We start from the raw sequence: 144,179 nt of genomic DNA, 5'->3' as shown, positions 1-144,179 counted from the left end.
GATTAGCTTCACCTCTTCGTAAGAGGTGGGTTTTATTACATCGCCTGAAGGGCTCAGAGCGGAGCGACGTTCAACTTCACGATCAACTTCGTCAACGTGTGTCGGGTCGGCTGCTGCATTTGGAGAGCACTGACTCTCGAGACTATCGGCGAGGCATTCAGCCTTCTCATCGTCATCGAGCGCCGGCTGCAGTCCCGGTCTGTCCAAAGGAGGCATGACAGTGGGCGGCTCCTGTTTGAACGCGCGAGGCAGCTTCCAGAAAGCCACATGTGATGGCTTAAGGTTGCCGAGCAAGCGGTCCCAACGTTCGCCGCGGAGTTCCGCGATACGTTCCCGTACCACCCGCTGTAGGTAGCGGAGGTGGCGCCTATTCTCGACCGACGGATACCTGTCGTAAAGTCTAGTGGCTCTGTGCTTCTGTGTGAGTAAGTTCCTGACCTCTGGAGGCAGGTTTAGGCGATGCGGTTGCATCGTCGGAACCTGCCTGGAGCAGGCCTTGATCCTATTCTGTATATGTGACGTCACATGAGAGATAGCACTGTGAGCCGTGACGACCGAGTCGATGACGTCCGGTATAAGGTCAAGGTCGTCGGACTTGATAGACTCGAGATCCTTTTCCAGCCGTTGCCAGTCGATCACTGTTTTCGTCGGTGGTTGAAAGTTAACCGGTGGGCCTAGATTTAGGACGACGGGCTGGTGGTCTGACTCTAATTCGTGAAAAACCTCGATTGAATTTACATTGAGCGTTACGTTCTTAAGTAACGCAACGTCTAGAATGTCGGGTCGGTGCGCGACGTTATCCGGATAATGTGTTGGTTCGTCGGGTGCTATTACTGAAAAGTTCAGCGTGTCTGTCAGCGAATCTAATAAGATTCCGTTTCTATTTGTGGCTCTACTGTTCCAGCTGGAGTGTTTGGCGTTAAGATCGCCGCCCACTATGACTGCAGCCCCGTGGCCGAGTAATGCTTCTATATCTGTGTATAATACTTTTTTGTTGGGCGGAAGATAAGCTGAAATAACAGTGATCGGCTGGTGATTCGCCATACTGACTCGGATGGCAGAGGCCTCGATGTTAGTGAGGACCGGAGGATCTATAGGTATACAGTGTAGATCCCTTTTAAAATAAATGAGGGTGCCGCTGATTTTATAAGGGATTATATAAAAAAAAATAGTATTACTTTTAAGAATCTGAAGGCAAGCCTCCAGCAACAGGATCATCCTGCCACCACAAGCAGCGCCCGTTCACGAGGATAACGCATGAGCCAGCCATCGCCTCCCTCAACCATTTTTTAGGGAAGGGGACGACCCGTCCCAAGTCGCCGCCACAAGCAGTGAGATATAAGCGAGCATGACGAAGCCTGTTACGAGAACTCAAGCAAACAGCAAAAAAAGAATCTTAATCTACATATCATGCAATACTCACCAAATACCTCTACTAACAATTTGACAAAAATATATACCTTTGCAATACAGCGTCAATTACTGTTTTTGGTCTTGTAGTTGATACAGTGCGACTGATGCACATTTTCAAATTAAATATGGTGTCCAAAAACTCAATCAATGGAATCGCTGTATCCGATGAAAAATTTGCATAAAAATCCCCACTTAGAATCATTAAAATTTAAGAATTCTTGATACTTGTGTGTATTGGTGTGTATTTAATAAAATTTTCTTGAATATACGAATAATTGTATTTATTGATTGGTTGGGAGAAATGTTGATAGCTAATTGGTTTGACATGCACATACTATCCCACTTTAGAAAGCTGAACTGACATTGATTCCAGATTCATAAATAAGAAAAAAAGCACAAAGACAAAAAACATAAGAATCAATGTATAATTGCTTCCTATCTTATTTTCTACTACGTTAAATCTTATGAATTTACTTTTTACTGTCACTTTTAAACCGATTTTAAAAAAGGCGCTTCTCAATGCGCCGGTATCCTTTTTTTATGTTTGTTACCTCAAAACTTTAGACTGGGTGAACCGATTGTGATAATTTTATTTGAAAGCTGAAGCTTCCCGTGTGGTCCCATTGCAATTTGGTCCAGATCTGACCATGGCAACCATGAGAAATCCATAAAAGTCTTTATTTTGCTATAAGTATGTGCGCGAAAATAAACGAATAACTAACTCAACATCGCGCCAACAAATTTTGATGATTCTTTTTTTATAGGAAAGGATTCAAAGATAGTTTGGTTAGGTTCTGATTACCGAATCCATGACAAAGTAACGGTACACTTCAATTCTTAGGAGCAAATTAACGATACTCAGTTAAATCTTTTTTATACTATCCGGATATTTGAGTCACCTGCCGTAACGTAGTTATGGTCAAGTAATTGTCGTAGTCAAATATGATGATTAATGGAACTCCTTAACGACTTATAGTAAGTAAAAAATAAAAATTAAATTAAGTTAAAAATCTAATATAACACTTAAATTTCTAACTGTCTGTAATAATTGCAATGCGCTTACACTCATTGCTGCATTGCATAACTTTGTAGATCTACACAAATTATTAGTTAATATATTCCAGATTCACTCGAAATCTAAAAATAAAAAAAATTAACAAAAAAACAACCGACTTCCAAAACACTATTCCAAAACGACAGATATCATGATCCAATATGCACTAAAAAGTATGAAAATAATTGCGTATTTTTATACAATCTAATTTAATAATCTAATACTAATAACGATTATTGTTATTTTTGGAGTCGGTGTCAGCGAGGTAGGTTTGTTACTATATATATAATATGTACATACATAGGTTAGATGTGCTTGACTCGCACACTCGACGTGAGGAGGCGAGAGAAGGGCGGCGGCGGGAGGTCACAGATTCCAAAAATAGCAAATCTTTTTGTTAAATTTTTTTTTATTCGTTTCATCGACTCTCAAATCACAACGATGCTAAAAAAGTTTTCACTTCAAAATAGTGTCAGGTTGGAGGTAACCGAACCCCATAAGGTAATGAAGTTCTTCCCACTTTTCCTTCAACTCTAAATGTAATTTTATATGGATATATTTATAGCTTTTATTTTCTCACTCTCTCTCTCAGTGTAATCTTTGTAGTTTGTTTAATTTTTTTATAATTATATAGATAACGTTTAAATTATTAAAATTTCATATAGTAAATAAAGTTATGTATATCCACTACAACACTATACTATACTCTACGAATGAATTTGCTAGAAACTGTCATAACCAAATTGTTAACATCGGGAACAGACATAAACTTATAATGCCTACTACTCGGCTAAGGCGAGTTAGTAAGATCCCAGAAAATGTTCAAAACAAAAGTATTAGGTTATTTAAAAGAATTGTTAAAAAACGTTTGTGTGGTTAAGGTAATAACATAAATGACTTTCTTTATTATGCCACAGATTGGGAGTGGAGCGTCCGCCTTCAGGCTATTAAATAATAAGTTTAATTGTAAACATATTTTTTCTATGAAAAAAAACCCGCTGAGTTTGTTGCGCGCGTTCTTCTCAGGCCTGAGGCATTCGTTTTGGAATTGGTGGTAGTTTTTGACTTACAAGAAGTGATGTCACATCCTATTTGAATAAAATAATGATTTGATTGTAGACATATATGATTTTATGCAGTGGTCATCTTGGATTCATTAATTAATAGATTAAAATGAAAATCATCTAAAAGAAGTTATAGCTGCATCATGACTATTGTTGATCACACATTTTGGTAACGAAAATAATCATTTTGTGTATGTATTTGTAATCAGAATGACATTTCTATTGCAGTAGCACCAGATGGGTATAGACGGTAAACTATGAGAGGTATCGACCTAAACGGTGCACTAATCTATGTTCTCCTTTGTTCTAGTCGTCAGACAAACTTAGGCTGGTCATACACTGTGCGGTTTATATTCTCAATTCACAGACTATATATACTTCTCTTGGGTTATTATTGAAGCTAGACATTATAATCGAAATAAATGAATAATCCTGCATTAAAAAGCCTTGATTTGGTGGCACTAGAATGCCTAGAATCTAAAGAAGTCTAAGCTGGTCCAGAGGTGTAAAAGCAATCTTAAATGCCCTGATCTATTCCAAAAATTTCAGTTCAACACATCCCGGCCATTGACAGCAATGAAAAATCAGATGAACGCTTTAACGTTGTCAGCCCAGAAATATTTTGTGGTATTACTGAACAGAAAGCTATACATAATATACGCAATATCTATAAAAAATCTGTGGAAGTTAAGGAAAGACCAATAACACTAGAAAGTGTTAATCTTTGCGATCTCAACACCAAGCATTATATATAGTAAAAACTAAAATGGACATAATCCGTTAGCAGTGATGAGAATACTAAAAAAACTTTAGGTAAAATGGGTAAGTCAAGATTCTTATAAATCTGGCATTCCGCAAGACGTTTTATCAACGAATTATATCCAATCAGAAATCGGAGAAATCAAATTACGCCTTAGGAATATTCTGTGATCTTTCGAAGGCATTTGATTGCGTAGACCATTCTACCTTTATCCGTAAGCTCAATTATTATAGAATAGAAGGCAAATCACTTAATCTTATTACTTCCTACTTATACTTATACTGATAATACCCAGAAAGTAGTATTTAATGAACATTCATCAGCTGTAATACGGGTGGGAGGGCCTCAGGGTCCTTTAGGTTTATTGGGTTTTGGGATACCGATAACAATGGAATCCTTCCATTGTTCGGGGAACGCGCTATTAGACAATAGAATATTAAAAATGGTAACCAATAAAGTAATAAGAGTCGAGGGTAGGATTTTAAGAACCCTATTGTTTATAGTTTCAGGCCCCGGGGCCTTCTTGGAGTGAAGCTCCTTAATGATTAGCTTCACCTCTTCGTAAGAGGTAGGTTTTATTACATCGCCTGAAGGGCTCAGAGCGGAGCGACGTTCAACTTCACGATCAACTTCGTCAACGTGTGTCGGGTCGGCTGCTGCATTTGGAGAGCACTGACTCTCGAGACTATCGGCGAGGCATTCAGCCTTCTCATCGTCATCGAGCGCCGGCTGCAGTCCCGGTCTGTCCAAAGGAGGCATGACAGTGGGCGGCTCCTGTTTGAACGCGCGAGGCAGCTTCCAGAAAGCCACATGTGATGGCTTAAGGTTGCCGAGCAAGCGGTCCCAACGTTCGCCGCCGAGTTCCGCGATACGTTCCCGTACCACCCGCTGTAGGTAGCGGAGGTGGCGCCTATTCTCGACCGACGGATACCTGTCGTAAAGTCTAGTGGCTCTGTGCTTCTGTGTGAGTAAGTTCCTGACCTCTGGAGGCAGGTTCAGGCGATGCGGTTGCATCGTCGGAACCTGCCTGGAGCAGGCCTTGATCCTATTCTGTATATGTGACGTCACATGAGAGATAGCACTGTGAGCCGTGACGACCGAGTCGATGACGTCCGGTATAAGGTCAAGGTCGTCGGACTTGATAGACTCGAGATCCTTTTCCAGCCGTTGCCAGTCGATCACTGTTTTCGTCGGTGGTTGAAAGTTAACCGGTGGGCCAGGATTTAGGACGACGGGCCGGTGGTCTGACTCTAATTCGTGAAAAACCTCGATTGAATTTACATTGAGCGTTACGTTCTTAAGTAATGCAACGTCTAGAATGTCGGGTCGGTGCGCGACGTTATCCGGATAATGTGTTGGTTCGTCGGGTGCTATTATTGAAAAGTTCAGCGTGTCTGTCAGCGAATCTAATAAGATTCCGTTTCTATTTGTGGCTCTACTGTTCCAGCTGGAGTGTTTGGCGTTAAGATCGCCGCCCACTATGACTGCAGCCCCGTGGCCGAGTAATGCTTCTATATCTGTGTATAATACTTTTTTGTTGGGCGTAAGATAAGCTGAAATAACAGTGATCGGCTGGTGAGTCGCCATACTGACTCGGATGGCAGAGGCCTCGATGTTAGTGAGGACCGGAGGATCTATAGGTATACAGTGTAGATCCCTTTTAAAATAAATGAGGGTGCCGCCCATACGGGTGGTGCGATCATTTCTGACTAAGTTGTAATTAGCGATACGCGGATCGCGTATACGTGGTTTTAGAAATGTCTCTTGCACTAAGAATAGGTCTAATTGATGTTCGTGAGCGAACTCCTTCACCAAGTCTAGTTGAGGCTTAAGGCCTTGGGCGTTAAAATACGCTATACGGAGCGTATGTGGTTTAACCCGTCCGCTTACGTAATTAGGCATCGCGAATGTTTTTATACTTTCGCCCTATATCGGTGAGGGCACGGAATATTTTGCCGTTGTCTGCCATAACTTGCAGGAGCGACGGCGGGTCGTCCCGGACAGCCTCGAGCCTGCTGGCCAGGGCTGTGATTTCATCTATGTCGAACAGCTCTGACAGTTCTGTTATACCCCAGTTATGTAGGTATTAATGCTGACTTAATTGCTATTCCATCTCAACCAGCATTATTGGATCAGTAATATAAGCCCTAGCTGCGCGCGGGCAGCTAGTTCGTGCCCGCTTCTCATAAGTTACGGTTCTGCCCAAGGGTCTCTAAAATTATTATTGTATAATCAAGTCTTCATATTCCTTATAATATATTATATTTCTTTGTGTTAAATAAATGTTTTTTTTTTAAAAAAGCGAACTCAAAAGAGACCCATAACATTTTTGGTGGCAGCGGTGGGATACGGAAATCCCCAGTGACCTTAAACTATTCATAAACCAATAAAAATCATTACTCATAAAAGTGTGAATCTGTGATCGTGAAAAGTGTTATTCATCGTGTAATCAAAAAATCCCCAGTGATCTTAAACCCAATAAATCAAAAATCGCTATTCATAAAACCGCGAACCTGTGATTGTGAAAAGTGTTATTCATTGTGTAATCAAAATCTCCAGTAATCTTAAATCATATACAATCCAATAAATCAAAAAGTCTCTATCCACAAAATCGTGAACCTGTGATCGTGCAGTGTCGTTCATCGTGCAACTTGCAACACAATCGTCGTGAAGGACTGAAGAGTCAGCATTTCGGGAATCACGTCTTATCGCATCAATGCTCGAGGCATTCGCCGTATTAGCCGCCTTATCGTAAGTCTTTTGTCATTGTTTTGTCTAGAGCTGTTTATTAGGGTCCCTCCAGACTATTTGTTAAAATTATTATAATCAATTAGTTTGTTAACTATTTTACAAGATCTTATATATTTTATGTCAAGCATCATTACACCTGCGACGTGTCGCGTGACGTAATATGCCCAAAGTCTCCAAGGTTGAAGATACTAAATTAAATATTAACATCCCCGAAGTGGACGAGGCCTCCACCGATCTAACTAAATCACCAATACATTCGCCAAGAATCACTAGAGCCACTCTCGCAGCAACAGTCATGGCTGAATTAGACCTAAATACCCTATTTAAATTTATTAAACCTTACGACGGCAGCCGGGAATCAGTCAATTCATTTATAATTAATTCTAATAACGCATATGAGCTAGCTTCCGACTCACAAAGACCAGTTCTTTTTAAATATATTCTTAGCCAGTTGCATGGAAAGGCAGAAATTGCTTGCTCTATAAAGGAATTCACATCCTGGGATCAACTCAGAGAATTTCTTAAAACCCAGTTTTGTGAACGCAAACATTATTCACATCTTCTTACAGACTTACAAGAAAGTAGGCAGAACCCACAGGAAAACGTTAGCCAGTATTCGCTTCGAGTGGAAACTTGCCTCTCACAATTATTAACCGAAATTTCCTTGTCTAACACTAAAGCTAAAGAGTTACCTGGTCGTACAGCCGCTATGGAGGATCTTGCCCTCCACCATTTCCTTATGGGCCTTCAACCACGGGTCTCGAACATTGTGAGATGCAGGTCGCCTAAGAATCTTAACGAGGCCATAAACCTCGCGATATCTGAAGAGAGAATTCAACAAAGTATTTTCAAGAGAAATCCTAATAATGAGCACAAACCAAAACCTTTGAATCAGTATCGGCAACCACAAAGGTCACCAAATCCAAACACCAATTCACAGCCTTCAACTTCTAATTTTCGGGGATCAACAATCCCATCATCAAGTATCATTTGCCGATACTGTAAAATACCGGGTCACGATATATCAGTGTGTCGGAAACGCGACTATAACAATCGTTTCCGTAACCAACAAAATACCTTTCAGAAACAAGGGCCTCTCAGACCACCCTCACGTGTCAATTTCCTTCAAAACACATCTAGTGAAGCCTATGGCCAAGACGAGGTTGATGATGCTCAACCCGGTCAAGGTCAGGATTTAAACTAAGGCCTGGCCCGCGCTTGTGCCGTCCGGGCCGGAGATCTTCCAAAATCGACACAACACTCAAAATTCACAAATTCCTACCACGTACTAACCGACAGGGTAGCCAGCCCCAAACCGACAGTACTATTCACCTTAAATCCAACACTAACCGACAGGGTAACCAGCCCCAAACTGACAGTGTTACTACCATCTTACCATGTACTAACCGACAGGGTAGCCAGCCCCAAACTGACAGTACTACTCACCTTAAATCCAACACTAACCGACAGGGTAACCAGCCCCAAACTGACAGTGTTACTACCATCTTACCATGTACTAACCGACAGGGTAGCCAGCCCCAAACTGACAGTACTACTCACCTTAAATCCAACACTAACCGACAGGGTAACCAGCCCCAAACTGATAGTGTTACTACCATCTTACCATGTACTAACCGACAGGGTAGCCAGCCCCAAACTGACAGTACTACTCACCTTAAATCCAACACTAACCGACAGGGTAACCAGCCCCAAACTGACAGTGTTACTACTATCTTACCATGTACTAACCGACAGGGTAACCAGCCCCAAATTGACAGTACTATTCACCCTAAAACCAACATCAACCAACAGGGTAGCCAGCCCCAAACCGACGATGTCTCCAATTTCATGTCTAGCCCAAATCAAGGAAACACTCACAATCAAAATATTTACGAAGTAAATATAGACACAACTAAAAGGTTGTTACCACACGTTCTTTTAAACACGCAAGTTTCACATGTTCCCCTTACGCTCTTAGTTGACTCAGGATCAGCTATATCACTAATAAAACAGTCCAGTATATTATATAAACAACATCTAAAACGGGAATCGATTAATATTAAAGGAATTGATCCAGGTGAGGAAACTACACCAACACTTGGCCATTTTGGTCTAAAATTACAGCTGGCCGAAAAGAAAACGATTTGTCATAGGTTTCATGTCATATCGAATATAAATTTACCATATGATGGCATTATAGGTACCGACCTCCTTACATCATTCAGCTGTAACATCGACTATGACACAGACATTTTGAAAATAGGTAATTTTAAAATACCACTTCATTTTTATGATCCATACTATGTAATTCCACCTCGTACAGAGACTGTGATCGAGTGTTCAATTCAAAACACTGACCTTAAAGAAGGCCTAATCCTGGATCAACATCTTTCCCATAACCTACTTCTATCCAACTGCATAGTAAGAGTCAAAGATAACAAACGTGTTAACGTAACGGTCGCAAACATATCGGAATCCCCTATAACCATTAATCCAAACTTGAAACTTAATCTTGAACCCCTATATCCCTCAGCCTTGCAAATTAACAGTACCTTCACCGAGCTCGTTGACCGAACTACAGAAGTAATAAACTCTTTAAGGACTGGTCATTTAAATCATGAGGAATCCCAAGCTCTAATTGAACTCTGCTCACAGTACTCCGACATATTCCATCTACCCAATGATCAGCTCACTTATACTACTGCACTTAATCATCGAATCAAAACGAGCTCCGATGTTCCAGTTCACACAAAATCATATAGGTTCCCTGAATGTCATAAGAAGGAAGTCGAAACCCAAATTGATAAAATGCTTAACCAAAATATTATAAAACCATCATCATCACCCTGGAGCTCACCGATCTGGATCGTACCTAAAAAGGCCGATTCCCAGGGGCAACGCAAATGGAGAATTGTAATTGATTATAGGAAACTAAACGACATTACAATTGGGGAAACATATCCAATTCCCCAAATTTCAGAAATCCTGGACCAGTTAGGGAAAAGTAAGTACTTTACTACTCTCGACTTGGCTTCGGGCTTTCATCAGATCCTCATTTCCCCAGATGACGCACCCAAAACAGCCTTTTCAGTGCCTCAGGGCCATTTTCAATTTACTAGGATGCCATTCGGCCTTAAAAATGCGCCTTCAACTTTCCAAAAATTGATGAATAATTGTCTCTCTGGTCTCCAAGGTACTAGATGCTTCGTATACCTGGATGATATAGTTATCTACTCTTATGATCTAGCTTCACATATAAAAAACCTTACATCTGTTTTTGATAGACTCCGAAATTTCAATTTAAAATTACAACCTGAAAAATGTGAGTTTCTCCGTAAAGAAGTTGCCTATTTGGGGCACATCATTAGTGAAGAAGGCGTTAAACCGAATCCCGAAAAGACTAGATCAGTCTCCGAATTCCCAACTCCAAAATCCCCCAAGGATATAAAATCCTTTCTTGGGTTAGTATCGTATTACCGAAGGTTCATTCCCGATTTCGCTAAATTGGCCAAACCACTAACTTCTCTCCTAAAAAAGGACACTTCTTTCAGCTGGAATAATGAACAGCAATTGGCTTTTGAGTCACTCAAAAACAAATTGATTACTGCACCGATACTAGCTTACCCGGATTTCACAGAGCCATTTCTTTTAACTTGCGACGCCTCAAACTTTGCTATCTCTGCTATCCTATCCCAAGGTAACGTAGGACAGGACCGTCCAATTGCCTATGCATCTCGTACACTTAATAAAGCAGAGTGTAATTATAGTGTCACCGAGAAGGAGTGTCTAGCCATAATTTTTGGCACAAAAGTCTTTAGACCGTATCTGTATGGTCATCGTTTCAAAATTTTAACCGACCATAAACCACTACAATGGCTATTTAATTGTAAAGATCCGGGATCTAGACTCATCCGTTGGCGACTAAAACTCGAAGAATTCGAGTACGATATTCAGTATAAAAAAGGCAGAACCAATTCCAATGCAGACGCTCTCTCTCGTTTTCCTGTGAATCCAATTCAATCGACAAACCCCACAACAACTTACCCGAACGCCGAACAAAGATCACAAAATCTCGATAGAGATTTAATGGACCTACTCATCTCTCCACCCTCATTTAATCCTGAGGAAGATTTATTAAATCCACCTTCCAATATTCCTGACACCTTAAGGGATGAAATTGAACACGAACTACTTGACTTACCTCTTCAAAACTTAACTGACTTACCTCAACAAGAATCAGCTGACTTACCCCAATTAAACTTAGACGATCTACCCGACTGTTTAATAGAACAAGGTACACCTGAAATCCAGGTACATGATCCTATACCATCCACTAGTACATCCCCGGATGTGCCAATTGACGATTACTCAACTTTCCTAAAATCAATATCAAATAAGGATAAGACCTTCGACACCTGTATCGAAGAACGCAATGAAAGTTTGTTGAAAAGCCCATCAAAAATAATCCTAATCCCCACTTCAATTGACTTGGATGAATCAAACCCGTACATCCCAGAAATCCTAGGCAACTCAGAAAATTCCGATAGTATTATTAGCAGTGAAAAGGAACTATTCAACTTTATAAAAATAAATAACGGCAGCAAAATATATTACCTCTTATTTACCAGAGTTCATCACTTTGATAATGCTACATATCCTGAAATCTATGAAACATTTAAACATATTAGAAACGAATTACTAGTAATTGAAAATATCTCCGAAATTAGCATTTCTGATTTGAAAAACCCATTTGAAAAACATTCTTTTATTAAAATCTATAATATGTTGAGTTATTTATTCCATGAAACAAACATAAAAATAGTTATCTATCATAATAATATTATATATCCTTCCCCATCCGAAATAAAGAAAATTATGTATGAAAACCACGACATCCCCGCGGCAGGTCATTTGGGATCCGTCCGTATGCTCAATAGGATTAAAGAAACGTACTATTGGAAAGGTATGCGTAGTGACATCGAAACATATGTCAAGCAATGTAAATCATGTCAGGAAAATAAAGCTTTAAGGAAAATAAATAGAGCCCCAATGCAGATCACAAGCACTTCAACTGCTCCATTCCAACGCATATCTCTCGATGTCGTAGGTCCACTGCCTGAGGCTGGAACTGCAAGGTTAAAGTATATCCTCACTGTCCAAGATGACCTCACGAAGTTCTCTTCTGCATATCCCATGCGGAGTACCACAGCCGAAGAAACAAGTGAATGCTTGTTACACTTCATATCTATATTTGGTATACCCAAGATGATTCTCACTGATCAGGGTACCAATTTCACGTCAGACCTATTCAAAAAGACATGTGAGTTCCTTAAAATAAAAAATTTATGGTCTTCACCTTACCACCCTCAGACTCAAGGTGCTCTTGAACGAAGTCACTCGACCTTAAAAGAATACCTAAAATCATACATAAATAACGAACAGACAAATTGGCCCCGATACGTTTATACAGCCATGCTCGCGTACAACACATCCGTACACTCCACGACGCATTATTCACCATTTGAGTTAATGTTTGGCTGTAAGCCATTCATCCCTAACTCAATTTATAATGACGCCCCAGGAGCTACATACCCAGACTATGTCCGCATGCTCCAAAATCGCCTCAAGCACTCACGTGATAAAGCGTTAGAATTTATAAGGAGTTCAAAAGAGTCATCTAAAACCTACTACGACTCTCACACTCGTCCGGTCCAATATAAAAGTGGTCAATACGTCTACTTGAAAAATCACCTTAGACTCAGACGGGCACTCTCCCCGGTGTGGAAGGGCCCTTACAAAATAGTTAAAGTAAACGGAAATAACACTCTCACATTACTCATCAACCGGCGTCATGTTACACACCATGTAGATCAAGTGAAACCGGCAAATGTCGAACTTGACCCGTAGTGTAAGGATTACATAGTTGCATTATTTAAAATTAATCTTATACTCACTATTATAATTTGTTTTTGTTTCTTTTTATTAGATACGATATTCACCTTTACCTAATCATACCGTTAGGAATAAGAAACACAAGTTAGCTTCTAGGTTTATTAGAATAATGTTTTATGTTTAAAATAATTACTAGTATACACCCATTACATTAAGTATATATATATATATTATAATTTACAGAATACCATGTCAGGCTCGAAACCAACAAGACTATTACATACAACAGATAGATTCAAGCCCCGGACTTTATTTCGACTATCTTGGTTACCTGAAAATCAACAGCGGACAACTAAACGTCATAATGCCGTTTGACTTATCCCATTTCAACTCACATATTGAAAACATAAACTCAACCCTGACCATAGCTCAAGATTTATGTAAAAAGACTGGATTGGCTCAAGTCGAAATAAGCTGTCATAATATGATAAGTCCTTTGGTTGCGCGATATTCAGATATGTATAAGGAATTTTCGTCCATTTCACATTTATTAGAGAAAAGATCAAAACGAGCTTTGATAGGTGGAGCAGGAACAATAATAAAACAAATATTCGGAAATTTAGATGAAACCGACGGTCTCCGGTTTAATGATGCCATTACTTCTCTACATGAAAATCAAATTAAATTGGCTTCACTGATGAAAAACAATATTTTATTAACTACATCAACAATCTCATCATATAATGATACAGTAAACAAAATAAGGGTCAATGAAATCAATTTAAATAAGGCTATCGACAAACTCTCAATAAAACTAGCAAACGTCACTAATGCAACAAATCAAATGTTGTTACATTTTAACATGTATCAAATTCTTAATAATTTAGAAACCTCAATCTTAACTTTATCATTCCAACTGGAAGATTTAACAAATGCAGTTCTATTTGGCGACCGAAATATTCTGCATCCATCAGTAATTACCCCGCAACAATTATTTAAAGAGCTCGTCGATAACCATCAATATTTGCCTAACGATCTGAAATTACCTGGAAAATTAGATTTAAGTTCTATTAATGTTATTGTAAATGTATCTAGGCTAATTTATCACTATACTAACAATAAGATATTTTTTATATTACAGATACCTTTAGTCTCTATCACTGAATATGTTTTATTTCACAGTGTTGCTCTACCAACGCCACATAATCTAGATAAGCCCAATACTTTTAGTCTCATATTACCCAGCTCTAAATACATAGCAATGACAAAAGACAAAACACATTATTGTACCTTAAATGATCTAGATATTTGTAAGAATATTGTCCCTGGAAACTATATTTGTGATATAACAAACATTTACTCCTCAGGAATGAAACCCATTTGTGAAAGTGAATTTATGACGAAAGTGATAAGTGAAACACCCAAAAATTGTGAATACCAATTTATTTACGGTCATTTAGATATTTGGAAATCCATAGAGAACAACAAATGGTTATTCATACAATCTGCATCGAACAAAGTTTCCATAGATTGTCGAAACTCAAAAATTTTCGAATTTGACATTTTAGGTACCGGCATACTCACGCTACCCAGTAATTGTATTGGATATTGTAAAAGTACTACTTTAATTCCTAAGTATAATTCGTTAAATGTTTCTGTACCCATTGGTTATCCAAGTTTTAATTTGTTAAGTGATAACTGTTGTAACATAACTAAATTTAATCAACTCAGTTATAATGTATCCCCTATTGAACTACAGAACATAGATTTAGATGATTTTAAATTAAATAAACACATTTTCTTAAACCAACTTCAGAACATAGACAAAATTATAGAAAGTCCACAAATTATTAAATACGGGATACATTATTCTGTTCTAACTATATTCATTTGTGTAATAATATTATTTTATGTTTCGTATAAATTTTATAAATGTGTAAGACCTGGCAGCAGACCTAAAGTAACGATACCAAAAGTAATATTTAAAACAAAATCAGAAGATATAGAAAGTAATAATTCCGGACTTCACGAAATTCCATCACCTTCTATTAGAACGAAAATTTAAGATGATGTAACTTCGGATTCTCCCCGAAGTTCCTTCTAAGGGGGGAGGTGTTATACCCCAGTTATGTAGGTATTAATGCTGACTTAATTGCTATTCCATCTCAACCAGCATTATTGGATCAGTAATATAAGCCCTAGCTGCGCGCGGGCAGCTAGTTCGTGCCCGCTTCTCATAAGTTACGGTTCTGCCCAAGGGTCTCTAAAATTATTATTGTATAATCAAGTCTTCATATTCCTTATAATATATTATATTTCTTTGTGTTAAATAAATGTTTTTTTTTAAAAAAGCGAACTCAAAAGAGACCCATAACAGTTCGAACATGAAGGCAAAGGTGCTGCCGCCTTGGTTACCTGTTGCCGCGGACGCGGGCGCCGGTGGCCTCGGTCGCTGGACCGACGCCGCCGGGCGGGACGCTAGCGGTGGCCGGAGGGGCGCGGGGGCCGCGAGAGTGGCCTCTGTGGCAGCGTTGGCAGCCGGAGGAGACCTCGCCCAGGCGTTTACCTTCGGAGGCGGCGCAGGTTTGAAGGTCGGAGTGAACTCCACCTTCTCTGCTCTGCCTTGCGGCTGGCGGCGCCCTGGGTGACGCTTGTGTTTGGGTGCCTTGGGACACCCGCGATAGCTCGCGGGGTGCCCCTTCTCCCCGCACAAGACGCAGGCCGGGGGCTCCGCGCATTGCGCTGGTCGAGGGCACTCCGGCGTGCCGTGTTTTCCGAGGCACTTCACACACCTCGGGGTGTGTTCGCAGTTGCGTGCCGAGTGCCCGTATAACTGGCATCTGTGACACTGACCAGGCCCCCCGCGGTTGCGAGGAGCTTCGGCCCGGATGCCCTGAAGGGAGCAAACCGATTTAATATTAAAGATTTCCTTTCCCTCTTGCGTGAGGTCGAGGACGACGTGAACCATGTTAAATGGTTGTTTGTTGGTGGTTCCGCGCATACGGTGCACCTCGTGTGCAGGGTAACCCTGCTCTTTGAGGTCCGACAGAATGTCGGCCTCGTCTAACTCTCTGGGGACGTTCCTAATAACGACCCTCAGACGCTTCTCCTCAGGCAGGGCGTACGTGTGGAAACCCACACTCAGCTCTCTAAAAAGAGATGTCAAGGCGCAGTGGTCCGCTACCTCTTTGGTCTCTAATTTGATGAGAGATTGGTACGCCCTCGCCTGGAAGGAGAGCGTCTTCGGGATCCTATTTTTGATAACCAACCAGCGGCCTCGGTCTCCTATAAAAATAGGAGGCGGGCGCTTGGTCGGAGGCGGTACGCGGGCTTTAGCGGGCGCGGGCGCGGACGCAGGAGTGGAGCCAGTCGTGGCCGCGGATTTCTTGGCGGGTGTGCCATCAAGAGAAGGCGATTCGCGACCGCGCTTCTTCTTGCGACTGACGGTGATGAAGCCGTCAGCATCCGACGCGACACTCTCCGCTCTCGACGGTAGAGCGGTTTCCGGCTGGGCCGGTGAAGCACTGGAAGCCTGAGGGGCTTCCGTGCGGTCAGGACTGACCGCGGGGACCTTAGGGGTCGCCTGCGCGTCAAAGTACGCCTGAAGGACAGGCGGACGGGCTGATCGGGTGATCATTTTGCTTGGTTTGACCGAAGCTACGGAGCTTGCGTCGGAGTCATTACCTAGTCCCATTTCGGATTCCCCGTCGGAACCCGAAACGTCAGATGACGAGTTATATTTTTTGGATTTCACTCTAAAAGCGGGATCCACTGTCTGATCTATTGTTTTTTTAATAAGCGGAGCGATCTTCTCCGAAAATAATCTATCTAAGAGAGCACTAAAAAAGCCCTCGTCGGGAACCATTGGTGAAGCCATGGTTGTCATATTTATTAACTAGGTTGGGCGGGCAACAACCCCCGCTGCCCGAGTCAGGCAGAGGGGGAATATAATAATTTAGTGGACAACTATAGTTAAGTTGTACACTTGCACATTAATAAATAATATTAATAATAATAAAATATGCAAAATTAAAAGAAATTAATAATAATAATTAAGCCTAAGACTAAGCTTTGCTGGATGTTGACTGGGTGGGCCGGAACCCCGATGCCCGCTGTGCAGGCCCCCGCGGAGAAGACACACACGGCACGAACTGCAACTCACAAAACACACGATTAGCGTGCAGAATCGCGAAACACAGCACAGGTGCTAACTAACACGATCGTAAAACCGGGTAATTAACACAGATAATAACTAAGCTACGTTCCGCGAAGGAACGCAACAGGTGCGAGACTCAAAGAGTCCCGAACAATAGCGCGCGATAACAATAGCTAGCCCAGGTAGCCTGAGCAGATAGTGCGATAACGCAGGTAATAAAAATATTCGAAGGAGGACAGATAACGCGGCACGTGTGCTCGCGTTGCCTGCCTGAATCGAACTGCAATGGGGCGCTCATATTGTAGCAATCTCAAATACACTCAACGCTACTACTTTTGCTATCAGAACTATTTAAAAATTTTACTAATACTAACACGGCGAGTTTGATTTATTTTATACATTTCTATTTAGACCAGTGTAAAAGCCTTTGAAAATGATAAAATGAAAGGAAAAAATTAAACGTGTGTCTGCACACAGCCTTAGGAAGTGAATGCAATATTTTATCAAAAGAGGTATTGAATACGACAGAAACACAATACTTGCTATGCATCATGGTGATAAAGGCTTGCTATAAAAGCTTAGACGAACATACTGAAGAAGACTAGGCTAGTTGCTGTGAGTTTGCCCATTTGTCAGTGTTATAATATACTGTAATCAAATAATTACTACAGCATAATCAGTTGCATTTGCACCAATATCTACAACTATGATACTATAGCAAATAATTAAAAAAGGTAATATCATAATAGGTAAATATATAAGGATACCCAATTTAATCTTTTGCCCTTATCAGATATGTAGAATATGAGCAAATTATAATAAAGAAAATTTGTGGCTTTGATGTGATTCTAATGCCCTTTTCATTTTTTGACAAACTTTGGAAATAATTTGCGATAAAGATGATTTTGGCAACAGAAACAGATGACTGAGACTTCTGTTACTATTTCATCACTGATGATGAAATAGTAGCAGAAGCAGTAGACTGTTGAATGCATCACTACGTTGAATATTGTATAAAATTAGTGAGAACTACTCCTCAAAATTTTCTGCTGTCATTCTCATTGCCAATCTGTATTCAAAGATCTTCTGATTTCAGCTGTTGCAAAAGCATCGCTAAGTCTCCTTTTTCATTTCTTTCGCATATACAATTTCTCACTCAAATCCCATTTTTCTTTTAAGTTCTTGTTCCACTACGTAATTTACTTCTAAAAGTAATAATTGAAAAGTTTTAAAAAAATTCTAAGCTTCTTTCTTGAAAACATGGTCACTATAGTGTTACCGATCTTACACGTTTAGAATGACTGGGATTATATATAAAATATAATAACTTTTAAGAATCTGAAGCAGAACCTCCGGCAACAGGATCATCCTGCCACCACAAGTAGCAGTAGTAGGGATTCGCCGGTTCTGGCTCACAGTAGTGGGATTCGCCGGTTCTGCCTTAAATATTTGATGAAATCATTCAAACTCTTCTTATTAAACTTAAAGTATAGATGCATTAAACAGTACTCGCAACACATGCTGCGGTAAATAAATTCTTTACTCTTGTAGTAATGTAGATATACATTCTGCAGTTGCTTTGTAAAAACCTCAGCTGGAATCCCTGAGCTGGACGATCATATGAATTGAAGTATTGTCCAATACCCTGCTCACCAATGTGTGTTGCAACCCAGTGAGAGCCTGGCTTATTTTCACTATCTACATTGCTGACAATATAACAGGGCGTTACAAGTTATATCGACAATCGGTTTGCTGCGTAAACATTATTTTGAATACTGAGATCAATTTTCTTCAAATAATTCTGTATCTCGATTGTATTCATATTACCTTAGAATAATGTATTTAAAAGTTATTGGATTACAACTTACAATAAAACAAAACATCACTTTAAGTACATATTTAATTTCAAAATTATAAGGCAATATAGTAGTAAGTTTAACTAAAACTAATACACACCCTTACAAACGATCAAACATAAACATAACTGCGGTAATCTACTGAAATATTATGATTTTTATCAATTTTATTGTATAAGAGCTTATTCAAAATGAACTTTTATTTATGAAATATGTAACTTGAGTTAATTGATAAAGCTCTTTGTCATTTTCTTAATGTAACAAATTTTGAGATAAATACAATACACTTTAGTTTCTGTGATTACTTCCTTTCGCGAATATATCAACAATTCGACCATCAGATTTCCTCATCGGGTCATTAATTATTTTTAGTATTAGTTTAAGATTTTTCTTCCGCCAAACATATTATAGAGATCAGGTAGTTGAAACAACAAGTATGTTGAAACTAATTGACATGGTTGAGATTGTATAAAGGTTGCATTTCATCAAAGCATCAGGTGATTTAGATACAATTTGTGTCACTGACATCATTCAAGAATATTATAAAATTATTAACGAAAACTGATATTCCACATCCACACACAATGCACCCTGTATTACAAAAAGATTTCATATAATATAATGAGACGATTTATTGTTAAACTACCATTTATTGATTATATTTAAATAGTACAATTTATAAGTAAAACAATATACAGTACCTACATCATAACTTACTCCACAAGTTATATATCTGAATAAAAGATGTATATTGAAAGAAAAGTAAAAAGAATGAGAGTAGATCTCATTCTTTTCAAAAAAATAATTCAAACTTAAAACTTATATAATTTTTTTTTTTCATGATGACTCCAAGCTAAGGTATCAATATAATTTGCTTAAATATACCGTTTGGTATGACAAACTAGATTTATTTATTCGTTGAGTGAAAATATTATGCTTTACTGACTTAAATCTATGCATTGAACAATATTCATTCTTATTTTCAAATAGGCATATCTTATAATTTTCCATTTTCATATACTTACTTAGTAACACTTTTATTAAATTTGAATGTGTATTTTCCCACAACATCTAATACATACGTTTAGATCTAAGTCCTAGGAATTCATTAAAAATGTTAACTTGGTTTTCATCTTTATAATTATCGTACCGTACTTCTTTTTATTGACTTTTGGGTAGCAAAAAAATTTTTTCTGCAGTCAGAGGTTTAGAAACGCAAATGTAAATCAGGTTTTATATCTGTGTAATTTTTTTAAATATTAAACTATCAGTATCAGTGTACAATAATTTTAATTTATTTCGAAACTTATTTAACTAGTGAAAGTCATCGCATTAGAGTTTTACAAATTTTCAATACATAAAATCCCAACTAAATAGGTTTATTGAAGAACAATTTAGTTTTTCGTAATTGAACTGCAACCAAATTTTCATTTTAAAATAGATAAACTATGGAATTCTATCTTGGCAATTAAATCTTGTACAATTTTACATTTACTCTTTTTTCAATATCATCATTAATGTAAATATATTTAAACTCCTACTGTTCTTTATCATAACGCTTTTATCCCTAAACATACTCACCATAATATTTTCACTCATACTCAGAAAGAAACATTTACCAAGTGTAATAAAAAATATATGTGGGTAGAATATGATATTTATAGTTTCAATGATTATTATTTTAGCTTGGTATACCTATAATCTTTAATCTCATTTAGATTTTGTTTTCTGAAATATTATTATAAAAATTGGTTGTTGCCCGGCCTGCGGCCGGGCTCATCTTTATATATATAATTCTTGTGTGCGTGTGTATGTCACTGAACTACCTCCTAAACGGCTGGACCGATTTTGATGATATTTTTGTGTGTTCCAGTGAATTTGAGATTGGTGTGTGTCTTCAGGTGGATTCGAAAATGGTTTAGATTCACAATTAAACTACCTCCTAAACGGCTGGACTGATTTTGATGACTTTTTTGTTTGTTTCAGTGAATTTGAGATTGGTTTAGATTCTCAATTCCGCCCATATAATATAATTCTCCTGCTCATGTGTATGTTAGTGAACGGCTCCTAACGGCTGGACCGATTTTTCAAATTTAAAACATGTGTACAGGCAACGTCTGTTGGGTCCACTAGTATGTATTTATGTTCTAACTTAACCTAACCTCCCTTTAGTTTCTGGAAAAGGATTTGGTGATAAGATCTAGATTCTGTTTTCTGAAATATAACTATAAATACTAGGACGAAAAGAAAATACATCGACAAAAATGATAGAATTAAAAATATATTAATTATTTGAAAGCTATAGCCGCTAATATTAAACTTATTTAATTGAAATGTATATATGAAAACATGTATTTAACTACTTTTACCACTATTATTCTTATATGTTATACCTACATGTTATGTGAAAACAAAGTTACGCAAAATTAATGTATATAATATTGATTATTATGAATAAAAAGAAAGCTAAAAAATCATTATTATTTGGAAAATTTAGCCATTAAATTTGAAATTGTTCTTACTTCAAATATTTGACAAGTTTATCTAAACTGGATGAAAATAATTTAATCGAATCAACATGTCAGTTGAATTTTACGATTATTTAATTTTATAGTTTTTGTGAATGCCTTGTATTTTTCTTACGTTTGTGGAATAATATCAATTACTTTTTCAAAAGAATTTAATGCATGAACAACGGAAAAGATATTATTCAAATCATCTTACAAGTAACGCTAAAAATAATGTAATGCAAAATATAGTACTTATATAGTACTTTAAAAAACGTCACAGTTAATGAATCAGCATTTGTAATAGAATAATTTCATATTAAATTGAGAGTAAGTAAATCTTACAAATTACAAACATTAGAATCACCAGAAATCTTTTTGAAGTCTATCAAAAATGATTTGATATCTTTATTATTATTATATCCGCTTTTTTACATAGGTACGCTTTTGAAATAATAATGATTTTTTAGCTTTCTTTTTATTCATAATAATCAATATTATATACATTAATTTTGCGTAACTTTGTTTTCACATAACATGTTAATAACCAGGAATACCTATTTTGTTTATTTTTAATAATACTACTATATGTTATATTAAGTCTTAAGTAATTAAAACAATTATTGTAATGCGAACTTACCGCTCGCACATAAACCTTAGAGGTTTTGCGAGTATGTCTTTATTATTATATATATTAAGATAATTTTGTTCATTGAATGAATAAATAAATAAATAAATAAATGTGGGTAAAACATATAAGAATAATAGTACCATGGTACAAGTAGTTAAATACATGTTTTCATATATACATTTCAATTAAATAAGTTTAATATTAGCGGCTATAGCTTTCAAATAATTAATATATTTTTAATTCTATCATTTTTGTCGATGTATTTTCTTTTCGTCCTAGTATTTATAGTTATATTTCAGAAAACAGAATCTAGATCTTATCACCAAATAATTTTCCAGAAACTAAAGGGAGGTTAGGTTAAGTTAAAACATAAATACATATGAGCCCGGCCGCAGGCCGGGCAACAACCAATTTTTATAATAATATTTCACAAAACAAAATCTAAATGAGATTAAAGATTATAGGTATACCAAGCTAAAATAATAATCATTGAAACTATAAATATCATATTCTACCCACATATATTTTTTATTACACTTGGTAAATGTTTCTTTCTGAGTATGAGTGAAAATATTATGGTGAGTATGTTTAGGGATAAAAGCGTTATGATAAAGAACAGTAGGAGTTTAAATATATTTACATTAATGATGATATTGAAAAAAGAGTAAATGTAAAATTGTACAAGATTTAATTGCCAAGATAGAATTCCATAGTTTATCTATTTTAAAATGAAAATTTGATTGCAGTTCAATTACGAAAAACTAAATTGTTCTTCAAAAAACCTATTTAGTTGGGATTTTATGTATTGAAAATTTGTAAAACTCTAATGCGATGACTTTCACTAGTTAAATAAGTTTCGAAATAAATTAAAATTATTGTACACTGATACTGATAGTTTAATAATAAAAATTTTTACACAGATATAAAACCTGATTTACATTTGCGTTTCAAAACCTCTGACTGCAGAAAAAATTTTTTTGCTACCCAAAAGTCAATAAAAAGAAGTACGGTACGATAATTATAAAGATGAAAACCAAGTTAACATTTTTAATGAATTCCTAGGACTTAGATCTAAACGTATGTATTAGATGTTGTGGGAAAATACACATTCAAATTTAATAAAAGTGTTACTAAGTAAGTATATGAAAATGGAAAATTATAAGATATGCCTATTTGAAAATAAGAATGAATATTGTTCAATGCATAGATTTAAGTCAGTAAAGCATAATATTTTCACTCAACGAATAAATAAATCTAGTTTGTTATACCAAACGGTATATTTAAGCAAATTATATTGATACCTTAGCTTGGAGTCATCATGAAAAAAAAAATTTTATATAAGTTTTAAGTTAGAATTATTATTTTGAAAAGAATGAGAATAGATACATCTATTATTTAGATATATAACTTGTGGAGTAAGTTATGATGTAGGTACTGTATATTGTTTTACTTATAAATTGTTATATTTAAATATAATCAATAAATGGTAGTTAAATAATAAATCGTCTCATTATATTATATGAAACCTTTTTGTAGTAGAGGGTGCATTGTGTGTGGGTGTGGAATATCAGTTTTCGTAAATAATTTTATAATATTCTTGAATGATGTCAGTGACACAAATTGTATCTAAATCACCTGATGCTTTGATGAAATGCAACCTTTATACAATCTCAACCATGTCAATTAGTTTCAAGATACTTGTTGTTTCAACTACCTGATCTCTATAATATGTTTGGCGGAAGAAAAATCTTAAACTAATACTAAAAATAATTAATGACCCGATGAGGAAATCTGATGGTCGAATTGTTGATATATTCGCGAAAGGAAGTAATCACAGAAACTAAAGTGTATTGTATTTAGCTCAAAATTTGTTACATTAAGAAAATGACAAAGAGCTTTATCACTTAACTCAAGTTACATATTTCATAAATAAAAGTTCGTTTTGAATAAGCTCTTATACAATAAAATTGATAAAAATCATGATATTTCAGTAGATTATCGCAGTTATGTTTATGTTTGATCGTTTGTAAGGGTGTGTATTAGTTTTAGTTAAACTTACTACTATTTTGCCTTATAATTTTGAAATTAAATATGTACTTAAAATGATGTTTTGTTTTATTGTAAGTTGTAATCCAATACCTTTTAAATACATTATTCTAAGGTAATATGAATACAATCGAGATACAGAATTATTTGAAGAAAATTGATCTCAGTATTCAAAATAATGTTTACGCAGCAAACCGATTGTCGATATAAGTTGTAACGCCCTGTTATATTGTCAGCAATGTAGATAGTGAAAATAAGCCAGGCTCTCACTGGGTTGCAACACACATTGGTGAGCAGGGTATTGGACAATACTTCAATTCATATGATCGTCCAGCTCAGGGATTCCAGCTGAGGTTTTTACAAAGCAACTGCAGAATGTATATCTACAATACTACAAGAGTAAAGAATTTATTTACCGCAGCATGTGTTGCAAGTACTGTTCAATACATCTATACTTTAAGTTTAATAAGAAGAGTTTGAATGATTTTATCAAATATTTTTAAAATGATACAATCTGCAACGATGTTTTATTATATACTTAATTTATATCATCTGATAACTTAATAATAAACACAGCACAAAACTGTCGTTTTAATCGTAGTAACGAATGTGAGAGGTAATTTACTAATTACATCTATCACTTTCAAAGAATCGACATTGAGTCGCTCACCAATCATGAGATTAATTACCACTGATTAGTAATGAGTATGGATGTTTAACTTAAAAAGCTAACTTTGAAACTATAAGAGATATTGAAAAACGGATCAGCGAAATCGCTCGGAAATACATCAAAACCTCCAGTTTGACACCAAACTTTTTTTTTAGTAGGCATCACGAACAAGTGAGCCAGAACCGGGGAGGCAGAACCGGCGAATCCCCACTACTGTGAGCCAGAACCGGCAAATCCCTACTACTAGTAGCACCCGTTCACGAGCATGACGCATGAACCAGCCATCGCCTCCTTCATCTACATTTTAGGGAAGCGGACGACCCGTCCCATGTCGCCGCCACAAGCAGTAACATTAAAGCGAGCATGACGAAGCCTGTTACGAGAACTCAAGCAAACAACAAAAAAAGAATCTTAATCTAATTTAATTTATTATTATTAATATTATATTTTTACAAACAGTAATCAAATGCTCAATCCTTTAGGGTAATCAAATCAAAATCACTTTATTAATGCAGGTTAAGGAAATGACTTTTCTTTTTATATCCTTTGAGGTTTTTTTTTATTTATTTATTTTACACACAAAAAAGTATTTTACAATTTTACTTAAATTTAAGTACAAACATTCCCATTCGGGTTTTACCGTGTACTATTAATGTCTGATTGGCACCACGCGGGATATGCGTTGCGTTTCGAAACCTAAAATGATATGATTTTAGCGATTTTTTTGTGTAGAAAATACTTAAAATACATTTTAAAATTGCGCTTTATAGCGTCACATTTTAAACCAATAAGCCCTTTTTTGTACTTATAAAATAATAGTAATATAAATAAATACTCTGAATTACAAATTAAATGTTTGCTTAGGTGTTTTCGTAAAAATATCGAGTTATGAACAAACATCAATATGTTTGATTTGACAGGAGCACAGAGTACATTTTTTTAATTCGTTCTTGCGAACAGGCTATAGCCTGGGCCCTTACTGCCTCGTCTTTAGTATTTTCATTTTAGGTACTTATTTTCAGATTTTTTTTTTTACAAAAAAGTCCAATAAAGTATTCTCATCTCATCTTTCATCAATAAAATTTTCCTTTTCTGTATGTTTTCACTATTTTTTAAAAGTTATTAACAACAAGATTCACTTTCCTCTAAGGAAGTAGCAACTTTTTTCGAGTCGCTCACTTTGACACATAAGCTATCCAGTTTAGGTTGAAATATTATCTCATGGTACGAATGAACGAACGAAATAAATAATTTTTGACATTCAATTGACATCATTGCGATTTAATCAGTTGATTTGATGTCAACCTAAATTAGATAGCTTTAATCTCGTCGTGGTACGAAATAGCAATGCAGTTCATTGTAGGTTGTCAATTGAATCGCAATAAGAGTTCATGGTACGCCCGCTGGACTGGAATAATCTGAACCGAGTTTAATGAATTATCGAGTACTTATAAATAATATAATCGGAATATTTTACGTAAAACATTAAAATAATGACGAAAAACGTTTCAAATTTCAGTACGAAATCTAACCACGGAATCTTAAAACATATTTTGAAAGAAAATAATTTAAAGTTTTCGTTCCAAACGGCTTTATCCATCCCAAGCATCGTTAAGCGTCCTTTTTCATTTCTTTCGCTTATACAATTTCTCACTCAAATCCGTTTTTTTCCTTTTAGTTCTTTTTCCACTACTTAATTTACTTCTAATAGTAATAATAGAACAGTTTTAAAACAATTTCTAAACTTCATTCTTGAAAATATGGTCACAATAGTGTTACCGATTTTTACAATGACTTACACCTTTAGAATGACTGGAATAATGTGGACGATATAATCCAGTCCAGTACTGGACTGGAATAATGTGAACCGAGCGTAATGAAACATCGAGTACTCATAAATAATATAATCCGAATATTTTACGTAATAACATTAAAATAATGACGAAAATCGTTTTAATAATGACGAAATTTCAGTACGAAATCTAATCACGGAATCTTAAAACTTAATTTGAAAGGAAAACTCTTTTAAAGTTTTCGTTCCAGTTTCCACACCAATGGCTTTATCCTGTCTGAAAATTAAATTCTAGAATCTGGCCGTAACATCATATTGTTATATCACAGGGTAGAGATAAATACTTACGTATTAAGTTATATGCAACTGATGTTTAATACATGAATGTAGTTATTTTAGGGTGCCGTGTTACTAGTTAGACTCCACAGTCCATTCGTCTGTCTATCTGTCCGTCTGTCACTTGGCTGTCTCTCATGAACCGTGATAGTTAGACAGTTGAAATTTTCAGACATGACTCATTTCTTTTGCCGTTATAACAACAAATATAAAAAACAGTTGAGATATTCACATAATATTTACTTATAATAAACAATTAAATTTAAATCAAACAAATATCTAACAACAGAGATGATTTTAGCCGTTTTATAGATAATGGAACCCTTTATGTGCGAGTCCGACTCGCACTTGGCCGGTTTTTAAGAGATGACGACACGAGCATGATTTCCACCAGATTTTTGTTCCAGGTTCTGTCAATTACAAAGCAGCACCACTCAGTATGACAGATTAACGGATTTCCTATTAAGAAACTATTACTAAGGTCTTATTTTTTTAATTTAGTTTGTGACGATTTTCAAATGATCAAGGTCTTTTTATTAAACTTAAAATTAAACTCTTTTAAACATGAATTATTATTACCAAATATTTTATCGTTCTTTACACTGTCCCAGACAATAAATAATAATCAAAATTTGCGGGGTTTTTACGCAATCTTTACCACCACCCAGATAGCCTGCATAACGTCCGAGAAAGTTGAGAGCGATAGCAGATCTTAAAACTGGCCTACCTAAAATTCTCTTCCGAAAACGTTGCTACCTTCTGAATTATTAAATCCACGTATAAATAATTTTTAAAAGTTTTTAATAGTACCTATATGCGGGTCAAATATGACCTGTTCATAACAAACATAATATAATGGCCACGAAATGCGAGATTCATGGTAAAATCAATTAAGCAAACACCTTCATCTCGTCCCTTGATAACATAAAATATACTATTTCATTATCAATAAGATTCATATTCGTGTGAACGAAAAGATACGTTCAAAATTCCCTTCAAATTCATTTAAAGTATGAACGAACGTCAATCAAATTGAATTAAAACGTTGATTGCAAAGACTGCAAGGAGGTTCTGAATAAAAATTATCACCTCCTCGCACCGAGTCAGCTGGTTTAAGTTCATTTTAATAAAAATGAACGACGATACGAAACTTGGATGTCTCTGGGATTCAACTTGATTTTTTGCTGACAAGACAAAATTCACAGTTCTATTTGATCGGCCCTTCCCTTAGTGATTTCTACAGAAATCTGTGTGAACGGAGACAAAAGTGTGTAGAGTATTTTATTTATTTTTTATAATATTTTATGAAAACTTTTGTCTACGTTGATGATATAATTATTCTATGTGAACGGCTTTTTCAGGAGTTTTCATTCCGGTTGATAGTATAATATTATTATTAACTGACACTAAAAAGTAAATAATAAAATAAAAACTACGTTCAAAAACTGAAAAGTATCAAATAACTAAAAATTTAATTTAATACACAATATTAATAAAATACTATAATTTCGGTGCCAAGCCAAATGTAATAGTAGGTACCTAAACTCGCAACGCGTCTCTTTGAGCGGGATAGCTTCGCCTAGAACAAAAAAACCCAAGCGGACAGACACGCGTGGCCAGACAACCTTAATAATTACAGTTAGTAAGCTGTTTAAATATTAGGGCTTGGCACCGACTTCACACCTATCAATAGGTAGGATCTCGGAAAAGGAAATGAGTGTATATTTTAAAATGATTTTCACTGTTATATTTTCATTTGTACAACCCGGTTTTTTTATCTGTGGACCTGACGACGATGACGTCACATTATCGCTTTGTTACGGTGTGCAAAACAAGCATTACTAGGATATTATTTTTTCAGTATTATAGATTCATCTGAAGATATTGTGTTGTTATGCTAATTATTATTATAAATAATGAAAAATAAGTGAATGGGTTAAGTAAAAAAAGCAAAAGCTAAAAGTACTATTATAGCAATATAGAACAACAGAAACTACAGTACAATTATGGATTACTAGCTGACCCGGCAAAGGTTGTTTTGCCATATAAAGTATGATTCACGCGATAGTTTTATAAGTAATAAAATATTGCCTATATTATAGCCTGTACATCATATTGTTCTATTGTCAATAGTTTTTGCAGCGCACGCAAAAATAGGTTTTCGATTTTACACCTTGTGTTACAAAATAGCAATTTTATTACGGATCCCTAATTTTGAAAAAAAAACAGCCTATAGCCTTCCTCGATAAATGGACTACCCAACACTGAAGGAATCATTCAAATCGGACCAGTAGTACCAGAGATTAGCGCGTTCAAACAAACAAACAAACACTGCAGCTTTATAATATTAGTATAGATTATGGATGTGTGGCGGTCCTCCACACTGCGGTTTTCAAGGAGCTTTCTTCTACGTACTACAAAGCTGTGGAATGAGCTTCCTTGTGCTGTGTTTCCGGGACGATACGACATGGGTACCTTCAAAAAAAGCGCGTACACCTTCCTTAAAGGCCGGCAACGCTCTTGTGATTCCTCTGGTGTTGCAAGTGAATGTGGGCGGCGGTGATCACTTAACACCAGGTGACCCGAACGCTCGTTTGTTCTCCTATTCCATAAAAAAAAATCAACAAAAGTCAAAACGTAACAATGAAAACTTTAAAAACAAAGCATTGATAGCACGAAAATATCACGACATGTAACTAACAGTAATAAAACTGCAAACCGTACTGACGCAACAGGACCAGTGCGACGGGGTGATAGGGGAACGGGGAGGTTCACGTTCCAGCGAGGTCCAGAGATAATGAGGAAGTGTAGTAAATGAAAATTAACGTTAATCAGCTTATGTATTTTTAAACTTGTAAAAATATGCTATATGTATGCAATATGTACTAAAACACTCCATGGTTAATTTCTGATTTTAAATTGTGTTTATTTTATAGTAATATTGACAGTACAATATTGTACATTTGATTAAAAAGAGCGCAAAAAATTAATGCTGGGAGAGTTTGTTGCATCGCTTCTTCTCTCTCAGAGCGCCATTTGTTTCCGAAGCGGTAGTAGTGTCTAGTATATTAAAAATGACATCAAAAAGAATTCTAATGGAATCAATTTAGAGAAAATAAATGCCTTTTATGGTAAACCGATATAAAGCATTGTTTCTTTCCGAAAAATAATCTGAGCTACTCTCAAGAAGCTTCTAAAGATGTTTTACTTCAAAAAATATATTATTATCTTTTATTTTTTACTCTTTGGTAAACATTTTTCACTACTCATGCCTAAAAAAGAACTTGAAATTGGAACAAGGAAAGGGCGGGAAAAGAATGAATCGGCATCAACTGAAACCGTATCAAATCAATTGGATTTTATTTGTTTACTGTTAGATGAGTATATTATATTATTTAAGACTATTCAATTTTTATCTAGGGATAGATAGATATTCAAGTTAAAACATCAATACTTATTGACAATGCGAAATACGAATGCGAATGCGGTCATGCGAGCGCGCTGTGGTTTGAACGAGGATGTTGTGACAAGGACTGAAAAAGGAATGCTGAATTGATTTGGACACCTGGAGCGAATGAGTGAAGAAAGAATGACGCATCAAATATATAAGGCAAGTGTGTGTGGGCAAGTCAGTCGCGGGAGACCTCATAGAACATTCGTTGACCAAATTGGGGACGTTTTGAGAAAAGGAAAGGTTCGAAGCACCCGCAACCGGCGAGCATGTATGAAAAGAGTATTGAATGTAGAGGAAGCGCGTGAGGTTTGTAAGGATAGAAGCAAATGGCATTCTATTGTCTCTGCCTACCCCGACGGGAACAAGGCGTGAGTGTGTATGTATGTATATATGTATATATGTACTTATTGACAAAAATGTCAACTTTTACTATTTACCAGCATTTGAGAAATGGTTGAGCTTTACTGAGAAAATGTGACAAGAGTGGCAATGAGCAATTTTTCAATCAACATTTACAGCTTCAACGTCTTAGAAATAATTCTAATTACAATAATATATGTTTAATGATAAAACTTTCAATAAAAGATACTTTTTTTTTATAACTAGTCCGTTGAAACTGTGAAAAATGTAACTTCTAAGTTAACGTTAAAAAAGATTCGGCTGTGTTAATATAAAGTCGATACCTCCTTCGCGTTCTTTTCATAAAGGGTATTGACAGACAGACAGACGGATGTACAACAAAGTGATCCTATAATGGTTGAGTTTTCCCTTTTTAGATACGAAACCCTAAAAACAAGATCAGCAATAACATTTTGGCGCGAAGCCAATTAAATTGTTGACGCTCAATTGTCATAATTAGAGCAATTTGTGTTAAACACGTTCGATTCAAGTTGTGGCAGTACTCTTGGTGAGCGTGAAGTGTGCGCTTTGCAAATCACGTCTTTCAATTAGTGTTTAAACGACTGAATATTATGTTTTTGCTTAGCAAATTCGCGTAAAATGTTTTTTTTATGAAATAAGGGACGAGACTAGCAGCACGTTCAGCTGATGGTAATTGATACGCCCTACCCATTACAATGCAGTGTCGCTCAGGATTCTTGAAAACCCAAAAATTCTGAGCGGCTATACAATTGCGCTCGTCAACTTGAGACGTAAGATGTTAAGTCTCATTTGCCCAGTAATTTCAGTAGTTACGGCGCCCTTCAGACCGAACCACAGTAATGTTTACACATTACTGCTTCATGGCAGAAATAGGTGCTGTTGTGGTACTCTTAATCCATCCGGCATCCTGTGCAAAGGAGCCTCCCACTGGTATAAAAACAGCGGTGATCACATCACCATCAAATGACCCGTTTTTTGCATACATATACGTTCACAAAAATCGTCACCTTTTTGCTCTTTATAATGATTTTCATTATCATAACATTAGAAATAAGGGATTGCATGTAACTAATTCTAGAAGGCTTCATAAGATACATAATAGCTTGAAGGGTAAATGTATACACTTTTAAATTAAAGTCCCAGCCACTGTTCAGGCAATATCTATGTGAACAAACTTAAAATGGCTCCGTCGAAAACCCTACCTGAATATCCAAGTGATCCGACAGCCTGGGACGAGATTATTATTTTAAGGCAATCGCAATGACAGTACAATATTGTATATTTCATTTAAAATAACGCAAAAAAAATGTTGAGAGAGTTTCTTGCGCCGCTTCTTCTCTCTCAGATCGCCATTTGTTTCCGAAGCTACCGCTTCGGAGTAGTATCTAGTATATTAGAAATGACATCAAAATAATTCTATAGGAATCAATTAACAAATATTTTTTTAAAATGAATATCTATACAGTTGTATTCATTCAGTTTAAAAAAATGAAAATCTATACATAGGTATAGATTTAGTTTAAAAAAAAAGATCTGTATGATGTATCATGCGGTATACATTCAGTTTTAAAAATAAAGATCTATGTATCATGCGGTATACATTCAGTTTTAAAAATAAAGATCTATGTATCATGCGGTATACATTCAGTTTTAAAAATTAAGATTTATGTATCATGCCGTATACATTCAGTTTCAAAAATAAAGATCTATGTATCATGCGGTATACATTCAGTTTTAAAAATAAAGATATATATATCATGCGGTATACATTCAGTTTTAAAAATAAAGATCTATGTATCACGCGGTATACATTCAGTTTTAGAAATGAATACAGAGATCTATACAGGTTGTGGCTTCATCTACAGGAAGTACATTACAGTTGATTTCCAGCTCAGCCCCAATAGTTGTATATTAGGTAATTTACTTGAGATGCCCCTCTTTCATATCTAAGCAATTCGTTATTTTTTAAAGTGATAACCCTCACTTCTGCGACGTCGTCGAGAGAGAGAGAGTCGCGGGTTAGAGTACTGCATCGTTAATATTTTTTTTTTTTCAAATTTAATTTGTGTAATTAATCCCAGAAGTGAGGATAATAACTTTAAAAAACAACGAATGGTATCTGTTCAAAATAAAATTATTTCAACTTTAATGTAACTAATCTGTCCTTAAATGGTAACAGTTTTGCCATTTTCAAACTCCGTAAGTTGTTTGTTTGCTCTCAAAGATGCGCGCATATTATTATAGTTAAAATAAGGAAGTTTCGACGCTAATAACTTTCAATACATTATTTTTTACTTTTTTGTTTTCATACAAGATTAGTTAATCATGAAATAAATAAATATTACTTTTCATTTTAAACGAACACCATCAATCAGGTTAGTAATCACCATACTACGTTTGTATGGAGGAATGATTGACTAGCGCAACCTTAACGCATAATGTACTTGTGATAGTATCCGTTGTAGATGGAAAAATGGAAAAATCACATTTTACCAATCTTATTTCCAACAGAATAATTCCTAACCACATTTTCATTATTAACATATGTATAGAGATATCTCTACGCACAGTATATTAACTATAATTTATATATTTTTACATTGGTTCGACTCAGAGTATGATTTTATATTCGGTATTCAGTAAAATCCGTGGCATAGAGTTTTCATTAACTTAAAAATCGCCTTTCAATCCTCTTCGTCTTCAGTAACAAAACTGTAACATCATCCAAATAGGAAAAGGACAGGAAAAGGGCGGGTGAATTGATGAGTCGACGGAAGGCATTTACGACTTACTGAGGAAAAATCAGACTGAGGTGCCTTCTATTAACTAGCTTTTGCTTTTGCCTTTGTCTGCGAGAATATTATCGAAATTTTTTGGTGGAACATTTCAAAATACAAAATCTTTGTTTCATTTCTATTCATGCACTACATGTAACGTACTACAGATATTATTTTCGTTTCTTGTTAATTTTAATTAAAATTAGCAACCGTTTTGCAGTGAGATGTCTTATGACGTTCGCACAATCGGGCAAGACTCGTCCGGGTTAATAACTACTCGTATGTTTCGCATAGGTTAGTATCGAGGACCGGAGCCCATTAGATCTTCTGCTGACTACACATATCGATAGTTATCAGGTCTCTGTCGACGCCCCTCTTGGAACGTTTGACCATTGCCTGGTCAGGAGTTTAGTGTCTATCCGACGCCCACGTCATCCGCCATCTTTTCACTTTTAAATATTTGTACTAAAAGACGATATGAAAAGATGATATTATAATAATTCAGCATAATCGAAATACTTTCCGTACAGTATTCGAAACATGTTTATATTGAAATGTTTAAAGTCTGCAACGAAACTCTCTTAAGGTAATGTTGATATTATATGGACATGGTGCCTGAAGGATTAGTACAACGATAATAGAAATATAATATGGTAAAATATTTTTAAAATGTTGATGTTTAGCGGTTTCATATGCCTACAACCATAATAACAAGATCCTCGAATCCTAGCACATAACAAAATAACCTAAACTTAGTATTATGCATGACAACCCCAAATCAGATCGCACTGCGCCCGTCGTCATTGAAACCTTGGCAGTCTGGTTGTCTCGCCAAAATTTGATTGAAAAAAATCCATTTAATACCGTATGCATATTATACTCACTCGGATAAATTAAATAAATCTCACAAAATATTTTTTGTGTCTCAGATATTAAATACTTTTAGTGGTCATATAATATATACATACTAATTGAGATCTCTTTACCTAGTAGTAATTTTGATGTTTATCCAGCAATATTTTGAACTCAATGTGATATTATATCATCACGTCCAATGATCCCATAATGGATAAGTTGTTCTAAATGTAAAGCTGTTGTCAAATTGTGTAAGTTTTTCGGATATAACAAATATTCAATACAAAATTGTATTTTATACACTCCTACAGGTAAATATTATTTTAATATTAATTCGAAATGTTTTATCTTTTTTATTATTTGAATATTTTTCGGATTAGGACCGTTTAATAAAGGTATTTTGACTGAGAAAAGGTGACCGTCATAAGTGTAACTGTACGACTAAAATATAATATGACTCATTTGATAGTTGATACATGAAATTAAGACTTATCCATATAAAGGCAACACTCTTCTGAATAACTCAACTTCATTTTGAGTTAAATAAATTTATCCGTGTATGTATTTGCGACTAATGATGTATGTCACTACCGTTCTTGCATATTTCACTGCAATTCAACACACTTTTGCAACTAAACTTCGGATTAAGTTTTCTACTCAGAAAACAGCACGAAACATTTATATGCTGAGAGTTCGGCGACTTCATTAAGGAAGTGAGACTGGATAATTCTGAAACCTGGTGTGTGTTCGCATATTCACTTATAAGAAATAATTAAAACTGTGTCTTCTTAATGGAAGAACGAGCGTACCTGATGTTAAAGGATCTCCGCAACCCACAATCTCTTTCAACACCAGAGGAAAAGTGTACTCGCTTTTTTGAAGACATCCATGTTGTATTACCAGCGGTACCGCCGATGGGACTGCCACGCAAAAGATCGTCAAAAAAAAATTAACATTAAAAACAGCCGACTTCAAAAACACTATTCCAAAGCAAGCGATATAATATGCACTAAAAAGTATGAAAATAATTGCGTATTTTTATATAATCTAATTAATAAATCTAATACTAGTAACGATTAATGCTATTTTTGGAATCGGTGTCCTCCCGCCTTAGCCCCACTCTCGCCCCCTCAAGCACATCTCTACCTTGGCTGAATAGCATAAAAAAAATTTGGCCTAGTATCGTTAATTTGCTCCTAAGAATTTTAGAGTTCCATTACTTTGTCATGGATCCCGTAATTAAAACCTAACTAAACTCTCACTAAACTTCCTTTGAAGTATATCCTTTCTATAGAATTACCGAAATCGGTTGGCGCGATGTTGAGTTATTCATAAATTTGTCGCGCACATTCTTATAGCATAATAAAGACGGCGTTGTATACACATATACATTAACTTATACAGATAACATTAAAACATACCTTATTTCGTGGCAGTAATGTTCAAAGTCTAATGTATACGCTCATTAGAAGGACGCGAACACAAGGCAAAAACATTTTGTTTTTAGCAATTTAAATGTAATAATTATTTAGCAAATTGATTAAAAACATCAAGTTAGTTTTACAATTTTTATTAATTTAAATGGGCATTTACCTGAAATACAACACTCCATTCTTTTTAAGTCGTGAAATGTTGTTATTTGGACAGTTTTTCATTGAAAAACTGTTGTGTTCATTGGAACACTGTCATTGCGTGGCTTTATATTCAAAGCGCGGTCGAAACACAAATGAACGAAAACTCTGTCTAATAGACGCGTGGGCAGAGTTTTTCTCCAAATAATTTTTGAGCATGGTTGTGAATCTAATTGTTTATTGTACATCGATGTCCCTCATATATAATTAAAATAAATGGATTTGAAAGAAGATATTTTGTATTAAATTTATTGAGAATGTTGTATTAAATAAATTATATTTAAAAAGTTATAGAAGGATTAATTTAAAGTAAAAATGAATGTAAAGGATAACAAATACTAAAATAACTAATAGAATATAAATCATAGTGAAGGAAGGATTTTAATTAGGATTATTCCGTTTGCGGCTTAATAGATAAGACTCTCTAACAAGCGGTCTGGTGAATTTGGCTGATTTATTGAATCATAGTTTTACCAGCTTTACGGTGTAATTTAGAATCTTAATTGCCTGGTGTGTTATTTTCAGGGACATCTCTACTAAAATTATAAACTAGTAGTTGCCCGTTGCATTCACAACTAAAGGTTTTATCTCAATAAAATGTTTAAGTAGGAATAACAGAGAGCCCAGTGCTCTGTGAACGGCTCGATCACTTGGCGTTGCGTAGAGACGTCGCTTCATTGTGTGTCTTCTACCACATTTATCACGGGGAGTGTTCCGAAGAGCTGTTTAACCGGATTCCTGCCGCCGAATCCCACCTTCGCACGACACGCCACAAATTAGGATATCATCCCCACCATATGGATGTGTGGCGGTCCTCCACAGTGCGGTTTTCAAGGAGCTTTCTTCCTCGTACTACTAAGCTGTGGAATGAGCTCCCTTGTGCGGTGTTTCCGGGACGATACGACACCTTCGTACATCGTACGTACACCTTCCTTAAAAGCCGGCAACGCTCTTGTGATTCCTCTGGTGTTGCAAGACAATGTAGGCGGCGGTGATCACTTAACACCAGGTGACGCGTACGCTCGTTTGTCCTCCTATACCATAAAAAAAAGAGAGTTGTCATACTGAAACAAGCAAGGTAAGTCTGTCAGCCATTAACGGCCGTTCCCAATATGGGACGCGTGAATTGCAATTTCCGTTGAACTTCTATCGCTGGTAAGCTATACGTCGTCCCATTGACAGACAGCGTGTACGGATAAGGTGAGTTACCGTCGATAAGTTTATTGGGACAGAAAAGTTAACGATTGTTACGATTTTTATCTCAAGTAAGAGATAGACTGAATATTGGAAACGGCCGTTAGTTGGCATAGCGACATCCCATTCCGAATGGACGCACGCCAAGAAAGGTAAGATATTAGTAGGATGTGAATGTAAGTTTGTTTGTTACGCTTTGAGTTACTGAATCGATTTTGATGAAATTTTGTACAGTGATAGACTAGAGCTTGGGAAAGGACACAGGCTACATTTTATCCCGGAAAATCCATATCTCCCGCGGGATTTGTGAAAAACTGGAATTCAAGTCGATGAGCTATAACTATACCAATAGTAGGCTTAGTTTGCCAGAGCAATCTTCCTCGAAATATTATTTTAAAAACCTTTTATCTAAGTCGCGGGCATCAGCTAGTACTTCATATTTTTGATCGGTAACAGAAAATATTTGCTTAGTTCAGCCATGTTAAATATTAAAAGTGGCTAATGGAACTCAAATCAAATCAAAATCACTTTATTTAATGTAGTTCACGGAAATGACACTTATGAATGTCAAAAAAAATTTTTTTTCTTATTGAATCTACTGCTATTTCGTAAAGGGTTGAGCTAATGAGAAGAAATAGCAAGAAACTGATACCAACTTTTGGGTCACATCAATGAATTGCTGCAACCGCTTTTGTGTCACAATGGTGGAGCTGTCTCTGAAAAATCTGTTAAATATTGAACGTGACAACCTTAGATTAAGGATTTTTCTCCACCGCACTACCTAAAAACACAAGCATTTTTACTAAGGCAACTATCTTCGCCGTAGCTAGTGAATATTCTGGGAAAATGAGGCTTAACATCTTGGGGTTTTTCAAGAATCCTGAGCGGCACTACATTGCAATGGGCAGGGCGTATCAATAACCATCAGCTGAGCGTCCTGTCCGTCCTTTATTTTCATAAAAAAAAGGCAACTATTATATGCTTGTGTGCGTGGCATCTTGACACTCAATTGTATCTTTCAAATTTTTTAACATACGCTTCGTGTTATTTTACATTCCAATTGATAAAATTCAAAATACTTACTGATGATAATATGCGATCCCAGTGATCCTTATTTCTTGTAGTATTCTTTTTACAAAGTTTTACTACGCAACCCGGTATTTTAGTTTCAGATTTTAGGTACAGACTACCGCTATAAAATCACATGAAGAGACTGGGAAGTATACTCATTCGTTTTAGGCTCAACGGGGCTGTATTAAAGCCAAAAAAGTAATTTATTTTCTCGAAATTGATTCCTTTTGAATTCTTTTTGATGTCGTTTCTAATATAAATACTAGTACTGCTACTACAAATGGCGCTCTGAGAGAGAAGAAGCGGGCAAGAAACTCTTCTAGCATTCTTTTTTTTTTTATGGAATAGGAGGACAAACGAGTGTACGGGTCACCTGGTGTTAAGTGATCACCGCCGCCCACATTCTTGCAACACCAGAGGAATCACAAGAGCGTTGCGGGCCTTTAAGGAACGTGTACACGCTTTTTTTGAAGGTACCCATGTCGTTATTGCGCTCTTTTTAATAAAATATACAATATTGTACTGTCATTGCTATTGGTATAAAATAATAATAATCTAGTCCCAGGCTGTCCGATCACTTAGATATTCAGCTGTGTTGTAGTAGGATTTACGACAGAGCCATTTTTTAATAAAACATATAAATTTAATTTAAATATAATGCCTGAACAGTGGTTGGGATTTTATTATAGAAGTGTATACATTTACCCCCTTATTTCTAGTGTTATAATAAAGAAAATCACCATTAATAGCAAAAAGGTGACGATATTTCTGAAGGTATATTAGATTTTCATAAATGTACTGACAATGAGCAGTTATAATATATTTTTTCTTTAAATTTTTCTTTGAGAGACCGTCTATAACCAAGCTAATACCAGTTTTTTTAAGAAAATGAAGGACGAGACGAGAAGATGTTCAGCTGATGGTAATTGATACGCCCTGCCCATTACAATGCAGTGCCCCTCAAGATTCTTGAAAAACCTCAAAAATTCTGAGCGGCACTACAACTGCGGTCGTCACCTTGAGACATAAGTTGTTAAGTCTCGTTTGCCCAGTAATTTCACTAGCTACGGCGCCCTTCAGACCGAAACACAGTAATGTTTACACTTCACTGCAGAAATAGGCGCCGTTGTGGTACCCATAATCTAGCCGGCTTCCTGTGCAAAGGATCCTCCCACTGGTATAACTAGTTTAGCCTAGTCTGTACCGGTTTTATCTTATCGCCTATAAAAAGCCTAGGAAAGACTAGTTTGTCCAAAAATCGTGTTTTGCAGGTATCATATACATCGACTTGTGCCCTATAAATAAAAATAAAAAATAAAAATATTTTATTTCGGACAGATTATATCATCCATAGCCAATTTTGCATTAAAAAAGGTATACAACATTACTTAATTAGATAACATTAATTAGTAAAAGAAATTTTATATAAATTAGAATTAAAAAGTATAAATTACAAATGGAAAATTAAAAATATTAAAAATAACATTATTATATAAGAAAAAATTTTGGTATGTTTCGGTGGTAATGTTTTACCGTTTTCAATATACAATTTTTACGATTATTATATAATCTCGTCAGAAATCCCGCTCTAGCCCTACGCATTACAGCATAAAAATCGTCAACCCTGAGCATCGCGAACATACCCGACGCGCTACACCTCCATGGCAACCCCAGTAGAGACCGAAACGCATTGTTATATTGCACTCTGAGAGCGTCAAAGGTGGCTTTGGTGTAATTGTACCAGAGCTGAGAGGTGTAGAGTGCCTGGCAGTAGGCTTTGAACAGGGTGACCTTTACTTGTCGGGAACAGCGGGCGAAACGCCTAGCCAGCATATTGCTTTTTGCTGCCAGTGACCTTCTCTGTCTCTCTAGGTCCTCATTATCTTTCATCGTCTCACTTAGTACATGTCCTAGATATTTAAATTTAGTCACATATTGCAGTTCTGAGCCACATAGTTTTATAGGCAGTACATTTTCTGGACCTTTTTTGAATTTAAATATCATAACTTTAGTTTTAGACACATTATACAATAATCCATGTTTTTCCGCATATTTTTCACAAATGACAATAAGGCTACGCAAGCCGCAGACCGAGGGACTGAGCAGAGCCATGTCATCAGCGTAGCTCAGATTGTTAACGCTGACGCCTCCAATCTGGCAGCCTGCCCTAGCACTGCTCAGTTCCGCGATCAGTTCATTTACATAGATGTTAAATAGAATCGGTGACGTCAGACCACCCTGCCTAACGCCGCAATTTAACCGATAGGTATCGGAAAAATCATTTTGCCATTTTACTTGGTTAATTTGGTTTGTATACCAAAACTGTAACAAATCCACTATCCTGCTAGGTACTTTGGTAGCTCGCAGTTTATTCCACAAAATATTGTAATTAATAGTATCGAATGCTTTGCTCAGATCCAGGAAACATCCATATACGGATGTTTCCCTAGTGAGATAATAGTTAACAGTACTTTTTAAGGCAAAAATGGCTAAGTCTGTTGATAAACCGCTACGAAAACCAAACTGACCGCAGTGTAATTTGATATTGCAATTTAAGTGGGATATTAACAATCTCTCAAAAATTTTTGAAAATATTGTTGTGAGAGAAATAGGGCGGTAGTTTTTAGAGTCGGAGACGTCACCAGCTCTGTTTTTAACGATCGGTATTACATTCGTTTTCATCATATTTACAGGGAGATAGCTATGATCGATACATGAATTGTATAATGTAGCCATTATCTCAAAGAGCCTCGGGCCACCGTATAGCACATGCTCCACACTGAGGTGGTCGTGGCCCGGGGACTTGCCACGCTGCATGTCACTCACGCACCGCGCCACCTCGTCAACTGACACGTGTAGCGTGCACGAGTCGCCCGCGCCCGCGTCGCCACCGGGGTGTGACTCAGCGGTAGGGCATGCGCCGATTAAGGGGCAGTCTACACGGAATGTATTTACAAATAAGTTTGCTATATCTTTATGGTGGTGTAAACCACCCACCGACACAGGAGTACTACATTTAGGCTTTAATTTATTCGTTTCCTTCCAAAATTTTCCAAAGTCATTATTTCGTCTAAAGGTTGCAATTATGTCCAATTTAATTTTGTCCTGATTGGATTGGCACCATTTTAATTTTTGCTTAAATGATTTTCTAGAATTAGCCATTTCTTCATAAATATCTCCATGAGAAGGACGTCCATGCCGATTCCAAATCAGAAATGACTGTCTGGCCCTAGCATGGGACTCCCTCACATGTCGATTCCAGCCCACCACTGTCTTTTTCCTGGTTTTTGTTCCTCCTGTGTAGGTGTCAGTGGCAGCCCTAGTCATACATTCAATCATGCTAGCATATAACGAATCTATATACTGGTGGTGATCACGCATGTTACAACAAGTACCACAACACGGTAAGTTATTATATTTATAGTTATCTAGATATTGACTACATAATTCGGTATAATTACACTGCTGGTCTGAGGTCCTATATCCCCATTGAATTGTTTTTTTTTTTTTTTTTTTTTTTTTTTTATTTTTTTTTTTTATATATAGTTTGATTTGAATAGTTTTTCAAGTTTTTAGTACATATTACCAAGATGGCGGTAATATTTGGGTTTACCGCGCTCATACAGCTGCCTGTAAATTAAAAAAACACCGTAGAACTTTATTTTTATATAAGCAATAAAGATTTCTTAATTATTATAAATCACACACGTCCTAAATTCTCATTCCTTCGTTTACACAAATAATTTCATAGTCAGGATTCCACCACTTTCTGAAATTGTTAACAATAGATGTGTTATCTTCGTGTGTATTGAGCAGCTTGCAGAGGGAACACACATCGGCTTCAGCTGGAAACTCTTTGTATTCATAATGATTATGCCATCTGAAAAGAAAACCGTTCAAATAATCAATTTGTTATGTTATTTTTTTATAGTTATAACCCTCACTTCAACGATTAATACACAAATAAAATATAAACAAAATTTTAGGAACGATGCGGGACTCGAACCCAACTGGCTTCTGCCTGCTCAGGTTGTGGCTTCATCTACAGGATCTACTTTACAGTTGATAACCTGCTCAACCCCAATATTTGCATATAAGGAAATTGACTTGAGATGTCGCTCTTGTAAATATAAACAATTTGTTATGTTTTTTTAGCATCGTTCATAAAATTTTGTGTTCAAATTTATTTGCGTTCAAATAATGTTATTTCTGATCCAAATCATAGATTATTTATACGTCTAGATAGAGCCTGTTGCTACAAGACAATCGATGAAAACCCATCATCTGGTCAAGATCGCCGAAATAGGTTGGATGGGGGCAGTGCAGGACCAGGTCATCGTGGAGATCTTTGGGGAAAGCCTTTGTCCAGCAGTGGACATCTTCCGGGTGAAGTAATTTTAAGTGCAGTATTGGCCAGGTACTCCAACCAGCTCAGCTAAGAAGTAAAGAACACTATTGGGATGTTTGCAGAATTCTTGGAGCGATCTTGTATTTACCAAGGTTTTTGGCCGTTGTTTGCCATTCCTGCACTCCAAGATTAGGTTAGTGACCGTTTCGTATATTGCCATTAATCCACGGCACTTAAAGCTGTCTTTTTTTTTTCTTACTTCTTAAACTAACGTGAAAAAGTCACTGCCGCGGTGCGGGTGTATGTATGTCTTAGCTCTGACGAGCCTTACCTTATTTACCTTATCTGAGTAATTTCAAAATCCTTACTCTTGTTATAATCTTTACTTTTAAATATTACATTCCCCACTTATGCTCAATAAATTTTAGGGTATGGATGGATTACCTAAAATAATCTTCGTATTCATGTCGATAGTTGATTGCTTTCAATATTAGAGACGCTACTTCATCTGCACTCAATTTTCCAGCATCGATATAAGACCCAGGTGGAAGAAATCTGTAAGTATGGTTATACTATTACTTGGGTAAAATAAAAACCGAGCCACTATCGGTTCTTCAATAACCAATTCAGGTACGAGGTTCCTCAAATACATCTTCAAAGTTCTACAACTTTGTGTCTCGCAAGCTTCAGGACGCAAAAGCGACCAAATTTTAATAGAGACAAGGGTTGGGCTCTGCCACCTACTTGGAAACCCGTGTTGTTAAACGCATCTCGGAATAACACCAAAACTGCCGATGGTTATATAGTGGACATTTTGTACACACATCAACACGCACCCCGCGACCCCCGCCCTATCCAGCCGCGCACTACGACCTCAAATTTGCAGTATGAGACGGGTCGTTATCGCAAACCTACTACTCACCCTGATGAAGGACCTCCGAATGGTCCGAAACTAGTCGGTACCTACACCGATAAAACATGAGTAAATCCGTGATAAAAACAAAGAAAAATCATTTATTCTGCAACTTAAAGTATACAAGTAGACTTATTTATTAATTTATACTAACATGCAGAATTGGAGTTCACCTCAGCATAATACTAGTCATACCTACAGGTAATAATATGATCAGCGCTGGTCTTCCGGAGAACCCCAGGGTAGTCTAGTAGTAAATAAAATAATATTTTTAATGGTGAAGAGATGTCGTAGGAACGTATTTGCCCTAGGCCCAAAAGGGCCATTGCTTCGGCAGCAGGCCATGAAGGGCGGCGCAAGGCGCTTAGCATTGTTTGCTTTTCGTTTTGACTTTATATGCCTAAGTCAATTAGAAAATTCTTAATTAATCTAAAAAATTAACTTAGTGTTTAATACATATTAACAACATAATGGGTAACAGACTATTAAGTTGATCAGCAATAAAATGTTGTTTAGCAGCTATGAAGTATTTTTTTCATTTCTGCATAATTTTTCTTTTACATCATCAAATGCGTGTATAAAACTACTAAAGTCATTTTGACTTAGCCTGAAAATAATTAAATTAAGTTAAAAATTTTGTATAATATGTGAATAGGGAATATTCATTAGCGCTGATTTGTACGAGACCTAACAAAGATTGTTTGAATATCTTGACCATGGAGCTACTGCCACCGTTTAGGAAATTAAAGGTATTTGGAGAGAGAACAAAACCATTAATTTGTTTTTATACAATTAGAAAGATTTTTTTCAAACTTTACAACTTAAACATTTTAATTAAAATTTATTTCTCGTCCATTGGTTCGCAGTAGACATATGAGTTACAACTTTAAAAGAGGCTAATGGTAGCTGTATTTAAGAACAAATGGTCTTGTTGACCAGCTAACGTCAGAGTGTCTAATTTGCGAGGCGGTGTGTGCGCCCATCGTAAAGATTCATTCTGATAATTTTTCCCAAAATAAGTATAAATTCAAAAAGGGTTGCCTCAAACGGGTGAAATATTTCTTTTATAACTGCTTGTAAGCTATTGCGTGCTGAGTTAAATTGTTTCGATTTAGTAGCCCAAGCAGTTAACTGTTTGTTTCTTGTGTTACGTACACACATATATATATACTAGCTTTTACCCGCGACTTCGTCAGCGTTAAATAGTTAATTTGGGCATTTGTATTTTTTAGGACTTTTCAAGTAGTACACATACAAATTGCTCTTTCCGCTGCTGGCAGCACTCTTCTATGCTACAGCGGATATCCCTTGTCATTGTGGACAGTCTCTTTAATAGTTTTTCCCTGTCAACTTTAATCTTCTATTTCACCTCCATGTAGGTCAAAGTTTCAAAAATGCTCGAACAAATGTTTATAAATGATTTCTAATCGAGTGCCTAAATACAAAGTTTCATGGTTTTATACATGATAATGACAACTTTCTATACAAACTGCCATCCCCTATTTCAACCGCTTCATTTATTTATTTTTGTCCTTTTTCAAGCTCTAGTCTATCTCAGCACTGAATTTTATCAAAATCGGTTCGGTGGTTTAGGTGTGAAAGCGTAACAAACAAACTTACATTTACATTTATAATATTATTTGTAGGGATTCTTTCTGACCTAGAAATCAAGTTCTTCTTCACGTGCCGCGTGTCCGTACAGCGTCACATTCAGCGCACCTATCGTGGGGACTTCATTTATTAAATACGCTTCCAGACTTTACTTAGGTAAAACAAGTGTTAGCTAAGTATAATCTGTATAAAAACTTCGTTTTTATAGTCATTGCTATTCTCTATATTTTATATAGCTTAAATTATAGCTAGGCTAGGCTAAGCTAGGTTAAGTACATACAAATACATACAAAACACATGTGTGTGCAAAATTCAAAAGAATAGTCAAAAACGTTTATGTGATTTAGGTAACTAATTTTATTGATGATACCACGGAATTGGAGCTACCGCCCTCAGGCTAGTTTATTAATAAATATTACTGTAATTAAATATTTATGAACAAAAATAAGTCCGCTGAGTTTCATGACCCCATTTTACACAGGTCTGAGGCATGTATTTCCGAATGGGTGATAATAATCACCTATTGAACATCAATTACCTATTGATGTTCAATAGGTGACTTAAAAATTCCTGTTTCGAATAAAAATATATGAATTTGAAAACCTTCAATGCTGCTTACCTTGAATAATCTGCTCCACCATAAACTATTGGCACGGTATAATGCATTAACGGATACAATATCTTCTCGGTCACGTAATCTTCTGCAAGAGAATTCTCGAAAGCCAGATAAAAGAAATAGTCCTTTCTCAAGAGATCAAGACAATCTTCAATCCTGTCGCGGGGACAAGACATGTTACCGCACCATCCATATACATCTAGTTTCATATTGTACTTAGCCAAAGAGATTCCTATATCCTTTGCTACGATTTGGCGTTCCTTTGAGTAACAATTAGAAACAAACCAGGCAGCTGTTTTCTTTTTACCAGCCAATTTCATTTTAACAGCAGCTGAAGTCGGAAGCATTGGATTGATCCAAGACATGTTAATTTTAGGCCCTACGATATTATTATTCTTATCAAATATACTGACATAAGACCATCGTATCGTTGAATCCAGTTTGTAAGTCCACGTAGAGTTATAGTAGTCCTCAAAATATGGTGAGCAAACGGGATAGTTAGCTGCAGATTCTGATGCAGTGAAAATGTAACGCTGATAAAGTGCTCTGATTGGAGGATGATCGTCCCAATTGTTTTCAACGTCGAATAGTATTGCATCAAAATATCTCAAATCTTCAATTATGCCCTTGTCATTGGTCAATATACAGTTGCTGTACGAACAGTTGTTGTCGATGAATACCTTCTGGCCGTTTTTGAAGATTGATGAGGAGTAATGTGAAAATGCTTGCGTCCATTTGAGAATATATTTATAATCTGTTGGAAGCCTGTACGGTCTTTTAAAATTGTACGTCATTTGAATCGCATTATTTTTATTTCTTTTGATTTCACGTAGTAATTGTTTCAACGCGCCTGGCTTGCGTACAAGATAATCTAGTTCAACTAAATCATTTTGAGAAATAAAATAAAATGTTATAAGATGCAGTAACAGAGCACTATATGCACTGATTAAAATTGCTCGTGCTATTCTTGACATATTGATGTAGAATGTATTGCTTCGCTATGTTTTGCTTTTTCTGAGCATATCGCGAACAAAATTTATTTGGAATTCATAACACCTATTGTTCGTTTTCAATGTCCATCAATGTTTTATTGTTTTCTCATATTGTAATGTTATAAGTGATGAATAGTCTATTATGTTTGCCATTTAATTATTTTGGTGTAAATCATTGAATATATTTTTTTACGACAGTAAAGGACGATACGAGCAGAAAGTTCAGCTGATGGTAATTGATACGCCCTGCCCATTACATTGTAGTGTCAACTTGAGACATATGATGTGAAGTCTCGTTTGCCCAGTAATTTCACTAGCTACGGCGCCCTTCAGACCGAAACACAACAATGCTTATACATTACTGCTACACGGCAGCAATAGGCACTGTTTTTTTTATGGAATAGGAGATCAAACGAACGTACGGGTCACCTGGTGTTAAGAGATCACCGCCGCACATAGGTAGATTTCGACGATTTAGGCGGCCAAAAGTCATTTTTTCAAAGTCAATTTAGCCATAAAACTTTGACCGGTACCGTTACAAGACACTTCCATGAATCTATCCTCACTATCCCCACCCTTGGGCCATGTGCCATGAATTATTTACACATAGTCGAAACTTGACCTCCGTTCCCGGTGTACGTTACAGTTCTCGACGCGTCGCGTCGCTCACTGTGCAACTTCTCTTACAAAGTCCATATTTTTTTTGTGAAGTTAATTACCTTAGTGAAAGTGATGGATTCGCATAATTCAGGTATGAATCTTTGAAACTATATATAATAATGGTGTTTTATTACAGATTGTCATATTTTTTTTCACTTGTAAGACAAGATGTTTTTTGTACAAATTTATCATTGATTTTCGATTTCTCAAGAGTTTTAATTATACTTCAGGGTCCATCCCACCTGTTTTCTTCTCTTTTACGGTATAAACAGGGACTTAGTATTATAGTAAACAAAAAATTTGCCGCTAGAAACCGCAAATCTCGGAAAAATCCTTAATCAAAGATTTTTTGTAAAAAAACAAGAAAAAAAATTATTTTTTCTAACGCTTCTAAAATATAGTTGTCTTCGTTTTAGGGTCATCAAATACCTCTGGCGTGAAGGTAGTGACGAAAAAATATTTATTTGACCTAATGCAGGGACAAAACTTACCTTCTTTTGATGAGAAATTGGATTATTTAGAGAATTACTTGCTGGTGCGCTATGGTGATACAGAAGACAATAAAAAAACTCTTAAGCATAAATTTTCATACGTTAGATCGCAATTGAAACAAAGATGGTTGAAAGCACATAAAAATAAAGAGTTTTTCGAAAAAAATAATAGTTCTTGGTTAGGTGGAACCTTTGAGATTCCGATTGAAACAACTCATCGCCAGGGTCGTCCAAGTAAATCGTTTGCCGATTTGAGTGAGCGAAGCAAGAGAAGGAAAACAGAAGAAATACGTTCTTCTGTGGACCCTGAAGTAATAGTCCATGCTGCGCAAGTACTTTTACAATCAGATGGAAAAAGAAATGCGTCCAAAGTCCTGAAGGACGTAACCAATTCGCCAACAAAAGCCAGTCAATACAAAAAGGCTTATTCTAAGGTTGATGAAGCTATCCCTCCGTTGACCCCCTTCGAAGCACTTAAGATGTTTGTTGAGGCTGATCTCACACGTAGGCAATATGAAATAATAAGAGCAACAAACAAAAGACATTTCCCTTGTTATGACCTTTTGTTGAAAGCAAAGCAAGAGTGTTACCCGCCGAAATCGGCTTTACGGGTAACGGCTACCTGCGCGGAAATGGACCTTCAAAGCCTAATTGATCACACCGTTACGCGCTTATCGAAATTCCTGGAAGAAGTTTTGATAACACTAATTCTAATGAAAGACAATCATTAACTATTATATTGAAATGGGGTTGTGACGGCTCACAACAAACGCGGTATAAGCAGAAATTTACAGAAGATGCCGACTCTGATGCAAATATATTCTTGAGTTCTTTTGTTCCAATCCAAATTGTCTGTGGAGAACAGGGCAAAAAGGTTGTATGGCAGAATCCTACACCTTCGTCACCACGATTTTGCCGACCGATTAGATTTCGCTTCGTGAAAGAATCAACAAATATCACTAGAGAAGAAATAGCATATGTAGAAAATGCACAAAAGCGCCTGACCGCAACAAAAGTTAATATTAATTCTAACGAATATACGTTTCGGCATATTATGAAAATGACGATGATTGACGGCAAAGTATGCAACGCAGCTACAAACACTTCTTCAACAAGTCGGTGTTTTATATGTGGAGCGACATCAAAAGACTTCAATGATCTTAGTAAAAATAATGTAGTAAAATGTCCCGAAGCTCTCGAGTTTCGAGAGTCTCGTAAAAAAGTACAGAGAAAGGAGGACCCCAGAGGAAAAGTTGTTAGAAGAACAAAGATAAAGGGAAATTCAAGAAAGATTCAGAACAGAAACTGGCCTTTTAGTTGATATGCCTAAAGCTAACTTTGGTAACACAAATGATGGGAATACCAGTAGACGCTTTTTTGATGACACTGAATTGGCTGCTGAGATTACAGGCATTAACCATGAAGTTATCCATAGGTTGAAGGTTATATTAGAGGTGATTACTAGTGGCCATAAAAATGATGTTTCTAAATATAATAACTACGCTTTGGATACAGCAAAGTTATATGTTGATCTTTATGGATGGCACCCCATGAAGCCAACAATGCATAAGATGTTAATCCACGGTGAAAGCATCATCGAACATGCATTGCTGCCGATAGGACAGCTGTCAGAAGAAGCGGCAGAGGCACGCAACAAACACTTTCGCACCTACAGGCTAAATTACGCGAGAAAGTTTTCGCGCGAAGAGTGCAACTTAGATATTTTTCATAGATTATTATTATTATCAGATCCATTGTTAAGTAGTTTGAGGCCAATCAGGAAAACCTCACATAAATCTTTTTTAAGCGAAACTATTGCAATGTTGTTGCCTGGGGATCCAAATGAGACCGAAAATGAAATATAGGACTCCGACACATCTTTTTCTGAAGATTAATAACTTTTTATAAAATGTTTTATTTTTTTTGTTTTTTATGATATACAATGGAATAAAATTATTTTGTAAATATCAAATGTCTTATTTTTTTTCATATTAGTATACTTATTTAGATTTTTTTATATATATTTAGTTATATAGGTAAATATATATATTTATATATATATATATATATTTTTTTATACAGTTAAAAGTCTCAAAGGGCCTCTACATGTTGGACCCATGCCCCCATGCAAGCCTCTCAAAGGACCGGGCATCGTCCCGTGAATTACTCCGCTGAGACAACATAATAATATAAATTTTTATTAAAATCTTAATATTTATATATATTTTTAGTAAATAATTTATTAAAAATTTTTGTTTTACTCCATACAGTGTTTCATTTTATAATAACCTCTTTTAATTACTAAAACCCCATTTAAAAGCTGTTAACACAGTAAAATGTTTTTGGCCGCCTAAATTCGCGAAATCTACCTATGTGCGCCGCCCACAATCTTTTGCAACACCAGAGGACTCACAGGGGCGTTGCCGGCCTTTAAGAAAGGAGTACGCGCTTTTTTTGAAGGTACCCATGTCGTATCGTCCCGGAAACATCGCACAAGGAAGCTCATTCCACAGCTTTGTAGTACGTGGAAGAAAGCTCCTTGAAAACCGCACTGTGGAGGACCACCACACATCCAGATGGTGGGGATGATATCCTAGTAGTAGTAGAGCTAGGATCATTGTTAGATTTTTTGGTGCTTTGGTTGTTTTGCTATTATTATTTATATTGCTTTGATATTATTATTCTTCAGAATATAAACACTTAAACTTTTTACAGGCCATTCAGGTCATTCAGGTTCTTCATTTTCTCTCTTATTTTTATTTATTGATGAAAGAGTAAAATGTTCCTGGGATTCCGCCATTTTATTTAACTGATTATTATTTTCACTATATTTATAATTAAGTAATACCACTTGCATATTTATTAAATTTTCATTCAATACTAAAATAATTGATAGTAAGAAATTGAAAGTTCTATTATTATTAGCACATATCAATATGACGTTGTTATTAAATATTAACAAATATGGCTGTATGGGCTCGAACACTTTGCCTATCCTAATAATGGAAACGAAAAACAAAAACCGAGCACATATTAGCAAATGTCAGAAAATTTCTGAAAACATAACTCTTATATATTATTTATTGCTGTAGTATTAATAAGTAAACAATAAAAACACTTGTAGAATTTTAAAAAATATAACTAAGCAATTTGAAATATTTTTTAAAACCATTTAATTATAACGGCTTAAAAAATTCTTTCAATTGACCTTTGTACTGAGCGTTACTTCCGTCAGAAAAAAATTCTGAGTTACCCCCAAGTCGCGACTAAAGAAGTTTTACTTCAAAAAAATCATCACTTTAAAGATAGAACAAATTGTGTAGACTTACAAAAGCAACATTTCAAGTCAATTTCCTAATATGCATTGGGGTTGAGCAGGTTATCGATGAAGCCACAACCTGAGAGTTGAACAAATCATACAAGATTGTATGACGATACGTCACTAGTTAGCTCAGTTGGTTAGAGCACTGGCACGGAACACCAGAGGTCGTGGGTTCGAGTCCCGCATCGTTCATAAAAATTTGTTTTTCAAATATATATACAAGAAATGCTTGTTTAAAGATATAAGATAACAAATTGATGTAACAATTAATTAAAACTTAAACGGATTTATAAATATGAAACTTAATTAAATATTACAACATTTAGATTCGCTTTCGGGACTCTCGATTCCACAAACTTTTTCCCGACAGCACGCAAGCAGCTGAATATTTGCGAAAAGTTATTAAAAGTAAGTACGCTGTTCATGACCACGGATATTCTTCAAAGTCGGTATTAAAGGACCTGACTTATAAAAGTTCACTAATTTACCAGTTGTGTGCATTCAAGGCGTAGGAACTGAATTTCTAATTTCTTTTTGGGTCTTTAATGTAATTTTATTCATAAAACGAGTACCATTTTAGCTTCTGAATATGACTGGACTCTTTGACCTGGTTACTTGTTATTTGAAGATTCGTCATCGTTGTATATTATACTCGTAGTAGAATAGAACTTTTGTTTGAAATACGACTTTTCTTATGCGGCTGCAAAAACTAAAAGATGTGTATTCGGAGTGTAGTGTTGACTAGTGGGAGGCTCCTTTGCACAGGATACCGGCTAGATTATAGGTACCACAACGGCGCCTATTTCTGCCGTGAAGCAGTTATGTGTAAACAATATTGTGTTTCGATCTGAAGGGCGCCGTAGCTAGTGAAATTACTGTGCAAATAAGACTTAACATCTTATGTCTCAAGGTGACGAGCGCAATTGTAGAGCCGCTCAGAATTTTTGAGTTCTTCAACAATCCTGAGCGTCACAGCATTGTAATGGGCAGGGCGTATCAATTACTGACTGCATCATCAACGTCCTGCTCGTCCTGTCTCTTATTTAAAAAAAAGTGTAAGTTTGTGTCTTTTTACCTATACCACAGTAGACATATGTACCAGTACGGAAACTCCCTAAAAACGTTTGAAATGACACACTCACATAAACATGCTCATCAACGAGGCCCCTAAGCGGTTTTCGCGGTCAAAACGAGTCGAGTGTCACGTTGTTATTTATTTCGTATTTAGCGTATTGTGTGGTATACGGCTATTTGAACTTGGCTCCATCAAAACTCCAGTTCTCGTTTTGTAAACTATAAAGTAGTTTAAGTATATAAGATTGATTTATTGTTATATTATTATTATAATTAAAAGGTATTTGAATTATATGTCCGTGAGATCGCATATAATAAATTCGTGAACATAATTCACAATTTACACTAAGATGGCGGCTGCAATATTTATTATCATTTTTTATGAGTGTGGTATAGTGGTTTTCTTGGATGTTTATTATATTTATTTAGTTTGGACAAACAAATTTACCTACATGTGTTTTGTCATGGTTTTTGTGAGTGTTGAAACCAATACCAGCTAGTGCTGTCAAAATGAAAATTCAAGATGGCGGCTGCAAATAATTATCAAGTTTTTCATCACACGTGTCGTTTTCGTGGTTTTCGAGGATGCTACGAAACATATAGTGGTGTCAGAATGTAAATCCAATATGGTGGCTGCATGAAATTGACAATTTTTGCATCATGGGTCGTTTGCATGGTTTTTGAGGGTGCTCAAACTGATAGTGCTGAAATAGATAGTTCTGTCAAAATGTAAATCCAAGATGGCGGCCGCATGAAATTGACAATTTTTTCATCATAGGTGTCGTTTTCATAGTTTTAGAGGATGTTGAAACTGATAGTGCTGTCAAAATGTAAATCCATGTTGGAACTACTTGAAATTATAACCTTCTTTATCATGAGTGTTGTTTTCATGATTCTCGAGGGTGTTGAAGCCGATAATGCTGGACTTTTGAAATAGAATTGTGTGTTCACCGACACCTACTCCCAAAAATCTCAAAAATGGTACCCGTATTGATTTTATTGAAAATGTCACATCCGCCATCTTAGATCTTGTAATGGGTGTCAAATTTGTAATTGACACTCCCCAAAATCTCGAAAATGATACCCAATTTGATTTTATTGTAAGAGTCACATCCGCCATCTTGGATCTCAAAATAGATGTCAAATTCGTTATTGACACTCACGAAAACTATAATCGCCCCGTCTAGACACGTCGTGGGATGACTGCAAGGAAGAGTTTCTTAAGACTGTGGTAGAAGTGACACTTCAACGGACAAAGTTTAAAATCACATATTTCAAAGTTTTCCGTCAATATATGAAATAAAAAATTATATAAAAAAAAATATTACATCATGTAGATTATAATATTGCAGTTTACACTGAATAGCTATCATAATTCAAACATAAAATATACATAAAAATCTTACGCTTTTTACTTTTTTACGCTCTGCAACGCCCCATAAGAACCTTCATTCAAAAACTCCTTTTTTGAAGTCGGTTAGAAAAATAACCTGCCAACCCTATTTCTTCGCTATTTCTTCTTTATATGGAGTGTACGCACATGTAGATAAGTATTTTATCAACAAGGCTTAGTTTCCATACTGATACATATGTCTACTGTGCCTATACTAATAAATGGACAGCCGTTTATCTCCTTCGGTTATAGTCCGAAAACTACTAAACCGATCGGATTAATACTAATGCCATAAGATGCAGCATGATTCGGAGAAGGTTTTAGTATATAATATGCTGGTTATTACAAATTCGAATCTGTATTTTTTGACTTAGAAATACCCATACATTCGCAATACAAATAATTCAGTCAGTGAAATTTCATTACATATGACATATCCAGAGGCGTGCATACAATACAGGGAATTAGGCAGTGCCCACACTGTTAAGAACCTAAACAAATATAGAACTAACCCCTTATTAATAATAGTCTGCTAACTTAAAGCATTGCTAATTCTCACTCTGTCTTCTTATATTGACCTAAGTCAGAATGAGAAAAAACACTCCTTAGCGGGTGTTTAAAGTTAGCGGACCATTATGAATAAGGGGGCTAGTATTAAAGTTGTTTTAGTTCAATTTGGTTTCATTATTCTATAACCAAACATCTATTAATTCAATACAATAGTATTGTAATCAATAGTACATATTGAAAACCCACTCATTAAACTAAAGTATTAGATTGACGTAACGGCAATGTATGCGAAACACAAACAACTTCAATATTATGTAGTCTTCAAAACCTAAGAATGTCGGACTAACGCAACAACCTTTGTGCAACGTGCCTTTTTTTTCTTCTATGAAAATAAGGGACAAGACGAGCAGGACGTTCAGCTGATGGTAATTGATACACCCTGCCCATTACAATGCAGTGCCACTAAGGATTCTTGCAAAACCGCAAAAATTCTGAATGGCACTACAACTGCGCTCGTCACCTTGAGACATGAGATGTTAAGTCTCATTTGCCCAGTAATTTCACTAGCTACGGCGGCCTTCAGACCGAAACACAGTAATGCTTCACGGCAGAAATAGGCGCCGTTGTGGTGCCCATAATCTAGGCGGCATCCTGTGCAAAGGAGCCTCCCATTGGTAAACTGCCTACCTTGCTAGAAAACAACTGCACGCCCCTGGTGATGTCAAACAATCGCCGGTCGCGGGGTCAAATTATTATTTGCCTGGTCAGCACTAAGCAGTATTGATATAAATGATTAACACAAATCAATTTAGATAATTCAAAATCGCCATGTAATCATTGAAATATGAGCAGCACAGTCAGCTAACAATATTAACATTAGAGTTGGTAGTGTAACAAATGTATGTAAAGTAAACTAAATACAACATAGATATCAGAATAAAAGTTAAATATTATGCACTCAATTGCTAGGAATCATAATATTATTTAACTGAAGGCTATTTTTGAAATAAAGCTTTTCAATTTAAATGCAGTCGCGACTCAGTGCCTTTAGAACTGATAATAGTATTTTTACAGCAGCGATTTTTAAATGCTGTCGTATTCATACTAAACAATGTCTCGTGGTAAAAGTGTGCATAATTTAATTACAGCCGATTTCAAATTTAAATTTCAGTTTTAAAAAAAAATCTTATTCACTGTAAAACTTTATAAGTTATTTAGTGCAAGTCAGGATGAAGTAAAAAAGTTACAAAAGCATTCAAATTCTAGAGTATAACAGTATTAACAACAAATTTAGAAACATTAATCCCAACTATCATTATCATTCAAATAATCTTTCACATTATAATAGGCTTTAGATGTTGATTAATTTTTTACGATACATTAAATTTTTTTTAATTGGTAATATTTTAATATCATTCGGGAGTTTATTATAAAATATAACACAGTCCACTTTAAAAGATTTAGCAATTTTAAGGAGCCTACATAAGTTTTTTCTATGAGCGTCCCATTGTAGGTTAAAGTTTAATGTAATGCCTAGGAATGTTTTCGTTTCTACTACATCAAGTTTGTAATTATTAATTTTTATAGGTTGGTTGGTGCTTTTCGTACAATTAAAGTATGGAATGACCTTCTTTGCGCAGTGTTCCCAGGATGATACGACATGGGTTTTCTTTCATTCTTTCCACTCCTACTATTTCCCAAAAAAACAAGTACATCATTTCATGCACACATTTTACTGTAAATGTCATATTTTGTGAAGCACACTTTTGACATCGAAGCAAGAGTACTTCCACAACTGGAACCGAACGTGTTCAAATCAAATTGCACCAATTATAACTGAATACTTGGCTAACGCGAGATAACTGGAGTATTCATTAATTTTTCCATTGCAAGCAAATATTTTTGGGTTAATGATGATATACTCGTAATATAACATGCTAAAATGAAACAATTTGAACATCTCCTCAATATTTTTCGTCCATATATCGCATGTCACATTACGGCCGCCCGCAGAGAAAGGGTGAAGTTGAATCAACAACAGCTATTAAGTCAGGTTGGGCGAGTGGTCTAAGGCGCCAGATGGAGTGTAGATTCGAACCCCACACCTATTGATAACGGTTATTTGACTGAAATTATATTTTTGTTTATTGAATATGAATAAAGGATAGTAATATATCTACTTTATTAAAATACTTATGTAAACGAAACCATTTTTTTTTAATGGACGATATTTCAGAATTCATCATCTTAATTTTTAATATTTGTTGTATGGCGCCAAAAGTTATGTACTAGATACTAGTGTTGTATGTTTTATGTCTAACTATTGCGGTGAGGTATAGCTAGCTCAAAGACGGATGGACACACAGTTTACCCCATAGACTTAGGCTGTATTTAGTACTCGAACGACGCGACGGTCAGCGTAGTGCTGTCGCCGGTCGAGCGTAGCGCTGACGCCGATCGAGCTTAGCGCTGTCGCCGGTCGAGCCTAGCGCTGACGCCGATAGAGCGTAGCGCTGTCGCCGGTCGAGCGTAGCGCTGACGCCGATCGAGCGAAGCGCTGTCGCCGGTCGAGCGTAGCGCTGACGCCGGTCGAGAATAGCGCTGACGCCGGTCGAGCGTAACGCTGACGCCGGTCGAGAATAGCGCTGACGCCGGTCGAGAATAGTGCTGACGCCGGTCGAGCGTAGCGCTGACGCCGGTCGAGAATAGCGCTGACGCCGGTCGAGCATAGCGCTGACGCTGGTCGAGCGTAGCTTATTATTACGCCGGGCCAAAGAGTTTATTTTAAAAGTGTATTTATTTACAAGATACTTAGATAACTTGACCTTTCGTATAATCGTCTCATTCCAGAAATTTTATTATTATTGCAAAAAGAAGTGGGATGCTCTGCATGGAAGTATAAATAGCCCCACCATATGGTGAGTCACAACCACAGCCAGAGTTGCTACTATTAAAACTATACCATGAATTATATTCCATTTTAAGATTACTTTACAAATCATTAAGAGAAAGCCCAAATCTGATAAAATTATGAATATTCAGTTCAGCAAAAAATCAAGTTGAATCTAGAGACATCCAAGTTTCTTGTAGTCGTTCACTTTTATTAAAATGAACTTAAACCAGCTGACTCGGTACGAGGAGGTGATAATTTTTATTCAGAATCTCCAAGCAGTCTTTGTAATCAACGTTTAATTTAATTTGAGTGACGTTCATTTATACTTTTAATGAATTTCAAGAGAATTTATAACAAAGCGCATCGCCGTTAATTCGAATTCATATTCACAACTCAATGTTTATCTTAAACTCGAGAACGGGTGTACCGATTTGGCTAATTTTGGTCTAAAATTAATTGTGGAAGTCCAGAGAAGGTTTTAAATGTGAATAAATTAGAAAATGCTCGGAAGGAAATAAAAACAACCATTTTGATTTTCCTTTGGTGTGTCCCCATGCGACATCGTGTGTAATTAATCGAAAACAATAATAAAATTTAATTCATACTGAGCATTTTTTATTATTTGTTTTAATAAGAAAACGATTCCTATTGCTTGTTTTTAGTTAATTTTATACAACAGTTTAGGTCTTTTATTTATCCATTCAGGCTACTCGTATTCGGAGTCTGCCGGGTCAGCTAGTCTAAAAAGACTCTTTCAAAGCTTAAAGCGTATTCATTTAAATAGAAGAAAATATATAACGTAAAGCAAAGACCTACGTTACCTAAAAATTACAATTATTTTCAACTAAAGTTATTGATTATTTTATTGCATCACCTTGCATAGAATTAATGTAAATATATACATTTCTAAGACTGCTTTAATTCTTAACGTAAAAGAGTGGCAACTGTTTTCTTGCCAATTTGCAGTATCGCTCAACATTTCCAAATTTATTGATAATTATAAGGTATTATTTCTTGACCCGAATACGGTCTGGACAGTAATAATAATAATTATGTGCGTTGGACAATGCGACATACCATCGGATATGGTCCGGTATCAGTCTAAGTCCGATGGTTCGGCCGTACCAAATCCGATCATGTGTTTAGGCTATTATACGGACGTGAAACTCGAACAATTTAGGTACATCTAAGAAATACAGGTCCGCCTATTATGTTGTTTCATCTGTGTTATTCAAATTCAAATTCTTATTCAAATATTTTTATTCAAAATAGGATGTGATATCACTTAGTGAAAGTCAAAAAACTACCACCCATTCCAAAATGAATGCCTAAGACCTGAGAAGAATGGGCGCAACAAACTCAGCGGGCTTCTTTTTTTCATCGAATAAATATGCTTACAAAGTAATATTGTACAATTAAACTTATTATTTAATAGCCTGAGGGCGGTTACTACATTCCCAATCTGTGGTATCATTAAGAAAATCATTTATGTTATAGTAACCTTTACCACACAAACGTTTCTTAACAATTCTTTTGAATAACGTTATAATTTTGTTTTGAACATTTTCTGGGATCTTGTTGTAAAAGAATATACATCGCCCCACAAAAGACTTCCTAACTCGACTTAGCCGAGTAGTAGGCATTATCAGTTTATGTCTGTTCCTGGTGTTAACATTATGGTTATGACAGTTTCTGGCAAATTCACTTATGTGCCTATGAACATACATTACATTATCAAGAATATATTGAGAAGCAACAGTCAAGATGTTGATTTCTTTGAATTTTGCTCTCAATGATTCTTTATGACCTAGGTAATAAATAGCGCAAATAGCCCTCTTCTGCAGCACAAATATTGTATTAATATCGGCAGCGTTGCCCCATAGCAATATACCATAGGACATAATACTATGGAAATAACTAAAGTAAAGTAAATATTATTACGAATGTTGTTTAGATTCAAGTGAAGATTAACCTTCATACAAGCTCATATAATTTGGGAAGTTTCCAGACTCTTCAATAGGTGCGTACAAAAATTATAATATATTGTGGCAACGATAACAAGGTTTTACTTACGAGTAAGTAAATTTAATAATTAATTCGACCAATTGGTGCGAGGCGCCCACCGTCCTATGTCAGGCCGTACCCAATCCGACCATGTGTTTAGACTATTATAATTAAAAAAAAATATTAAATAAGGCGTTACTTTGCGGAAATCTATAATTATACAAATGATTTTAGTTTTCTTCAGTGTTAATTCCGCCAATATTTGTTTTTAAAACAATTCGACACGTGCTTCGTCTCTACACGACGCATCCTCAGGACGTGTTGTCTCAATTATTCAAAGTTCAAAAATCATCATCATTCAAAGATCAAAGTTCTTTATTTGCATGAAACATTTACAGCTAAAGCTGTTACAAAACGTACGTTGTTACAAAATGTAAAGCCAACACAAAATGCAAGTGGACATCTGAAATTGTCTATTTTCTCATTTGCATATCGCTGGCCATGACAAACGGTCGCCACAAGAACACCCGCACAGAGCGGAATATCATAATATTTAATTTTTCACTATTCATATCAAGCTATCGTTTTATTCGTAAAAACTTAATATTTATATGTAAGGCATGAAACAACTTCTAAAACTGACCACTTATAATAAAAATAATAAAAACCTATTACAAAATTACATTTCAAATTTCGAAGTCTGGGCAGATTTTAATTTAAAAAAAAAGCGATTCACTTGAATGTATGAAACGTGCAGTCATTGATATATTGACAGATGACGGCTATAATCTTGTAAAAACGGAGATAGCGGAAATCCACTACGTTTAAAAGCAACTGTTTGCTTTCAAACTTAGCCGGATTATACTTCGTCGCCAACGCCATTCTGTAATGACTACTATTTCAAACTTATTTCAAATGACTGCACGTTTCAGAAAAAAAACTAAACTAAATTTCAATTTTTACTCAGGCAGTCCCTACTCTTATTACGTACTATTTACATCCTCTTCGATAAAGACTGACGAAAACCTCCTTTGATTAATTATCATTACGGCGTTTCTTTGTAAATTATATTTAAATAGAGAAATTTGTTTTATATCTTCCTTACTGTCATGTTTTTTTTGTCCTAAGAGGGATGTTATTTTGAATATAAAATATCTGTTTATATAGATTTTCATACAATTATTCTGCCCGCATATTTGAACGAAATAAGTTGTCGAATTAATACAAAGTCTCTTTTCGAGGTGTAAAAAATTGATTTACCATATAGGCTTAGATTTAGGATTGGTCTCCGCTGCACTACAACTAGATGCCGCATTACCTAAGAACACTAGTTTCTTTATTCTGCCAGATAGATGTTTGTGTGCGTAGCATCTTGACACTCAATGGCATCTTTCAAATTTTGTAACATACGCTTCGTGTTGTTTTACATTAAAATTAATAAAACTCAAAATACTTACTGATGATATGTGATCCCAGTGTCTTTCTTATTTCTTGTAGTATTATTTTTACAAAGTTTTGCTATGCAACCCGGCATTTAAGTTTCAATTATTAGCAAATTTAACAGAACATGTGGCACGTCAATGCCACACATTGTTCGAGACTGGCTCGAATACGCTCATTTGGGCGTAGTAAAAGTTGCCGCACTTAGCGACTACGCCGGCGGTATCTAGTTGGAGCCCAATCCTTAATCTAAGCATATCGGTATTTATTATTGCAGTATATATATTATTTTAAGTAAGAAAATGTGACATTTAATAATTCAATTTCGCTTGAATACTTCACTTTAACTTACGAAGTTACTTCAAGTTTGAAAGCGTGGAGCAAGTCACTGGACCCATAGCACAAAATACATTGTAACAGTTTGGTTAATATTGTAGTATGTTTTATTATTGATGAATTGAAAAGACAAATAATGAAAACTTGTCGATAAAGTGTATGTTTTATTTAAGTATAAATTAGCAGTAGAACTTACTGTATCAAGTAAGGTACAAAATTGCCTCAAAGACCTCAATATCCAGGCAAAGGACCTCCCCCACCTGTGTCCACTGAGTTACTACTATTCTTAAACGTCATAGGCCTGGAGCATGGGATTAAGATATAAATTGGACTCCGAATAAAAGGGAATAAGGTTCTCTAAACTTTACCCAACCTCATCACAATGAGCATAGTCATCGCTAGGGCGTGCGTCCAAGCATATAGGGCGAGATTTTATTGAAGTAGGCGTTACTTTGCAGAAATTCATAATTATCCAAGTGGTTTGAGTGTTCTTTAGTGTACATTCCGCCAATATTTGTCCTTAAACAATTCGACACGTCTTTCGCCTCTACACGAGGCATCCTCAGGAGATGTTGACTCGCCAAACTCTGGCACGAAATTGCGCAGCAGTCAGCAAATGTTTAAGGACAAATATTGGCGGAATTAACACTAAAGAAAACTCAAGACACTTGGACATGTAGAGACAATACATCTACAGATTAAGGTGCTTATTTCCCCCTAACAATAATAAGAGACAAAAATGGTCATACCAGCGTTTGTATGAGCTGCCCGGAGCTGACGTCATCAAGATGGCAGCTTGTATACATTCTAACGCTCGTGGATTATATTATTATCCGCTTGTATGCGTTTTTTTGTTTTTAATCTTATCTTAAACTTCTATTATTTCGCTTGTTGTTTGGCAGGGTTGTCAGGGCCGGATTTAAACTTAATGCCGCCCCTGGGCACCGGAAAAAACTAATTAACAGAATTAATTAATTATATTGAGCAATCTCGATAAGACTAAAAATTTTTTTTCACTTTCAAAAATTTGCCGCCCTAAAAAATTTGCCGCCCTGGTCACTCGCCCCAACTGCCCCTAGTGTAAATCCACCGCTGAGGGTTGTAAATAAGTCCGAATGTTTTTAACAAATTTACATGCTTCTAGGATGAAAATTTCAATGACAACAAATTCTAAACATAATGTGCTTAATAGTAATAAACAATTAATTAGATAAGTATATAGTAATATTAATAATAACAAATTAAAGCAGAATCTAAATTTAAACACCTAAAAAAATTAAATTTGATAACTAAAATATATAATATATATTTGGGGCGCTTAGCAGAAACCTCCAAGTGTGGGCGGGGCCGTCGCTCCGTAAAGAAGTGTTACCCACAATCTGAATGGAGCGACACTCACCACCCCGGTGCGTCCTGGTAACATTGGTCAGTGATTGATAGTTATTGTGCCGCGATTTTCACTAATCGCTGTGCAATGGCTGTCTTTTGCTGGCTGATGGCTAATATCTGCTCTACCTTCCGGCGGTTAGTGGGTGCCAACCGGAAGATCTTATAGCGTCCACCTGCGTCTAGGCCTGCGCAGTCGATCGCCGTGCGCGGGGATGACGGAATCCTGGGGAGTTGAACGGGACAGGGGCCGGGGTTCAGTTACCCCTGTAACGCAATACGCTCCCTTTGGCCCTGATTTCACGCTAAACGGTAGCCCCGTGAGTAGCTGCCACGTGGGTAATGGTCTCGTGTCCCTGCTTCGGCAGGGCCACAGGCGAGGTTCGGCTGGGATCGGTGTCCGGCCATGCTGATGGGGCAAGAATGGGTGGAGGACCTGGTGGAACGGATCGATCCACCAGCCACTCATCTCGAACTCCTGATGTCGCGCATGTGCATCACCCAGTGGGGCCTATACTCCCGACGCAGCCCTGATGGTCAAGTTGATCATCCCCAGGTGCGGGCTCCGTGGAGGGTGGGGAGCGGCGGGAATGAAAAATGCCCGGTTTAAACTATGGAAGCCAAACGATCCACAAAAAACCCCAATATGGGACCTGGAGGGAAACCAAAAGGTACCAAAACTGGGCCCTTGGAGGAGAAATCCAAAAAGGTAACCCACACTTCCGGAGATTGTTCAGCATCTGCTGGCACACGGAATATACTAGCAAATGAGCCACCCAAACAAAGGGAGGGTGCGACTCCGGTTAAACCCAGCCAACCGTTTATGGGCATGGATGCTGCCTCTGCAGTGTCCGTCCAAACAGTCGATAGATTGGAGGCAGGTTGGATCCTTGTTGAACGTAAGGGCCGAAAGCAAGTAAAACCCCTAGAGGGACCGAATCAATTGCAATCGGTACCCACACAGACCGTACACCATCGGCCAAACAGGAGGCAGAGGAGAATAGCGGCCCGTCTGGGGAAAGCCAAAGATCCAAATTCTGGGCCCTCTGCACCTCCTGCTAAGCCTAAGGTACCTGAACCGCAACCTAGTACCTCTAGAGGTACCAGTGAAGCGAGGAAACAAACTGTACCCATCTTCAGGAAGGCCCACGACCACCAAGGGCCTTCCTCCAGCAAAACTGGTGCCGTAGTCCAGCCCGTTGTGTTGTCCAAACGCCCCCGTGTGTCCAAACTCCAAATCTCCGAGGGGAGACCACAAAAGGGCCAAGACTTTCGACAGGCCCAAACCTAACTCATACGCCGATGCCGCAAAGAACGACCTGGTTGTAGCAATTACATCAGTTACAACAGGCCACATTGATGCCACGTCAGTACAGCTGATCCAGAAGAATCTCGAGGAAAAACTAATGGTCGCCATGCTGGCTGCTTCAGGTGGGGATGGGCCAGCCTTTCTTGGCAAACCCGTCTATGACGGAGGAGTCCTGAAACTGTGGTGCGCGAATTCGAGTACTCTGGATTGGCTAGAAACTGTTGTCCACGATATCAAACTATCAAACAACGATAACCTGACGGTCAAACATATATGGGAAGTGCCCAACCGCATAAGATGCGGCATCCTTCTGCCTGGTGTTTGGAAAGACACCAAAGCAATCGGCGGAATGCTCCGGTTTCAAAATTCTTGGGCCGAGGTAGATAGCTGGTTGCTACACGCACTTCACCAACATAATGACAATACCTTCATTATAATCAATGTACCAGAGGAGAAAGTCCCTACAGTGATGGAACACGAGCGCCGTCTATCTTTCATGCTGGGCTCGGTATACATAAAGTTCCAGGGACTGGGGGGAAGATTTTTTTGAAGTCCCTTCCTCCAAGCCTACAAACCAGGAGGACTCTTCTGCTGAGAAAACAGACAATGAAGCTGCACAGTCAGAACCGATGGACGCTCAATTAGAGGACCCCACCGCTAGCGGTGCGCGCGTCTAACATTCCCCCTCAGAGGAAGCGCTGGTCAACCTGATGGAGCTCTAAGACACACTGTCGACGGGCTCCAAGGATGACACTGTGTGCACCAAGGAGCTGGAAGAGCTGTACATCGGGGACGGCGAGGTGGTTCTGCTATCCAAAGATGGCATCCCCTTCTCATAAGTGCAGCATCATACAAATAAACCTCCACCATAGTGAAACCGCAACGGCTCAACTCCGGAAATGGTTGGAGGTTAACCCTGCAGCAGACGTTTAGGTTAGACGAGGCCGCATATGTCAGCTCTCCAATATTGGAGGTAAGGTTATCCACTACTCAGGTCCAGAACACCCTAGGACCTGTATATACGTTTAAAACAACCTACAGGTGCATCCACTAACAGATTTTTGTTCCAGGGATATATGCACTATACAATTACTGGACAGGAATACAAATGAGCCACCGATGGTGATCGCCTCGGTGTACATGCCCGACGGTACAGATCTACCACCGGATGAACTCGTGAGACTTGTGAACCACTGCGAGACCGCCGAGTTGTTAGTGGCTGCAGACTGCAACGCGCACTACCCGCTGTGGGGCATGCAGACACCAAACGAAAGAGGTAAGCAATTGGCTGAATATCTCTTTACTACTAACCTAGATATCATAAACACAGGGTCAGAACCCACTTTTATCAATAAGAGGAGCAGTACAATTATTGACATTACTCTGGCATCGGAAGGAATGTCTAATATTATATCCAACTTGCATGTGTCAAGAGATGTATCCTGCTCAGACCACAGATGGATACTCTTGAACTTATCTCCTCGAAGGAACCCCCGCAGAACGAACCTCGTCGAATACAAGTTGATGATGGAATCGCGTCTGATAGAGGGGACGAACCCAGAGAAGATATTTGGAGTAGAAAACATTGAAAAATAGGCAATAAGAATTAATGAAATCATGATTACCTGTTATCATTCTACATGCCCCCTCACCCTTGCCAGCTCAGGCAAACCAAAATCCCAACCATGGTGGGGACTTGAATTTGAGAGACTTAGGAGGAAGGTGAGGAAACATTTAAACCGGGCAATGAACACAGGCCAACAAAGCGATTGGGATAGCTACAAAGACACTAAGTCTAAGTACAAAAAACGCATCAGATATAGAAAATCTGAAAGTTGGCGGAAATACTGCAACGGCATTGAATGCTAAAACCAGGCAAACAGGGTAAGAAAAGTCCTTTCTAGTCAACCCAGACAAATTCTGGGTTCCCTGCGGAAACCTGATGGTACCTTCACTAAGTCACTTGAAGAGTCGGAGCAAATCCTTATAGAAACACACTTTCCTGGCTGCAAAATCATGCAGAAAATAGAGTGGATGGATAATACACTTCTCCTGAAGAAAAAGACTGGCAGATAGCCCACAAGGTGGTTACCATTGAGAAAACAAAATGGGCCATTAATACCTTTCACCCTTTTAAGTCAGCGGGGCCGGACGAAATATTTCCTGCTTATGCGTAAATGTAATAGAAGGTGCACTTTCAGAAAAGATCTTTTGCCTAGGAACCTTCATAGACATTAAAGGTGCCTTCGACAAGACAAAATTCACCAAAATAAAGGATGCCCTACAACGCCATGGAGTATGTACAACACTTAACACATGGATTGATAACATGCTGAAAAGTAGAGTCATATTACTTGCTGAAGGTGAGTCACAAAAAGCGATTGTTGCTAAAGGTTGCCCCCAAGGAGGTGTAATCTCGCCTCTTTTGTGGAACCTCATTGTAAACGATCTGATTACCACCCTCAACCAAAACCTATGCTATACTGTAGGTTACGCAGATGATCTAACCATTTTAATATGCGGAAAGTTTGCTAATACAGTATGCGAAGTAACAAATGCAGCATTGAGCATCGTGAAAAAATGGTGTAAAAACAACGACTTATCAGTTAATCCAACAAAAACGGAACTGATAATGTTTACTAACAAACGAGTTCTGGGAAACTACAAACTACCAAAACTGTTTGATACTGTACTCCAACTAACAAACGAGGTAAAGTATCTAGGAGTATTACTGGACAGTAAGCTGAATTGAAGTGCCCATATAGAGGCGAAAATAAAAACGGCTACTTTATCTTTCTGGCAATGCCATAGAATGGTAGCAAAGTCATGGGGTCTCGCCCCATATATCGTACTATGGCTTTACACAACGGTAATACGTCCCATGTTATGTTACGGCGCAGTAGTCCGGTGGCCACGCACTAAACTTAAAACCACATGTAACAAACTACAACGTTTCCAAAGACTAGCCTGTATGGCCACTACAGGATGTATGCGAACTACAGCTACTGCAGCTTTAGAAGCCATGCTGAATCTTCCAGCGCTACACCTATTCATAAAACAAGAGGCAGCCTCCGCTGCGGCAAGGTTAAAAACACAAAATCTTTGGAAGACCAATAAATCTGCTTCTTCAGAGGTCCTAAATGAGGTGATTATAAAGGAACCACTGCTGCTGGCAGTAAGTGAAAGGTCTCCAAAGCAATTTATTTTTGACAAGATATATAAAATACAGCTGCACTAAGAACCGAAAGAGTGTCGTAATGGAAAGGAGCTCTGGATCTTCACTGACGGCTCGAAAACAAGGTCTGGAACGGGTTACGGATTGTATTCTGAAGATCTAAACATAAACATAGCTGCAACACTTGGTGCTCATAATTCTGTCTTCCAAGCGGAATGCATGGGCATCATCGAAGCGGCTACGGCGACTCTGCCACGTAAGGTAAAAGATTACTCCATCCGGATCCTTACGGACAGCAAATCAGTACTACAAGCCCTACAAAGCAATATTATCACCTCAAAGCTTATATACAACTGTTACTGTTCCCTGACGGAAGTATGTGATAACAACAATCGCGTAACTCTGCAGTGGATCAAGGGTCACAGTGGCTCCAGAGGTAATGATGCCGCTGACGAATTAGCAAGGAGGGGCTCAGAGATGATAGCCATTGGACCGGAACCAATAGTCCATCTCCCCTCTGGTTGGCCCACATCAGTCATAAGGCAGCACACCAAGGAGCTACATAATAAATACTGGACGGAGATGAGTGGATGCAGACAAGCAAAAGAGGCTCAACAATCAGAGGCTCTCTCGTAAGCTGGTGAAACTCACACGATCAAGATTACGTAAGATAACTCATGTAGTAACGGGTCACGGCCCCTTTAACAAACATCTGTTTAATATAGGTGTCACTGACAGTCCCCTGTGCAGGGCTTGCATGGAGGCAGAAGAAACAGCCACACACCTCATCCTGGAGTGCTGCGGTGTGTCCACATACCGGGCCAAACACCTGGGGTCACCGAGGACTCTCCCCGAGGTCATGGGTGACATCAGAGGTTTGAGTAACTTCCTTGAGGAGTTGGGATGGCAAGATTAGCAACCCAACCCTATGACGCAAAATAGGCGCACAGCAGTCGTCGAGTTGCGGAAAGTAGCCTGTGAATACCTACCTACCTACCTAACTAAAACATATTATAAAAGGAGTCCCTTTAGGCAAGGTTCCGAAGATACTGGTAGCGTTCCCCCTTTGAATAGCTAGACTAATTATTTGTACGAGGTAGCTGACAGCTCTTCGGTCTCCTGTGATGTCGACTAACCTTTTTGCTATTTCTTTAAAAAGCCTTAAAGCTTAAACTTGGGATACTGATAAATAACATGAAACTGGGTATAAGTCCAATCATCTTCATTGTGAAACAGGTACAGCACTTTTTAATTTCTCACTCGGGGCCGTCACTCGGGGCCGTCACTGGGAGTTGTTCATAAACTCCGAGCGCGCTCAATAGATATGGCGAACGCACGAATGCTTACCTAAATTCTCGAAAAAAGTGTGTGTATACTTATGTATGCACGCAAGAAGTTATAATTACTTGGCGTAACAAAACAAATCCTTAAAAATATTTATTCGTCGTGCTATTCTACTTACGTTTGTAGAAAGAACAATAATGTAAAAGTCGTGGAATAAATTATTGAATATTAACGAATACGGCTGTATTGGCTTGAACCCTTTGTCTGTCCTAATAATGGACGAAGAAACCAAAAAAATTCATTAATGTCAGAAATTTCTGAAAACTTTCATTGTAAGATGTCATCGCGCGCGCGCAACGTAATAGTCAAAGAAGTTTATCTTCAATTACATCAAAAAGGTACAAACGTAATTATTATGTTTTGCTTTTATATCAATCTAATTTTGCAGTTATAAACCTATTTAAATATGATTTAAATATTGTTTTATTGTATTTTAATTTAAATTTATTTGTCAGAAATGTGTCAAATGTCAATTAATTGTCAATTGTCAGTGTTTAAAAGACATATTTTAATAACCAACTTCAAACTGTTACTTTTGTATTACAGTGATGCGCGCATCTTAAAATTTCACCCTCATAATTTTTTTCATAATGCGCATAAAGAAGTATAACTTCAAAAACTGAAATATACTTTTTAAGTCACATATCATAAATATATATGTATATACAATATTTTTAACTGGTACTAATATTTTGTAGTTAACGTACCTAGATTTAACACTTTGGTTGCATATTATATTACAAGCCCGTGTGGTTTTGTGATGGTAGCTATAAGTATTTTCTTATTGTAAACTTTTATGTCATAAAACAAATTTTAATATTCATCCATTAAGACATAAAAGTAATTGATTTTATCAAAATTTAATGTAGAATTATTATCGATATTACAAAATATCATTCAGTGCTACCAAATAGCATTATTCAAAGTTAATTTTTACATCCAAACTAATTAATCACTATTTAGCTCCAGATAATGCTTCAAAATGGCTCTGGGCAGAATAACGTGAAGCAGTTATAGATTATCATAAATTATGAACACCATCGACCCACATCATTAAGATATGTCACCCTACCATAATCCTTGTGAATCCACCATGCTATCCCCTTACGATTATACCAGCCATTTGTTTCTTTGTAATTGTTAAACAGATATTATGTATTCCTATATTATCTAATTTATATTTCTATTATTATCTATTATCTAATTTATTTATATCATATTTTTTTTATGACAGTAAGGTACGAGACGAGCAGGACATTCAGCCGATGGTAAATTATACGCCCTGCCAATTACAATGCAGTGCCATTAAGAATTCATGAAAATCCCAAATTCTGAGCGGCACTACAATTGCGCTCGTCACCTTGAGACATAAGATGAGTTAAGTCTTATTTGCCCAGTAATTTCACTAACTGCGGCGCCCTTCAGACCGAAACAATAATGCTTACACATTACCGCTTCACGGCAGAAATAGGCGCCGGTGTGGTACCCATAATCTAGCCGGCATCCTGTGGACCGGAACCATATATATATACTTAGTCTGGCCATAAATACGAGTACTCTTACAATTAAAAATAAACACAATATTACATTTGAATTTGGAATCTGTCATTTTCATATAATTGTCCATTGGATTTTCTCATTTTGGCGCCAAATACATTGTACAATATTTTGTGATATTTAAATGGAATCGGGTGATAAAGAGAACCGAATCGCTGTGATTGCATTACACAAAGTAGGTATGGAGCCAATTCCAACTCTCCATACGCTTGGTATCACTAAAATGTTTGTGTACCGGGCTGAGACCTCCTCTGTTTGTGACAGATAAAGATCTGGCCATTCACGTAGTGTTCGCACGATAATGGTGGTCAAAGCAATAAGGCAAACAATTTGAAGAAATCCTGTCCGAAGAGCAAAAGATTTTATCTCGGGAGATGATGATAGCACCTAGAACCATGTCGCGTATTTTAAAAGATGAATTAGGACTTGCAGCTTATAAGAGACGTACTGGCTATTTCTGAACTGATAATTTATAAAAGAATAAGGAGGTAAGATCGAAACAAGTACTGAAGCGGTACGCGAAGGGAGGTCACAGAAAAAAATTGTTTACGGATGAGAAAATTTTAACAATTGAGCAACATTTTAACAATCAAAATGATTGTATTTATGCTCAAAGCTCTAAGGAAGCTCCTCAATTAGTCGACAGAGTGCAACGTGGGCACTGTTCGACTTCAGTGGTGGTTTGGTGGGGTATAAGCTATAAAGGAGTGACTGAGCCATACTTTTGTGAAAAATGTATCAAAACAAGTGTATCAAGATACCATTCTTGTGAAGGTGGTGAAGCCTCTTAACAACACCATGTTTAATAACAAATAATGGTCCTTCCAGCAAGACTCGGCGCCTGGTCATAAAGCTAGGTCTACGCAGTCTTGGTTAAAAGAGAACGTTTCGGAATTCATCAGAGCTGGCCTCTTCGAAAGATGCCCTCGATTCTTTGCTATTTGACACCATTTTGTGCCTGCGGCACGTTTTATCATTGTCCCATCGAGTCAGTGGCCCCTTTTTCTTTCTAGTTGTCCTAGTAGTAAAGCAAAAGTGGAAATGTGAACCACAAAGATAATTTTATTTTCATCATGATATTATTTTTTTAAAAGCGCAAAAAATTTCTGGGAAATTCAAATACTTCAACGATCCTCTCCACTTGTTTATTTGTTATACTGTGACGTCATTTTGTTATTTTGGGGTGATATCCCTCTCTTCTGGGACTAAATATACAATTTTAACTTTTACCAAAATTTATGGACGATGCGAGCCTCGAACCCGCGCCTTACCACCTGTGCCAGGTTCCAAGTGAGGCAACGACTGTAAATTTTGGTATGTCGTGTTCAACTTTCACCTTGTGGCTCCATCTACAGGAACTACTTCACAGTTGAACGAAACCCGAGAGGCGCGGGTGCAAGTCCCGTAACGTCAATAAATTCTGTATATTTTGACGTCATTATTTGAGCACAACAAGCGCGACAAAATGGTGGGAACGCTCCATGCGTTTCTTCAAAATAATTATTTTTAGTTTACTTTTTCGACGTCGAAGTATTTTTCATAATAAATAGCGTAATAAATAGAAGAAGTAGATTAAAACCCCCGTGGTATAATTATTACATCGGATAGTTAATAACGTTGGTTTAAAAACACTGCAACACCAATAAATCCAAATAATATTCCACAACATAAATATTGAATTGTTCTCGGCGGATCCGCAAATCTCTTGCATTTTAAAACTTTTATTTGGCGAGCTCGACAAAAATATTCCCTGTACATTTTCCCAGTTACGTTCCCTGGCCAAATGTAAATTAAATGATGAATAGATATGCGGCCGAATGCGTTCTGTTGGACCTAAAACCAACCAGTCAACCATTAACTCGTGATATTTTTTCGCTTCGTTATCATTGTTTTTCGATAACTTTTCTGTCGTTTTAACATAAATGGGGATCTCTTGTTTTTATTATTTCACAAAGTTTTATTTAATATGTTCCTTAAATATAGTCGATTTGACTAATATACAGGGTGTAATCCTTAAGTGCGACCAGGCGATTATTTCGTCACTATTACAGATTTTTTTGTTTTTATATAAGAGGGTGCAAACGGGCAAGAGGCTCACGGGATGGGGAGAGATGAGGCAACCGCCCATGGATATCCGCAACATCAGGTGTCAAGAGATGCGTTACCGGCCTTTAAGGTGGAAGCATGCTCTTTTCTTGAAGGTCCCTAATTAATATCTGTTCGGAATAACCGCAGCCGGTAAGAGGTGCGAGGCAAGAAATTTCTAGTAAAATGCGCGGTTGTGGAATGCCAGACGTCAACGTGATGCGGGTGGTTCTTTGCACGTAATGTCCTGTGGTTGTGTTCAGCCACTGGAATCAACCCGAACAGCTCCTCTGAGCACTCCCCGTGATAAATGCGGTAGAAGATGCAGAGAGAACCCATATCTCTACGCAACGCCAAATCGATCGGAGATGACCTGATATCAAAAAACTTTAAACTGATATCGAAAGTACCTTACCTAAACAGTAAAATGACATCAATAACTTTTTTTAAAGTTAAACGAGAAGTATCCAATATTTTGATATTAAAAACTTACATACATTTAGTACTCGTATAAGATTAGTAGAAAGGTCATCGTATCACACATTATTACTTTGTTAGATTAATAAACAATTTTCTGTAATATCGGTACTAAGCAAAAATAACCTATTAATATAAGGAAACCAAATCCTTTCTACTAATCCCATACAAATTGCATGGCAATAATAATAATAGTATAATAATAATATTGACACACTTTTTACACAAATTATCTTGCCCCAAGTTAAGCATATATAGCCTGTGTTATGGGTTACAAGACAATGATATATTTAATACAATATACTTACTTAAACATACATATACTCATATAAATATACATAAATACATTTAAACATCCATGACTCGGAAACAAACATCTATATTTATCATATAAATGCTTGCACCTACCGGGATTCGAACCCACGACCTCTAGCTTAGTAGGTAGGAAGGCAATGTTTCTTCTCATATGATTTTTAAAAAGTTATTGGTGTCATTTTACTGATTATAAGACTTACTTGGAAATTACATCTTCAAATAAACGAGAGCAACTCAGCCATTAATATCGAGGATTACGCAATGGTTGCTACGAAGAAATTCAGTTCTAAGTCTGGACAACATACTTCTAATATACAAGGTAGTTCTAAAGCCAATCTGGACTTACGGTATCCAGCTCTGGGGATCAGCATGCAATTCCAAAATTGCAATAATACAAAGAGCCCAAAATGCATCCTTAGAAATCTTTCAAATGCCTCATGGTTCCTAAAAAAACTTCAATTTAAAACAATAAAGGAAGAAATCAAGCAATATTCTTCAAATTACAAAGAACGCCTAGTAATTCATCCAAACCCATTGGCAGTGGAGAACTCTAAAGCATCCAAAGAGACTCAAACGAAATGGTATTTATTTATTTATTTATTTATTGGTTCCCATACAACATACATGTATTAATAATTACAAAATAACGCCAGTATAAGTAAATCATTATTAACATATACGTCAATTAAATGGAAACACTTATGATTGTAACACGTGATATTTAACTTAAATAAATGTAGAGTTATATAAAACAATAAATAATTTTATGTTACTATCACGACTTAGGAAAATGCATGTAACTTGTTAACTGAGATAAAATAAACATATTTTTAAAACACACAAACTAAAATTATATCCTACATATTATAAGTATAACATACAATAAAGCGAAACTGATACATATTTCAAAAAACATAAATATGAAGCACATAAAGATAAGCTAAGGCTCTAACAGGCGCAGAGTGTCTAAAACTAGGCGTCGAAAACTGCACAGACTATTAGAAAAAATATCAATACAGTTATTGATATTTGCTAAGTCATTATATGAACGAGATAATCTATTAACTGGTGCATTATGTGATGTCCACAATCGAGAAGTTGGAACAAAGAAAGTCCTTACATTTCTAGTCCTACAAGGATTACAGTATAGTGAAAACCTGGACAACAGTTTAGTATGAATATGATGATTTACAACTTTATACATGTATATTAGATCAATTAATTTACGGCGCATTTCAAGTGAGTCTCGATTAAAATATTTTAATCTAGCTTCATAACTATGCAGTGATTTTCTAAGTTTGAAACGGTTACACAAAATTCTCAAAAAACGTTTCTGAACATTTTCCTCGGTATCAATGTGGTTTATATAAAAAGGTGACCATGCTACTGAACCATATTCTAAAATACTACGAACCAGAGATTTATATAATATTACAACACTATGTTGGCATTTGAAAGGTTTTGAAATGCGCAAGATAAAACCTAGCATCCGATTTGCTCTTTCAGCAGTAGTATCAATGTGTTCAATGAATGATAGTTTTTTATCAACAATGATACCTAAATCTCTAGTAAATTCTTTATGACTTAAAACTGAATTCGAAATGTGATAGGAAAAATTTACGCTATTTATCTTATTAGTGAATGTGGCAACATGACATTTGTCAACATTTAGTTTCATTAAATTATTATGGCACCAAGTACTGAGAGCAGAAAGGTCACGCTGTAGATTGAAACAGTCATCAATGTTTTCAATTTTTCTGTATAGTTTAAGATCATCTGCATAAAACAGATATCTACTATTGCAAGTAACGTATAGTCAATATATAACGTAAGGTATAGTCGAATTGGACTTAAATTAAAGGGAAGAAAGGTCAATGGACCCCTCATCCCACAAAATCCTAGATTTCCACATCTGCTCATAGATTTGGGACTGATTTCAGATAAAATAAAAAAATATATAAATTAAATTTTACTGAGTAGGTAACATACTTTCAATATCGATTCAAAGTTTTTTGGTATTTGTAATAGGTACTTTAAATTAACCTTGAATTTATTTCAAATGACTTGAGTTTTTATATAAAATGCAAAGATACTCTTCCCCAATCCATTAATAAGTTTTATTTTCTTACTGTGTTCACGTTTAATTAAATCTGACAAATATTAAATGTGTCATAACAAATTAACACTTCCCTTTAGCAATAATTATTAAGAATGCGATAAGAACTTACACAATTTACATCACAAAGAGATGCTGAACATTTTCTGCTCATTTTCAAGCAATTATTTTTGAAGCGATTAATTCTTGTGTATGATTTTTTATAAAATAGGAGGGAAATGGACTTCCACTTTTAAAGAGAGAGTGAAGTCAGTAAGTTAAGTACAGTGAATATATAATATGAAGGAATATATGGTACCATATTGTTCATTTTTTAAATTTTGACATTATAATCTTCGGTTCGTTCTGTTATAACGACTGACAGTAAAAAAAAGAAATGGAACATGAGCGGAGAGTGAGAGAGGCCCTTATATTTTGTTTTCGTTCGGCATCGTTCTTTGTGTTTGAACAAGAACTCACAACAAGATGGATTGATTTTTGGCTAATGAGTAAATTTCATTAAAATCATTAAATGAATTTTGAGATACGTAAAAGCATAGGATTTTCAACTATTTGTGTGACAGCAGCAAATAATATTACTATGCATGATAGTCAAAAAATATAAGTAATTTAAATGGATTGAAAAGTTTAGAAAACGCCAAAGGCATTCAATGTTTACTCAAATGAATTATTTTTCTCTACTCTTGAATTCTTTTTGGCTTGAAATTAACAACTCAAAAAATCCAACAACCAAATAACTTCAGCAACTCTTTGCTTTCATTTGCAAAGTACATTCTCAACGCATTGTAAATTTTAATGTACTTATAGTTGGAGATATGCGTATTAATTTATTGTTTAACATATCACAGTTACCAAAAGAAGATGAAGACAGCTTTATTATTCGAACTGGTAAATTTTAAGAAAACTTTGTTTCATATTATTTATTTTATTTATTTAATGTCTTGAATACATAAGGGATAACTAGTATGACATAAAGATGAATACAGTATTTACAAGTATGATGATCATAGGGACGTAAAATAATTATATATACACACATAATATGAATCCTCTATATAAGATGAAACATTTATCTTACTGCTAACATTAAAAAAGCCAGTCCTAGTTACCATTACATCATCCAAACGAGTGTTGTAATGTTGTACTGAATTTCATTACAACACTCGTTTGGATGATGTAATGATTATTAGGACATTGGGTACTTATGCAACTGTTGACAACAACACTGATGTGATACTATTATCACACTCGGCTTCGTCTCGTGTTATAAATCCACATTCGTGTTTTAATACCCCTTATTACATAGCTGTTGCATAAATAACTAATACATGATGAGATAAAGGAATAACAATATGCAGTCGTTGACACGTACAGGCTGATTGTGATCCCATTGACCAAGAGACCAAGGGCCACAATGATTACGGTCTATAACATAATCTGCAGTCTGTTTTTATGTACTTATTCTTATAAATTCTTTATTCGATCATAATTTAAATACATAGGGGTTAATTAGTGTGATATAACAAGTTAATATATCACTTACATGTGAACATAACGAATAACCAAAACATGATAAGTCATGAAATAATATAATATGATGATTTTTTAGTACCTATCTATTTAAAATAATAAATATATCTAATGACATAATAATTTGGTAAGATCTTAATATTTCAATAGAGTCTTAAGAGAGAGAGCCTTGAATTAATTTATATTAGCCATATGAAAGATAATCTATATTGCCATTTATCAAACTTAAAACACAAAAGGGCATAAAAGGCATTTATTTTCTCTAAATTGATTCCTTTAGAATTATTTTTAAATCACTTCTAACACTATCATTGCTTCGGAAGCTAATGCCGCTCTAAGAAAGAAGCAATAAATAAAAAGAAGTAGGTATATTATTATTTAAGTTATTTACATTTTACAGATACTTCCATTAGCTCTCAGCCAAGCTTTTCCAAACACTGACGATGCCTCTTCGGTCAATTTAATAACCGTCAATGAAATAACCGAACCCATTAAGCCTTGTATTGACAAAAAACGAGCTTGGACTGGTGGTTCTGGCAGAAAATCCGGTGTTCTTCCATTTCCTTTTGGAAATAACGATGCATTGGGGCAGGGTGATGTTGGACAGTTCTTGGTCGGTGGCATTCAGAATCCCATGTACATACCACCATATTATATGCACAGAGACATCCGAAAGTTTCCGAATATTCAAATAAATACAGCGCCAGGTAAATCAAATAAAAACTGATTACTTATCACTAAGTTAAAGATAAAACATTAGCTTGTACATACCTACGGATAACTTGTGCTGTATAAAAACAAACCAGTATATATAATGGTAATATCAAATACCATTACGGTAGTCAACCTAGACGATTTATCAATTTTAAAATTCAGTTTATCACGGGGAGTGTTCCGAAGAGCTGTTTAACCTGATTCCTGCCGCCGAATTCCACCTTCGCACGACACGCCACAAGTTAGGAAATCATCCCCACCATCTGGATGTGTGGCGGTCCTCCACAGTGGGGTTTTCAAGGAGCTTTCTTCCACGTGCTACAAAGCTGTGGGATGAGCTTCCTTATGCGGTGTTTCCGCGACGATACGACATGGGTACCTTCAAAAAAAGCGCATACTCCTTCCTTAAAGGCCGGCAACGTTCCTGGGATTCCTCTGGTGTTGCAAGAGATTGTGGGCGGCGGTGATCACTTAACACCAGGTGACCCGTACGCTCGTTTGTCCTCCTATTCCATAAAAAAAAAGTTTTGTTTATCTTTCACTGCTTTTAAAATAGTAAAAAATATTTTTCAAAGTACGCAGTCCTGTTTGTATGAGAGATAGATAGATAGATATAATAGTAGGGTTACTTTTTTGATGTTATTTAAGACACATTTAGTGTGAAATTACACTTTTAAAGGCGGTGTGATGCTGCTTGTCATAACATGGAGCATATAAAAAGTAATGCTCATACTTTTAAGTAGCTACTTCAAAGTATGAGCATTACTTCTTTATATATGCATAGCTATGCAGCAGTGTGACAGAATTGTAATTTACAGTAGCAAAAGGCTATTATATTGCGAAATGGATTCAAGATATTCCGTTGAGCATCATAGATCGACTTAGAGATTCAGTTACTCAGTGAGGTATTCAACTATGCGGCTAATATAAAGGATGAGCAATGGTTTTGAATAGAAATATTTAGATATAATTAAATGTTAAGAAATAAATGTTAGATTTTGAATAAAACTTAGTTTTTGACCAGAGAACTCGTAAGCATTTTGTTTTATTGCTCTCAAAGCTCTCTGTAATTTTTTTGAAAAAAAATCTCTCAGGTCGTTCTTCAGGTTACACATGTCGGGTACAAAATACAAATTATATTTGTTTTTTTTTATGAAAAAAAAGGGACAAGACGAGCAGGACTTTCAGCTGATGGTAAATGATACGCCCTGCCCATCACAATGCAGCGCTGCTCAGGATTCATGAAAAACCCAAAAATTCTGAGCGGCACTACAATTGCGCTCCTCACCTTAAGACATAAGATGTTAAATTTAATTTGCCCAGTAGTTTCACTACGGTGCCTTACTACTTCACGACAGAAATAGGTGCGGCTGTGATACCCATAATCTAGCCGGCATCCTGTGCAAAAAAGCCTCCTCGTCTGTATGTATAGAACGTCATTGTATTAAACATACAAAATATAAAAACAATATTAACCATCATTAGAATTTAGCTTCTAGCCTCATATAACATTGCTTACCAACAAACTTGTAAATGAATATTTTCCATTTGCAGTTTCTAATGGTTATAGCATGATGCATGGGATTCAAGATATTCCGATGGACGTGGTTGATCGAGTGAGAGGGAATCTATCTCCTGCTAATGGAGGTGGTCGGTTAAGATTTGGTCCTGTGGGTTTTATGTTAGATCATCGTTTTGGGTAAAAATTGCTACTGTTTATCACAAATCATGATTGAGATTACAGGAAGAGATCATATTCTTATTTAAATCTGTAATTTACTAGACAACTTTGGGAATTTATTGTAAATATATTGCATCAGTTTTTGAAAATACCTTTGTGTATCCATTTTTAATTTCTATTCAGACAATAAAATTAAAATTGTTTATTTATCTAGAGATTTCGTTTTAATTGGACCATTTTGTACATTTGCCGTTTATCTTGTTCATCAACTCTTCGTACCTTTTGACCAGTTGGAGGCTCCTTTGCACAGGATGCCGGCTAGATTATGGGTGCTACAACGACGCCTATTTCTGTCGTGAAACAGTAATGTGTTAGCAATATTGTGGTTTCGGTCTGAAGGGCGCCGTAGCTAGTGAAATTACCGGGCAAATGAGACTTAACATCTATTGTCTCAGGGTGACGAGCGCAGTCGTAGTGCCGCTCAGAATTTTTGGGGTTTTTCAAGAATGCTTAACGGCACTGCATTGTAATGGGCAGGACGTATGAATTACCATCAGCTGAACGTCCTGCTCGTCTCGTCCCTTATTTTCATTAAAGAAACCTTACCTGGTCCTGTCATAGTCCTCCCTTTTTCAAGATCTTCTCTCTTTTTTATGTAATAATATCACACACTTTCAAAATATTTACAGATCTATTGTGTTGAGAAGTGCGTGAGAATGTTTTATGACGTAATTTTCGATTTTTCTTAAGCATTAGACATTAAGCATCGCCCCAATATCCATAGCTATATTTAGAAATTCCACTAAATATAAGTACTTTTCTTTATAATATTCACCTTGTTAAGCGACATGTTAAATTTCCTAGTGGATGAAAAACATGAGGCCCCAGCCGAGATAACAGCCACAATCTGGCTAATAAATAGTGTCTCTGAATCTTATCGCCTTCCACTTTACGGCTATGCAAAACAGGGGCGTGTAATATTCAGTAAAAGCCTATTATATTATAGCTAGACTCATTAACACGCAGCGTCATATGCTTTGCTTAAGTCCGCAATCTTGATGGTGTAATGCAAAAGTGCATAATTGCAAGGCGGCAATGAGTATATATTTTTTTTATTTAAACTAAGGGACAAGACGAGAAGGACATTCAGCTGATGGTAATGGATACACCCTGCCCATTACAATGCAGTGCCACTCAGTGTTCTTGAAATGCCCAAAAATTCTGAGCGGCACTATAATTGCGCTCGTCACCTTGAGACATAATATGTTAAGTCTCATTTGCCCAGTAATTTCACTAGCTATGGCGCCCTTTAGACCGAAACACAGTAATGCTTACATATTACTGCTTCACGGCAGAAATAGGCGCCGTTGTGGTACCCATAATCTAGTCGGTAACCGGTGCGAAGGAGCCTCCCACTGGTAAGTAGTAGTAGGTATATGACGCTTGAGTATTTTTATTGCATCACATTACAATTACCGTTAAACTTAGGAAAAACATATTCAAAGCTTGATGATGATCAATTTTTGGTACAATGCCCATGTGATTCCTCTAGTGTTATAAGAGTGGGTGGCGTTGATAACTTAGCATCAGCTCAAATCGCCCTCCTCTTCTTTAATAAAATAGGATTGTGGAAATTTACTCTACAAATTTGTGTAGTCACTCTACTTCACCTCTCTGCATGACTAAACTACCTCTTGAGATAACTGCCAGTGGGAGGCCCACGGGATGCCGGCTAGATTATGGGCACCACAACTGCACCTATTTCTGCCGTAATGCAGTAATGTGTAAACATTATTGTATTTCGGTCTAAAGGGCGCCGTAGTTAGTGAAATTACTAAAAATGAGTGACGAGCGCAATTGTAGTGCTGCTCAGAATTTTTAGGTTTTTCAAGAATGCTGAGCGGCACTGCATTGTAATGGGCCGGGCGTATAAATTACCATCAACTAAACATCCTGCTCTCTCCCTTATTGCTATAAATACATAAAAAACCTCAGTAGAAGCTAAATTTAAAATCATAAAATAAAGCAACGATACCTCAATACCGAAAAACAGGAAAATCTTTGAAATGACTAACTTAAGTAACTAAGTGCGTAAATCTCTAAAACACCAACTATATACCATTCGGTTAATTACAAAACCAAATCTCGAAACTGAGTCTCGCATTTTAATTGAAGTAATTAGCAAGCAATGATTCGTTTTAATTATGCTTTTAATTCGGGTAGCGATTATACAATTTCGTAATGAAAACTGAGCCTCAAATAATATAAATCTCGCAATGTTTAAAAGTATTACAATACGAGAGTTTCCAAATTGTATCGTCAAGATTCATTGTCAGATAATTTTAGCTTAACAGTTATTATTAATTTTATCTGTACTCTGATTTTTGGAGAATATTGCTAATATTATTATTTTTTTGTTTGTATTATGATTCATTATAATAACTTTTATTATATTTTATACTTGCTTTTACTTTTATTCAGCAGTGAGAGGGTATTTTGCACAGGATGCCGGCTAGATTATGGGTACCACAAAGGCGCTTATTTCTGCCATGACGCAGTAATATGTAAGCATTACTGTGTTTCGGTCTGAAGGGCGCCGTAGCTAGTGAAATTACTGGGCAAATGAGTCTTAACATCTTATGTCTCAAGGTGACGAGCGCAATTGTAGTACCGCTCAGAATTTTTGGGTTTTTCAAGAATCCTGAATGGCTCTGCATTTTAATGGGCATGGCGTATCAATTATGATCAGCTGAACGTCCTGCTGAAAAAAAGTATAATCAATATTTACTCTTATTATAGAAGGTATGAAAACAAAATAGAAACTGCTAAAATTTATGAAAACGTTTAAAAGTTTGTGGTATGAGGAAGAATATTAATGGTGTAATTGAACGAAAGATAAGACTAAAGACAACGTGCTGGGATTATCTTAAAATGGATAGTCTTTTCAGTAAGGGTCTTCTCTTCCAAAGTATTCGGTCGAGAAGAATTTCTTTGTGCTTTTGTTAAAGAATCAATGTTACATTTGGTTTACAGCCAACAATCATATAAATATAATATGATTGTGCTGAATCCATATACATATTTTCAAATCAAATCAAAATCATTTTATTCATGTAGGTCAAGGATATGACTCTTATGAATTTAAAAAAAATATATTTTTTCTTATTGAATCTACCGCTACTTCGGAAAGGGTTGAGCTAAGGAGAAGAAGTAGCAAGAAACTCATTGCCATTTGGATAATTATATTAGAAATTAGAAACTTTTTAATTTTTTAATTCAACATAGTTAAAGTCAATGCCTTCCACAGGTTAAAAATATCAATGATTAAATGCTCTTCATTATAAATTAAAACGAGAACTTTTCAGCATCATTAGCCGGAAGACGTCCACTGCTGGAGAAAGACCTCCCCCAAAGATTTCCACGACGATCGGTCCTGCGCTGCTCTTATCCAACGTATTCCGGCGATCTTGACAAGATCGTCGGTCCATATTGTGGGGGGCCTACCAACACTGCGTCTTCCGCTACGAGGTCGCCATTCGAGGACTTTACTGTCCCAAAGGCCGTCCGTCGAACTATGTGCCCTATTCTAGGATGAATCCTAGTCCTCAGTGAGCTGAGCACAAATTCAAGAAACATATTAAAGCTTCTTTGACAAAGAAGGGTTACTGCAATATAGATAATTATGTAGAGAATAATATTATATCATTTAAAGTAGGCTAAGTTGTTAAATGATTCAAAAGATGGACTGGGAGTTCCTTATCAGTTCTTATCTCCATGTCAAAGAGCCGTTACGAACTTATGTAGCTTCATGACGTCTACCATGTGTTGTTCCAATATGTTATGCTTCTGTCAGTCCGTATGGTAATTAAATATATTTCTATTCTATTCTCCACTCTTGCATAAACACGTCCACGAGATGGTTTGGCAAGCGGCATCGCACATAATTGCAATACGAATCTATTTCTGAAGATTTACACCGAGAATATTTTAATTAGATATTAGATTTCTACATCTGCAATTCAGACGAGAGCAATTGTTATCTCTATTTTAAGAATATCTATATATATAATGAAACTGTTCTTTGTTTGTGGCTCTTTCACGCCTAAACAACTGATCGTATCGACATGAAACTACCACCATTCGATGCGAAATTTATCCTAGATGGTTTATGGCTACGATGCTTATGGCTATTTTTCGAATTCCAACGGTCCTTCCTTTAAAAATTCGCCGGGCGGGAACAGCTAGTTATAATATAATAATAATAAACATTTATTTCCGAGCAGATGCATATCTTACTAATGTTTTACTTAAAAACAAAGTAGTTCAAGTCAGATTAGTTCAAGTTATCACTTCTGTCAGGCGTCATGAAACACACACGTTTTTTATATTAGTGTTAAGCCACATACACCTTTGTAAGCGGGGGGACTCCCACCGATCTGCTGACACTCAGGAGAGTGTTGGTGCTTCAGCAGACTATAGCGAGCAGAGATTTTCTTTTTGGAGAGGAAAAATGTACATTTAAGTATTGATGACCCCGAAACGGGGCCCATATGTAGGACTAGGGTGTCCACCCCTTACCGACTAAAAATCTCCTCTGTACTGTCAGCCCTGAAGGGTTTTACAGCGATGTAGGACGTGGGCCGTGGAGGCTACAAAGACTACGCTACAACAGTCGTGGGGTGTCTCTTAAGGAGACTCAAACCTCGGACCGGCTGTGTGCTTGTGGGAAGGAGAAAAGATGATGATGAAGATGAAATGAAATGGTAAGAACACACTCGCCGACAAGTGCGGTGATGTATTGTGTAATGTATGTAAGTGAGGATGTTTGTGTGAATGTATGTAAGTAGTGTAAATGTTTGTGGTTGTGTATGTGGTGTGTGTCAGTCCGTCAGTCAGTCCGGTCGTGGCGTGCCTGCGCTCACTCCAAAGCTGACTGTGGATCCAGTCGCTATAAGAAAACGAACCGCCTTAGCGCTAGCATTATAGTTGAAAAATTTATGTATTTTAATTCAAGACCACCAGAAGCCACAACTAGAACTTGATACTCAACATATGTGGCTCCACGGCTGGGAATCGAACCCCGGTGACTTGGCTCGGGTATTTATAACAGTTGTTATGATCGTACAAAGAACTGGTTTACCTTTCTGATCTGGAAAAACAAATAGAACTTCTTTTAGAAAAACATTAAACTTCACCAGAACTTTCAGTGCTGATATTTTCAGAATGAAGTTCTAGTTGAAATCCGACATTTTAATAAAAATATAAAAATAAATGTATAATTGTAGGCCTTGGTTTGAAGTGAAGTACTGTCTCGCCTTACGGCCGTTTTCAATAACTATCTATCCTTAGTTTAACTTACATTTCAATAACCTATCGACGGATAGCATTTGACTTTAACTATATTGGACATAACTATGGATAGATAATATCTTGTCATTAAATGGTGACAGCAATGTATCTGTAACTAGAGACTCGTTATTGAAAAAATATTGTTGATATAAAATAGCACATCGTTTAATTCATCATTAAATTACAAACAAATAATCGAAGTTTTTGTTACGCAAGAAAGACGAAATGTTTATTCATTTCTGTAATATTTTAAAACACTGTAAAGTTCGTAAAGCAAGTCTTCACAGTTATTAAAGAGAAAATCAAACAGTCCCCATAAAAACTCCGCACTTGGCAACGCTTCTGCGATCAAAGATTAAAATTTGTAATGACATTTATAGAGTCGGGGAAATATTGGAGACTCTAGCAATCGACGCTCGTATCGAGCTGGCGATATGCCAGAAGATCTGGTAACGACTTGAAAAAATCCTCGCGCTAATAAACTTGCAATACTTTCATACCTATTTTATTTTATGAATTACAATTTCATTGATTGACAATATTTAGTGTAAGAATGCATACAATACAAGCTCAGAGTTTAATGATTCGACTTAGATTTTGATTCAAAGTCAAAAAACAAAAAGGTATACAAAGAAGAAAGAAAGTGACACTGAGACAGACATTGACGAAGAACCCACGTATTCTAATAGCTCTGATAGTCGATGGGATGAAGTGGAGAAGAGAAAGTTATAGAAATAAGACTGTGTGCTTCTTGTGGCAAATATTTCCATGAAATTTGAGTTGGACTGTCCAAAGATGATAAGAAACGGTTTATTTGCCCTAATTGCTCCAATTAAAAGGGGAAGACTGATATAAATATTAGATTTTGATGTAGATTTACTTACGCTGTTTCGAATTTTAATTATGTTACAAAAATTGCAGTATTTTGTGTTTCATTATTTTACCTATATTTAAACCTGGGTAAAGGATTCCCTAGTTGGGGGTCAAGTCCCCCACCCAGGCGGGAGATATTAGCCGAATGACACATTGGAATAAATCGTTAATTACTCATAACTTTTAATGATGGATCAAACTTTATTGGGAGAAATTATGCTTAAGGTACAATTGACAGCAAATAGCGATTTGTAAGTATAGAAAGATTTATGAGTATTTTAGTGGAAAGCGGGTATACTCTCACGGAATCCCCCTAAGTAATTGAGCGAACTCTTCAAAAAAAGAAAAAAAACAAACCAGCTTTGCATCATGCTCCCGTTCTTCTTTTTTCCGAGGCATACATTTTCAAATCAGCGGTACTTTTTGAAATCAAATATTTGAATTTAATCTGTAATTGAAATCTATGGGAAAAGCTTAAAGCGGTTTTGGTTTTATCAACAACAAATCCAAGAATTATATTTGGAATGTTTCTCTCATTTGATAAAGCTATAGATAAACCAAATGTAAAGAGTTTTAGTGAAATAAATACGATCTACTTTATTTTATATTTTATTTCTCACAGATGAAATAAAAGCACAATAACAAGTTGACAAAAATTATCAATTATAGTTCATTCAAAATTTTCTAATAGAATGAAAGAATAATAATATTTCCACTTTTACACAAATTATCTTGCCCCAAACTAGGCTTAACCTGTGCTATGGGTACAAGACAACGATATATTTAATACAATATATAATATGCACTCAAAATTTCATGAGAATCGGTCAAGCCGCTTCGGAGGAGTTCAAAGTTTAACACCATGACACGAGAATTTTATATATTAGATTTAATTATTTATTAAATATAATATATGCCATTAACATAATTACTACATATTTATATATATATATATTTCTTGTGTGCGTGTGTATGTCACTGAACTCCTTCTAGACGGCTGGACCGATTTTGATGAAATTTTTTGTGTGAGTTCAAGGGGATTCGGGATGGTTTAGATTCACAATTGAACTACCTCATAAACGGCTGGACCGATTTTGATGATATTTTTGTGTGTTCCGGTGAATTTGAGATTGGTGTGTGTCTTCAGGTGGATACGAGAATGGTTTAGATTCACAATTAAACTACCTCCTAAACGGCTGGACCAATTTTGATGATTTTTTTGTTTGTTTCAGTGAATTTGAGATTGGGTTAGATTCTCAATTCCGTCCATATAATATAATTCTCCTGCTCATGTGTATGTTAGTGAACTCCTAACCTAACCTAACCTAACGGCTGGACTGATTATTCTAATTTAAGACGTGTGTACAGGACAACGTCTGTTGGGTCCACTAGTATTACTATAATTTACATAAGAAATTGCAACGTGTCGTTTAGCTTTAGCCGGGTTGCTCGGGAACATTTCGAAATCGCTATGAGATATACAAACTTATTAAGGGCGGATTCCACCAAACTGTGGTAGTTTTTACTCGCGAGGTACTACTGCTAATCTACGATTTATCAATCAATTAATCAATCAAATTCTTTGTTTGCGTATAAACATGATATGTTAAGATGGTACAATCTTACAGTTTCACATATTTCGCCAGGTTTAACTAGCAAATAAATTTGATACAGTAAATGGTATAAGTAATTAAACTCATAACAAAATTAGACGATGAAATATGCCTGCATGTCTAAAATATTAATTAATATAAAAATAAAAGATATTTTTTTTTAAAAAGACTCATATTATAATAAAATAATAACAGACAAACATAATAATAAATAAATTAACAAATATTGTTTAATTAGTTGTTTATAAAAAGATCCACATTTCATGTCATCACATTACTCGCATTCAGAAATTCATTAGTCGTATAAAATAATCGCTCACTTAACCAGTGTTTAAGTTTTTTCTTAAAGGTAATTTTGCATTTTAACAACCACTAACCAGCACTAACTAATAATATAATTATTAAACGCGATGAAATATTGACACGGATGACGAGAAGGTCACTAGTTGACACTGACAGTACGGCTTTCGCCATGGTCAGTCGGCAGGTGATTTTCTGGTATACCTAACACAGATAGGTGGCGGCTATCCATAGCAAGAGGGAAGGCTGGCAGTTAACCTGCATATAGCGAAGGTTTTTGATCGTGTATGGCACAATGCGCTTCTCTCAAAACTTCCATCATTTGGGCTTCCCGAGAGCTTTTGCAAGTGGACCTCCAGCTTCCTCACTGGGCGTAGCATACAGGTTGTTATTGACGGCTATTGTTCTATTCCGAAGCCCGTGCAACTAGGATAAATTCAAGGAGTAAAATTATCCGCGTATAGTTATCCTCTTGTAACATCGTGTTTTGTGGAATCCGCCCTGAGTGAACTACTTGCTCTAGAAAACAATGAATTTTGGTGATAAATTGTGTTCACTTTTAGAAAAAAAATGGTATCAATAAGGCGCCGTGGTTTCCATTAATTAGATAGTATACAATAAAGAAACTTTACTTGAATATGGCACAACAATGTTTTTATTATAGTACTTATTCATTTCTATTTCACAGCCATCATATATCTGTATGATGACTAAACAGAAATATACTCTATCACTCAAGCACTCCGTTATCGCTGAAGCGTATTTCATTACAGCTCTTAAAAGCTTGTCACTCCCGCACTATTTGTCATATGCTAAGTGATTTCCGTGGTACTTATAGCCGCTGCTTCTCTCACATACGACTATATTTGGTGAATCACTGGTTGTGATTTGAAACCGCACAAGTACAGTGCCATTTTACTTAGTTTGAAATGTATTTTCTTATAAAGCTTATCTACGTATTCAAATGTTTTGACATTTTCGGCTTTTATTAAGATAAGTGGTCCATCTCGTATGTCCTGCCCGTGTATGCATGCCTGGTTAAGCATATGCAATGGTAATTTAAACTTAGAAATGTTTCAACCTAAATAGCTTTTGATCCCGATCACCTAGAATCCCAAACTCAAGGACTTTATGCTTTACACATCAAGATTTATATTGTGGTTGCTGAGAAATATATAAATATACAATCCCGTTTTGTGTTTGATACTTAGTCTGGCCATAAATACCGTTACAATTAAAAATAAACAAAATATTAGATATGAATTCGGAATCTGTCATTTTTATATGATTGGTCATCGAGTTTTCTCACTTTGGCGCCAATACATTTTACAATATTTTGCGTGAAGTAAAATGTTTGTGAACCGGGCTATAATAGGTTCAATGCGACCTCCTCTGTTTGTGACAGAAAAAGATCTGGTCGTTCACGTAGTGTTCGTATGAAAAAGGCGGTCAAAGCATTAAGTGAAATAATTCGAAAAAATCCTGACCGAAAGCAAAAGATTTTATCTCGGAAGATGAAAATGGCACCTAGAACAATCACCAAAGATGACTTACTACTTGCAGCGTATAAGAGACGTACTGGTCATTTCTTAACTGATAATTTAAAAAAGAATAGGGTGGTGAAATCGCAACCACTACTGAAGCGGTACGCAAAGAGAGGTCACAGAACAATTTTGTATACGGATGAGAAGTTTTTTAGAATAGAGCAACATTTTAACATACAAAATAACCGTATTTATGCTCAAAGCTCTAAGGAAGCTTCCCAATTAGTCGACAGCGTGCAAACATCGGCACAATTGTATCAAGATACCATTCTTGTTTAGTGAATACTACCTTGAACTGTCGTCTCTATAAATTTATGTTGGTTCACAAACAAAAATTGAAAACAAAATTTTATAACGGTGCGGAACTCGAACCTACGACCTCTCGCCAACCTGTTTTGTTTTATGTGACAATTTTCATTTTGACGTTAGACAAATACAAAACAACACTAAAGTGACCCGTATCGACCTCACAGAGGCTAACCTCTATTGTTGACTTTCTTTTGTGCCGAAAACTTTCTATACCAATGATGAGTCGGGGGTGAAATTAGATTTGTTGAGCTATTTAGAAAGTTTATTAGTTAGCTGGGGTGATCATCTGCTAGCAAATAATGACTATTACTATTTGGAGCTATTTGACGTAAAATATTATAAATGTGGATGTAAGTTTATTTGTTATGCTCTTACGCCGAAGCTACTGAACCGATTTTGATGAAATGATGGTACAGCGATAGACTAGAGCTTGGGAAAGGACTTAGGCTACATTTTATTTCGGAAAAATCCAAGGTTCCCGCGGGATATGTAAAAAACTGAAATATACGTCGATCTATACCTAACTATTCCAATAGTAGGTTTACTTTGCCAAAGCAATCTTCCTCGAAATAAGACTAATATAATATGTTGGGAACGGGAGCGAAAACGGGAATCGGAACTGGAATTGTACATGAGATAATCTTCCATACCAAACTTGCTTATTATTTTTAAAAACGGGCATCAGCTACTATTACAATAAAACGTAAAATAGTGATTGTTGATTTTAGCCACAATACAACTAATAGAACCAGTATTATACCTTATCTGGGCGGAGCGCTAGGGTTGGTACATACTCGTACATATACAAATGATTGCTGCTCTAGAAGATAAAGGTAACTTTTTTTTTATGAAAATAAGGGACAAGACGAGCAGGACATTCAGCTGATGGTAATGGATACGCCTGGCGCCCTGCTAAATTCTGAGCGGTACTACAACTGCGCTCGTCACCTTGAGACAAGATGGTAAGTCACATTTGCCCAGTATTTCACTAGGCACGGCGCCCTTCAGACGGAAACACAGTAATGCTTACACATTACTGCTTCACGGCAGAAATAGGTACCGTTGTGGTACCCATAATCTAGCCGGCATCCTGTGCAAAGGAGCCTCCCACTCCAACTTTAAGGTTGAGTTATGTATACTGTTCTATTTCTGTATTCTGATATGGGTTTATAATTTGTCCCAACATTTGTCTGCTGACTGCTTGGAATAAACACTAAATATGAACAGGAATTACTAGAAGCTTGCCACAATACAACAGTGACAACTGCATTGAAATCAGTTTAGTTATTTCTGAGACAAGCCTACATAACTTAACAAACAAAATTTCGAAGAAAACTACTTTTTGAGACTCGGTTACAACCAGTCTAATTATTTTTGAAGTTATACTTCTTTAGGCACGTTATGAAAAAATGATGAGAATGAAATTTTAAGATGAGTGCGCATCACTGTAATACAAAAGTAACAGGTTAAAGTTATTTTTTTTTTGGTTTCTTCGTCCATTATTTGGACAGGCAAATGGTTCAAGCCCATACAGCCGTTTTCATTATTTAATAATCAATTCTCTCTTTATAAATATATATAAAGATACTATCTTTGCAAGACTTTTACAAAATTGTTCTTTCTAAAAACGTAGATTCACGAGGATAAAATTATTTTAATGATCTTTGCTTCGTTAAGCCAAAAAAGTATAACTTCTTGCGTACATACATACACACACACATTTTTATTTTTATTTAATGTACATGGAACGTTTACGATAGTTACAATTGCTATACGGTTAAGGCGTATATATAGGCTTAAAGTCCACGAATGGTGACCACGTACCGCAAGACACAGTGTTGGTAGGCCCCCCACAAGATGGACAGACGATCTGGGCAAGATCACCGGAACGGTAGGGTGAGGGCAGCGCAGGACCGATTGTTTAGGAAATCTTTGGCGGAGGCCTTTGTCCAGAAGTGGACGTCTTCCGGCTGATGATGATGAAGGCATATATGAATGAATGATGAATCTAGTTCTTCTCCGGCTTCCAAGCTATATTGAAAACAGACTAACAATTTCATAAAATACAGATTGAGTTTAAAACCACTAGCATGTAAAGTTTCAACAGTTAAATTATAAATTCACAGTTGTACGGCTTGGAGATTAGGCGCAATCCACATAGTGTAAGTTTTAAGCTCGGTGTACACGAGGCGAATGACGTAATCCCTCTCTGTTTATTCATTGGTCGTCGTACGGGCAAATGGATATTCAACATAAAACATATTTTATCCACTATGTCCGAGGTATATTTGACATATTATGATGTACATTAATTCATCTGCTGTTATCAATTAATTTGTACTCATAGTATAAATGTATTTACTTCTATACTCATTTTATTCTGAGAAAAGATTTGTATTTTTGGTTGTATCGTAAACAACTAGACTGATTTTTAAAATTCTTACAACAGTAGATTGGGGTATTATGACTGACTTACATGTCTTGTCATACTCATCACCATCATCATAAGCTGGAAGAAGTTCACTGCTGTACAAAGGTGTCCCCCAAAGATCTCCATGACGATCGGTTTTGCGCTACCGTCAAAGTCAATGTCAAAATATATTTATTCATTGAAATCATATTTGATCATTTTGAATCTTCAATTTTTGGTTTCTTATTATAAGAGCTATATAATGTAGTTTGTAAAAATAATAATATATTACTTTAGAAAATTATACTATTTTATTTTATTAAAACAGAGTTAGAGCAGGTTCATTAACAAGCACTTTTATCATCTAAGTAATCCGTTATTTTATAGTAAGCTTTTTTATAAAGTTTTCCTTTAATTGAAATTTGTTTACTGGCAGATTAAGCATATCACTTGGGAGTTTATTATAAATGCATATACACGGCCCTTAAATGATTTTTCAACTTTATGGAGCCTGGTAGATGTAATGCGAGCTTATCTTTATTCCTAGTATTAAAAGTATGACTATCGCAATTTTTCTTAAACAAGTTAATTTTCCTGTGCATCATACATCCGATTTTCATAAGTATATTGACAAGTGACGGTCATTATACTTATCTCTTTAAATTTTTCACGAAGTGATTCTTTGGGACACATATTGTAAATTGCAGCACTTCTCCGTCATTCAACTTATTCCGGCGATCTTGACCAGATCAGTGGTCCATCTTGTGTACGTGGTCGCCATTCGAGGACTTAAAATTAAGTGGAATTTTTAAAAGATACATTGTTATAAGTATAATAAAAAACGTGCTGAGTTCTTGCGCCCGTTCTTCTCAGGTCAAAGGCATAGTTCGAATGGGTGGTAGTTTTTGATTTTCAATGAGTGATTTCACACCCTATATTAGATAAAATTGTTTGAATATAATATTCAAAGAATACTATCCCAGACGAGGCCAGAGTGGCTAAAAATTTTGAAAAATCTCCATCGATATCCTATGTTCATATTTGATATATTGAAGACTTAGTTCTGCAGCATACGCGGTTAAAAAGATTAGACAATTAACTGACATAGATACGGCGCGACTAGTATACTTTAGTTATTTCCATAGTATTATGTCCTATGGTATATTGCTATGGGGCAACGCTGCCGATATTAATACAATATTTGTGCTGCAGAAGAGGGCTATTCGCGCTATTTATAACCTAGTTCCTAAAGAATCATTAAGAGCAAAATTCAAAGAAATTAATATCTTGACTGTTGCTTCTCAATATATTATTGATGATGTAATGTATGTTCATAAGCACCAGGAACAGACATAAACTTATGATGCCAACTACTCGGCTAAGTCGAGTTAGTAAGTCTTTTGTGGGCCGATGTATATGCTTTTACAACAAGGTCCCAGAAAATTTTCAAAACAAATGTATTACATTATTCAAAAGAATTGTTAAAAAACTTTTGTGTGGTAAAGGTTACTATAACATAAATGAAATTCTTAATGATACCACAGGTTGGGAATGGAGTGACCGCCCTCAGGCTATTAAATAATAAGTTTAATTGTACAATATTACTTTGTTAACATATTTATTCGATGAAAAAAAAGCCCGCTGAGTTTGTTGCGCCCATTCTTCTCAGGTCTGAGGCATTCATTTTGGAATGGGTGGTAGTTTTTGATTTTCAATAAGTGATATTAAAATATTATCCCTACATTATAAATGTGAATGTATGTTTGTTTGTGACGCTTTCACGCCTAATCTACAGAACCGATTTTGATAAAATTAAGTACAGAGATAGACTAGCTTGAAAAAGGACATGGCTACATTTTATTGCAAAAAAAATGGAGGGGTTGAAATAGTGTGTGGCAGTTTTTATGGAAATTCGACATTATCGAAGATAAAAGCATGAAACTTTGTATTTAGCCACTTGATAAGAAATAATTTATAAGCATTTGTTTGAGCATTTCCGAAATATTGACCTACGTGAGGATGAAATAGGAGATTAAAGTTCACAGGGAAATATTATTAAAGAGACTTTCCACAATAACAAGGGATATGCGGAAAGAGCAGTTTGTATGTGTATTATTTGAAAAGTATCCAAAAAAATAAAAAAAACCAAAGTAACTACAAATGCTGACGTAGTCGCGAGAAAAAGCTGGTATTTACATAAAACACATAGCAGTCTCATACCGTATTTTTGCAGCTTAGGTCTTTCTAGCTGTCGCTTTCCCGAGTGACACTATCACAGTTCCGGGAGCAGTATTGACATTTCGGGACGTCTGTTCCTTTAGAGACTTTATTTTGAAAATACTTTGTATCATGTGTGTGAATCTTTCTCTGAAATGTTGTTCATGTTTTTCTTTATCTCTTCTCGGTCGCAGTCTTTATTCCTGAAGGACATGTCCGTACTTCAAAGTTTTCGTAACGTTGGTCAGTAAAGCCTTCCTTCCTTCTTACACGTACTACCAAGCTGAGGAGTGACCTTCCTTGTGTGGTGTTTTTGGAACGATATCCATATACCTTCAAAATATGGCGTACAACGCAACGCTCCTTTGATCCCTCTGGTGTTGCAGGAGAATGTGGGCGGCAGTGACCACTTAACACCAGGTGACCCGTACGCTCGTTTTTCTTTCTTTTCCATAAAAAAAGTAATTAAAAAATGTACGATTGTATTGCTGTTAACAACCTTATCTTTAGTAGTAGCCATAGACTACATTCGCAAAACCATAAGATCGTTTAAAACAAAAAACTTACAGTATGTGTATGAAATGGCTTTGTGTGTATTCTTATAAAAACTTTTGTTTAATATAAACTGAACTAAAATACCCTGAATCTCCAACGGCTACATCGACCGAATACTGATCGACTCAAGTATATTAGCGGAGCCGTTTTATAAAATAAAACGTTTAAAATTCTCAAAGTTTCGTGGAGGATCCTCTTCGTTTCTAACTTCTATACCGAGGAAGCTTAGCGGCTTTAGACTTGGAGTATCAGACCGAACTTTATTCAATACGCTTACAGAGAAAAGTATATTTATCTATATATATATAACAGATTTCCAAGTCACTCATCACGATATCTCTGGAACCATTAGAGCTAAAGACTTGAAATTTGGTAGGAATATTCTTTTCACCGAGTAGAGGTCAGCTAAGAACTGAGTTTTTTTTATTATGAACAGAACAACGTCTGTCGGGTCAGCTAGTTACCTATGGTTGTAACAATGAGTTAAAAGCCAAATTTGAAATAAATTCGCTTAGATGCATTGAGTCCACTGACCTCTAACACATACCACTGGATTGGCGGCTGTCAAAGTGCTTTTGTGCCTGTTTCATATTGGCCATTTTGGCGCTGTTGGCCATGTAACGAGAGTCTGCGGTACTAAAACTAGTGATGAAAACATCGATAGATGGTGGGAAACTATTTACAAAAAAAATAGTGAACTTTATTACGTTGATGCTTGAAGTATAAATAACACGGAAAATGAACGAAATTAAGTCAAAATGCAAAAATACTTCAGAGTATAAGTACGTTCCTTCGCAGCCTGTATTATACGTCAAAATTAGTTCTCTGGACTCTCGAGAGTGGCGCTTCAAATAGGCACAAGAAATTTGCTGTCAAACATATGGAACAGCCTATCCAGTGGTATTTATACAGGTCAGTGATTGAGTCATTGATTTTTACTTTTAGAAACTGTAAATGTGCGTGTAGTTAAAGAATAATTTAATTTATAAACAATTTCGTATTAGCTGGTAATTGTTAATTAAGAATACTACAAGAAATAAGAAAGACACTGGGATCACATATCATCATTAATTATTTTGTATTTTATTAATTTCAATGTAAAATAACACGAAGCGTATTTAACAAAATTTGAAAGATGACATTGAGTGTCAAGATGCCATGCACACAAGCATCTAGTGTAGTTATAGCTATTTTTTTTTATGGAATAGGAGGACAAACGAGCGTACGGGTCACCTGGTGTTAAGTGATCACCGCCGCCCATATTCTCTTGCAACACCAGAGGAATCACAAGAGCGTTGCCGGCCTTTATAGCTATCTAGTTTCCGTAGTAAAAAAGCTATTGTTCTTAGATAGTGCAGTATCTAGTTGGAGCGCAGCGGAGACCAATCCTTAATCTTAGATCTGGTTACTAAATTTCAGTAGTAGCTTTGATATTTTTAACTATCGCTTGTCATAGTTTCGATAGCAGTATGGCGATTGAGACTTCGGTCCCTTAGAGACTAATTTTGAAAATATTTGTATTTTATATTGGAATCATTATTTTCTGTTTTTACATTATTCTTTTTCGATATGTTCATATATATTACTTCACCTTCATACCGACACACAGTAATATACTTGCACACTACTAACTGTTTAATTAACACTGCTTTGTTACCAAGCATTGTGTACCAAGAATACTGGCAGCATTTCCGCGTTGGTTAGGTAGGATGATCCGTTGGGTAAGATATCAAATCAAATCAAAAAATATTTTACTTGATAGGTAAATAATAAATAAATAAGGTAATCATATGACACTTGAAATGTGTCTTTTTTTTCACACAGCTCATATCTGCAAGCGCTTTGGTTTCCAGTTGCCCTATTGAGGCGGGTAAATAGTACTTTGTACGGGCCAATTGTCTCGACACCAATCAGCACAAAGATATAAGACTCACTGAGACCGACATATTTGCGACGTTTGCCGTCTTCAGCAGTCGAAGCAGCAGCCTTAGGATCAACTGAAATGGCTTGGACATTTTTATTTTATTTTATTTGTGGAAGTTTACAGCCATTTTTACAAAATTTTACACACATGTTTTTAAATTGCTTAAGCTTAGACTAATAAATTTATTTTATTTTGAAAACTTACAATGCTACAATAACTTCATTACTCTACAATAGTAAGAACATTTTACACCATTTAAAGAGGTCAAAATGGTCATCATGGTTAAGCTTGTTGTACTGCCGCATGCAAAGAGTCTATTTTTCCGGTAGTTAGTATGGCTGGACTCTTAACAAAGCCGGTTTCTTAAGACTACGAGATGGAAAATTAAGTTTAATTTTGCTAAGAAGCTCAGGACTATCAATGGTACTTTGGACTATGAGAAGGAGCCAGAAAGTCCACGCAAGTCAAATCACACACCGTGCCCAATAAATAGAAATTGAAATGCTTGCAAAATTTATGTCGATATTTCAAAATCATTTAGGTTTATCAGTAAAAACGTACTGATCATTTATCATAGAACTAACTGCTGTAAGCGTATTGATCTGAGCATAAACACGATTCTATTGTTTAAGATAGCCACACCACTTGAACCTAATGGAATATGGCTTGTATTGTACTCTGATTTATAGTAATTGCTTATCGACTGCAACGTGCAAACTGCAAACACACGGAGCTGAAGCCTTGTGTCTAAGTGTTTGTGTAGAGCGACGTGGCAAGGTACAAGCTGAAATTAACAGTATTACTCATCTAGATATAAGGAATATATTATGTATTGTATATAGCTGCAACCACAAGGTATATCGAACACAAAACACATATCCCTACTAATATTATAAATGTAAGTTTGTTTGTTACACTTTCACGCCTAAACCTCTTAACCGATTTTGAAGAAATTTAGTACAGAGATAGACAAGAGCTTGGGGAATGACATTGGCTACCTTTTATCGCGAATAACAGGCTTGACGGAGTTGAAATATGGGGTGGATATTTGTATAAAAGTTCGTCATTGTGATAAGAAATCCTGTGTGGGGTGAAAAAGAGGGATGAAAGTTCTATACATGGTTATAAAGTGGATATAGTTGGTTGTAAATAAAAAAAGCTGCCCACAGTCGCGGGTAATAAGTATTACATATAGTTGCACACATGGAAGAGTTTGAGATTAGAATGGTGTAGTTAATCTTTACACGAATAAGGCTCAGCTGCATCATATTAGCTGGTATAGTTATGATTTAAGCCAAATTTCACATTAACAGAATGTGTTGCACCATAGTATTCCTTGGCACAGTTAAAGTTAAATTCAAAAAGTGACATATGAAGTCAATATCGAATCTTGATTTGAAACTTTTGACAGGTCGTTATTTGGCTATTTAACATTGAGGCTGCATTTCTCGACCGACCGCGACGGTCAGCGCTGACGTCGGCCGAACGTAGCTATAACGATGGAAACATATGAACCCGTGTAGAGCTACGCCGGGCGAACGAGAATCATCGGTCCGCTGAGACGCTATGGCGATAAATTAGTGCATTCAGTGCGACGCTGACCGAGCAACCGACTGTACGCGTGTGTGTAACATCGTTATCGAGAATCGTAAGCATAAGTTCGTGTTCTGGCATATATATTGTATAAATCTGTCCTTCAATTGGGTCTATAATAATTGGGTAAACATGATAACTTCTCCGTCTTTTATTCCGTAATTGTTTGTGTAAGTAGTACGCACATATTAAAGAGGTTTAAAATAGATGAATTTTCATTCGCAACTGTACGCGCAATCAAGTTTGCTGTCAGCTGAACACTAAACGCTACATGGTCAGCGCTCAGCGTTTACGGTACGTGCTACGCTCAACCGACGTCAGCGCTGACTGTCGGTTGAACATTAAATGCAGCCTAACAATAGCTTTAACTGGCGTACATTTGACGGTTACAGTTAACATTTAAAATTGTGACAACATCTAAAAATTGTCAAATGCTGCAACTCATTTTTTTAACATGTTTGTAAATACTGAAGTTATTCAACACTGCCTCAAAATCGCAAAATCATTCTTAGAATTTCTAACAGTGTCATAGAGAACAGAAATGAGAATGTTAATGTGTAAGATTGAACACAAACACAGTATCACATAATATTCTCTACACAGTATTGAATAAAGTTTGGTCTGATACTCCAAGTCTAAAGCCGCTAAGCTGCCTCCGTATAGAAGTTAGAAACGAAGAGAATCCTCCACGAAACTTTGAGAATTTTAAACGTTTTATTTTATAAAACGGCTCCGCTAATATACTTGAGTCGATCAGTATTCGGTGGAGATTCAAGAGTGTTTTAGTCGTTTTTTAACTGAGATGAAATTTTATTTACAAAAGAAACCCGCTGAGACTTGCACCCATTCTTCAAAGGAGGCATAGCAAATGGGTAGTAAATGATAATTGACATTCAGTGATTTAATAGTATATTACGCACCTAGGGAGAAAAGTAGGTGATTTTCACCCGCGTAATATTGACACCCGAGCCGAAGGCGTATGACAATCGCGGGTGGCAATTTCCTACTTATCTCACGTGGTGTGTATACGATTTTTTTTTCCCACCTGGATGAAAACCACTTTTGTCCCTCGTACCAGTGACTAAACGACAGCTATTCATCGAGGTGGGAAAAAAAAATCTATTTTAATGAAAATATATGACCTTTAAAGTAAATAACATTTAGTTTGACATTAGACAAATACAAAAGAACGCGGTAGTCACCCGTATCGAGTTCCCAGACACAATCCCCTGTTTATTTATTGTCTGTTGTGTAGAAAACTTTCTAAAGCAAATATTAAGCTGAAGGTACAACAATTAGATTACTTGATACTTTGATGATGATTTTAGGTGAATGCAAAGATGTCATTCTTTCAGTTCAGAATCAAAAATTTTATACTATTTTCTTTATAAAGTAACAAAACTATGCTAAAGTAAATAATATCGGTAAACAGTGAATACAATTTCGTACAATTTTTGTGTTGGCCGAGTTATTAAAATGGCTCCAAAAAGAATAGCCGTATTTTGGTTATATTTTCTCAATGCCTATTAATATAGTTTTAAACCCACTTCTTCACATACATATACATAATATCGGATATTAAAGATTTTGTAAATAGTGATTAAAATAATAGAAAAACTACTTTTTCAAATTTCATAACAGACAATTATACGCACATAAATTATGATTTTTCCCGTTAAAACGTTGAAATTGTAATGTATATTTTAACAAACAGAGAAGTATTTCGAAAAACATAAACATAAGTTTTAATATTCTGTCCAATTACGAGTACTTCTCATATTCTGAAGATATAGAATTATTTTTTGTAAAAACATTTACTTTATAGGATATACTGTCAAGAAGTGGTTTCAATTTCTTTATGTTTCGATAGAAAAAAAATACATTTACGTCACCGTGGAATATGCGGTGGTAGTGCACCTTGGTCATCTGGAGTCGAGTTGGACGCGAAAAGGGAGTCCAATAGATCTGCTTTCTCTTACGCGTTATAGGACCTAGTCATCGTCCCTGTGCAGTGGTGGAATAGCAGTAACCAGAATGCACGACTTAAAGAGGAAAGGCGTTCAAGTCCCTCGCAAATCCTACCTATGTGCTTTGACTTCGCCTCGGCAATAACTCTTTGAGGGACCTGAAGGCATGTTTTAACTGTTTTTTATGTTCGCTGGTATTTTCATCTTTAGATACTGCAGCATAAACCCAAGCCTGATAGCACTACTGGTTTTCCCTGAGAGACCATTTTGCAGGAGCGGTCAAACCAAACCAAATGGTTGTGTCCTGCCACTGATAGGCAGTAAGGAGGATGGAATTAAGAGTTCCATACCTTCCATTACCATATCAGCAACAGCGTCAACAGATCCACCCGCATGATCGGTGTTATGTGAGCCCAGCCATTCAACGGGATGGGCGTTGTAATCGCCAAGAATCACGTTCTCTCTCTCAGTCGGGATCTGCTCCAATACGGAATCTGTTACCATTTGGATATTATGGTCAAAGAGCCGGTCTTTTCTCTCCCATAGGGGCCTTATACAGATCCGAGTAGATTCACATATAGTCATCATGGTCTACGCGCAACCAGACGAATAATCAAGAACAGTCCTTGTGCTTCAAGAAAACTCAGACAGCGAGAACAGACATTCTCCCTGACGTAAACGCACACACTATTCCACGATATAAAGGAGTGTTCCAGATTATACTTCGGTATTCGAGAGGTAAGATGTATCAGCCAGAGAGGAAACCTGTGTCTTGGTCAAAAAAATCAGGGCTGGCTGTACCATCTCCAGGTGGAAGTGGACGGGATTTAAATTATATCGAAACCCCCTGATGGTTACCAGAATTCATTGAATATATCCAATTCTCCAGTGACCTCTAGATACATTTTCTTCTACTTAACCCTTGAGCCCTAGGAGACATGACGCAAATACTTATTAAGGTGTACATAATGGTAGACCTAAATTTTATCCTCGTTTTAATAATCCCTTATCCATTGAATCCTTCATTAAAAAGTTTCATGTATACATATAGATGGCTTATCCGTAATAATAAAACATAATCCCATTTAAAACTTCATTTGACATTTTATTGATGTCACAGTTATTCACCTGTGGTTCTTCGACGTGGTTCGTTCTTCAAATCAAAGTTTCCATCACGAAAGCGCTTAAACCAAAATCGCACGATGTATTTATTGGCAGTACCCTCTCCAAAAGCAACATTGATATTGCGGGCTGTTTCTGCCGCGTTAGTTCCGCGTTGGGACTCGTATTCAAAAATCACTCGAATTTTCGAAGTATCCATCTTTCTTGTATAAGTTGAATGAAAAAAAAATTTAAAGTGGATTATCTAATATTGCACATTAATGTGATATATAATTTGAGTGAAATAAGTTTCACTCAAAAATCTCAAACCATGAGGGTTCTATGTCAATTCGAAGTACCTATTCGAATAAAACGGCAAAATCATACTGTAACCCCTATTATTTACAAAGGACATTAATTGTAAAGGACAAAACGAAAATTAATTAGTACGCCGCGTAAAACTTCCAAATCTACCACTCAGACGTATAACCGTATAATGAACACATATTAATATTCAAGTATCAACAAAACAATACGGCACAGAGTCTGTTGTACAAGTTTTCGTTTTGTCATGTAAATCGGTGGACCCTCCCGATGCAAATTGCTGAATAATCAGTATATTGAAATACTGAGCTAGTTGATTTGAATACACTATTTTTAGGTGAATTGCTTACGATTTGGACTTAAGGCGCGGACTGGCTAGGATTGTAAACGCTTCAACCAACCTACAATATTTGTGTTGATCATGTGCTTAAGCTGCAAATGGGCATTTATTTTACTGAGTTACTTTTGTTTATTTCAAATTTACATATTAAATTGAAAAATTGTTCGGTTTAAGTTTTAGAAAAGCATGATTCTATTAAATTCTTTACAGAAGAAATGTTGCTATAGTTGAAATACCGGAGATTTCATGTTATGTTTATTTTTGGGAAGCAACTTCCAAATTTTTATTGGATATTTCAAATTATATACGAATATTCTATTCAGTTTAAAATTTTCTTTAAGTCCTTCTTTGTACACTGTATTTTTTGCGTCCGAATATTTTCATTGCGTTATGTTGTAATCGACTCTCTATGAAATCATTTTTGTGGATATTGAGGTATTGCCGCGCTTTAAAAATATCTTCTTAAAGTTTCTTTGCACAGGATACCGGCTAGATTATGGGTACCACAACAGCGCCCATTTCTGCCGTGAAGCAGTAATGTGTAAGTTTTATTGTGTTTCGGTCTGAAGGGCGCCGTAGCTACTTAAATTACTGGGCAAATGAGATTTAACATCTTATATCTCACGGTGAGGAGCGCAATTGTAGTGCCACTCAGAATTTTTGGGCTTTTTGAAGAATCCTGAGCGACATTGCATTGTTATGGACAGGGTGTATCAATTACCATGAGCTGAACGTCCTGATCATCTCGTCCCTTATTTTCATTAAAGAAAACTAACTTGTTAAATATGGAATCATAAATGGTTGTTTTTCCTTCAATTACCAGAAGCATATAGAAAAGAACAGAGAATAGAGAGCAGTTTTCTAATTTGATGATAAAAATGAGATAATTGTAAAAATTCTGGATGAAAATTAATGAAAGTAATAATGAAAATACAGTTGATTAAATTTTATTAGACGATTATAAGACCGATTTTTTTTTTATTTTTGTCTGAGTTAGTAAATCTTGGTATGACTTGTTCAACTCTCAGGTTATATGTGAACACAAGTGGCGGCGACGTGGGGCGGGTCGTTCCCTTCCCTAAAATATGGTCGAGGGAGGCGATGGCTGGTCCATGCGTCATGCTCGTGCACGGGTGCTACTCGTGGTGGCTGGATGATCTTGTTACCGGGAGGTCTGCTTGATGTGTTTTTTATTATTATTATTTCGTTTAAAGTTAAAGTTATTATATATTTTATTTAATAAAATGCTCACATAATGCCTCTATTTATTTACGGTATGTGTGGATTGATGCATCTACTATACTCAATATCTCTTGTGTATATAAGTAGTAATTTTTTTTTTCTTTTTTTGACTTACTCGTGTAAGCCTTTCAGTTTTTGACATTTGAGTATTTTTGTTGCGTCGCTTTGCATATATTGTAATTGAAATGATTTGTAAAACAATTAAAATGTACATGTGGCAATGAGTCTCTTGCTACTTCTTCTCATTAGCTCAACCCTTTACGAAGTAGCAGTAAATTCGATTAGAAACAATATTTTTTTTTGACAATCATAAGTGTCATTTCTGTGACCTACATGAATAAATTGTTTTTGAATTTGAATTTGACACTCGCACGGAACCTGAGAGGTGGCGGGTTCGAGTCCCGCATCGTTCATAAATTTAGGTTACAAATTTAATGACCAATTTAACAGCACCTCTTTTCATTATTAAGAACAAAAAAGTTACTATTAAGTAGACTACACCATACAGCTCAATCAATAATTGTACAAAGATGTATATTCCCAGCAAACTCGTTCCATTTTCAAACTCGATGTGTACAGGCCAGGCTATTTAATAGCCCGTCCACAAGTAATTTCATCAGAGCACCGTCGGAGCTCATAGTTAAAGGTTCGTGTATCGCAAAACATCGAACAAACCCCATTAAGCAAACTAAATCAGGAGTTATGAAGAGCCCAGCCGCCCTTAATAAGTACGCACTGAAATTCCACGTTCATACTTGGATACCCGTAGCTTAAATTCACCTTACAAACTAATTTGTTTTGTATATTAAAGCCATTGTAAAATATTCTAAGTTGAAAAGAGTGGCAGTAGAGTTTCTTGTAAGTTCTTCTCACGATCTCTACTTTTTCCGAAAATATGGTAGATTCAGTAATTTAATAGAAATATTTCTAGTGACAATTTTAGCCTAGTTTAATAAAGTTTATTTGACTTTGACTTTGAAAATACATTTCGTTACTAGTCAGTAGGAAGAACAATTTTGTGTAAAGTACTTTAGGTTAGCCAATATGGACCCGGGGCATATTATTCCTATATGACAAATTTTACAAAGATGTACTCAGTCATTTTATGGCAAAGATAATCTTAGAAGGAACAATTTACATTAACTTAATAACAATGATGGATGTAATAGAGTTTATAACTTACTTTGGGCTTTAATCCTAAGTAAATCCAATTTGTTACCATATATTTTAGGCTGTAGTTTTTCAATGTTATAGATTTATTTCTTTTTATATTTCCGTTTTTTTATGAAAAACCTAAAACCACCTGGTGTTAAGTGATCACCGCCCACACTCTCTTGCAACACCAGAGGAATGACAGGAGTGCTGCCGGCCTTTATGGAAGGTGTACGCACTTTTTTTGAAGGTACCCATGTCGTATAGTCCCGGAAACACCGTACAAGGAAGCTTACGTAGTTCGCATATTATATTTCTGCTACAAAACAGCGCTGATTTTTCTGTTTTGCAGCAGTTCCAGTTTGAAAGATATTGGTGATATTGTAATATCAGATATCCATCTCAAGCTTTAGGTCATAATGTATTTTTGATGAGGGCCCGCTTATTATCTGAACCATCAACTTGCGCTAAATGTATCCATAAAAAAAAATATACGGGTTGCATTCCGGGTGTGCCGGCAGAAGTGAAAACTTGAACATTAACGTTGTGCATTTTTGAATATTTTAGAATGGATAGGGAAAATTTCCCACGAATTGCTTTATTTATTAGTACAATATAGCATTTTGTTTATATGTTGTTAAATACAATTTGCTATCGTACATAAAAATGACAATTTATATTATATAGTTAAAACATTTAACACTTCAGAACTATTACAATTATTTTACATAAAAAAGTTAATCTCTCAGAAAAATCAACTATCATCCATAATTTCAACGACTGTCTTACGAATTTTTGATCAGGTCACGTGTCCTGACGCGAGTTTAACATTTTATATCCATCCCAAGAAAAGTGCTCGACGCCGCTAAAGAAGTTTACACCTCAAAAACCAAGGTACATTACAGTGTGCATAAGTATCTATAACCGACAAGTATGCTACTTTTCATTTGAGATATTCTTGACATTAAAGACTTCTATCAAATTGTTAGTTATTATATTAGTATACTAGCTGACCCAGCAAACGTTGTATTGCCGATATTAAAATCGTGATACAAAAGTAACTGTTGATCGTAGATGGGTAAAAATTTGAAGTTGTATGTATTTTTAATGCTGACTCATAATCAAACAAATTTAAAAAAAAATGTCAAAAAAATTTGGAAAAAATGTGGCGTGGACCACCCTTAACATTTAGGGGGATGAAAAATAGATGTCCGATTCTCAAACCTACCCAATATGCACTCAAAATTTCATAAGAATCGGTAAAGCCGTTTCGAAGGAGTTTAACTACAAACACTGCGAAATGAGAATTTTACATTTTAGATTAGTTAGTATATTAGTACCTGGACGACCGAGCCTTGCTCGGATTTTGAGGAAGGTACAAAACTTGAACAAAAAACACGAATAGGACATCTGGATTCGAACCGGGGTCTTCTGATTTCCGTATCACCCAATGTTCCAATGTTTAAAATTTAAAACTAGCTAGATCGATTTCTCGCCCCCGAACCTACCTGTAAAAATTGTTAGAGTCGTTTCCGAAATTCAGAAAATATATATATGTATATATATATACGAGAATTGCTCGTTTAAAGATATAAGATATAATAATAAGGAAGTAAATTGCTTAATAACTTATATTATTAAAATATGTTATAGTATTTTACAATAGCATAATGTGTATTAGTCCGACAAAACGGTGCAAGAATATGGCTAAAGTTTCGCCGTAAAATTACGAAGGAACTCGTGAAGATCACTCAAAGTTGTGAGAGGAATTTGTTTTATGAGGAAAAATGGCGAACTACAACCATGCTAGCATACATAATGGGCTGACGTGAAAATGTAAAGCTCTCCGTATAATTCAGTAACTTACTTAATTAATAGTTATAGCTTATGTAATTTGGAATAGTTTTATTCATTTCTATTTATGAAAATAAATATTTAATCTGATTCCTGCCGCCGAATTCTACCTTCGCACGACACGCCACAAGTTAGGATATCATCCTCACCATCTGGATGTGTGGTGGTCTTCCACGGTGCGGTTTTCAAGGAGCTTTCTTCCGCGTACTACAACGCTGTGGAATGAGCTTCCTTGTGCGGTGTTTCCGGGACGATACGACATGGGTACCTTCAAAAAAAGCGCGTACACCTTCCTTAAAGGTCGGCGACGCTCTTGTGATTCCTCTGGTGTTGCATGAGAATGTGGGCGGTCGTGATCACTTAACACCAGGTGACCCGTACGCTCGTTTGTCCTCCTATTACATAAAAAAAAATCGGGAAGAGACGAGCAAGGCGTTTAGCTGGTGGTAATTGATACGCCCTGTCCATTACAATACAGTGCCGCTCAGGATTCTTGAAACGCCTAAAAATTGTAAGCGGCACAACAATTGCGCTCGTCTCCTTGACACATAAGATGTTTAGTCTCATTTGCCCAGTAATTTTACTAGCTACGGCGCCCTTCAGATCGAAACTCAGTAATGTTTACACATTACACGTCGTTGTGGTAGCCTCCTACTGGTATTCTTGGAATATTGATATGATAATATTATTATGTACTTTTAAAATTTTACACCTGAGTTGGTGAATTTGGGGTTAAATATTTATATAGGCGGTTTGTTAATTAAACAATTCGACTAACATATAAAACCTTTTCTATGAAATAAAATGTTAAGAAATTATAGAATATCAGTAGTGGGTGGTCTGAAATTAAAACATATTTTTCACATACACAACCTTACATTAAGGATTGGTCTCCGCTTCACTCCAACTAGATACGCACTACCTAAGAACAATAGCTTTTTTATTACGGCAACTATTAGATGCTTTTGTGCGTGGCATCTTGACACTCAATGGCATCTTTAAAATTTTGTAACATACGCTTCGTGTTATTTTACATTGTAATTAATAAAATACAAAATACTCACTGATGCTATGTGATCCCAGTGTCTTTCTTATTTCTTGTAGTATTTTTACAAAGTTTTACTACTCAACACGGCATTTTAGTTTCAATTATCGCGGAGACCAATCCTTTATCTAAGGATACAGCCCTATATGACGCGATCGTGTTTGTGATCAAATAACATTTATTGTGATATAAGATTTATTTAACAGGTCAAATTTTTTGGTAGTTATTAGCTTAGGTGTTTATGAACCTACCTATCCAATAGATATGACGAGATAAAAAATAGTCAAAAAAAATGTAATGCTTATAAACTGACCACTTCTGGGATTAATGCACAAACAAATTTTGAAAATAAAATTTTATGAACAAGTTAATTTTATTACTTCGATTTTGTTGACAGTTGGTTCAGATACGATTTAACAGTTGATCAACGAAAATATTTCTATCTGAACCCGTAGTGATCTACAATGAAACGAGATCTGATTAAAGCCAGTATACTAACAAATTAGTGTTTAATAAAAAATTATGATATATTTACCGCCATTTTTCTCATTCCATCTAGATTCCTAACTCTTAAACTATTTTATTCCCATTTATTTTGACATAGTATTTTGTACAACATCCCTCATAATTTAATCAAAACATTTCTTATAACAGTAGATTGCAAAGCAAAATACAGAAGCGGCAAACAAGTGTGGACGGGTGACCACGTTCTTCGGACCATTCATCTTCATCTCAACAATTACTTGTTTCCATTGTCAACATGCACGGGATTGACGCTTAGGTCAATCTTGTGTTTGCTTCGCTTGGATCACCTTGTAGAATATTGCATTAACACGCAAATTGTTTGGTATACAATTTTGCTTCTTCCCGTCAAACGTGATAAGATAATCTACAATTTTTTAGAGCCCTCGCCTTTGCTCAAATTTAAACTTTTTTTTAAAAAGCGTAATATCTATTTGTTTATTTACCACACATAGCAACTATCATTACAGGAGTCCTAATGCGACAGTTACCAACAGAGAAGAATAAAATCATACAAAAGCATTAAATAATAAATCAAATATTACATTACTTACATACATCACACCAGAAAATACGCAAAACTTGAACATACAACTATTTACCATAACATACTACATATAAAAATACCCTTGAGAGTTCACTCCACGTACACCCAAAAATGTTCACTTTGTTTGATTGTCAATGAGTTCATTTATATGGCGATGGGGTCTAGTTAAAGGGTGACTTTGCCGAGACATTTGTTCTCGCCATCGAAACGGCTTTAGTGGCGGATAGAGGCGCACAGAACTCCCGGGTTTAAGTGATGTTGCATTGCAATTTGAGCGCAGTAGCCTGTTCGTTCACTTTCTAACAGCAGTGGTAGCTAACCCAGACAATAACTATATATGTGGCCAGAATAAAAAATTAATAGGAAGGAAAATTATTTCCTCGTCGACATACTTACTATGGTAAGTGATTATAATCAAAAGTCATGTTTTTTCCTGTTAATTCATTACAGCGGCTTTCATAGTGATAAATTCAAATCTCGGAAATAGATTTTGACATACACAGTAACGAAACGTCTTCCGCTATAATTTTTTTATTTGAGCTTCAATTCTGAACTTACGATAACTAGATTCGACAGATTTTATGAACGTTTTTCGCCAGTTCTCCTTTGCACAGGATGCCGGCTTATGGGTACCATAACGGGGCCTATTTCTACCGTGAAGCAGTAATGTGTAAACATTATTGTGTTTCAGTCTGTAGGGCGCCGTAGTTAGCGAAATTACTGGGACTTACAAATTAGACTTAACATCTTATGTCTCAAGGTGACGAGTGTAATTGTAATGCCGCTCAAATTTTTGGCTTTTTCAATAATCCTGAGCGGCACTGTATTGTAATGGGCAGGGCGTATCAATAACCATCAGCTGAACGTCCTGCTCGTCTCATCCCTTAATGCCATTAAAAATAACATACAATGTCAATAAACAATAACAGAACGAAATTTAACGAAACATTGTGCACAACCCACTAAAGTTTGTAGAAATTCAAATGAAGAAGAAGTCTACAATCATTAAATTTTATTGCACTATTTTGCACAGGTGAAGAAATTACTCGGAACTTCACAATTTTACAAAAATTATAAAGATTTGTAGCTTATTTTATTTTCTTATTAGATCGTTTTGTTTGTTTTCTATTCAAAAGATGTTCCAAATAATTGACAGATAAAAATAATGCAAAACATTGTTTTCGCAAAGGCTACGAATATTGAGTGACATAAACAACTCCCGAGAGAAATTTAAGTATTGAAAAATTTGCCAATAAATACACGAAAACTTATCGAACGTGAGAATGGAAATAGATCCCGATTGACGAATAGTCTCAGCTTAATGGAGGGCCTGAGTGATCACCCTGCAATCTGACAAGTTAGTTCTACAATGTGATAGATGGTCATCGTGGACACTAATGTCACTGTGGTTTTTATGTTATATAATATGTTTGTCTTCCACACAAAAATGTAGGATAAACCATACAATGTATCACTAAATTTTTGATAAGTTAGTGAGTTTTGTATTGTTTTAGATCACTTCAAAACGTTGAATTAATTCTTGAAACTTTACACATTTATTAAAGACCGATGGCAGTTCAAATCAAATAGTGTCTTTCTTCCCGGGATCTTTAGGATAAGCGGCTTTTTAAGTCCAATACTACCGGGGTAGTTCAATATCCCAGTGGGAGGCTCCTTTGCAAAGGATGCCGACTAGATTATGGGTACGACAACGGCGCTTATTTCTGCCGTGAAGCAGTAATGTGTAAGCATTATAGTTACGGTCTAAAGGGCGCCGTAGCTAGTGAAATTACTGGGCAAATGAGACTTAACATCTTATGTCTCAAGGAAACGAGCGCAATTATTGTAGTGTCGATCAGAATTTTTGGGATATTCAAGAAGCCTGAGCGGCACTTCATTGTAATGGGCAGGCGTATCAAATACCATCATCTGAACTTCCTGCTCATCTCGTCCCTTATTGTCATAAAGAAATAAATAATAATAAAGAATATAAGATTAATAAACATAAGAAACAGAATCAACATTTCCCCACATATTATTTGCAAAGCTTAACACAAATACAACTCAATACTGTATATTAAATAATTAAATTAAAACGACAAAGCTATCTAGTTTCCGACAAACACATTACTGTCGTGTCTAACGAATTATGCAGTTATCTTTGTGTTTCATCTATTTAATTTAAGCTTAATAGAAATTAGCTTTATATCTCCAGGTGTATATTTGTTTGTGTAGAAATCTCTTGGTTCATTTCAATGAAATATTATTTTGTTTGAGTTAATTTCACACGACAATTTGAAATGTAGCTAGTACGAGACTGCTATCTTTCATTAATTTCCGAGAGGATTTAACAAACTTGTACCTTCTTTCACGACCACGCTAGTGAAATTTTGTTGCAAAATTGGATAGAATTAGCCACTACACTAACCCCAGCTCTTCGAGAACATTTCCCTAACGGCCGTTCCCAATATTCAGTATATCTTCGGTTGGGGCCTACTGGAGATAAAAATTCAAATTCAAATTCAAATATTTTTATTCAAAATAGGATTTAAAATCACTTATTGATCGACAAAATCTACCACCCATTCAAAAGAGACTGCCTCAGACCTGAGAAGAATGGGCGCAAGAAACTCAGCGGGCTTTTTTTTAATATAAAATATGGATTACAATGTAATATCGTACAATAAACATTAATACAATAAACATTTATAAAACAAACATTAAACTGCTTCTATTGAGCAGTCTTATAGTTTAGTTTCTGGTTTGGAATATGTTCCAAATTATTTAAATTAGTCAATAAGACAATAGGGGACTCCTTTAGCAATATAAATACACAATGTACAAGTAATAGTAAACATAATAATTGTAAAGTTATAAACCTGATGCACCAAAATATGCAAGGATTGTTAGGTAAAGAACTGGAACTGGAGTTACTAATGAACCATGAAAATATTGATATCTTATGTCTCACTGAACCCTGGCTTAGAAAATATGAGCTCATTTTTAACTCCAGTGGTCATCGGGTGGCAAGTGTGTTTAGCAGAGAAAAGGCAACACGTGGCGGCTCTCTTATACTTATAAGTAAATCATTTAAATTCAAAGACCGTAAAGATATTGTGGGCCTCTCTGTTGAACGTACCATTGAAATAGCCTGTGCAAAGCTTGAGTGTGCCATTGTTGTAAGCATATACAGACCCCCCGATGCATTATATGAGTTATTTGAGAGTGTATTGGAGGAGGTTTTATCAAAATTATCAGAATCTAAGAAATATATTATGATTTGTAGTGACTTTAATATTAACTTATTAGAAAAATCCACCACAAGTATTAGATTCAAATCTTTGTTTAAATCATATAATTTATCAAATATTTTCTAAGAACCTACTAGAGTAACCAGCACCTCTAAAAGCTGTATTGATAATATTTTTACTAATTATAAACCTATTTCTCAATCAATAATTAGTAAACTGAGCTCAGACCACTTTGATCAATTAGCCACTTTTAATATTGAGGGAAACAAATGTACTTCAACTAAAAAGTTTATGTTTGTTCCGGTAAACAATAGGCGAATGGAGAAATATAGAGGCAATGTTTCAGAAAAACTCTCAAACTTGTATTTGAAATTATAACAGTACTCCAAATGAGATGTATGGTAAGTTATTTAAAATAATTAAAACAGAGTTTGCTTCTATATTTACTTCAAAGACAGTCAACTCGGGTGGTCTCTTGTCATTTAACAACTGGGCAACAGCTGGTATTCATAGGAGCAGACAACGGTTATATGAACTATATAGTGAGAGATCATCATGTAATCATGATGTATCTTTCCTTGTATATGTGAAAAAATATTCAAAATTATTTATGTACTATTGCTTAGTCAATGCATATTAGAGAAATAATTAAAAATGATTCAAATAAAATAAAAATGACTTGGAAAGTTATTAACTGGGAATCTGGAAGAGCGAAAGACTGCAAGTTTGAATAAAATCTAATAATAAACAATACAAAAATCCACTCTGAGCAGGAAGTAGCTTCTGCTTTTGAGAATTTTTTTTCTGACATTCCAGTTTCCATCTCAAGCACCCTTGTCTCCTCCACCAGTGTTGCCGAGTCACTTCTTTTGGAAAATGTTAAGGAATGTAAACAAAATTTCAAATTCAGTGTTGTTAGCCCAGCAGAAATAATTAAAAATTTTAGATCCTTAGAAATGAAAAAAACTGCTGATATATGGGGCATATCTGTAAAAATAATAAGTTCTGTTATTGACGTCATAGAAATGGTTCTAGTAGATATGGATCTAGCACTAGTTTTTAATAGCTGTATTGAACATGGCGTGTTTCCTGACCTTCTGAAGTATAGTAAAATTACACCAATATTTAAATCGGGACTCACTTCGACCCGAATAGCTATCGCCCTGTTTCGGTGTTGCCGACCCTTAGTAAAATTTTTGAAAAAATTATTTTAAGCCAAATGCTTACTCACTTTAACACTTATAAGTTACTTCATATAAAGCAATTTGGCTTTACTAGGGGACGCTCGACTACGGATGCAGGTGTTGAACTTATCAGGAATATTTTTGAGGCCTGGGAGGAATCACAGAATGCGCTTGGTATCTTCTGTGATTTATCTAAGGCTTTTGATTGTGTTCAGCATTCTACGCTGGTCAGGAAGCTATGCCACTATGGTATAAGAGGATCTGCATTCAATCTTCTGATCTCATATTTTAATAATAGGATTCAGAGGGTCGAGGTGAATGGCAGGAGATCTCCTGGGACTCCTCTCGGTATGGGGGTACCACAAGGGTCTATTCTTGGACCCTTCCTCATCCTAATTTATATAAATGATCTACCTAACCTTGTAGAAAAAAAACACAAGGTGGTATTGTTTGCGGATGACACTTCACTTATATTCAAAGTGAAACGAAGCCAAGTTTTGTATGACGAAGTAAACAATGCTCTATCTGACACTGGTTTAGCGCCAATAACTTATTGTTAAATAATCATAAAACCAAATATATTACATTCACCGCGCCTAATGTCAAAAATGTAGATACGAATATTTTATTAAATGGAGAGGTGGTAAAACCAGTGGAATCTGCTATATTTCTTGGCATTACTCTTGATGCCAAATTGCACTGGGGCCCCCATATTGGCGAATAGGCTTAGTTCTGCAGCATATGCGGTTAAGAAAATTAGACGGTTAACTGACATAGATACGGCGAGATTAGTATACTTTAGTTATTTTCATAGTATTATGTCCTATGGTATATTGTTATGGGGCAGTGCGGCCGATATTAATACTATCTTTGTGCTGCAGACGAGGGCTATTCGCGGGATTTATAACCTAGGTCCTAAAGAATCATTAAGAGAAAAATTTAAAGAAATAAACTGTATTGAGAAGCAACAGTCAAAATGACTGTTGCTTCTCAATACATTTTCGATAATGTTTTATATGTTCATAAGCACATTGAGGAATTTTCTAGAAACTGTGACATTCATAATGTTAACACGAGGAACAAACATAAACTTGTTATGCCTACTACTCGGTTGGGTCGAGTTAGTAAGTCTTTTGTTGGGCGATGTATATGCTTCTACAATATGATCCCAGAAAATGTACAAAACAAATTTGTTACGAAATTTAAAAGAATTGTTAAAAAAACGTTTGTGTGGGAAAGGTTATTAAAGCATCATAATATTATTATAATAATACCCCACCATCTGGATGTGTGGCGGTCCTCCACAGTGCGGTTTTCAAGGAGCTTTCTTCCTCGTACCACGAAGCTGTGGAATGAGCTTCCTTGTGCGGTGTTTCCGAGACGATACGACATGGGTACCTTCAAGAAAAGCGCGTACACCTTCCTTAAAGGCCGGCAACGCTCTTGTGATTCCTCTGGTGTTGCAGGAGAGTGTGGGCGGCGGTGATCACTTAACACCAGGTGACCCGTACGCTCGTTTGTCCTCCTATTCCATAAAAAAAAAACGGTTTTCTTAATGACACCACGGACTGGGAATAAAGCGAACACCCTCAGGCTCTTTAATTATAAATGTTTATTGTACGATATTGCATTGCTATCCATATTTTATATTTAAAAAAAAAAGCCCGCTGAGTTTCTTGCGCCCATTCTTCTCAGGTCTGAGGCAGTCTCTTTTGAATGGGTGAAAAATGATAAACTGACATTATAATCATTATTTTATATTAAGATAAACCAATAAATATTACCTAGTACATAGACAACTCAATTAATTTATATAATTGTGAATTTTATTTTTTTTTATTTTATTACAGCCAATTTTTCCGAAACTTTAAGACTTATACTGTTGAAACTTGGTAAGTAGATGATAGATAGATAAAAAAACACATAGAACTGAAACTCATTTTTTTTTTTAATCAAACCCATACGTAAATGATATTTTCTAATATAATTTTTGAACTTTTAAAGTTCGAACGAGATCTAGTAAGTAGGTTTTTTTTATTACGTCATAAATCGTTACAACTAACTACTAGGACTTTATTATTTTTTTATTAATTAAGATATTTAGTGACTTGCTGACTACGGAACCATTTATGGGCGAGTCCGACTCGCACTGGCCGGTTTTATTTTTATTTACCTCTAGCTTTTAACATGTATAGAATATGACCAACAGTTCGAATCAATTCAGTTTTCTTGCATGCCCCATTCTATTATAAAAACCTTATTGAAATTCTAAAATAATATGGCATTATTTTCCGTAATACGAAAGATTGTAGAACTATTTTACCACTCAAGATATTATTCAACTCTGTTGTCAGATCTAATCAAGAATTTAATTCAGCTGTTTGGTGTCCCTATCACAAAAAATATATATCACGAATAAAATCTGTACAAAAAAGTCTCTTTCAAAGTTAAGTTTTTTTTTTGCAAATAAATGTAGCCGTAATGTAGCTATGAGAATAAAAAATAGGCATAAAAAGGCATTTATTTTCTCAAAATTGATTCGTTTAGAAATCTTTTTGATGTCATTTCTAATAACTACTAGATACTACTACCGCTTCGGAAACAAATGGCGCTCTGAGAGAGAAGAAACGGCGCAAGAAACTCTCCCAGTATTCTTTTTTTGCGCTCTTTTCAATAAAAATATAGAATATTGTACAATCATTTCTATCGCTATAAAATAATCACAATCTAGTCCCAGGCTGTCCGATCATTTAGATATTCAGCAGTGGAGTAATAGGATTTACGACAGAGCCATTTTTTTATAAAACATTTAAATTTATTTATAGATAATGCCTGAACAGTGGCTGGGACTTTATTATAGAAGTGTATACATTTACCCTTATAGCTATTATGTATGTAGACTAAATGCATTTCAAATAAGTTCTCTGCGAATACGTAGAAATGCTTCACAGTTGCATTCCCGACTCGTGGTCACATCAGTTTGTCACACAGATAAATTGGTTATTAATACGCAAACGAAACTTATTTATAGTTATATATCTCTAGGCCATTTTATGGAAATACTACGTTAACATACCTTTGTACAAAAGTTATACATCTTTGCCTTTATTGACAGATTGTAATTACAGCTGTGTTTACATAAACTTTTAAGCTATGATATGGACTGCCCTTCGCTTTTATCACAAATCGGTTTGCATGTGCCTGTCTTTAACTGTCGGCTTAGTACTTTTTCACCATTGCACATTTATTTTCCCCATTCCACCACAGTAACAACAATTACACTTATTATTATGTTATTATTACAATTATACAATAGTATTTTTAATATAGCTGATTTTATATTGATATTTTCTTTTCAAATTTACTTAATTTTAAAAAACAAATTTATATTGCTCTCCAATATTTATAGATTTTACAATATCACATCTATTTCGTATAGTAATGTTGTGCCTACCTATAATTTAAGTACATTTAACCTATTTTATTATATTTGTTTCATTCTCAGTGCATAAGTTAATAAATTGTATTTAGTTGGTAAGCCTATATGAATAAATAAATAAAACAATTCCAAATTTGACTTAAAAAAATACGATGATAAGAGTTCGAGAAATGTTCAAATATAAACTATAATTTATACGATTAAAATCTGACTAGATAGAGTATATGGATTCAAATTCAAATATTTTTATTCCAAATAGGATATGGAATCATTGAAAGTCAAAAACTACCAACCATTCCAAACATATGCCTCAGACTGGAGAAGAATGGGCGCAACAAACTCAGCCGGCTTCTTTTTTTTTTTTTTTCATAAAAAATAGTAATATCGTACAATTAAATTTATTATTTACTCGCTCCATTACCAATCTGTGGTATCATTAAGAAAGTCATTTATGTTATAGTAACATTTACCACACAACCGTTTTTTAAACATTCTTTTGATATTAGTTTTGAACATTTTTTGGGATCTTGATGTAAAATCATATACATCGCGCTATAAAAGACTTACTAACTCGATTTAGCCGAGTAGGCATTATAAGTTTAAATCTTTTTCTGGTGCTAACATTAGTTAACACAGTTTCTAGCAAATTCACTTATGTGCCTATGTACATACATAACAGTCAAGATGTTAATTTCTTTGAATGTTGTTCACAATGGTTCTTTAAAAGCTTCGTTTCAAAATCTTTCGCTAACATATAAAATATTGGATCCTAACAAATAGAAGCCAATCTAAAAATTGTTGGTGTACATGGATCAAGTATGAGCGTAGCTGAACCCCGCAATGTATGAAACACGATTTGATAACTGTCAGGAACGCGCATTGTACAGCGAAATATGCAATTTTGTGAAGATGCTGCACTATTCGTGTTATTGCTGCAATATTGCCGTAGATAAGGAATATTAAGATTGGCAAGGATAAAGTGCTGTCAAAATGAGGTAAAATGAAAAATTGTAATCAATTTCAAAGTGCTGCAGTAGTCATAGTACGGTACAGATATCCAGAAACATATTGCAGACTTTGATCCGAGTTAAGTCAACTAAATCAAGCTTAGTTAGTTAGTTTAGCTGGGCTGTTTACACACTTAGCCTCTTGATTGGGCCATTGTGGGTTTTCATTTATCGTCTTACTCCAACCAGGCCAGATTGTTCCAGAAGTCCAGCAGTCTTTTTAAGTTTCTGCAGGCATCCGGAAGCGATGCTGTTGATTCTGGTCCAACGCGAAGACCGTATTGCTGTATGGGTGTGAGACGTGAAAGGTCACCAAGTCAATCTCTCATCAACTTCAGGCTTACGTTAACCGATGCCTTCGTAATATCCTCGGTATTCACTGGCCAGACAAAATTACCATCGATCATGTTTGGCAACGCTGTCATGAAGTCCCAATCGAGCAACAGATAAAACGCCGCAAATGGAGCTGGATAGGCCACACACTCCGGAGCGATCCCAACCAGAAACCGAGGCAAAAATGGAACCGTGAAGGAAAACACAAACGTGGCCGTCTAAAGCAAACATGGCGGCGGACTGTCATTGACGAAGCGAAAGACATCGGAAAGATCTGGAGTGAAATAAAGGGAGATGTTCAGGACCGATTGCGATGGAGATGCACTGTGAATGCCCTCTGCCCTAGCTAGGGGATACAGAAACATAAATAAATAATATTACAGTTATACAAATCCTGCATCCTAATTTGGTAAATTATAGACAAACAGATACATTCAGAATTAACATTTACATAAAAGAAACAAACACAAAATAGACGCAATTCGACCCCCTACGGCCACAGCTTCACGTCCAGGAAGGTCGATATATGTTCTGTCGGGACGCGAACAACAAAAGAGTTAAAATCTACTGCGTGACGCGTCACCAACTTTTCGACCCCCAACCGGAACCTTGTCTTCTCCACCAAGTACTGACTAATGTCGGAGGCCTTGGTGGTATGGTGAAATCGGGAGACGGACGGGACTACGGGACGCAGGAGCTGGTTCTGTCCTATCGGTGCTGTGCCAAATTGATTATGACTAGGAGGCCTCCTCTTCTTCCGCTCCACCTTAATGAAGCCATCCTTGTCGGTCTGACCCTTCGACACAGTTCTACAAGCGGGTTCCTTGCAGGCGTGCCCGCTTCCACTTTCTGTCCTCAGCACTGTCCGCTTTCTGGGATGCTGGCGGATGACAGCAGCATAGTCACGTTGAGTTGTTGACGTAACGACCGCAGGCGACACCTCCGAGAGGGGAGGAGGTGAGGGACGGGCGGCAAGTACATTACCGCTTACACATGCGGGAACAGCGGCCGGTGTCGAGTCGAATTTCGCTGATTCAAAACTCGCTGGCGAAGTAATGCAAGCCCCACGTCGTGTGTTGATGTTATTGGCCTCTAATGACCTACTTACAACAGTATTGTTGCGCAACGTCGCTACTCCAGCTTGCTTCAGGTCCCTGATGGTGTATTGAGATGCCTCTAATTTTAACACTACTTCTGCCAGGCCTGCCTTGAGGTTTGTGATGGCCTCCTGCGGGACGGCATCTGGTCTGATTTCATCAAAACCTCGTACAGGAGCGTCTTGGTGTTAGTGATCTCCTCACTCTTGAAATTTGATGCACAGATCTGGATGATACTGATCTCGTCCATAGTATCAATTGCGTGCTGAAGGAATGCCAGCAATTCATTGACTATGAGTTTTTCGGAACTCATAGTGATAATAGCGTACAGCGGCGGTTGCCGCGCAGATCGCGAATATAAATTATATTCGTAAGTTCAGTGAGCATGTACGCTAATGTGTAAGTATTACTGTGTTTCCTGAGCCGCATTGCATTGTAATGGGCAGGGTGTATCAATTACCATCAGTTGAACGTCCGGCTCGTCTCATCCCTTATTGTCATAAAAAAAAGATCTTTAAACCAAATTACTTGGTCCCGTCCTTGTACCAACTCTAAAACCTTATTATATGAATGTACTATTATTATTCTCATAGTTACAATTTCCTCACATAGTTCAGGGCCAATGTTGCAAACTATTTTCCGTTGCGTAGCGTGGGTAATTGATTTACGTTGCTCCGTGCTCGTCGGTTCTCCAAACTTTGACACTCGAGAACAGCTATTGAAGAGTTTTAATGGTGCATACTGCAATACGGTTTGTTAAAGTTTGAATTTCTTACTAACTGATCAGAATGCAATGCAAATCATTTTACAAATAATTTCATCTATACTTATAATAAATCTGTAGAGATCAAATTTCTGTACAAAGAAAAAAATTATTAAAAGCGCGTCAGGGGGATGTAAGAAGAGAAATAGAATAAGTCCCGATTTTTTTTGGAATTTCTTATTTCTCTGTCTGTTTGTCTGGGCTAATCTCTGAAACTGTTGGACCGATTTAATTGAAATTTTGAATGATGATACCTTACATCCCCAGTCAATATCTTAGATACTTTTAATCCCATAAAATTAAAGAGTTCCGTGGAACAGTTGAAAACCTCTACTTACTGATATTGCGTAGTACACAACAACTTTTGCACCTAATTAGGTAAAATTTATGATGTTGATACCTTAAATTGCCGGTCAACACTTTAAATACTTTTCATCCCAGAAAATTAAAGAGTTCCCGTGGTATAGTTAAAAAACTATAGTTCCTTATACAGCTTAGTACACGACAAATTATGTATCTAATTTAATAAAATTTGGCATATTGATAATTATATTGCCGTTCAAACATCTCGCATACCTTTCATCCTCGAAAACTAACGAATTCTCGTAGGAAAAATAAAATAATATAGTATCTTATATAGCTTAGGACACAAAAACTTATTCACCTAATTTAGTTGATACCTTATATTGCCGGTAAAACAATGTGTAAGTACGTAGGTCACACTAAAAGTTTTGCGTAATTTAAAAAAAGCAACATGTTATAACCAAAATATTATGTTTATTGCTTTTCAAAATACTCTCCTTTATATTTTAAACATTTTTTCATGTGATCGAACCATTTTTTAAAACAGGAGGACCACAGATCTGAAGGCATGTTTTCTACGTGCTGATTGAACGCTATCACTGCCTCTTCGGAATGGGTAAAAGTAAAACCGCTTACCCATTCCGAAGAGTATCACCATCATCAAATCTTTGATTTTGGGGAAAATACAGAATTGTACTTTTTTGGAAGCTAAAAATGACTTAGTTTTGTTGACCGTGTGTGAAGAAGCGTTGTCATGATATAGGAGAACGCGGCTTTTTAGTCGTCTTTGATGAACTTTTTTAACACCCTGGGTAAACAAATGGTAGAATACCACTCGGTGTTAACACTCTTTTGATCTTCAAGTAGAATTGTGCAAGTGGGACACGTAGCTGAGAAAAAAATTGCGATCATTTTTTTACCCACGTTTCTTGCCTGCCTCACTTTTGTTGGCCTGTTCTCATTTTCAAACACCCATTCACAAGATTGCTGTTTTTTTTTCGAGTTAGTAAATCCACGATTCATCTCCTGTGACAATGTCATAAACAGCATTGGAATGTCCGTGGTCGTACTTTTATTAGCATCTGTGAGCACCATTCCACGCGAGCCCGCTTCTGCTCCGCTGTCAGTTCATGAGGGATCCAACGAAGTTTCAGAACTTTCAATTGCTTGTGTAAAATTTTCTGAATTTGGCTCATACCAATCCTCAATAGTCCTCGAATTGCCTCATAGTAAATCCGATCTCTCTCAAATTTGGAAACCATCGCCTCACGGTGCTCAAGCAAGGTGCTTCTCTCCCAAAAGCATTTTGAAGACGAGCGGCACATTCTTACGGAGAGACAGAACTTTTAAAATCATAAAAAATCATCGCTCTTAAATCTTTTCGACTTTATTCCATTTTCGTTTCGTACGTAGAACTTTGATGTGTGATAAAAAACAATTCACAAATGATTTCCCGCCAATTGTTTTTAGCTAGAAGTGCAAAACTTTTAGTGTATTATAAAATTTACTAATATTATAAATACGAAAGTTTGTAAGAATGTATGGACTTCTGTATGTATGGATATATGTTTGTCGCTCTTTAACGCGAAATGGATTTTATTGAAACTATACAATAATATAGCTTACATCATACTTACATAACAGATATTTAAAGTAGATAATCTCTGTCTGTGCTACATTATTTGAACAAATATTTGGATACTTATGACGATGACGATAAACAACCAAGTGCGCGATATTGTGGTGCGGTCCGGTGGCAGGCGGTGGGATGGGCTTGCGGGCGATCGGGTGGCTGCGGGTGGAGGGGTTATAAATTCAAACGCCTGCAGTTCCTATTAATTTGCATTTTAGATGAGTATCAACAAATCGCAAGGTCGCAAGCACGCATACATTTGGACAGGCCACGTTTCTCCTATGGCCAACTCTACGTGACTTGCTCACAGGTTTTTAAATCGCAAAATCTGCATGTGTATGCTGACTGAAATAAATCGTTTAACATAATTTAGGAGGACATAGGAATATAATATAACTACCTATAACTTTTGCATTATTATCATCCATCATACCTTATCATCCGTACCTTATCCTTACAAACTATAGCTTTTATAATACCTATTTGTGAAATCATCATAAAAATTCTTAGTATAAATTAACGTACATTACACAATATAGTTTTTCGAACCCTTATATCTGGAGAACGGAATCTCAGAATAATACAAAATCGTTTCACTTTCATTTAAAATCATTATCACAATTTTCTACGGGGTTATCTTTTTTATGGAAAAGGATGACTAAAGAGCGTATGTACCACCTGCTGTTAAGTGATCTCCTGAAGTGAGGAATTACAAGAGCATTGTCGGCCTTTATCTCTGGATCTACTAAACCGATTTTGAAAATTCTGTTACCAATAGAAATTGAAATTTTTGTGATTGTCATATATCTTCTAATATATAAAATTCTCGTGTCATGGTGTTAAACATTGAACTCCTCCGAAACCGCTTGACCGATTCTCATGAAATTTTGAGTGCATATTGGGTAGGTCTGAAAATCAGACAACATCTATTTTTCAGTCGGAGAAATAACCGTTGAACACTAAAAATTAATTATATGGCATAACAACATTTACCGGGTCACCTAGTCTACAATATAATTATGTAAAGTGGCTCAACAAAAACACTCAAAAGTCAAACGCTTAAAAGAAATATTAAGGATTGGTGTCCGCTGCGCTCCAACTAGATATCGTACCACCTAAGAACAATAGCTTTTTTATTACGGCAACTTTATATTGTAGTGTGTATTGGTTATTTGTAAAGATGCTTGTGTACGTGGCATCTTGACACCCAATGGCATCTTTAAATTTTTGTAACATATAGACGATTCCTGTTATTTTACATTGAAATAATAAAATACAAAATACTTACTGATGATATGTGATCCCAGTGTCTTTCTTATTTCTTGTAGTATTATTTTTACTAAGTTTTACTACGCAACCCGGCATTTTAGTTTCAATTATTAGATAAGTTTAACAGAACATGTGTTACTCAACATCACATAATGATCGAGACTGGCTCGAGTACGCCCACTTGGTATTCGTATTAGTTGCCGCACTTTGCGACTACGCCTGTGGTATCTAGTTGGAGCGCAGCGGAGACCAATCGTTAATTTAAGGTTATAATATTATTCGCTAAGTACACACATCAAAAAAGTCTAAGCAACATGCATGATATTACTAATTTACCTTTTATATTAATTAATTTCTAAGTCTTTATTCACTCAAAGGGCATAGCTATGTAAACTTTTTTGTTATTGATGACAAACTGGCTGGTTAAAAAAAAATCGATTATGTTTTGTTTTTTTCATTATATTAAATGAAAGGTAATTTGTTTGAATTTAAGTGCATTTTTATTGCTACGTTTAGTCTTTGATTTTATAATTTTAACAACCATTTATATTTAAATGTATTATTAGGTATTTATATATTATTAAGTAGTGACAAATGACGTCATGTAGCGACGTCATTTGACGGCAAATGAAATGCAAGAGCTGTAGTCATTTGGCATTTTGGCATTCATAGAAGTGTTATTTGTCGTCTTTGGCAGCGCTACAATAACACAAAGGAACCCGCGGAACAGCATTCAGGCCGTAAAAGGAGTACAACCACTCGGCAAGACCGGTACATACAACTGACTGCAAGACGCCAGCCGATGTTAACCGCTCGATAGATAAGTCTGAGGCTACAAAATTCAAGTGGTGTTGATGTAAGTCCCCAAACTGTGCGAAATCGACTGCATGAGTACGGCCTACGAGCTCGACGCCCAATTAAGTGCCCACCGATACGTCACGGGAATCGCGCTCGTCGAAATGAATGGTGTAGAGAACGCAGAACATGGACCCAGGAGCAATGGGATAAAATTATGTTTTCCGATTCGGGTTTAGGCCTGATACAAGAAGGGTGCGAGTGTTCCGTCGGCCCGGAAATACTGAAAGGATCAGGGGCATTCAGGAATCCTCCTCATCCATACGGCGGCTCAACAGTTATGGTATGGGTATTATGAAGAACAGGCGAACTGAGCTCGTTTTTGTAAATGGAAACATGAACGCTGAAAATTACGTTGAGGATATTCTCAGACCTTATGTCCATCCATTTGCACAAACCTTTGGCTCCGAATTTACGTTAATGCATGACAATGCGCGTTCACATACAACTCGGCGAACCAGTCAATACTTGGCAACGGAGAACATCCGGGTATTGCCCTGGCCTGCACAATCGCCAGACCTCAACCCCATCGAGCACGCATGGGACATGCTGCAGAGACATGTTTTGAAGGACTTGGACGGAGTGACAACAACCCAATAGCTGAAGGATTTGCTACAATTCCATTGGGAGCGAATACCGCAATATGACATAAACAGTCTCATTTGCTCATTGCTGTCAGGTTCTGAATAGCAGAGGAGGCCATACTTTGTATTAAATTATCCTATTCTTTCACAATAAATTCATTTTCTTTTGAAATTTCATTTTGTTAAAAAATGTTTAGTTGCTTATATACCTTCGTTTCTGCAGTATATTCTAATATTGTTAATTTCTGTTATTAAAAAAACTTATAAAGACTGTTATTTTTACATCATAGGGCCCTAAGAATATTATTTTAAAAATATAATACAACGCTATAATGTGAAAAACCATCCTAAAATTTAAATTAGTACATTTTGCTTAGACTTTTTTGATGTGTGTGTATTGAAACAAAGACATAAATGCAGCTTATTGAAAACACAAGTTTTATTTAAATTTAACACTTTCAACATAGGTACTATACTTAAAAACATTATCAGTAGGTAAAAAAGACAAAAGCTTTTATTTCAATTACACTTTTCACATTCAAATATTATACTATAAAATTCGAACCTGTAAGACATATCGTGACGTTTCTTTTATATCCTGTCACGTTTGTTGCAATATTTACTAATAATAATTATAAAATAAATAGCAGAGGCGTCGTACAGCAGATTTGGCGTATTTATGCAGTATAGCGAACAGTAAGATCGACTGTCCAGAGTTACTTAGCATGCTTGGACTAGTAGCGCATGCCTTTCCAATTCGTAACCCTAGCCTTTTACATACTCCCATAGCGAGGTGTAACTATCGTGCAAATAGCTTCAATACTAGATCCTGCAGAAGTTATAACGACTTGTCAAATGACGTAGATCTAGATTAATTTTCTATATCTAGTACTAAATTAAAAATAACTTTAACTAATAAGTTCTTCTAATTTAAATAATTGTATTAATATAGTTTTAAAGCGTAAAATTACATAATATCAATAGTTCTACATAAATGTGGAAACTTTTAAGTAGCCTTCATTAGTTTTAATTATTTCATAAGTTATAATAATTGTAAGCTAGCTGTAAGTCTCCCAAATATTTATAAATAAAATAAAATAAAAAAGGTTACAGAGTTCAATTCTCAAGAGCATGAAGACTTACTAATATCTGAGATAATTTATACTTTTAGATAGAGCTACTTGCTGTTAAGTGAAGCATGACAACACGCCAGATTTATTACTTTAATGTGCCTGACAGTCTTTCACTCGCGATACATTAGTGTAAAAGCTAAAAAAACTTTTTACAATACGGAAATTAACAAACTAACTAACTTTTCTATTAATCTTATATTAAATGTATGGGAGTGTTAAACATCAAAACTTTGAATACTTCTCGTTTGATTTAAAAAAAGATATTAATGATATTTTACTGATTAGGCAACGTGCTTTCGGTATCAGTTTTAAGTTTTTTAATATCTGTAATGGTTACGATATAATCACCTGGACGGACACACTTAACATAATATTGTTATGTTTTTAAAGTGATAATCCTCACTTCTAGGATTAATACACAAATAAAATTTGAAAACAAAATTTTATGAACAATGCGGGACTCGAGCCCACGACCTCTGGCGTTCCGTGCCAGTGCTTCAAATTTTATTTGCGGACACACTTAACTTAGCGATTATATATACATACAAAAATAAATGTTACTTTAGATTTTGCTTATCAAATCTCTTATTCCAAGTTGCACGGTCCCAAACGGCTTCCTAATAAAATATAAAGATATCACAATGCTACGCAAGTAAAAAAGTAGCAATAATGTGACAAAAAGGTTACATCTCATATCGGATGAGCAAATGTATTCAAGGGGCCCATTTTAGATGCGATCCTACGCATATGTCATAGACAGTGGCCCTCGAGGGATAAGGTAGAACAAAAACTGAATATTGCAGATATGTTCGCATTATTGCTATGTGTTTCCATTGTTTAACGATACGATTTTCTAGAGTTCATAACACGAAATTCCATCAAGAAATATTCCATGACTACGTAGACTAATATTATAAAGAGCTTTCGTAGCACAAAAACAATTTGTTCGGGCTATGTTGGCTATATTAGCTATCCCACCGTACGAATCTTGTAGGCCACTATTTCGTAAGCTAACGCGAATATTCTAACACTAATTGGCATGTATATATTGAAAGCATGTTTGTTCGTTAAAAAACATAAAAATTTGCTTAAAACTGTTAGACAGGTTCATACACGCTGCACCAGAAATGGTCATACACTGGTTTTGGATAGCCCACAACGTACTTCATTGCTTCAACGTAATGCATACGGAATGTGTGTTAAATTATTTAATAAAATACCCGAATGTGTACAAAATTTACCCGAATATAAATTTAGATTAACTCTTAAAAAATTTCTATTGACATCAGTATTTTATAATGTAAGTGAATTCTTAAATTGTCACATGGATATTTAAATTTCTTATTTATATAAATAATTGTAAATCTCTGGCATTTGCATGCTTTGTATAGAGCTGAATAGCAAACTGTAAACATTTGTACTATACCATCTAGTAATGAAACCTATTCAATGCAAATAAAGTTTATCTTATCTTATCTTATAAAGGCAAAATATTTATATTTTGTAGCGATTGCTAACAATGTGATGTGGTAGCTGGTTGATCCTGTCATCGAGAACTCTGCTTTTTTTGGTATGTAGTTTGCGAATTGATGCATTATCCTACCCCTTTGTGAGGATTTTATAATTTATTAACATTTTTTCTTTCTTATGTTGAAACGTTTTAGTTTGAGTATTCTTGTTGCATGACTTTGTAAATATTATATTAAAAGGTCAATAAAGCTCAACAGTTTTCACCACCGCGTTGAATGAGAAACTTTATTTACATATATTAGAAATTACATATCAAATAATTGAAATCTTTTGTCATAAACGGTGGTGATCATCAAGCTACTATTGTTCTTCTACAATTCTTCTTCTTCTCAATCATCTTTCTTCCACACAAATTCCAATAATTAACTTCAGCCGGTGATTTTCAATGCACTGGTGAGTTAATTAATTGGTTCGAGAATATTCATGTTCTTTTTTACAAAATTGGCAAACAAACGAACTTCTGGGTTCATGATGAGTGCATGAATCAATGATGCACACTGTGGCTGTCCAAAGAAGTTTGTCCTTGTTAAAATTATCGAGGCCATTTTACTATCTGCACTGTTTTTTCCGTAAAGATGAAAATTGCGTAAAATTTCCTTGCAATATGTATACTTTATTACTCCGCCTAGAAATGGGTCGAAATTATGTTCAATGACTATTATGCAGATACATACATTTTATTATCCCGCTGATTCTGGTCGAGTACTAGCCCAAAGTAAGATAATGCCATGGGTCCTTGAAACGGGTATCAAATTTAGATTAATCGGACGTCTTGAAATGTATGAAAATCCCTTTAAAACACGTTACATACATAGATGCAAAGATACATACAGATGAAGCCAATAAAAAGCGTATAAACATACATGGTTGGAAATTTGAATTCAGTAGTGCATAATTAAACTGAAATTTCTTTTACATTATGTTCACAATTGTACCTAAGTATCATTGTACCCAATTATAACATCCACTTAAATATAATCCGATATTCTCGTTGTATAAGGGGCACGTGTTCCCAAGTGCCTGATACATAATGGATAACAACCTCGCTAGTTTCAATAAAAAGATTTTTTGCATACTTCTAACATTTTATCATATTGTAACGGTCTTCTGTTACAATTTATTCTCTTATATTATGACTCATGTATAAAATTGTATTCGTTCTAACTTCCTATATTGGACATTATCAACTGTATTAGCAGATAATAATCCTCTCATGCTTTTCAGAGCTCCTGTTTATGAAGCATTTTTCCTTCTCTCTTATTTAGCAATATGTCCATATTATTCAATGGCTTTTATTGTAACGCTTCTATCTTTAACTTCTTACATATTTGTGCTGTTTGGTGTCAAAACATATGACCAGTTTGGGCCCCAAAAAGGCGAGGAGTATATGATACTAATCTACGTCACTCAATAGAGTTGCTGGAAATCCAAGTGCTAGCAGTTATTGTGGCCAGCGAATCAGCCTAGCTATCCTTTTTTTTAATTTATTGCGATACGCTTCACGATAAGACATCCATGTTTTAGATGCTATTCTGCGATATTAGGTGTCGGTACTATAATCCAAGCAATGGTCGGACGTCGACGGACGAAGGCCTTGTAACCACGGGGATGCGTACTCCGCGAGAGATCCAATAAGGACCGCATGTAACTATCCACGTCTGGGAGCCGAGTAGGTAAGTCAACCAATTGGGACAGACCATACGCCAATGTAAAATTATGCACATATTATCTGTGGTGCGCGATGGAAGTCATTCGGCGTTGTGCACTTTGACGTCACTTAGGACTAGTAATTCAGCGGAGGGGATCTGTGCAAGCACGACGTCGCCCATGAGATAATGTATTTCTGAGCTGCTGCTATTTGACCCGTAGATATAGGCATTGTTGTAGATGCGGTCCTAAAATATAAGTGCAGAAAGAAAATAAATAGGGAGTACCCTACCCTCAAAATTTTCCGAGACGGTGACAGCAGATTTCCTCCCGAACAATCATACGAACCCCAGCATGAGGAAACAAAATATGCTCAATTTTGTAACCGGTGTATGTTAAACGGTTGAGATATCTGCGTCTCGTGCGTAATGAATATCAATGCCGGTTTCGCCTTCTCAAGGTGCTGGTGGTATATCAGGCGACAATAATTCATTCAACAGCTTATTTCCATTCGTAAATAACTTGACTACAGTTACAGAGAACGTGATAAACAAGTTATAACCCTACGCAAACAGCATAAACAGATGAGCAGGTTAGTTTCAGATTGGTGAACTAAGTAGAATTCTCATTACCAGCGAAGCAGTTGAGTGTACAATGTGCGAGCGAATCTGATCTTAAATGCAAACCGCGAGCTAAAGAATCTCATTAGCGAGACGACTCCGCGCTGCCTAGCTGGAGGACTATTCTGGTAACTTGATAATATTCGTTTATTTTTTATATCTTTTGTTTGAAAGGGATTTTACTAGTATACACAAAATATATGGTTTGTTTGTTTTTCGAATGTAACTTGCGATATTAATTGTGGTTGTAATGTTTCGAGAATGGAATTATGGTGGTATTTTTACAAGATTCCGTATTTATTCGTTACCAATACCTTCAATCAATGAATCAATAAGCCAGCATCCTGAGAAAAGGAGCTTCCTATAGGCAAATGTATCATTTCCCATTAGGTGACCCTAGTACATCCTTAGTGAAATTACTGGGCAAATGAGCATTTAACACTTTGCATCTTATATCTCAACGAGACGAGCGCAATTGTAGTGCTGCTCAGAATATTTGAGATTTCAAGAATCCTGAGCGGCACTGCATTGTAATAATAATAGGAATATTGACACACTCTTACACAAATTATCTTGCTCCAAACAAGGCATAGCCTGTACTATGGGTGCAAGACAACGATATATTTAATACAATATACTTACTTAAACATACATAAATACAAATAAACATCCATGACTCGGAGACAAACATCCATATTCATCATATAAATTATTGCACCTACCGGGATTCGAACTCGGGACCTCTAGGTCAGTAGGCAGGGGCAATTACCACTGAGCTATAGGGGTCGTCATAGGCAGTGCATATCAATTATAACCATGAACTGAACGTCCTGCTCATTTTAAAAAAAGAACTAGCATTTCCACGTAACTTAAAATGGAATATTTTGGCAGAAATTCCAGAATAACCCCCCAATGTCGCTGTGAAGACATCGCGTTTGCATTCGCAGCGACTCGCTCATTGGAAAATCACCGGCGTCCACTGAATACTAAACGAATAACACCCGCCTTCAAACCGTAACATAATTCTATTCCTTTACATCTCTCCACCTTGCTTTTTATTCAATGTCCCGCCATTTTCGTTGTACAGTGAAATATCATGTACCAATTTTTATCTGACTAAAATTTTCTTATGAATATCAAATGATATTAGAATAGTTCTTTAAGTTAATAAAACGTTACTATACCTGTTCCTATCTAAGTATAAATCTTTGTTTAATTTACTACATTTTCTTGTTCAAACAAAGATAGATTACAAAATTTATAGTTTCAACGTTTTAAAAAGTAATTTACCGCATTATTTCTTATTAAATGCTTTTTCATTTATTTTAACTTGTATTAGTTAAAAGGAGTTTTAGCCTATCGAATTGTTGTACATACATATCATCTTATACTGCTCGCTTATAGATTGGCTAGACCTATGTCAGCACTTCTTCTTGTCAATACTTCTTGTGGATTCAAGCAATACAATAGGAAGTCTACTTCTAACTGATCTGCTAGTCACTACTAATATTGACTTCGAATAAAATATTTGTATAAGTTTTAAGTCATTGTTTTCTAAGTTCAATAAAAAAAATCTTTTTTCATAGTGGTTTTTTAAATCTCGGATTACTACGCCTCTACGCAAACAATGTTAGCCTTTCGGAGAAAAAAGAATGATTTTAATATATTTATCGGTTTTGTCTCTTTAAATAGACAGTATGAAAAAATTGTTAAACATATTAATTACCTACTACTTTCTTTTTTATTATTTCTTTTCTTCTTTTATTCGTTCTCTTCAAATATTTAGAATTATGTTATAGCGGTAATATTTAGATTGAAGTCGATAAATCATTTTTATCGAATTTCATTCAACAATCCAATCAATAATCAATTTTATCGCTTTGATTTTAATTGATTCATGATAATCAAAGTATAACAAAAGATACTAATAACACTACATTTTTTCTATAAAATATTAACGAATCATCTTTTATTCTTCGAGAGCAGGAAAATACATTTACGTATTTAGATCATGCATATGCAGGTACATATATCAAGCCTTTAGCTAAACAGCTTTTCTAGCGAAAATGACGAGACAAAGGTGCCCAGAATTATTATTTAGTTATTTAATTCAGAGACATCTCCATATATTTTAGTAAATGTATTAGTAACAATATTTATTAAGGACTACGTTAGTATTATTAGTGAAATATATTTATAAACCTAGAGCTAACTGTATCCAGTGTTTCTGGAAGGAACAGTCAGTTCTGACAGCAATCATCTTTAGGACTTAGTTACTGCTTACACATAGAAGCTGGAAAGCATTATGGCATGGAATGGAATTATAAATGTCATTAAAAAAAATGTTGCCAAAAAAACCAAGTCGCGCAACTCATTTCTTGAACTGTAAAAAGTTGTGAGATCCAATACCAAGTCAGTCAACTTATTCAGTCCCAAGTTAAGTTACCTTCTGTCTTAAGTTATTACGTAAGTAGCTAACCTAGTAACATCTTATAGTGACCAATGACCATATCAATTTAGAAATCCTTTTTGTTTTTATATATATGTATAGACCAGAGCCGAGAAGGCATAGCTGCCGGGACTCAAATCTCGGATGGACTGTGTGCTAGAGCAAATAGTAATTATTATTGAAATGGAGGTCCATATAAAGTACGCACACATGCTTTCTTTTATCTACACTAGTAATGACTTCCTTCAAGAAATGATTTATTGCTAAATTAATTGATTTGTTTCTTCTAAAGCCTTTTTGCTTTTCGTTTAATATTTCACTCTCTTCAAAATAATCTTTTAAGTTATTACAAATATACTTTTCTATTATTTTTGAGAAAATTGGTATAAGTGTAACTGGTCTATAACAGTCTTCCCTATCTTGTTTTTTTTAAAGTGACTTCACAATGGGAGTTTTTAAATTTATCTGAATATACACCACATAGATTTGTAATATGACACAAAACTGATGATATTATATCAGATACACATTTTGCAGTAATATTTTTATTTTCTCACATGAATGTTAGAAATATTTGATTGTACGCATTTTATTGCCATGGTGATCATATCTGGATACAGTATATGTACGGATACGTTTGCCTTTTTATTATAATTTTATGAACCCGGTTAGATTTTACAATAAAAAATGGCCTTTTGACAATAATCAATTAATTACAATTTTACTAGCATAATACGATTAATTACCATCACCATATCCAGTGGGCCCAAAAAAATTGTCTCCTTTCAGCTGTCTAACTACTGCGGTTTTTTATTTAAAGAAGAACGCACGCAGAACGGAGTCTTCTACGAAGGGAACAGTAATGGAACCCCTCACAACTAATATAATATTTACTTCTTGCCTTAAAATAATTTCGCAAAAATCTGACTACAGCTCCAAAAATCATATTCCAAATGTAATCGTGACAAAAATACAATTCGGAAAGCGTCCATCAAAATGATTTCTTTAACAAGCATTGAAAAAACGGGTCGTTTCGGCTTGGACCATCGCTGTACCCTCATCACATGCACAATACATGACAACCATCAAATGTTCATTGTTGATGAAAAATTCGCGCCAAATGTGACTTCAATTATTTATTTTTGTAGCATTTAGGTTATGTTATCTGTACATTACATTGAGTAATGTATTTTCTTCGCCGTTAGATAATTTATATGAAACTTTAAAAGTACGATATGGCAATTATTTTATAATGAATACTGTCATTTTTTTGTGACGTTTAATTTAGTTTTGACAGTTCCTTATTTATTTTATTTATTTAGAGAACTTTTAACTATGTTGACATCTTTTTGTTATTACAAAAAGCCATTTACTAGCTTACACATTTCACAGATTCTAATTAGTTTAAAAAATTACTAGATTGTTACGATATTTTATAAATCAAATCAAATCAAAATCACTTTATTCATCTAGGTCACAAAAATGACACTAATGAATGTCAAAAAAAAATATTTTTTCTTATTGAATCTACCGCTACTGCGGTTGAGCTAATGAGAATAAGAAGCAAGAAACTCATTGCCACTCTTTTAAATCAAGATTTACATTTTCATTGTTTTACAAATCATTTCAATTTTTCATATACCAAGAGCTGACGGCTAGTCATGGAGAGCATAATTAACCGTCAGCTCTTGGTATACCTAGAGGGTCACCAGTTGATCAACGACCGACAATACGGGTTTCGCCATGGTCGGTCGGCAGGTGATCTTCTGGTATACCTAACACATAGATGGGCTGCGGCTATTGAAAGCAAGGGGGAAGACCTGGCAGTTAACTTGGATATAGCGAAGGCCTTTGATCGTGTATGGCACAAGGCGCTCCTCTCCAAACTTCCATCATTTGGGCTTCCCGAGAGCTTGTGCAAGTGGACCTCCAGCTTCCTCACTGGGCGTAGCATACAGGTCGTTGTCGACGGATATTGCTCGAACCCGAAGCCCGTGAATGCTGGAGTGCCCCAAGGCTGTGTGCTGTCTCCCACGCTGTTTCTTCTGCATATCAATGATATGTTGGACACCACCAACATTCATTGCTATGCAGACGACAGCACTGGTGATGCCGTATACACGGGCCATGCAGGTCTTTCTCGGGAAATCGTCGACCAGTGCCGGGAGAAACTTGTGTCTTCTTATTGAGTCCTCTCTTGAGATGGTCGCGGAATGGGGAAAATTGAACCTTGTCCAATTTAACCCCCAGAAGACTCAAGTTTGCGCGTTTACCACAAAAAAACCCCATTTGTCGTATCACCGCTCTTCGACAACACTTCCCTCAAAGCCTCGCCTAGTATCGGAATACTGGGTCTCGAAATCTCGAGCGATTGCCAATTTCGTGGTCATCTGAAAGGCAAAGCCAAATTGGCTTCAAAGAAACTGGGCGTCATTAATAGAGCACGGCAATACTTCAAGCCGGCCCACATACTAGCGCTCTACAAAGCGCAGGTCCGGCCACACATGGAGTATTCCTGTCATCTCTGGTCTGGCGCACCCCAGTATCAGCTCGATCCATTTGACCGTGTGCAACGCAGAGCAGCTCGAATTGTCGGGGACCCAGTGCTCTGTGAACGGCTGGATCACTTGGCGTTGCGTAGAGACGTCGCTTCATTGTGTGTCTTCTATCGCATTTATCACGGGGAGTGTTCCGAAGAGCTGTTTAACCTGATTCCTGCCGCCGAATTCCACCTTCGCAAGACACGCCACAAGTTAGGATATCATCCTCACCATCTGGGTGTGTGGCGGTCCTCCACAGTGCGGTTTTCAAGGAGCTTTCTTCCACGTACTACAAAACTGTGGAATGAGCTTCCTTCTGCGGTGTTTCAGGGACGATACGACATGGGTACCTTCAAAAAAAGCGCGTACACCTTCCTTAAAGGCCGGCAACGCTCCTGTGATTCCTCTGGTGTTGCAAGAGATTGTGGGCGGCGGTGATCACTTAACAACAGGTGACCCGTACGCTCGTTTGTCCTCCTATTCCATAAAAAAAAAATTACAATATAATATGTAAAGTGATGCAACAAACATACTCAAACGTCAAATAGTCAATGCCTTATACGAGTAAGTCAAAAAAGTAAATGTAAATTAATGCATAACAAAAGTTATTGAGTGCAGTAGCTGCATCGTCCACACACATCGTAAATAAATAAAGGTATACTGTGAGAATATTATAAGGGATTATATATAAAAATTTATATATAATAACTTTTTATTATCTATTACATTAGTTCTAAGTATAGAATTTTTACTTTTAATAACTACATTTTTGTTAGTATTTTTCACGTAGTTAAAGATAACTACAGCAAGAAGTTTACATTTAAAAAATATAATTTCAGTTAATAATTATTTATGTACATATTATATCCACTTCTACACGAATGATTAAAAAGGGAAGTTTCCAATTTCTTTTTTAATTCTTTGTACCTAATAATTTTTGCTATCACAGCCAAAACATCTTTCACAACTTTTTCAAATCACAAATCGATGATATTCGAATGTAAGTATTGCTGGTAATTGAATTTTAATGGTTATTAATTGAGCACGAATTCAAAAAATATAATATAAGCTTCTTTGACAAAGAAGGCTTACTATAAAGTTACTATTGTGTAGTAGATTATATATGGCCGTTTTCAATAACCTATCTACCTTAGTTTAACTAACGGATACATTGTTGTCACCGTTTAATGACAAGATCTTATCTATCCATAGTTATGTCAAATTCAAATTCAAAATAGGATTTAAAATCACTTATTGAACGTCAAAAACCACCCATTCAAAAGAGACAGCCTCAGACCTGAGAAGAATGGGCGCAAGAAACTGTCAAGATCTTATCTATCAATAGGTTATTGAAATGTAGGTCAGCGTAAAAGGATAGATTTGTCTACGTCTAGTAAGTTAAACTAAGGATTTATTTATTTTATTTATTGGGAACAACAAACAACTATACATGACATCTTACTTAATAATTACAATTCTTACAATATAAATACATGTATAATCAACTACGTTATCCACAGATTACTTATTTGTGTTAGAGAAACAAATTCACTAAACTCACCTTATCCCAAAGGTTTTAAAATACATACATAGAATCATACAAATATATATATTAAAACTTATCCACATTATATAACAATATTAGTCACAAAGATTACGAAAGTATTTTATGCAACTTGTTAAATATCAGTTTCTTAAAGGTACCCACTCTTGTTTCTAGTATGTCAATGTCAAGGAAGTTTTGGTTATAAGATGAGACCATCCTATGAATTGGAGAGCGCATGCCAGCATTTGTACGACACTTTTTTAAGGCAAAAAGTTGATGAGCGCGTGTAGCCCTAGAGAGATGACGTAACGTGACGGATAGATAGGTTATTGAAAACGGCCGTTACTGGATAATGATGCATGGTTCTTGTTTGGTTATGCTTAAACCTCCTAAAATTGTCTAACCGCTTGTTGCAAAAAGCATCCTTAATGTTTCATTATATCACATGCTGTCTTTGGCTGTCTAAATGAAAAAGAAATTAACGGTATTATATTTAATGAAACATTAAAGGATGCTTTCTGCAACTAACGCTAAGTAGTTATGTGATTTAAAAGACGGGCGGGGAGTTATTTTTCAGTTCTTCTCTCCATGTCAAATCCACTTTATGAACTGATATAGCTTCATAACGTTTACCAAGTGTTGTTGCAATATGTTATGTTATTGTCACTCGCAATGGTAAATAAAAATATTTCTAAAATCTCTATTCAATATTCTAATAAGTTTCTTGCGGATTTTTTAATCACCTTGAAAAATACGACAGAGCAATAGCTAGCTTATGTGCTATTTTTAACAGGAGCAAAATTTGTGAGCATTGCTAAAGTGGCAGCAAAACTAACTATATGATCGTCCTGCACTGTGGTGGCAACTGTATGCAATTTTACCGTGCTAGTGGTTGCAGTACAGGAATTTTCAGAATAAAATAAATAAATTTCGTTTATTTCAAAGAATTAATATTATACATTTTTGTGATTGAGACTAGTTAGTTGTCTTAGGAATCTCGCAACTTCCATAGCAGATACATAATATTTAATAAACAGTATAGAAATAAACAGAAATGATTAACAACCAAATTTTACAATTATCGCACAATGAAAACAAGTCTGAAAACTGTGTGTGTGTGTGTGTGTTTATGTGGGTGGGTGAGAATGTTTCGAGTCGATTGATTTGCTTCACATTTTTTAAATAGCTCTATCGTATCATTTGTCAACAAACAGCTAGCCGGAACCTCGAGCAAATCACAATGCATTTCAATCGTTACAGCAAGTACTTCAAATTAATATTTAACGCGTTCATATTTATTTTTATCGCTTTCGCTGTGATAAAAAAAACTACAAGGAAACCGCTTATTATAAAATTAATCCGGTTTCTACCGGATTTAAAGTATATATTAATATGGACGAACATCGATAAGTTGGACAAAGATGGACAGGCATATTTTATTGAGCAGAATTGTGACTACGTAAATTGTTATCTGACTAGAAATTTAAGTATTTTTGGTGACGTGAGATATTTTGATGCTGTGCTATTTAGTGTTGAAGATGTGAGCAAATATGACTCTTTAATTCCACGTATTAGGGGTCATAATCAAAAGTATGTGTTTGTAGCGAACAATTCAGCTGACAATTATCCTGTATGTGATCCTTCTTACGATGATTTTTTCAATTGGACCTGGACTTACAAGTAAGTGACTTGCTTTAAGTTAAATAAGAAACTATTTTAACACAACTTTGCAATTTTAATTGATCCTTACTAATTCAATAAGATTTGCTAGCGACGTACAGGTAATTTACTCTCGAGACGTTTTTGTATTTGTGTGTTTGTTCGTTATCAGTCTATTTTCTTTTTGTGTGTATTTAAATCCCTTTTTGTATTTTGCTTAATTAATCATGAATTTAACGACTTTTCTATCCCTGAACCCCAAGATCGAAACAATATAATAATTATTTAAATCAAATCATTTATTTGTTGAGCAAGGTATTACATCTTTGGTTAAAGTATATTGCAATATTATTTGCCTAGGCCCTCAATATGCAGGCAGAGGATCTACCCCACCTGTATCTTATCACCTGTATTTTTTTATTGAAAAGAGCGCAAAAAAAAGAATGCTGGGAGAGTTTCTTGCGCCGCTTCTTCTCTCTCAGAGCGCCATTTGTTTCCGAAGCGATAGTAGTATCTAGTAGTATAAGAAATGACATCAAAAAGAATTCTAAAGGAATCAATTTTGAGAAAATAAATGCCTTTTATGCCTTTTTATCCACTGAGGATAGTGCGCCTCTTAAAGGCCTGGAGGATGTGATTTAGATACAAATTGAACTCTGAATTTGCAAGGGAAAAATTCTCCAAACATTGGCCAAGTGCCTCATCACAATGAGCATAGTCTATGTGCTCATTTTACCAGTTTGGGAGGCTCCTTTGCACAGGAAGCTGGCTAGATTATGGGTACCACAACAGCGCCTATTTACATTACTGTGTTCCGGTCTGAAGGGCGCCGTAGCTAGTGAAATTACTGGGCAAATGAGACTTAACATCTTATATCTCAATGTGACGAGCGCAATTGTAGTGCCACTCAGAATTTTTGGGTTTTTCAATAATCCTGAGCGGCACTGCATTGTAATGGGTAGGGCTTATCAATTACCATCAGCTGAACGTGTTGCTCGTCTCTAGATACCGCAGGTGTAGTCACACAGTACTAGCAACTAAAACTACGCCCAAGTGGGCGTACTCGAGCTAGTCCCGAACAATTTGTAATGTTAACGTGTCACATTTTCTGTTAAACTTTGCTAATAATTAAAACTAAAATACCAGGTTGCGCAGTAAAACTTTGTTAAAATAATACTAAAATTAATAAGAAAGACACTGGGATTAGGTGTCATCAGTATTTTGTATTTGATTAATTTAAATGTAAGATAACACGAAGCGTTTCTTACTTAATTTTAAATATACCTTTGAATGTCAAGATTTCGAGCATACAAGCATCTAATAGTTGCCGTAATAAAAAAGCTATTGTTCTTAGGTAGTGTGGTATATATTTGGAGACCAATCCTTAATCTAAGTGCTTTAATATACTCTGTGTACAATTACAGATATGATTCAACAATATCGTACCGGTTTATCAGCATCCACAACGTCCATTTCGAGGAGTTAGGCAGTCATTTCCAATGGACAACCTCGATGAAACCCATAGACGCAAAAACAAAATCACTCTTCGTGAACAAATCAAAAGCAGCAGCAATATTCCTCGACAAATGCCACAGTACAAGTAAAAGAGAAGTGCTACTGGATAGACTTCAAAAAGAATTGTCTAAGTTTAATCATTCTGTGGATATTTACGGTGATTGCGGCGATAAGAAATGTAAACGCAGAACTATGAATCCTTGTTTTTGGAAGTTAAAGAGGACTTATTATTTTTACTTAGCGTTTGAGGATTCTCTTGCAGATGATTATATAACTGATGCTGTCTTGATTGGATGTAACAATAATGCTGTGCCAGTCGTATATGGAGGTGCTGCCTATGAGAGGTGAATTAATAATGGTTTTTCATAATAGTAAGAAAGTTTATCAAAATTTATTCCTTGATATGCTTTCGATGGCAATTCTGCCACTACTTTGGAAATAAATAAAATGGAGACAAATTAAATTTGAAAACAAGATATATGAACGATGCGGACCTCGAACCCTTGACCTCTCGCGTTCCGTGCGAGTACTCTTTCGACTGAGCCAACCGTTCGAGTGACGTATCGTTGATAAATCTTGTATGTCTTATTCAACCTTAATATTGTAATTATTATGACGGATACTCACTATATATAGTTTATTAATTAAATAACAATATCACACGAAAGTTTTAATAATTTAACAACTAGGTATTTCAAGAGCAAAGTGCCTACGTAACAACGATATTATCTCAAATGATTAATTATACATCTTGTACTTAGTTGTAGTCTTTAAAAGGTTTCCTTTGTTGATGTATGACTGTATGAATACTACGCTCAAGGATCTGAATTTCAGAACTAGTGGAGCCAGTCTGAGACATCTTATCGAAATAAATTGGCTGACACAACTTAATACAACAAAACAGTGTTAGCGCGTTTTAGAATATCAAGCCTCATTGTGAGCGCCAGATCTTGAGAGTTTTATAAACAAAACTCTAAACATATCTTTCATTTTCCTCTTTCAGATTCCTTCCATCAGGTTCCTACCTAAACGTGCATAACAATACGCCAGCACAATTGGCATACAAAATGAACGAGATAATTTTAAACCGCGAACTCTATCATGACTTCTTCCGCTGGAAGAACCACTACATCATCAGCAAAACACCAGGACTGAATGGATGTGACTTGTGTAAACTCCTGAATAACCCAATGCACAGACTTGAGAAAGTTTCGTACGTGAACTTCAGAAAGTGGTGGAACCCCAAGTATGAGCAACGTTGTGGACTGAATAATAATATCTTTTTGTAATTAATGTAATCTTAAAAGCATTTTTAAAAAATACATCTGTTTAATTCTTCAATCTTCACTTAAAATCTCATAAATACATATACTATCAAGTGTGTTTTGTGTCTTGTATTAGGACAGTTCGCAATTGCTAACAATCAAAATCAATTCGCGGTTTTTGATCGAACACCCGAAGCACCAACATAATACATGAAACAGTAACATAACACATAAGTCACCCGATGGTATATAATTACCGTAGTATAGTCTCTCTCTCTAGTAATACCAAAGAAGTCACATCATGCCCTGTGTTTCCCCGGTGCGTAAAAAGAAAAGGGGAGTCCCAGGCCCAAGGTGGTAAGGTAAAAAAGGGCTTTTTAGAAGTGGGAGAGTCATGCTGCCGTCATATGACGTCAGCACAATCGGCCCAGACTCGTCCGCTCGTCACTCGCGCAGAATACCGGCGTGAAGTAGCGGCCTAGTGCCCGCTATGTTTCGCATAGTGTCGAGGACCGGAGGCCATCATCCACCAGAATATAACAGTGGTCTTTAAAGAGATTTTACCCCAAGTATTATTTAAGATTGTACTACAAAGTTGTGGAATGAGCTTCTACGTCATCGGTACCTTCAAATAAAGTGCGTACACCTATGGTCTTACAAGAGAATGTGGGCGGCAGTGATCACTTAACACCAGGTTCTGGTTGGACGCGTTGGTACGCACATTTGTCCTCCTTGTCCATAAAAATAATATCACATCAGCTGTAGCGTCGCCTACCTTATAAAAGGGTCTAATAAAAGTACATATGAATTCGAAAGCCGAAAACATATTTTTACGTCACCGGCGAGGATCGATGGGGTTTTACCCATAATAATAGCTTATAGAGTCTATATACTATAGACCAGGGGTGCTCAAACGGTCGATCGGGATCGACAGGTCGATCGCGAGTGCTTTTTGAGTCGATCTCGAGAAAAAAATCCGGTACGATAAACTAAAATCGGTAATTACGTACCATCTTATGAAAAGTATGCTCAGGACATGCAGTGTCACGCTTTAAATTCAAATTCAAATTCAAAAACACAAAAACACACACTTGAAGCCTCTCAGAGCCGATCGATCGTAGTCTACAAATTTTGTGGTAGATCGCCAGCAGTTCAAGCTGGAGCACCCCTGCTATAGACCAATACAGCGTGCGACAGAGAAGAAGATGTATAACGAAGATACAGCAAGATAGAAAGGAAAGTGAATCTATTATTACTGTAACCGATTTTGATTGACAGGTCGTAAACAGTCAGCAACGCTTAGTATTAGCTAATTAGTATTTCGACTACTAAACTTATTGACAAATCAAAATTGGTCAGTGGTTATCAGGCTACCTTTTCCGCCACCGGCGACTTACGAAGGACGGGCGGAGGCTTAGTAATATGGTTCCGGTTGGTTACCCTTCGCGAAAAGAACCCTCAATGGTAAGAATTAGTTGGCTTTAGTCATGAATCACGAGCAGGACGTTCAGCTGATGAAAATTGATATGCCGCAGCCGTGGCCATTACAATGCAGTGCCCCTAAGGAAAATGTAAGTTTCTTGAAAAACCCAAAAATTCTGAACGGCACCCCAATTACGCTCGTCATCTTGAGACATAAGATTTTCAGTCTCATTTCCCCAGTAATTTCACTAGCTACGGCGCCCTTCAGACCTAAACACAGTAGTCTGTGGTAGTGCATGACTGTCACTTAAGTGCGCGGTTAAAATCAAGAGCATCGTGCAAAGATGATGTAAATACTACGTAATGGGAAAACTACAACAAACTACTGTTTACTCCAAATGTCACGAGGGGCTGCTGAAAACCAGTGTTGTGTTGGTGTCTTCTGCGCTGACTAACAATATACTGAGTCAGCTCCTTTTAGCAGGGAATCACGCGCCGCACAGTTATTTAATATTGTTTTTGGTTATTTTAATAATTTTTGTTACATTTAATGTAATTTAATTTTTATTACTTTAAGATGTATACTGTAAATTGAAGGTGTGTGTTTTACTATTAATAAAGTGTTTCTATTCTAATAAGAGGTGGGACTGCCTAAAGAAAACGTGCAGTGAGATTTCATATAAGTTTTGAAATAGTAATTACATTATGGCGATGAAGTATAATAATCCGGCTTACTTACACTTACTTATACTTAAAACGTAGTGGATTTCGGCTATTACCGGTTTTTATAAGATTATATCGGCATCTGTCAATCTATCAATGGCTGCACGTTTCATACAATCGAGTGAATCGCTTTTTAGAGAGTTTCACACAGCAGCTTCTATTAAAGATTCCATACCTTATTGATCGTTCAACAGACAACGCTATTCAAAATGGCCCACGATTAATAAAACATCCACAAACGTAACTCAGCGCTATATCACAATTATCTCGATACATTAAAACATCGCAAACAAAAAGAATAATTAAACCAGGGCGCCGAATATTCGGTAAACAGCAACAGATCCGCAAACTGGGATTAAAAGTTTAAATTATTTTACCAGATTAAAACGTACGATAAAGCATCGTATTCATTGGATACTGTCGACACTTCGCTATCCTTTGTTAATTTAACTTTAAATCCCACTCCGTTCGCCACACATTGATTGCCTGTTACATCATATATCTATATGTACATATCTCCTATATACCATCTCATATTTACATTATACGTTCTTAATTAATGTTGTTTTGTTACTTAATCTGAGATGGTTTGGCTATGTCGAGAAAATGAATGAAGAACGATTGACGAAGAAAGTGTTTAAGACCAGTGTGAATGAAAGTGTTGGAAGGGATCTATCCTAGGTCTACTAGGTGGACGTTTCGAGATCAAATCAGAGACGACTTGAAAAAAGGCCAGGTCAAGAGTACCCTAAACCGAAGAGCATGTATGAAAGGAATAATGAAAGTGGACGAAGCGAAACAAGTATGTAGGGATCGTAGCAAGTGGAAAGAAGTGGTCTCTGCCTACCCCTACAGGAAAGAGGCGTGATTATATGTATGTCCAGCGGCATGAAATGGAACTAATTTCGTTTTATTTTAATATGTGTATCAATTCATAAAAACAATATATATAAATGACAATTACATTATAACGTATTGGAATTCTAGCGAGTCAAACTTTGTAGAGAGCAAATTACATATTAAAATATTTTTATTTAAATACTAGCTGACCCGACAGACGTTGTTCTGTATATAATAAATAAAATAATGTTTTTTATGAATTTGTCAATAATATATCATAACATCAAGAAGTGCTTCGTGAAAATGCACCCTGTTGTTGTAATGAAATTGTTTCACGGGGGACAAAATCAAAGAAAAAACAAATTTGTTGTTTTTATGTAATTCCGAGCATTCTCCTATTTATTCATCTTTTAAACCTTCCCTGCACTTCCACAAATAATTCAAGACCAAAATTAGCCAAATCTGTCCAGCCGTTCTCGAGTTTTAGCGAGACTAACGAACAGCAATTCATTTTTATATTTATATATATATTTAATCACTTATTGAACGTCAAAATAAAAGCGGCCAAGAGCGAAGTATTTAAAAAAATACTTACTAGATCTCGTGCAAACCAATTTTCGGTGGAAGTTTGCATGGTAATGTACATCATATATTTCTTTTGTTTTATCATTCTCTTATTTTAGAAGTTACAGGGGGGGAGACACATTTTACCAATTTGGAAGTGTTTTTCGCGCAAACTATTGAAATAAAAAAAATATTAGAAACCTCAATATCATTTTTGAAGACCTATCCATAGATGGGTTTGATGAAAAAAAAATTTGAGTTTCAGTTCTAAGTATGAGCGCCCAAAATTAATTGTTTTTTTTTCTATTTTTGTGTGAAAATCTTAATGCGGTTCACAAACTACGTCTACTTAACAAGTTTCAACAGTATATACAATAGTTTCGGAAAAAAGGGGCTTTGACATACGGACGAACAGACAGGCAGTCATGACGAATCTATATGGGTTTTGTTTTTTTGCCATTTGGCTACGGAACCCTAAAAACTATCACCCATTCGAAATGGTATGGCTCAGACCTGAGAATATCGTATACTAAAATTTACAATTAAATAGCCTGAGGGCATTCGCTCCATTCCCAGTCTGTCAATATATGACAACGAGGCTAGAAATATATTATATTCGTATATCCGTGCCGTGTCTGCGAAACTTCTTTCGTAAGCCGGACTATACCTTTGCTTATCTCTACGTGTGAATTAATTATTATTAATTCGTTATCTGTCAATTTGTAATCTGGAGTTTGTGGAACAGTGAATTTAGAACCTATCAATATTTTCATTTTCGCGCCCATTCGTGATAAATATTCTTGTGATATTAAAATGGAATAGGGCGATAAGGAGAATTGCTGTGATAGCATTTAACAAAGAAGAAATGGAGTCAAATGCAATTTTTAATTTCTGTATTTGATTGGTATAAGGCGAATATTTGTGTAGCCTGTGTATTGATAGGGAAAATGAAGTGTTCCATTTAACATAATAAGTTTTGCCCAAAACTGCATCAAAGCAATGAAGGAAATTATTCGAATAAATCCTGTCTGAAACCAAAACCATTTATCTCGGATAATGAATAGCTAGAACCATGTCGCGTATTTTAAAAGATGAGTGAGGAACCAAAATATTTCAATAATATTTACAAACAATCGTATAGCTATTTTGATATTTTCAATTTAAATCTCTATAGTCTAAAGTCTAAATACGCTCTTTAGATCTCAGCCTAAGGCAGAGAACTATAATTAAAGATGTTTGTTTCAAATTTTTGGACTATTTTCGTCACACTCACAAAAATATGATGTGGCTAAAATAACAAACAAGAAATCTCCTTTTATAAGTTGATTGATATTTCTTTAAAATTATTTTCGAAGGTCAAAGTCAGTTAAAGTAAGCGCTTGTGAATCGTCACTACAAATATTTATTTTGAATTACTGAATTTACCATATGTTCGTAAAAAGATGAACTCGAGAGAAAATCATCCAAAAACTCAACGACCACTCTTTTCAGTCAAATAGAGTATTATACAATGCCTGTAATAAACATAACAAATTAGTTTGTAAGCCATAACAGGATGCATGCGCACCACGCCTACTTCGGCCCTTGAAACTATTCTAGGGCTAACACCACTCGACATACACTTTCAACAAGAAGCGACAATGG

The 144,179-nt window shown here is 36.0% G+C and overlaps 2 protein-coding genes and 1 long non-coding RNA gene across 3 annotated transcripts; 2 read left to right on the top strand and 1 right to left on the bottom strand.

The window, feature by feature from the left end:
* Positions 1 to 41,924: 41,924 nt before the first annotated feature.
* LOC126978063 (alpha-(1,3)-fucosyltransferase C-like) lies at positions 41,925 to 47,467 on the bottom strand. The gene is made up of 5 exons (XM_050826775.1): positions 47,442 to 47,467; positions 46,200 to 46,325; positions 45,783 to 45,935; positions 43,084 to 43,194; positions 41,925 to 42,171 (listed from the first exon to the last, which is right to left on the bottom strand). Exons 1-5 carry the CDS (start codon positions 47,465 to 47,467, stop codon positions 42,003 to 42,005), a joined length of 585 nt encoding a protein of 194 aa, XP_050682732.1. The 3' UTR covers positions 41,925 to 42,002.
* A 27,969-nt stretch (positions 47,468 to 75,436) lies between these two features.
* LOC126978219 (uncharacterized) lies at positions 75,437 to 78,721 on the top strand. The gene is made up of 3 exons (XR_007732547.1): positions 75,437 to 75,546; positions 76,589 to 76,895; positions 78,457 to 78,721. It is a non-coding gene; the product is annotated as an uncharacterized LOC126978219 (long non-coding RNA).
* A 2,793-nt stretch (positions 78,722 to 81,514) lies between these two features.
* Positions 81,515 to 139,010, top strand: LOC126978062 (alpha-(1,3)-fucosyltransferase C-like). Its single transcript, XM_050826773.1, has 6 exons — positions 81,515 to 81,530; positions 83,598 to 83,666; positions 113,650 to 113,691; positions 136,152 to 136,227; positions 137,631 to 138,065; positions 138,725 to 139,010. Exons 1-6 carry the CDS (start codon positions 81,515 to 81,517, stop codon positions 139,008 to 139,010), a joined length of 924 nt encoding a protein of 307 aa, XP_050682730.1.
* Positions 139,011 to 144,179: the final 5,169 nt, after the last annotated feature.

The sequence above is a fragment of the Leptidea sinapis genome, chromosome 47 (genome assembly GCF_905404315.1).
Source record: "Leptidea sinapis chromosome 47, ilLepSina1.1, whole genome shotgun sequence".
Lineage (NCBI taxonomy): Eukaryota > Metazoa > Arthropoda > Insecta > Lepidoptera > Pieridae > Leptidea > Leptidea sinapis.
This window is presented reverse-complemented; position numbering and strand designations above follow the sequence as displayed.

Coding starts and splice junctions, on each gene's coding strand:
- LOC126978063 (XM_050826775.1), bottom strand. CDS start 47,467: ATGGACTTTGTAAGAGAAGTTGCACA. Junction 46,326..47,441: donor TTTGTAAGAGAAGTTGCACA/GTGAGCGACGCG, acceptor TCCTCCAATCAG/AGCACTTTATCAGCGTTACA. Junction 45,936..46,199: donor CTGGATTCAACGATACGATG/GTCTTATGTCAG, acceptor TCCCCGCGACAG/GATTGAAGATTGTCTTGATC.
- LOC126978062 (XM_050826773.1), top strand. Junction 113,692..136,151: donor ACTTATACTGTTGAAACTTG/GTAAGTAGATGA, acceptor ATGTGTTTGTAG/CGAACAATTCAGCTGACAAT. Junction 138,066..138,724: donor GGAGGTGCTGCCTATGAGAG/GTGAATTAATAA, acceptor TTCCTCTTTCAG/ATTCCTTCCATCAGGTTCCT.